At 38.7% G+C, this 144179-nt stretch overlaps 1 protein-coding gene and 1 pseudogene across 3 annotated transcripts; both read right to left on the bottom strand.

Moving 5' to 3' along the window:
* Window positions 1-25700: 25700 nt before the first annotated feature.
* Window positions 25701-142776, bottom strand: NTN4 (netrin 4). 3 transcript variants are annotated; one of them, XM_046013790.1, is made up of 10 exons: window positions 142648-142776; window positions 139356-139885; window positions 101774-102052; window positions 68313-68439; window positions 66202-66390; window positions 44243-44456; window positions 43782-43897; window positions 35941-36009; window positions 32723-32893; window positions 25701-27131 (listed from the first exon to the last, which is right to left on the bottom strand). In XM_046013790.1, the coding sequence occupies exons 1-10, from the start codon at window positions 142700-142702 to the stop codon at window positions 26995-26997; spliced, it is 1887 nt and encodes a 628-aa protein (XP_045869746.1). In that variant the 5' UTR covers window positions 142703-142776; the 3' UTR covers window positions 25701-26994. The 3 variants fall into 3 exon arrangements, with proteins under 3 accessions (XP_045869746.1, XP_045869747.1, XP_045869748.1); XM_046013791.1 differs by having other exon boundaries at window positions 43782-43894; XM_046013792.1 differs by lacking the exon at window positions 142648-142776 and adding an exon at window positions 142179-142263.
* LOC123945885 lies at window positions 93119-101497 on the bottom strand (annotated as a pseudogene).
* Window positions 142777-144179: the final 1403 nt, after the last annotated feature.

Here is a 144179-nt window from a genome sequence, read left to right as displayed (position 1 = left end):
TGACTTCCTGTCATATGCAATACAACTAATAAAATAAAAACAAATGCCAAGTGCAGAATAAATCTGGGTATTCTTTTAATTAATCTGCTTATTCTGTTAAACCTGAAGGTAGTAAAGAGGATCAGCAAGTATACCAAATCAAGGTTGCTGATGCCACATATCATGTTGTCTGTAAAAAGTGATTTGGAAGTTTAGGAATAGGAAATGTCTTTAACTTTGGTTGTAATACTACATAATAAAGTGTAATGTTACTTTATGGTAAGTATATGCTACTATTAAGTAAAACATTTTTGTATACATTCAATATATTGCTTTTTAAAAAACTGCATAATATTGATGATCTCTCTGACAATTGATGCCAGTTTAGACTCAAAGTATTTAAGATGCAGGTATGGATCAAGACTCCTCTGTCTGCTACCTCTTGTTTTTTTCCTTGGGGAGAGCTGTTGTGTTCTACTTAAGCAAGATTCACTGCATAGTCTGAGTTAGCACCAACAGAGCTACAGGAAAGGGGATGTAAGCCTTATCTTTGTCTTACAACAGCGGAGAGACTATAAAAAGAACTGGATTGGACTTGGTAAGCTGAGTTTGGACTGTTAATGCCTGAGCTGTGATGTTATTTGGGAAAGGAATGTTATTTGAATGTTATTTGGGATGTTATTTGGGAAAGGAAAATATATTGAAGTGATTATCCTTGAGACTCTTGGAACAAGTTTATACATTTGTGAGTGGGGGGTAGTGGTTTCCATGATGACAGTGGGAATTCTGTTGTCACTCTTCTCAGAAGAGGCAGTTCCCAGGACTGGAAATAAGGCAGGACTTTGGTAAGCCTTAGACTTAAGGCAAGAGAGAGAACTCTTCTCTTAACTGGACTTTTTGGCATTTTGCTTGGGCTTTGCTACATGGACATAACCAGTACACTACCAGTGGTGGGGATGAGTCAGAGCTTTTCACATGAAGGCAGGTTGAAATCTAGGCATGGTTGTACCCTGGTGTTCCCTGAATGTTGGCCCTTTGTCCCATAGGCTCTGGGAGAAGCCATATTTTATAGCAGTTGTAAATTACTTCTCATGCCAGTGATTCAAATACTGGTGTGCATATATCTCTTGGGGAGCTTTTTATTGGTGCAGGTATCTAAGACCCACTTCTAAAAATTCTACTTGAGTAAGTGTGAAGTGGGACCCTTAATCTTGTTTATAACAAATACTCCAGACAATTCTAATACATTTAGTTCACATTTTAGGAGATAATCTTAGGCTGTCTTCCAGTTGGCTACCTTCGAACCTTGGTTGAAGTCTCATTAGAAGTGGTAGTATGCTGTGATGAAATATTGCAAGAGCCTGTTACATGCTTAAAAAGATGTGGCAAAGGGGAGGGTGATGCCTTACCCTCCAGACCAGAGAAGTAGGAGTAGTGGCGATGACCAGGATGATGAAAGCCATGTTTAGTAGAATGCTGTCTCATGAGGGACATCATGAGAGGCAGTGGACTTAGGCTACTAAGGAGGTGGCAAGGTTGAAGTCTACAAGGATTTATCAGGGAGAAAAATAACAGGAAATAATTTTGGAGTCAAGGATCCACCTGGTTTAGGGTAAAGGGGCTTGAGAGCATAGAGTGTTTCCCAGAAGAAGAAAAGACCATCCTTTTCCCTCCCTACTCCACACCCAGATACTAAATAGTCAGTAAAGACTGACTTCAGTATCCCTCAAGAGAGTATGGCAAGAGAGTATGGCACGGCTACTCTTGGGAATCATTCCCATCAGCCAGGACTTCCCTGGCGGCTCCTAGTCGTGCTGCTGGTCTTGGGGACTTTATCAGATTTTAATGTTTGGTAACACCCTCTCAGCCCTCTTCCCAAAACTCCTCAAGCAACACAGTGAGTAGAAATGTTAGTCACCTCTGAAGAGTGTTTGGGGTCTCTACCAAAGCCCTGAATGGCCTCACCAGTTGGAACTCCACTTGTCTTCCAAGAAATTCCCTTTTTGAGATTATGCAAGAGGAGCAGGATTGTGGAGTCCTAATCAGTGTCCTGTGTTCTCTCTCTTCTTTAGGACCACACTCAGGGCCAGCTTCCCTTTCTCTCCCTGGGCCCACGAAGTATTCTTGAATTTTCCACGGGTACCCCCTTCCCAGTGTTCCTCTCACACCACAGGCTGTTGGTAGTACAACCCATCACTTTCCCCTGGCGAGGTCCATTCTCAGGGGTCTAATGTGCTTGGCAATGGCTCGAATTAGCTCTTTCTGTGTTGCCCTAAGTACAGGACCACAGAAGCAGACTCGGCCCAGGTACTGCTGTAGGGATGGATCTCAGGGAAACTTAAGGTAGATTTACAAACTAAACCTTGAAAATCATCCCCAGAAAGCACTAATAATATCAATTTCTAGGCAAGAATAAGTGAAAAGAAGCTTTTCTACGTTAACGTCAAAGAAAGGCGGTTTTGACCTTTTGTTCTCAATAGATTGTTTGCTTGAGTTAAGAAATGTTCACATGGAATAGTTGTCATTAATATGGGTGACCTAAAGGTTAATATAGCTTAGGAAATGCTTTTCATTGTTCTGTATTGTTTGTTTCCCTTTTGTGAAATTCTGTGGCCAGGGAACTGCATAGTTCCAGTATGCGGTCCAGTAGCACATTACTAATTGCATTCTTTAAGATACAGATTTATGTTGGTTTGTTTGACCATGCCAGGAGGGAAACCAGTGTGGGGGGTTATAAAATGTCAAGGTTATAAACTTCATGGGGCTTTCAGGCAAATGAGGAATTTTTATTAATTCTTTAAATGCAAATGTCTAGTAATATCTCTACTTGTCACACCCCCTGCAGCGCTCCAGGTAGGAAAGGATTTCAGCTTGCTCAGTTAGGGGCCAAGTAGAGGAGAAAAAAACAAAAAAACAAATCCTGATTATTCAGTCTCTTTGTTGTCAAATAGTATAGCTAAATATGAAAGAGCCCCCTTTCCCCCTGACTCTGTCCTTTAAAAAAAAGTGTATCAAATACAGATGCAAAACAGAGGAATCACTCTCATTTTGTACCCCCTGGAAAGACACATTTTAGAAGAAATCAGCAAGTACCTTGGCAGGCACCCAAGATATCAGGTAAATTGTTAACTATCTGACTATTCTTTTACAAGAGCAAAATTGAGTGGGATATTAAAGCAAAACCACTTTATTTTAAACTAGTGGTTTATAGTCCCATTTTAGATGCCCCTAAATAGTGCTTCCAAAGAACTTTTAAAAGTGTTCTTTTCTTTTTTTCCTTTTTGTATAATAGGAGCAAAAGTTCAATGACAAAATCAGAATGTATCGATCACCTTCCTATTCTGGTGAAGGGCATACTGGGTTATGTGAAAAAGGTCCTAAGTCTGTCTTCTTGTGATCAAGTCAGCATGGAATGAACTTTTTATACTTTACCATATTGTCTGTAGCCAAATATTATTCCTGACCTGGATTTTTGTTTATATTCATAATAGAGGTTTAAAGAAAGTTAAAGGCGATTGCTTTATACCAGTAGTTTTCAACCTGTGGACTCAGGATTCCTGAGAAACTGGAGAATTAAAGACAGAGTTCTCTCTAATTGGCATGTGAAATGTCATTGTGTGTAGATCAATAAATATCAAGTCTTACGTATATATGCGCTTTATGAGGTGGGGCACCACATGGGTTTTTATTCATTTTTGGTTCGTCAGTGCCTTCCTCGGTGCCTAGGACACATTAGGCATTCTGTAAATAAAAAAATGAATAAAGGAAATAATGAATATTATTTTTCTAATATATGTGAGTGCTGTTATAATAAATAAAATGTCAATTTATTTGACAAGCACTACTAAATTAATATATTGTCATCATAGTTTCTTGTTTTTCTATTATGGTAAACTATAAACAACATAAAATGTACCATTTGAGTGATTTTTAAATGGACAGGTCTGTAGCATTAGTCATCATGATTTCTTTTTTTTTTTTTTTAAAGATTTTATTTATTTATTTATTTAACAGACAGAGATCACAAGTAAGCAGAGAGGCAGGCAGAGAGAGAGGAGGAAGCAGGCTCCCTGCTGAGCAGAGAGCCCGGTGTGGGGCTCGATCCCAGGCCCCTGAAATCATGACCTGGGCCAAAGGCAGAGGCTTTAACCTACTGAGCCACCCAGGCACCCCAGTCATCATGATTTCTTAAGTGATACTAAGGACACAAATACTACCTGGGGGCCCCAACTAATCTTCACAGTGATCTTTATAGTCCTACAAAGAAACCACTCATGTTCAGTTTTTCTGACAGGAAGTTCTCTCTTCTTGACAATTTTCAGTGTCCTATGTCTCACCTCTTCAAAGAGTTTCATGATCAGTTTGATAAAAGCATTAAAGGGGCGCCTGGGTGGCTCAGTCTGTTAAGTGTCTGCCTTTAGCTCGGGTCATGAACCCAGGGTCCTGGGATCGAGCCCCACATTGGGCTCTCTGCTCATTGGGGAGATTGCTTCTCCCTCTGCTCTTCCCTCTGTGTGTGTTCTCTTTCTCTCTGTCAGATAAATAAATAAAATCTTTTTAAAAAGCATTTAAAAATGTTCTTGCTTAAGTACTGAGATGAATTCTGTCTTCTTGTATTTTTCCATCATTGTTAGTGATTCTAGGTTGAAGAAACAGACTCAATACATTATGCCTTCTTCCAAGGAACAGCCCTTACCAGCTTTCCAGGGTTTTTTTTCTCCCCTTTTAAAGCACCTTCTAGAATCTTGGTCACATCTAACCAAAATTCCTCCTACTGAGATTTGAAATTGAAGGATTAAAAATTGTGCTGCTTTCTATCAATCCGAGGCCTTAACAAATATGAATAGCTATAAAAAGCATTTGTAGGTTGAGTGGATTGGGCTTGTCTTTTCCACACCTCAAAGACCAAGCCCGGTGGAACAGCTCAGCCTTGTGCTTATGTGGGAAAGGCCTGATCCAAGACAGAGACGCCTTCATTCCTCCTGTCAGTACTGATGAAGCAATACTGGGCTACCCTCCTCCTCTCCCCACTTCCCTCCAATCAGCTCAGCACATAGGAGACTTGAAGCTTTCCCTCACAGTCTTACATGTGCCAACTTGTAAAGATTTGTTTATTTATTTCAGAGAGAGAGAGAGAGCATGCATGCATGTGCTTGTGGCGGGGTGGGGGGAAGGTGTGCAGAGAGAGAAAATCCTTAAGCAGACTCTCCACTGAGCATGGCAGCTGATGCAGGGCTCCATCCGTGACCCATGAGATCATGACCTGAGCCTAAACCAAGAATTGGATGCTAGGGGCACCTGGGTGGCTCAGGGGGTTAAAGCCTCTGCCTTCAGCTCAGGTCATGATCCCAGGGTCCTAGGATCGAGCCCCACAATGGGCTCTCTGCTCAGCAGGGAGCCTGCTTTCCCCTCTCTCTCTCTCTGCCTGCCTCTCTGCCTACTTGTGATCTCTGTCAAATGAATAAATAAAATCTTTAAAAAAAAAAAAAAGGAATTGGATGCTCAACTGACTGAGCCACCCAGGTGCCCTTCATGTGCCAACTTTCATTTTTATTTATTTATTTGTTTGTTTGTTTGAGAGAGAGAGAGAGTGAGAAGTGGGGGGGGGAGGGTCAGAGGGAGAAAGAGAATCTCTAGCAGACTCCCACCTGAGTGCGGAGCCTGATGCAGGGCTGTACTTGGGGCTCGACCCCACTACCCTGAGATCATGACTTGAGCCAAAATCAAGAGTTGGATGCTCAGCTGACTGAACCACCCAGGCGCCCCACACGTGCCAACTTTTAAAGACATCTTTGAACCTAAATCTATCACTATAATTTCTTTTCCTTTATGTCTTCCCTTTCTTCTGTTTTCCTTTTCATTGGATATTTGGGATACCTAACAAAAAAAAAAAAAAAAAAAGCAAAACGAAAATGTTCTTTCTTTCTCCTATTTTCTTCTCCTCTCTCTCTTTTCTCTCTACCATCCTGCCTTGTGTCCCATAGGCTGCTGATTTCCTTTTGTCGTTTGTTTGCCAACAATAACATCTTTCTGAATTATCCATCTTAATTAAAAATGAATGTCAGTGTTAAACCAGACTCCTGGCCTCATATTTGGATGAAGAATTATTATACTCAGAACACAGTGGACCTAGTGCTAGGTCACACTCTAATGAATGCCCAAGGAAGATTGATTATTGAGTGAAAGACAAAATGAGAAAACAAGTTAGTTGGGGTTGCCAGTCCATACTTGGCTGTTTCTTGTGTTTCCCTGATTACCAGAGCCAGAATTAGCAATGAGTGGGAGACCATGCTTTCTTTTTCCAGCTCCCACCCCATGTTGACTCACATGGACATTTCAAAAGAATCCCCAAGTTCAAAGTAATTTGTAATGAATACAAACACTTCATTTATAATTTTGGCCTTTTATTAAGGTCTATAAAGGAATCTTGTATTTGATGGTTAAATAATGTGTATGGGAACCAATATCTAAATTTAAGTTTTGACTTGCTTCCAGAAGTCAGTTCTTGGTCAAGATCTTGAATGTTTATCTCCTTGATAGTTACTTCTGCAAGTGATCCTCTGACAAAACCTACTCACACCATGAGATAGAATCAACAGGGGCTACATTTATCTTGCTTTCCCCCCTCTTATTTAAAAAAAAATCTTCTGGGGGTGCCTGGGTGGCTCAGTGGGTTAAAGCCTCTCCCTTTGGCTCAGGTCATGATCCCAGGGTTCTGGGATCGAGCCCCGCATCGGGCTCTCTGCTCAGCTGGGAGCCTGCTTCCCCCTCTCTCTCTGCCTACTTGTGATCTCTCTCTCTCTCTCTCTGTGTCAAACAAATAAATAAAATATTTTTTAAAATCTCTTCTGCTCACTCAGAATTTATCAGTATCTGTTTAATTCTTTCGGGTATTGTTCTAATGAATTACCTGAAAGAATTGATGAAAGCCAACTATTTCTAGTTAGGACACCACAATTGAATTTATCTCAACTAAGCCAATTGGGCCATTAGTTTTAAGGGAAGTACAGGCCTTCATAATAATAACTGATCTGTCCCCTTTCACTAGGACAAATACTTTTTTAATTGCTTACAAACAAGGAAGAATTTCTGATTGGTCTTTAACAGAAAACAGGAAATTCTGTTGGTCATTATCACATGATGATCATCTAAATATGCATCTGATGATACATCCCAGAGAATACTAGGACTGGAAGAAAGCCATTAGATCTTATGGTCTATTTCACGACAGTCCTTTATGTCGATCTTGAAGAGTCTAAGGCCAGCTCCGTATCATATTAAGTTGTATTTTCTCTACAGGAGTTGATAGTGTTAACTTCCTCTCTTGGAAGCAGAAACATTCCCCTTATTCCTCTCTGAAAGCACTTGGGAGTGTCTGTAGTGTAATATGTAGGTTTGTTGTCCTCTGTCTCTGGAAGGGACATTGCTAACCTATCATTAATAGATCATATCCTTCAAGTGACAATTTCTTCCAAAACAAAAGTCATGGGAGAAGAAAAGGAGGAACTGTCACAGATAAAATGGGACTTGAGACACATATCACCCAAGTGCAATCTATGGCTTGGTTTCAATCCTGATTTGAGCAAAACAACTGTAAAAAGATATTTTTGAGGGGCGCCTGGGTAGCTCAGTGGGTTAAAAGATATTTTTGAGGGGCACCTGGATAGCTCAGTGGGTTAAAGCCTCTGCGTTTGGCCCAGGTCATGATCCCAGGGTGCTGGGATCGAGCCCCACATTGGCTCTTTGCTCAGTAGGGAGCCTGCTTCCTCCTCTCTCTGCCTGCCTCTCTGCCTACTTGTGATCTCTGTCTAATAAATAAAGAAAATCTTTAAAAAAAAGATATTTTTGAGACAGCTGAAAAATTTGACCATGGACTGCATACTAGATGATATTAAGAAATAATTGTTAGTTTTGTTAGATATGTTCATTGTATTGAGTTGTGTTAAAAAATTCTTTTTCCCCCCAAGATTTTAAAAATTTATTCATGAGAGACAGAGGGAGAGAGAGAGAGGCAGAGGCAGAGGAAGAACCAGGCTCCCCAAGGAGCAGAGAACCCGATGCAGGACTCGATCCCAGGATCCTGGGATCACAACCCAAGCCAAAGGCAGATGCTTAACCATCTGAGCCACCAGGTGCCCCCCCAAATTCTTTTCTGTTAGGGATGCAAACTGAAGTATTTATGGTTGAAATGATAATATATTTGGGATTTGCTCTAAAATATTCCAGAAAAAATAAGATGAAATAAGATTGGATAAATGTTTATTATTGGAACTGTATACATGGGGCTCTTTAGAGTACTTGCTTTAATTTTGTTTATCTTTGAAAATTTCCAAAAATATAAACATTTTTTTAAAAGATTTTTATTTATTTATTTGACAGACAGAGATCACAAGTAGGCAGAGAGGCAGGCAGAGAGAGGTGGGGGAAAGTAGGCTCACTGCTGAGCAGGGAGCCTGATGCGGGGCTGGATCCCAGGACCCTGGGATCTTGACCTGAGCCGAAGGCAGAGGCTTTAACCCACTAAGCCACACAGGTGCCCCTATAAATTTTTTTTTTTAAGAGGAAGAGAACATCCTTTATTTTCCCTACTATTAATTTGTTATTATTATTGTAGAAGCAGAGAAGAAATATTATCCAGCCCAGGTCTTGCCTTTATTATTTTTAATAAAGATAAAAGTCAATAATTAATCACTAAATGATACAATGGTTGGTTATTTTTATTTTTTAGTGCTAATAAAATACAGTAATATTTCAGGTGCTTTATACATATCTTATTTAATTAATAACTATAGAGCAGGTTATATTATTCCCTTTTTGCATTTGGGGAAACTGAGTTTCCAAGAGGTTATATAACTAGTACAAAGTTAATAGAACAATCTGGAAATGGAGCCTGAGGTCTGGACACAGATCTGTCTAATTGCAAAGCCCATGTTCTTTGCACTATTGTCCTACCACCCATTCTGTCTGTAGTTTTGGGCCTCGCTGCCTTGAGACATCCAAGTCAACTGACTAATTATCAGTAGAACTCTTAAAACATAAACCAATATGTCACCGTGCTGCAAACCTCCCAAAGACTTCCCATCTCACATAAAGTAAAACCCAAAATGTTTATACATTCCAAAGGGCCTTCAATAGTTGTCTCCCTCCTTACCACCCACTCCACCTCATCACTTTTAACTCTCCCCTTTGTTTACTCTGTTGCAAACACGATGGCATGTTCAGTACTTTTCCTGAAATGTACAGAGCATCCTGCTAAGTCCCTTTATTTGGGGGCCTTCACTCTGCCTGAAATCACCTTCCCCCAAATAGGACATGGTTCACTTTCTTCTCCCTCCCTTCGTTTCCTGCGGTCTTTGCTCAAATGTCTTCTTATCAGAGAACGCTTCCCTGACCATCTAATGGATGAGCACCGCCACTGAAGTTTTCTCTTTTCCTCTTATCCTTCTTTCTCCTCACAGGGCTTATCACTACCTGATGTTCTGTACTTATTTGTTTCCCTTCAGTAGAATGCATATCAGTGAAGAACAGGGATTTTGTCTGTTTATTCACCGCTCTATCTCTAGCACCTAGATGGGTGCCTGACATATAGTAGTTGCTCAATTATTTGTTGAATCACTAAACGACTCTCAGCCTCATCAGCCTAGTGGTCTGAGTCACCTGGTCACATACATCACGCCCAGGCTGGGCGACCAACTGGGATGGGATCACTGACAAAACCAGTGGCCCCTGTCATGTCCTGCATTCTGATGTGAACATCATAGAAAGATTAACATTGGCAGATCCCTCATTTCCTAGCTACCTGATTATGAGCAAATTTCTTAACTCTTTTTAGTTTTCGTTTCCTTATATGTAAAATGAGATAATAATTATTAGACAATTACATGATTATTAGATACTTATATAGAATACTATACAATTTGTCCAGTTCAAATCTTTTTTATGATAAATCAGAAGTTCCTCCTTAAGCTCTAAAAACTTTCTCTGCTTTCATAATTCCAGACATCTGATCAGGCAGCCAAGAGCTCTGAAAGGCTTTTGGCTGGAAACTGAGGGTTTATTAAAGCCAATGTGCTCTCCCTCTTGTTTGAGCATGTAGATGACATGGAATAACCCTTCTGATTTATTGAATTTGTTTTTCCAGCGTCGTTTAGGCTGCCACATGATCACTTCCCAGTTTGATAAGAATCACTTCATAATGGGGATTAGATGGTACAGAAATGACAGTGGTCTCTGGTAGATCTATCACATTCTTTTTTTTTTTTTTTTTTGAACCAAGAACCTCCAGCATGCCAACTTTGCACAAAGACTTATTGTTGTTATAATTTTCCAGGACTTAATAAATTAGCCATTGTTATGAGATAACCTCAAAACATTGAGAGATCCTGGCTGGTAAAAAAAATTTTTTTTTAATGAAGTGAAAGTAGGGATACATTGATAAAAAATTTTAATACCATGTAGTATTTTTTTAAAAGTTTGAGTGGAAAGTGGTAGAACCACAGGAATGTACATTAACAAAAACAATAAGCTAATTAAATAACACACAAATGTTGTATTGTCTGGGTACTAATGCTTGAAGGTCATGTCTTAGTTTATAATAAGTAAAGGGAATCTACTAAAGGAGGATTATTTGACAGGAATCATTCTGTTCTACAAGTTATGTGTAGGTTAAGATAATCAACCGTTCTTTTTTTTTTTCCATATGGGTAGAACTATAAAGAAGAGAAACCTCTGCATTATACATTTCTAGCTTATTATTTGGCGTTGTTTAGCTCACAGGATCTTGGGAAGAAAAGAAAAGAAGCAAGAAGAGGAGAGGAGAGGACTGTGCTCATGGGGCATTAAGCTGGGGGTTAGTGTTCTATTTAGTTAGCTATGGTGAAGGAGACTGAGCGTTGGGCAGGCTGTTGGGGTTTAATACCTAACAGAGCAGGAAGCAATGGAGCACTGAGCCATGTGGCACTTCTCCTGCCATCTCTATACAAACAGCAACAGTCCAAAAGCACAAAGGTAGGTCTGACAGCTGGAGCTGGGTTTCCTGGTGACTGTCTCTGTCTTGGCATTTGGTCTGTGTTTACAGTCTAAGCAACAGATAGGAGGTAATGAAGCAAAGGAGGGAAGCACAAAATAATGATATAACATAAAGGTACTGTCTACTCTGAGCTTTTGGAGCGTTCAGGAGGGATGGAGAAGTTAGCTCTACTGCATTTGCTTTGGTTCATCTGTGGCCCAGGCTTGCTCCATTCAAGAGTCTATAGTTACCCAGTGTTGCTTCTTAATTACTGGAGGGCAGTCAGGGCTGTGAAGAGCATGTGATATAATCACAAGCTTTCAGGGAATCCTGTTGGGATTAATAATAATAGCTGGATGCCAAGATCTCCTTGATATTGGGCATAAAGAAGGTGCTCAATAAATATTTGAAACGACTTAAGGCTGACACAGGCTCAAGTCATGGACCCTGTTTCTTTACCAATGTAACCCATGGTGTTATAGGTTTATGTTGGAAAAACTAAGAGATATTCAGGGCTGGTTTTCTCACTTGCATGTTCCTGTTTCATGAGAGTGTAATAATACAGACAGGTGGAAGTCATGAGGAAAAGCCAAGAACAAATTGTAAGACATGAGGCTAAAAAAAGGTCAGTGGGCCCACATCCTGTCTCAGAGACCCAAATGACAGAGTCAGGTGTCAGCTCTGAGTGTGACTGTGCTGTGTTCCTTTAAGCTAGCTTCTCTAAGATGATATTTTAGGGCCTTATGCAAGTTAAATTTAAAAAGATTGTTCGGAAAAGCTATGAGATACGATCTATGTAAGCAATATTGGATCCTTAGTGGAGTAAATGCAATGGGTCACTTTTGACAAAGGTAGTGCAGAGCCACTCTAAGAAGTGTAACTAACTCCTGAGGCAACAAAGGACACCAGTTTATGAGACTTTTGCCACTAGAGGGTTGTGTGGATGAAGGAAATAGCATGGAGCCTCAGCCTTGTACTCCTCTCTGGTCCCTATCAGACAAGAATGATTCAGTCTAGGTATCACAAACTCTGAAGTCGGTCACATAATGAAACAGTCTGAGAGCAGAGACCAGTTAAAGCTGCTTCTGAAGATGCCTGATGGAATGTGAGAACAAGGCAGCTCTGAGTTGTTCTGTCATCAGGTGGGCAGCACCATTACTCTTCGCCATATTGCCAGAGCAAAGACTGAAGGAAGAGGCAGAGATCACAAACAGATTCTGTGGCCAGGAGATGCAGCTAGAACCCAGGAGTGGCGCAAGCTGAGAGAGTTCATGTGTCACTGCCAATTTCCCGGTAAGCGCTATGGCCAAATGAAGTACTGTTGTCATCAGGGAAATAAATTTTGACTAAATGGTAGTGACTGAGAAGAGTTAGCAATTTCTAATTGTTGTAAATCAGAGTTAAAGCAGTATATTTGTTTCCACCTTATCTTTTGTGATTTGAACACTGAGGTCATTACTTCCTAATATCCAGTTTTATGACTTTCTCCATTTCCTGCTAGCATCAGTCAGCTAAAGAGTATTTGGCTGGTAGACAACAGGAAAATACCATGCATAGCAGTTGAAGATGTATGTGTGAGGGAAAAATATCATGGCCCTATAAAATTAACAAGAAGAATCCTGGTATATATCCAATAACGACTTCTCATTTTTAAACCATAGCTCATTTCAAGTAATTCTTGTGTTCTAAAAAGAACACCTGTTCATCTTTCTGTAGATCTGTTGGAAATCCAAGCATGAGAATGTAGAAAAAATTTTCCAAGCCAAATTACTATGTAATACCAATGGTAATATTTCACGGTGTGAGACATTTGTTGATGTATTTGCCTTTTAGGCTTCTTGGAAAATGATGCATATTGAGCCACATAGTAGACAAAGTGGTTGCCTTTTAGGACCTTTGTTTGCTTGTTCACACCCTATCCCTACCTCATTCTACTGCTAAGAGTCACTAAGGGGCCAAATGGGACTTCAAGTAGAAAGAGCATTTGCACAGGGTAGATACCCCTCAAAGATCAAGCCTGAGATGAGGACTAGGAAAGGAATAGAGCCTGTGCTACTAAGTTGGAGGTTACCACCATGTACTGAACTCCGTGAACTTTTGGTATGCTCTGGGAGAATGGACAGGGATGGGCTAGGGGAAGGAGAGCAGAAGGGATTGGGAGGACCAGGACTGAAGAGCAGCAGCCTGGAATTGTGAACAAGCCAGGCTGTGGTTTCATGCTGCCATCTGAAGGCCACTGGCAGAGGAGTTCTCTACATGGACACAAAAGGAAAGATGATACTTCTAAATGAGTGAGCACTAGATGGAAGGTGGAGGCAGGGGGTCAGGACCAGATTTTGATTAAACAGTTATCATAAGTCAACTAAGGTCAGCCAGGTCAAGGAGAAGCAGGCAAAAAAGATTTCAATAGTAACAAGCATTGGGAACTTGATTTAAGGAACCTCCGTCTCTCTCAGAGGTCAGGATCTGGGCAAGAGGTCTGAGTAACAGATCTGCTTCTTTGCCACCAGTCTCCCCCCTCTCTCAAATCCATCTCATACTGCATTTAGATCCCAAACTTGGTATGCATCACCCCTCTGCTCAAAAAAGCTTTGAATGACTCCCTGTTGTTTAAAGACCAAGTTCCACCTCCCTGGGCAGGGATCAAAGAATTTCGACAATCTGGCCTTAACCTCATAATCACTCACCTTCCTAATCCCACCATTCCTGACAGAGTGGTATATTTTTTTTTTTCTTTTTGTTTTTGTTCAAATGTAATTTGCTTTCCTGCTGCCGGAGAACCCAGGATGAGACAGCAGGGTCTTACCCTCATCTGTCCTGGTGTCCTGTTATGGAATATTGGGTTAGTGGACCATGTTGTCAGCTACCATAGCCCTCTCTCTGTTCACATCCTATATGATGTCTCAGCAACATCAGACAGTCTCCTTGAAACACTGTTCTCTCATGTTCTCCTAATTATTCTCCAATTGCACTTGTTCCTCCTAAATTTTTGCTGTTCCGGGTGCAAGTTTCTACCCTTTAACAACATCCCTCTAACTCTCCCATACTCTGGCCCGTGCTAATGACAATTTGGTTCTGTTTTTATGAGTTTGAGTTTGGCTTTTTTAGATTCTACAAATAGGTGTGATCATACATTGTTTGTGTTTCTCTGACTTACTAAGCACAATGCCCTCAAGTTCATCCATGTCGTCACAAATGGCAGGATGTTCTTCTTCCTCATGGCTGAATAATGTTCCAGTGTGTGTATATATGTTCAGCACATCTTCGTTATCTATTGATGGACACTTAGGTTGTTTCCCTATCTTGGCTATTGTGAACAATGCTGCAGTGAACAGGAGAGCACAGATATCTCTTTGATAGCTGTTTTAATTTCCTAGGACTTTCCCAACACCTTGCATGTTTCCTCTCCCTTACTTGAGCTTCTGCCATTGCCTATCTGGCCTGCTGGTCCCAGGAGGATGAGGCGTACGGAGTACAGTCATTCCCCTAGCCCTACAGATAGAAAAGGAGATGTCTCGATTGAACCCCCAGCCAATCTGCAGATGTGAGCAAAAATAAATTATTGTTGGGGCACCTGGGTAGACCAGTTGGTTAACATCTGACTCTTGATCTCAGCTCAGGTTTGATCTCAGGGTTGTGAGTTCAAGCCCCATGTTGCATTCCATGCTGGTATATAGAGCCTACTTTAAAAAAAAATTATTATTGCTTTATGCCAGTGAATGGTAGTAATGGTTATGTAGCAGTAGTAAACCAACATATTATCTGTTTGCCTATGATTTCCAAATATAAATATTCAGCCTTTCCCCTCTCTTCTGTGCTCCAGACTTGTGTAACCAACTGACTACTTGGCATCTCTACTTGATGTTTAATAGGTATCTCAAGCCAAAAGAAATCTAAGATGGGACTTTATAGCCATCCCTAAACTTGCCTTTTCCTATCTCAGTCTATACCATCACCCTTCTATGACTAGGAGTAATTTTTGATTCTCCGTTCTTTTGCTTTCCACATCAAACCTGTTGTCAAGCCCTGCATAATTTCCTACAAAATTCTGCATGTAAATACATCCAGTTTTCTCATCTTCATCAACATACCATCTCTTGTCTAGAGAAGTTCAGTAAACTTTTGATTGGTCTTTCTGCCTTCACTTTTCTCCTTTCTTCTACCCATTTGTCACATTATCATCTGGAGTGATATTTTATTTTTAATTTTTTTAAAAAGATTTTATTTATTTGACACACAGATCGCAAGTAGGCAGAGAGACAGGCAGAGAGAGAAGAGGAAGCAGGCTCCCCACTGAGCAGAGATCCTGAAGTGGGGCTCGATCCCAGGATCCTGAGATCATGACCTGAACTGAAGGCAGAGGCTTCAACCCACTGAGCCACCCAGGTGCCCCTGGAGTGATATTTTAAAAGAGTAAATCAGACCCTTCCACTTCCCTCTGATTTCTGTTTATCAATACTTAGAATAAAATCCAAACTCTTGAAGTTTCTCATGTTTTGGCCCCTGCCTCCTTCTTCAGATCTCACTTTATACCACTCTCTGGCCTCACAGCTTTTCTTTTTTGCACTTCAAACTCTCCACATGTTCTGATATAGGGAACATGGTGTTGGCTATTTCCTTTAATAAGAATGCTCTTGGGGGCCCTGGGCGGCTCAGCCAGTTAAGTGTCTGCCTTTGGCTCAGGTCATGATCCCAGGGTCCTGGGATTGAGCCCCATGTCAGGCTCCTGCTCAGTGGGGAGCCTGCGTCTCCCTCTCTGATCTCAAATAAATAAATAAAATCTAAAAAAATCTAAAAAAAAAAAAGAATGCTCTCGCCCATCTATTTATATGGCTGCTGCCTCCTCACTGTATAGTTCTATCAGCTTAAACATTACCTCCTTAGAGGGGCCTTCCCTGACCACTTTGTTTTAGGGGGCCCCTCACCCTTACCACCCTGTCTGCTGGGTGGAATACATATTATGCTCTATTGCCCTAACCTCCACATTAGAGGCTCTGCTGCCCCAGCTGCTCTGAGTGCTGTTGGCAGACAGTCTTCAATTGTCAGCCCTTTTAGGGATTGCTTCAGCAGCAGAGAGCAAGGCCAACGCCCCTTCTCAGGGTGGCCCATACCCTGTGGGGGTATAATAGTCAGGACAACTGTGACGGGTCATTCCATTTCAGCATTCCCTAAAGGATGGGTTGAGGCTGTGTTTGGGCCTGTGTTGCCACCAACTTCTCTCTGCCCACTTCTAGTTCCTTCTCCTTTTTCTCACAGGTGCTGATTTTAAGGACACTCCTTTCTTCACTAGGTTTAAAATGATTTGTAGGGGTGCCGGCATGGCTCAGTTGTTAGGTACCTGCCTTTGACTCAGGTCGTGGTCCCAGGGTCTGGGGACTGAGTTCCACATTGGGCACATTCCTGCTCAGCAGGAAGCCTGCTTCTTCCTCTCCCATTCCCTCTGCTTGGGTTCCCTCTCTGGCTGTGTCTCTCTCTGTCAAACAAATAAATATAATCTTAAAAAAAAGTAAAATGATTTGTAATTATTTTTCCAAATCATTGGTAGGTTGATTGTTTCTCCTATTAGAATGTAAGTTACAAGCTCGTAGAGACCTGGCTTCTTCACTGTTGTATCCCCAGTGTCCTGAAGCCGGGAACATAATCATCATCATAATAGCAAGCATCTAGTATTTACTATATGCCAGGTGCATATATAATATAATATTATTTCCCCAATTGACCTCTCTTTGCTGGTGTTTGAATTGTACTAGTCTTTTCCCTCTTCCATCCCTCAAATATTGGAAGGAGGGATGTGCATTCTCTATTGAAGGAAATACATACTGAATCTGTAGCTCCGTGAAGAAATGATTTCTCTTGCAGAGTATAATAATTATTTCTGCCTTGTTACCAAGGTAGGTGTTTTTGACTCCTGGTAGCCAAATTGTACCAGTTGAAGTTCCTCAGGGACACTTCTTAATGATGGGAGAAAATTTTTTCCTTTGCCTTAAGAATGATTGGAGCAACTTCTTTTGTTTTTCTGCTGATTTTTCTTCCTTACTTTGTAGAGGAAGATAAAGGCAAAGAAGAGTTAGGCAGTAAGCAAGGAGTAAGATATCTTCTAAGCAGAATCATAGGGACATCTGGATGGCTCAGATGGTTAAGTGTCTGCCTTTAGCTCAGGTCATGATCCCAGGGTCCTGGGATGGAGCCCCACATCGGGTTCCCTGCTCAGTAGGGAGTCTGCTTTCCCCTCTGCCTCTGCTTCTCCCCTCTGCTCATGCACTCTCTCTCTCTCAAATGAATAAATAAAATCTTTTTAGAAAATTAAAATTAAAAAATTTTAAAAACCCAGAATCATAGGTGAGAATGAAATTTGCAGGGGAGATTCAAAGAGGAGTGATCTGGAGGAATCTGGGGGAATTGGGCCTGAAAAAAAGCACAAGAGCATTTGGGTTTTTGGACCTTGGAAGGAGTGAAGACTTCTCCAGTAACAGTTGTAAGTCATCATGGATGTTGGATTTCTCAAACCTTAAGGAATAAAATGTTTTGCAAAATTTCCAGGTCACAAACCATGGGCTCAGTACCCTGGAATAGCAATGCTTTATGCTGATAATCTTCAAACTTCTGAAATCTATCACTGCCTGAGGATTATCAAAGCCTGAGCATAATTTTACCCAATCCCAGATTGACCTCCTATAGAATCAGCTTGTGGTTCATGATTAAAAAAAAAAAAAAGGCAGGGAGAGAATCTGTAGGTAATTACTAGGCCTTGATCTAGTAAATGTACAAAGCACATAAGGATGGCCCTGGAGTTTTGACATGAGTGGAGGGACTTGAATTCTTTTACAACTGGAATGTGCTGGAACTTCCCAACAGCTTGAAAGAATGCCTAGAATTTCTTTTTCTATTACGGTGACTGTTATTTCTCACAGAAGCGAGTGAATCTTCCTGGGCTGCCCTGGTTCCAGTAGATGAGTTCCCAGCAGGCTTTTGGGGAGCAAAGCTGGCCAGTGCACCATGGCTTGGGCCCTTGGAGGGATCCCTGTGTTTCTCAGGCATAGGTGTTAAAGCTGTTGTAAATGTTTAAAGCCAATGGGAAAATTAAGGAGCATGGCCCAGAGCAGGACCTTGTCAGCTCCATAATGGGCGGTGGGCGGAAGAATTCTTCTACTTTCCTCCAGCCAGCCACTTAGTGTAACTCGGGAAAAAAAATGCCTGCTTTGTGGTCATTATCCAATTATAACAGCTTTTCACTTGGAAGAATTTAGTCGTTTTTTGCTTTCAACTCATCTGGGGGAAAGCAACGTTCAATACAGTCAGGATGAAGGGGGGTCTATGGCATTGAATTTTCCCTCAGTGATGGAGAAAGAGTATTTCTCTTAAATCAGGGCAGTGAGTGCATGATAAATAAGCCCGAGAATGTGGATAGAGAGGAGGGATTGTTATACCTCACTTCTGGAGGTCGTCCCCCACTAGAATGTGAACTCTATGAGAAGAAGGATTTTGTTTTGTTCACTGCTATATCCCCAGGGCTCAGAACGGTGTGTACTGCATAGAAAGGTCATGAGAAATACCAGAATTATTTATTTATTTGTTTGTTTTTAAAGATTTTTGTTTATTTATTTGAGAGAAAGAAAATGAGAGAGAGAGCATGACACGGGGGAGGATCAGAGGGAGAAGCAGACTCCTTGCTGAGCAGGGAGCCCAATGCAGGATTTGATCCTGGAACCCTGAGATCATGACCTGAGCTGGAGGCAGTTGCTTAACAAACTGAGCCACGCAGGCGCCCCAAGAAATACATAAATTTAATTATTAAATCAATAAATGAAGATCTAGAGTCCAACAAATGATGCTGGGAAAGAAACTGAGAACTTTAAAAACTGTTATGTTGTTGAAGGGGCATAGGATTTGGAATAAGACATCTGTTTTGAATACTTGTCTCTGCTAGTTACTGGCTAATTACTGGCCCTGGGCAAGTTACTTTACTCTTCTTAACGTCATATTCCACATCTGTAAAATGAGATAATAACACCGACTTCAAAAGGTTGTTCTGGGCGCCTGGGTGGCTCAGTGGGTTAAAGCCTCTGCCTTTGGCTCAGGTCATGATCCCAGGGTCCTGGGATCGAGCCCCACATCGGGCTCCCTGCTCGGCGGTGAACCTGCTTCCCCCTCTCTCTCTGCCTATCTCTCTGCCTACTTGTGATCTCTCTCTGTCAAATAAATAAATAAAATCTTTAAAAAAAAAAAAAGGTCGTTCTGAGGATTAATTGAGATGAAGATTGTGATGGTGTAGGGCACTCTGAAAATGTTGGTTCTATCCCTATCCTTCCATAAATCATGTTGCTCCAGTAAGGAATTTACATAACAAGCTGCCTACTCAATGGGTGAATAACACAGGCATGTTTCTACTTATTGTCATAAAAACAGATTATAAGGAACTCTTCATGTTGTAGGGTATTTACTTTTTCTTTCTTTTTTTTTTTTTTTTACACATGAACTATTTTATTTTCTGTTTAAAAAGGGAAAACACATTTCAGAAAGATATTTAATTGGAACCCTGAAAAATCAGCTATGGATAATAGGAGGCTTTAACCATCACTTCTCAAATAGCTTTTACCTAATCCTACTAGATGACATTTGGGGGCAAGTGAAAACTTGGGGCGGTGTTTTCTAAGCTTAGTTCTTTTTCTTGAGACATTGGTGAAACCTGTGCAATTTTGGAGGTTGCTTATTAGGTGTTCTTATAGATACTACATTAAAAAATGTATTCATTGTGTTTTTGCTTCAAACTGCTTAGTATAACATTTATCAAAGGCAGAGCACATGCTGATAAAAATATCCAGTTGTGCCTTCTCAAATGTTATAAAAAGCTCTCTAGGTTGCTGAAGGTCACCGCTGGGCAAGTCTCCATGCATGAGAGGTCGGAGTGCATATGTAACGTGAGGGTTTTTGAGGTTAAGGAATTCTATGTGCTGTGATGCAAGTTGTGTACATTTCCTTGATTTTTTCTCTCCATACCTATTAAGGAAAGGATAATCTTGGCTTTTATTTCCTGTTTACAGGAATGGGAATGAAAAATATGAAGTCTTTGTGGTTTATTATTTTATTTGTGACTTGACTCCTCATTTCTGAGAGAGGGTAAGTTAGGCGGTCCCCCATGTTTTCCTTTCCCAATGTCACTGCTTATTTACCTTTCTCCTTACTTCTTAAACCTCTGACTGGGGTACAATCCAGTGTGTCAGCAGGACTGGCACTGCCTAAGTGGAAATTAGGAAGCTGCCTAAGCAGCCTGATTTATGAGGCATTGAAAGGCACATCTGACCAAAAATAACTCTTCCACCCGCCTGCCATCAGTGCCTGAAATTCCCATGATAAGAATCTCCCATTAAAAATTTTCTGCAGACACGCATGGTTTATCTGGGTCAATAAAGCATTGTGTTAGGGAGAAAGAGGGAAGTGGGAAAATGAGAAAGTATCTCATTAGAATGATTCTATCTTCTGAATCTCTCAGTCTCTTGGTCAAGGGTAGCATCTTGACAAATCAGTATACTAATTAAGGCTGGAGGGAAATTGGGAATTAGAATCTTGTGTAGGATCTTCTTGTATACTCTGAGCAGTATGAAGCCAGTGGGTCCTGGGGAGGAAATTCCCCAAAGTAGATTGAGGAGCTAAGGTAGCAAAGACAGGTTTTGATGTTTCACAGTTCGTTTAAGACCAGGTTAGGAAGTAGGGTACATCATAGCTGGAGGGATCTCCTTTCAGTTCCCCCTTTCTACCATCTTAGTTCTTGGGTACCATAATAAGACTAATGATTCCCTTATTCATAAAATAACATTGTGATGAAGGCCAAGTAGATTTATGACCAGAGGGAGTTACATTTGTAGAACTAGAACTAATGATTAATTCTATGACTTTGTTGAGACTCTTCTGTAAAAGTGTTGAGAGCAGTGTTTCTGGTACTTATTAAATTGTCCATCCCTCGTCCCCAACCAGACCTTTTGAAACAGATGTTCTGAGGTAGGGGCCTGGGACTCTACTTTCTAACAAACATGTCTGCTGCTTTTTATGAACATTATTTGAGAATCACCAGTTGAGAGGCATTAGTAGATCATAGAGGTGGACAGTTAAAGTTCACATGTTAGCTTTGCTGCTTATTTCATGACCTTGGACAAGCTGTTTAATCCTCCAGTTCTCAGTGTCCCCATAATGATAACAGTGGCTCTGCAAGGTTATTGAGTGAGGTCTGAGGAGATAAGTGAAGTTTAGCACAACACCTGACACCTAATAAGGGCAGAAGTGGTAGCCATTATTATGAGTATATGTATTGAAAAAGACCCCTAGGCAGTGCTTACTGACATTAAATATTTTGTGGACTATTTACTTTGTAAAAGATAAACTTAAAATTCTGTTTCAATATGTGATAAAAGTAGTTGGTTTCCTAATTGTAATTACCTAAGGTTTCTCTGTTGCTTTATCATCTTTTGCTTTTCTGTCTCCTCAAACATAACTAACCGCAAGAGATTTGGATGGAAAAATTTTGAAATAAATATATAGAACTATCTCGCATAAATCATGGTATCTAGCAATAGAAGAATTGGTTAACGTAGTATGTTCTACTTTGAAATATTTTGCATATTGTTACTAGAACAGACTCCCTGGTTCCTGTCCCAGGTGTTGCTTCCCTTTATTCTTACATATTTTAAAATATATATATATTTTAAGAAGATCTTATTTTTAAGTAATCTCTACACCCAGTTTAGGACTTGAACCCACAACCCCAAGATCAAGTGTCCTATGCTCCACCAACTAAGCCAGTCACATGTCCCTATTCTCTGATATCTTTATCCTTCGCGTCCCACCCTTTACTCTCTCCTTAGTTGACAAGAGTGCCTACATTCTCTATTTTTTTCTGTTTCCTCATCTCTCTTTGGTGTAGACTCTTCTCTTTCATCTTTTAAGGAGAATTTATCCACACAGCAAAAGTCAGAACTGAGAGAATTGACTTGGAATGCTATGGACTTTCACAGCAGCTTACTCAGCATTGGTATTGATAAGTGCACAAGCAGACCCTGTGCCTCAATAGATCTCAGAATGCCAGACCAAGAGGAGAACAGTGAAGGTAAAAACATGGACTCTTACTAGTTCATCTTGGTATAAACTATAGGAAGCAGTATGTCCTAATGGCAATGTAAAAATGAGGAAGTCAGAAGAAAATTATGTAATCACAGAGTAGATTAATGAGATACATTACAAGCTGGAGTATGGAGAAGGAGAACTGGGAGAGATGCTGACTTTCAGTGTTCTTCCTTCAAACTCAAAGAAACAGTTAATGAGGAAAATGGTGCAGTTGGTATCACCTCCCACTAATTCCTTTCTAAAGGCCAGAATCCCTTTTCAGTGGTGGAAATATGGACTCTGGGCAGTAGAATTCTTGGGTTCAAATCCAGGTTCCACAATTACAAGCTGAGTGTCCATGGACAATTTTGTTAGTCGCCCCATGCCTCAGTTTCCTTATTTGGGAAAAAGAAATAACAATAGCACACATTTGGAGGTGCTTAGGAGGATCAAATGGGAATAACACACAGAAAGCACTTAGAAAAATGCCTACCTTGAAGTAAACTCTCAATTATCAATTGCTATTGGTGTTATAATCCGTGATATTTTTTATTTGCTAAGCTTGAAATTCTTGGTGGTATCCTGACAGAGAAAAAGGTGTCTGTGGAACTTCTGGGCAGACCAGTTTGCTCATACTGTGAGAATTTGCATGGTTGTTGTTTTTCTTTCTTGGAAGCAAGGTTCCCTGCCTGGCTGCTGCTTAGCCCTTTATTCAGTTAAGTGCACTATGATTTGATCATTTCTAGTAAATCTTGGGATATTTTTGGATTTATGAGTTAATTCATTGCTAATCTAGCAATGTGACTATATATTAAAAAAACCAGAGATGTATTCAGCATGTATGAAAACTCTCCCTACAGAACATGCATCTCAATTCTGGAAATATCTATTTGGTCCAGTGCATCTTTCTTTCTTTCTCATGACATTCTACTTTTTTTGTTATTTAGCATATGTGAATTGACTAATAATAAATCTGGGAATTTGTCATTTAAATATTGTAGGTCTCAAACACATCCAGTAATGCTCAAAAAAATGGAGAAGTGTTTAAATCTCTGTGGCAAAAGTGTAGGAAAGCAAGGTAAAGGGCATCATTTTTCAAGAAGTATTCTCAGACAAATCATTCTCTGAGAGACTTAAAATAACATCAGTCATGCAAGGCACACCCCTTCACTTCTATCCCATTTTTATCATATCAATCTCCCTTGCAAAATTGAGGTTGTTCATAAATATTTTCCTTCCAAACTGTGGGAAATAACTCATGAGTAACTTTGGCTCTTTGATATTAGGTTAGGGGACTGCTTATCATTGAAACAATGAACACAAAAGCAATTCAGTCCTGGGGCCTCTGACAAAACTCTTCAATACCCAGGCGGTGCTCACGCTCCTTGTTCTCAGGCATCCCAGGGGAATGGCCACAGGACAGCCCACACAAGGAATTTTCAAGGACCCCTTTCCCACCCTTCAGAGTTGATAAGTCTCTGATCCTTTAGAAAAGGATTTGTTCTGCAAGAACCCAGAGTATCCCAAAGAACTCTGTTTACCCGTAATGAGCCTTGCTCTCTGTTAAGTATAGCCAGAAGGACACTGCTTTTTGGACTTGTGGTCACATCCCTACAGATTTGACCTCATTTGATGGACACTATTAAAAGATTATCCTATTATTGAGAATTTCCATTACATCACATACTAAATATTAGTAGAATTCCTCTATGGGGAAAGTGATGTAATAAGAGGGCATAGACTTAGTTGACCTTAAGCAAATTATACGGATAAGTATGTGGATATTATGCAACTGATCTGCTGACTAATAAAGCCCACTGGTACTGGGAAAAATGCTCTGGGGGCAGAGACTTTCCTAGTAGCTCTTGAAGGAGGTGAAGCCATAGATGGAAATTTTCTTTGACTCTGTTGTCTTGGTACTGTGATGGTTATTTTGAAAGACTCCAAGGAAGAGAAAGTGCGGCAGAACAATGAAATAATGGAATGGGAATCAGGCCTTGAGGTGGCTTGCTCACACTTTGATGGGTGAGGAACTTAGGGTTTCTTTTCTTTTTCTACTTTGGAAGCCAAATGACACTCATAAGGAATTAAAACTGCAGTTGAAGGGTTGCAGGTGATTTAAGAATAAGATATTAAGAAACAGTTATAACAATGATTTTTTTTAATGATGGCAGAGAAGGTGTTGAAAGAGCACCTATGGAAAAAGATTCCAGTTAAAAAGGAATGGGAAGACATATAAGGGCCTAATAATTTGGCAAACTTGTTAAAATTAAACTTTTAGTTATAACTTTGCTTGAACAGACTTTACAATTAATTAAATTTTGATTGTTAAAAAACAAATTACATGTGTAGTATATGAACAATGAAAAATAAAAATGAAAATCTCCCTCCCTCTTTCCCTTCTAGGGGTAAATACTACTATGATTTGTCTGTCTTTCAGGGCTTACAGATCACTGTTTATATTATTAATGCATTTTGGGGTAGGTGTTATTACTATATGTCTTGTTCTGCAATTTTTTAAACTTAATATATTCTGTACATTTTTCTATTCTTAAAAAATAGACATTGTAGGGGCATGGGTGGCTCAGTGGGTTAAAGCCTCTGCCTTCGGCTCAGGTCATGATCTCAAGGTCCTGGGATGGAGCACCACATCAGGCTCTCTGCTCAGCAGGGAGCCTGCTTCCCTTCCTCTCTCTCTGCCTGCCTCTCTGCCTACTTGTGAGCTCTGTCAAATGAATAAATAAAATCTTTAAAAAAAATAGACATTGTATTCTTTTTAATGGGCAGTTGTTGTTTTAAATAAATTGAAATGGGAAACAAGGCTCCTTGGCAATTCTGAAACTTAATAAAATCCTATATTTGATGTATTTAAAATACTTTTCTTGATGTGATATACTTATCAACATGTTTGATAAGTTGCTTGTAAATGATACCCTGCTAGATGGCATTCTACCTACCAGTATGAGATAGGAAAAGATAAGATATGCTACAGGTTATAAAAGCAGATTTCACAAGACTATGTATAGTATAATTCCAGTTCTGTAGAAGGTTTGTACATGCACAGAAAGCAGTCTAGCAGCCTAGGCACTACAATGCTAACAGCTGTCATCACAGGATGTTTCTTTTCCCTGATAGAGGTTGCTGCATTTTCTTTTCTTTCTTTTTTTTTTTTTTTAAAGATTTATTAATTTATTTTAGAGAAAGCAAGCACAATTGGGTGGGGCAGAGGGAGAGGAAGAGAATCTCAAGCAGAGTCCCCACTACGTGGGGCTTGATCTCACGACCCTGAGATCATGACCTGGCCGAAACCAAGAGCCAGATGTCTAAACAACTGTGGACCCAGGTGCCTGGTTTTCTGTATTTTCAACGATGAACTTTCCATTGCTTTTTAAAAAGTAAATGTAGTATTAAAATGCACTGCATCTGATAAAAGTTAATGTCCAAAATCTACAGAAACTAATCCCGTCTGAATTAGCTTTCACTCTATTGCCACACCCCTGAATAAAAGAGCAGAAATACCAGACCCTTCTTTGATTTTATTAATTTAAGGATTTAGGTGTGAGTTCCCTATTAAGACAAAGTAATCTTTAGCAGAGTTGATCAGGAAATGAGACAAAAATCAGGAAATCATATTCCTTTATTACATATATGAAATATAAAAAAATTAACAGAGCAATATATATATATATATATTTTTTGCAAGTCCACAGGACCTCAGAAAAAAATTATGTTCTGTATGTGAAGTTAATCTTATGGCACTGTGGCTTTGTTTTGTATATTCAAGTACAGAAGAAACTGTATGTATTGTGGTTGTGCACAGGTACAGAAGATGCCTAATAAGGAAAACTGTTATTTGGTGAACTATCACATACATTGTGTCAAAAAAATGAGTAAATACAATGGCCATATACTGTTAATAAAGATAAGGAGGAAGCTGTTTCAACATTTAGGTTTAAATACTAAACACAAAAATAAACACAAATTCTGTGTCTACAATAATTTTTGCCATGTATACACGTGCATTGCAAATAAATGAGCTTTTAAAAATTTAAAGTCCACTTCCTCTTCATCCAAGCATATTGCTACACTTAAGATTTCTTCTTCCTCTTATTTTAAAGTCTCATCTTGTTTTTTAAAAAATTTTTCATCACAGCTGGAATCTGTGGAGTCTAACCTATAGCCTCAAGCTGAGACTTCATATGCAAACATGTTCTCCTTTTAGGTTTTTTCCAAGTGTTCAGAGCTATAACATACAACTTCCTTTTGTCCACACGTAGTGGCAGAGTTTCTGTTTCAGTAGGTTTTCTTACTCGCCCTTTATTTTTCTTTCTGTCCACCATGATCTTCAAACTTTCCCAACACAAGTGGTAGGTAGTAAAGTGCTTTATACAAGGAAACACTATATACATGTGGGGAGGTTCCATTTAACACTCCACAGACCAAAGTTCACACACATCACACAAAAGGCTCTTTTTTAAGAAAAACCTTTTTTTTTTTTTGATAGTAGGGTTGGGGAGTCCTTAAAATGTCCTTGATTACTTTAAGTAGCACAAATATAAGTAACATATCTGAAGCTGGAAGGAGTCCTTGTTAGAGGTACTGCTTTTAATGGGTTACTGCTAAATATCATACTGCTATTAAAAATACCCTTACTAGTTACGAATTACGGGATCAGTCCCATAAGAGGCAGGTATCAGTGTAGGATTTTTCATTTGTCTTTATGAAACAAACTGTATTTAAACCTGGCCCCCCAAGAGACAGGTTAGACTAGGCCCATGCATTGGAATATTTCTCTATATTTTGGCACTTTAAAAATTCCAGCTTTGTTTTTGAGGTCTCCTTTCCATTAAGTTTGTGTTTCGTACATAGAGAAGTGCCATTATGTGCGCTATACCAGCTCTATACCTTTGTTGCTACTTGCACTCTCTTTTTAAAATATCCATGACTTTTCTTCCAAGGGATGGCTTCCAGTGCTGGACAAAACTTTTCATATTCACGACTAGTTTGCCTGTTCTTACATCTTCATGTCCGGCCACAAGGTACTCCAAACCTAAAAGAGAACAGCGTTAGGGGCCATATAGTATCATAATTTATGGAAGGGGAGAGATGTGACTTTGGTGGCTTTATATGCACTGAAATAGGGTCACAGGGAGTGACGGCTGGCTCTTGATAAACTTTTACAGTGTGTTAAGTGGCTTACATGTATTTATTTATTTATTTATTAAAAAGATTTATTTATTTATTTATTTATTTATTTGACAGAGATCACAAGTAGGCAGAGAGGCAGGCAGAGAGAGAGAGATGGAGAGAGGGAAGCAGTCTCCCTGCCAAGCAGAGAGCCTGATGCGGGACTTGATCCCAGGACCCTGAGATCATGACCTGAGCCAAAGGCAGAGGCTTTAACCCACTGAGCCACTCAGGCGCCCCTGTATTATTTCATTTAATTTTGAAAATAACCCTATGAAGTAGGTATTACTGTTTTCTTGTTTCACAAATAAAGAAACTAAGGCTCAGCAAGATTAAAAACTTATTCAGTGTCTACGAGTGAATAGCAGCACTCTGACATAAGCCCAGGGCTGTCGAGCTGTAGAATTTTTACTCTCTACTGTACCACTCTCTATGGTAAATAAGTGAGGATTCTATGGGTACTTAGCATACTGCTATAAAGTGGTATTTCTTGGAAACTCATCATGTGTAGAAGTGCATATTAAGGAGGATTCTATAAAAGTGAAACAACCATTTGGGAAAATATATTGGAAGAAGGTTATGAATAATACAAAGTAATACATACATCCTATAGAAAGTTAATGAGTTTTTGGAATACAGGATGTTTGTTTGTCATATTAAAAAAAAATGAGACTTCACCAGATCTTTGTAATTCAAAATTCATTTTAAGTCTTCAAATAAAAATTTTTGGCTAATGTACAGAATAATCAAAGGACAGACTCATTACCTATTAATCTCCTTCAGTTGGTGTTTGTTATAATATCAATATTGGTATTTTAAAATAATTTTCTTCAATATTATAGGATAAGCAAATAAGTAATTATGTTTATAAAAGAAAACTTTCCAAGATAAAGAGACATGTACTTTAAAACTTAAGAGAAAATAGTAGATGTTAAAATTAAACTGAAAGTATCAATTTAAACTCATGGCTTTATATGTATATATATAAGTTAGTATATATTAATAAAATAAAAATAAAACATATATATTTTGTTGTTGTTGTTGTTGTTCATCCACTGAAATGACCTGGAAAAAAGGCATCCCAATACCAATAAACACCTATAATAGACATATTGTGGTCTTGAATTAAACAGAGCTCACTAAAAACGAAACAAAACAGAACAAGGCTTCTTGCAGAAGTGCTATTGCAGGTCCAGGACAGGAAGATACAAGGTAGCATGGAGCATCTTATTGTGCTAAAAATCGAGGAAAGGGACACCTGGGTGGCTCAGTCTGTTAAGCTGCTGCCTTCGGCCCAAGTCATGATCCCAGTGTCCTAGGATCAAGTCCCGCATCACGCTCTTTGCTTAGCAGGGAGCCTGCTTCTCTCTCCGCCTCTGCCTGCCACTCTGCCTGCTTGTGCATTCTCACTCTCTCTCTGACAAATAAATAAATAAAATCTTTTAAAAAAATTAAAAAAAAATCGAGGAAACTCTCAAAGATTAATGGGGATCATTGTAAAAGAGCAAGGGAGCTAGCAAGAAAAGGTTACAACTTGTTAAAGCTGTGATAATTTGAGCACCAAGGAACATAATGATTGTATCTATTGAAACATACTGAATCAACAAAAATCCATAATTCAAAAATGATACTCAAAAAAGAAAAATTCGGAGAAGAACTAGTTTGTCATCTTTTGAAACAACTGTTAAAATCATCCCTTACTTTGAAAGCTAAGCATTTTGGGAATTATAGGGAAAGAATTTAGCTTTTATCTTGCCTTTACAATAGAAAACATTGAATGGTAACCTATAGCCCAGCTTGAAAAAAGAAAGTCCCCTTACAGAAGAATGTCAGCTAGTAAATGAGGAGAATCAGGAAAACACTGTTTCTCAAGCTCTAATGAAATTACTGTTTTAGGAAGAATTACCTGTTGGTGGTAGCATCATTAAATCAGTGGCCAGTGGGAAACTGGATATTTGTATCATGACCAAGTAACACCACATTCATTATTTTTTAGTCTCAAAAGGAAAAAACAAAATTGCCCAATGGAGGGATCAGACTGTCATCACTCTAACCCAAGGGTCAAGTTTAGCAATGCTGGAGTGGTGGATTATCCAGGTCCTATGCGTCTTCTGATATGATTTAACACAAAGTACATACCCAGCAATATCTCTAATGGATTCTGGCCAAATTGTTTATCTTGAATCTATTGAGATTTTCTTCAGAGATTACAAGAAACGTAGGACGTAGAGGGACAAGCTAAATGACACCACGAGGAAGCAACCAGACAAATACAGAAGGTAAAATAATCTACAGAACACTTAGCCTGGATTCTTCAACACTAACAATTTCTTCAACAACAATTAAGAAAGGAACTGTGCTTGAATAAAAGAGAATTAAAAACCAGATATAATGTGTGATCCAGGATTGAACACTGATAAGGACAAACCAGTTCTAAAGGACATTTGGGACCAGTTAGGAAATTGGAATATGGTCTGAGTATTGGGATATGTGAAAATAAACTATAACTAAGGCAATGATCACTAACTAAAGTAGGTTGCAGAATGGAGCATACTATCATTTTATTTTGGTTAAAAAGTACAATATATACACGCACAGAGAAAGGCCTTGAAGGATTTGCACTAAGCTGTTAACAGAGAGAAGCCCTCGAGGTAAGAAATGTGAAGTTTTAAATTTTCCTCTAAATTTTTATAATGTACATGTATATAGCTTCTATAGTAAGAGGGTTTTTAAAAGTATTATTAAAAGAAATAGCTATAATGGTGTTTTCCAAAAAAAAGGGAAAATAATGGCAGAGATTTGAATTAACACCGGAGAGCACTAATGTAAGATGGATCATAAAGTATTTAAATTATTTGAATAGCAACCTTAGCATCTGCATGAAAAAGAATCCCAATATTTATTTAATAGAGTAATTAAAATATAATGATCTTGATATTGTTTGTAGCATACCTAAAGTAATAAAATCCTCATATAAAAATACAACAAATAATTTTTAGGAAACTTCATTGTTAAATTTAGTATTTTAAATGAATTTACTTTGAAACTATAAAAAGAACACATCCTATAGGAGTTTGCCACTAATTTAAAGTGTGAATCTATTTTGAACTAATAGAAATGATACTGTGAATCCATTACTTATGGAGCAGCATGATGCCAAAAATTAGCATGGAAAACAATGTTATCTGTTGTATCACTTACTAGCATTTACTTTTTTCTATTTTTTTTGCTTTCGACATCTACTTTACTACATGTTTAAGGGCACAAAGTTTATTTTGTTTCCATAGAAAAAGGAAATGTAATAGTTTAGTGCTAGTCTTGATATTCTAAATTGTTTGATGAATGAGTAAATGTATGTATGAATGTAGGAATGAGTGAATCTGCAGGGTTGCCAATTAGACTGTTCCTGTTCAAAAAGTAGCAGAGGAAGCTAGTTGGCATGTAAGGTTTCCGAATTTTCTTATCAGCTTTCTTTGGCATTAGCTATTGAACTTGTAAAAATGGAAAAACAAAGTGAAATGAGTGTCTGGTTTTGCTTTGGCAGGTTCCCGTCTTTTCTTCAAAGCAAGTAAACATGTTTTTAAGAATTCTTTGAATAATTGCTCTTATGTTTTCAATTGTGATGAACTCAGTTGATTCTTTGACTCTAGCAGAAATATAGTTCACATCCTGGAGGGTGGCTCAGATGCTCAAAGCTTTTTCTTTTTTTTTTTCACTGTCCTACTAAAAACTGGGCAGATTATTTTTTCTTTTTTCAAGATAGTAGAAAGTGCTTATAGGAAGAGCCTCTACAGACAGATTATTGGGAAGTAGAACTTAAATTAAGGACTCCTCATTTCTTATGTTCAAAATATAAGATTCTGATTACTTCATTTGTTCTTCAGAAACATATTTATTATTTAAAACATTGATTCCTTTTCCTTATTAAAATTTAAATGAGGGGCACCTGGGTGGCTCAGTCGTTAGGCATCTGCCTTCTGCTCGGGTCATGATTTCAGGGTCCTGGGATGGAGCCCCACGTTGGGCTTTCTGCTCAGTGGGGAGCCTGCTTCCCTATCTCTCTCTGCCTGCCTCTCTGCCTACTTGTGACCTCTGTCAAATAAATAAATAAATCTTAAAAAAAATTAAATGAATTTTAAAAACATTAAAAATGGTATAGAAAGATGTAAGAGATTAGTCAACAGTCAAAAACCCAAGAGTTTTATATTTTAGATTCTTTAGGTTGGAGGGAATATTTCATTGATAGTTTCTCTTTTTTCTTTGTCACTCAGTTATCTCTTCCAGTTATTAATCAAAGACCACAATGACTTCTTACAAACATAACTGGGGTTCCCTGGACTTTTATTTGAAAGGAATTAGATACAAAACATAAATTATGCACCAGTATTAGCAGTGCAATTAAGACACAAATGGCAACTACATGAAGTGGGAAATACGGAGGATTTTTAAAAATATTTTTTTTAAGACTTTGTCAGAGAGAGAGGGAGACAGAGAGAAAGAAAATGTAAGCACAAGCAGGGGAAGAGGGAGGCGGGGGGAGAAGCAGGCTCTCCACTGAGCAGGGAGCTCCACAGGGGGGGTCAGTCTCTGGACTCCAGTATCATAGGCAGACACTTAATGGACTGAGCCACTCAGGTGTCCCCCCAAATATGTTTGTTTTTATAGAACTTACTATCTGGTACTAGTGGTAAGTCCTAGAGATGCTATGATCAAATATCTCAATCCCATCCTCAAATTTAATGAAGGAGACAGAGTAATAAGCAGCTTATGATAGAGTATGAAAGTGTACTTCTAGAGTGTAAAGGTAAGAATCCCACACTAACTCACTTGGCTCTTCCACTATAATTACATTTGAACCTGCAAATTCCCTTAATTTCAAGATTCTCTAAGATTCTACAATGGTTTGTTGTTGTTGTTTTAATTTCTGTTTCTAATTTGAAACCAGAATGATCATTTAATGAAAAACAAGATGATGAGAATGTGAGAGTTGTTTTCTATCCAGGAGACACAGATGCTTCTCATGCAATTGTAAAAAATGAATTCAGTATTATTTGCACAGATGGAATTTTGCATTTGAATTTCCTCTGGGAGCATGTTCTACCCAGGGCACCGTAATAGGACCTTGCTATCAGATGAAGTGTTAGTGGCATCTAAATTTATGAAAGTGTTTTCTATGCTATGGGCACCTGGAACCAAGCTGAGACTTCTCGTTTAGGACAGAAAATACTATATTGCTGGATTTTAAAATATCTTATTTTTATAGAACATGTGGAAGAGAATAATTTTTTGATGTCAGTTCAAAGAATTCCATTTGGATTTTGCCCAGAATTCAGATGGTGAAAAGGAGAGATACTTTTGGTGAGTTTATTTCAGTTGTGGTTTAGCGAATGTTAAGACAAGGAGCAAATCAGCAGAGACAAAGTATTTATTAAGCTAGAAGAGTCTAATGCTTACCAGGATTGAGGATCGGACAAGTGCAACCTCTGTTAGTCCATGATTCTGGATATAATGTTCGTTTTCCTCGTAAAATTTTCAATTTGGTAGATTTTAAGACTTTTTTTATCTTCACGTTGACCTCAGCATGAGATCCTTTGTCATGAGCTGATAAAATCTTTATTTTTAAAACTGTAACAACACAATTCGTAACGTCAAAATGCATAGAATTTCATATTGCTTTTTGAACTTGGAATGACTTAAATACGCATTTCAGAGTATAATGGAAAAGTTAATTAATGATGATGTAAATTTGCTTTAAAAATCATTAAGCTCTACTTGACGAGCACTGAGTAATATGTAGAATTGTTGAATCACTGTATTATACAACGGAAACTAATATAAAACTGTTAACTACACTGGAATTAAAAAAAACTCAAATAAAAAATCATTAGGAAAAAAAATCATTAGGCTCACTAACTTTTCCTTTGGTTTCACCTTATTTTTCTATATTAACTATACTCTTCCTTCTTAGACATTTTCAATCGCTGTTTCCTATATCCTTATGCTAAGAGACTATCAGCCATTTGCCTACTTCAAACATAGTCCTTGACGCATTTAGCTATCAAATCCAAATAGAAAGAAGGTGTATAGGAAGTAGAATGTTTTATATTTAGATTCTGACTATATTTTACTCTGTGGTTCATTGTGTATTTAAGTTACATCAAAGAACAAACAAAATGGGGGCGCCTGGGTGGCTCAGTGGTTTAAGCCGCTGCCTTCGGGTCGTGATCTCAGGGTCCTGGGATCGAGCCCCGCATCGGGCTCTCTGCTTGGCAGGGGGCCTGCTTCCCTCTCACTCTCTCTGCCTGCCTCTCTGCCTACTTGTGATCTCTCTCTGTCAAATAAATAAATAAAATCTTTAAAAAAAAAAAAAAGAACAAACAAAATGTTACTGCCAGAATATATTTTACATATTCCAAAAAGATTAAATAAGTAAATATTGATTATTTAACCTCCTTCCCTGGATGTAAAATGCAAGCTGACTGAGGTTCGGGTGGCTGTCTTTCCACATAATGGCAGAGCTTCAGTGTTCTCTATACCTCACAATTCTATTATGTTGTGCTCTTCCATCTGTGAATTGGATGTGGCTGGGGATTAAGGAGTGGAATAATTTGGGGCGGGGAAGAAAGTACACCTAAGCAACACTGGTTGTAGTGTTCCATACTGTCAGAAGAGTTCTTGTTCTCAGCTATATCTTGATGGAAAATTCTGTGTATTGAAGGAACCCTAAACTGGTTGGTCACAATTCCTGAGAATATGGTTGTCAGATAATAGTTTTTTTAATAGAATCACCAAATTTTAGACTTTTAATGGGTCTTAAGAGTTCATCTAGTCTTGTTTTATGTTTGAGGAAGCAAGTTTTAAGAAATTAAATGAACTTCCCAAATTTGCATGACCAGTCAGTTAGGGGTAAAACTTGGGCTGGAATCCCAGTAAGATAAACAAATGAAGGATATGTAGCATAGTGCCCTGCTCATGGCTAATGCTTAATGAATGTTCACTATTGCTTTTCTATTATACTATATATTCAAAGAGAACAGGGACCTCATCTACTCACTATTATAGCTTAATAAGTATTTGCCAAAGGAATAAACAAATGAATCAAGTTTTTTCCCCCCATTAGTAAAATGGGGAGGGAGAAACCATTTTTTTCCAAGTCTGTAGGTATATTGCATCTAATAAGAACAAGGTATTTAATTACGTTATTAAGAGTGTCCAAGTTTTCTTTTTTTAAAGTAAAGATTGGGCTCTCTGATCAGCAGGGAGCCTGCTTCCTCCTCTCTCTCTCTCTGCCTGCCCAATGTAGGGCTCGATTTCAAGACCCTGAGATCATGACCTGAGCCGAAGGCAGAGGCTTAACCCACTGAGCCACACAGGCGTCCCGAGTGTTTTCTTAAGCAGAAAAGACTACAGTTGTATTAAAAGATGCCAGTGCAGTTGTTTGTAAATTTAGAGAGCTACTAAATATATGTAATATTCAAAACCAGTTGATATTTCTACTAACCTGACTACATTTGAACTAAATTGTGATTTTTTTTTTGCTTTTGATAGCAAATACCATTTTTCTCTAAACCAACTTTATTGAGCACTATACATTTCAAAAATTTTCTTCTATTATTTAGCCAAGTTGTCAGGTGAAAGGAGGGAAATATGTATGTAATTTTAGATAAGATTTATGAGGTTTTTAACATTTACTTTTTTATCTTTTATGAGATTAAATACAATGTTATCAAGAACCTACTTGGTTTCAGAAATCATGACTTAAAATTTTCTCTTCATTGTAATGTGTCTTTCAGGCAGTATGAATTATGGAACAATAAAAAAGCCTTAGATACTAGTCAGGAATATGTTGGCAAGATAAGGCATCTAATTTGCTTTAATAGTAAACATAAAGGCATTTAGAATTTGAAGGTAGTAACAGTCTTTATTTAGAACAATGACATTTTCCTTTATCTATATTTTCCTGGTATTTGAAAGGTACAGGAGTCTAGTTTATACAGAGAGGGCAGGGAAGAGGCTTGGATAGGCAGCTAAGCTCAGTGCCTCCCAAATATATATCCTCTTTCTTCCCCCTACCAGTTACTGAGGATATAGTGTGTGCTAGATATTATTCTGTCTGCTTTTCAAAAATCCCATTTTATGGGACAGGTAGCATCATCCTTATTTTACAGATGAAGAAGTCTGGAGAGGTTAAGTTACCCATGCAATAGACCAGAAATCAAACCCATACAGGTCTGAATCCAAAATTTGAGCCTTAATCACCGTGAAATAGTGTTTGAACTGATTTTTCTTAGTATTACTACATGATAACTGGCACAGATTTCTATTCAAAACTAGTATTATTACATGAAATTGGCACAGGAATCATTTTAGTGGCCAGAGACTTCCCTTTTAGATTAAAACACAAAAAGCATCCATAAGAAAAGATTATGCATCATGGTTTTTCACTTTTTGTTATTTGCCTCTTTTCCTTATAGTAAGATGGCCTTGCCTTTGCTTGACCAGCTTCCTGCTCTCACCAGAACAATCAACACCATCTTTATTAAGTATTATTATATAAAACTAATGCTTTGATATATTGAGAATGCTATAGACTAAGCTTCCCAATTCCTAAAAAAACTCTTTGTACTTGGTTTGAATAGATTCTTAGAAGCATTCAAGGACTTCAGACTTACCATATGAATATTTCATCCCACAGAATGCCTTGGAGTTTCCTAACACCTGTTCTTTACATTCACATTTACCTACAGAAAGTAAATGAAAAATAGTGTTAGTTATTTAGAAACAAAGAAGAGAAAAAAAAAAACCCAGCAAGTAAACCCAGGTATCATAACTCATTTTTTAAACTGAAGTATAATTAACATACAGTGTTATCTTAGTTTTAGGTATCAGGTTGGAGAACACTTTAAGGCTTGAGTGATTCATACAACATAATCCATAAATACTAAGAAACCATAAAAAGTCATTCAAACAAAGTAGAGTCACTTTCCAAATTGAATTAGTTACTATTCAATAAGGTATTGACTTAAGAAAAATAGAACAATGATATATTTTAATGCTTATAATTGATGTTATGACAGATATAGTCCAGTATTAAGATTCCATGCTAATGGAATGGAACAACGGAATAGATGGAACTAGAGGAAAGACAACTGTCTTTTTACAATTAATGTTCACCACAGCAAAAGTCAAATATAGTGAAATAATTGAGCAAGTCCTTTGAAGGTAATGCCATCCAATTTAAAAGTATTTATTGAGCACCTATTATGTGCAGGACATGATACTATATACTTCAGAATACATAAAGATGAGCAATAAACAATTCTTGCCTGAAGGCTTATAATTCAGTAAGGTGAGTAAAGCAAGTGTACACACCGTGATAAGTGTTGTAAGCCACAATATGCTTGGGTGGGAGGGCCACCTCTTGGGAAGATGGGAAAAGGCTACATGGCCAAAGAAGGTTTTGAAATGGACTCTGAAGAATAGGTAGGGTGCTTTCTCCCAACAGTTTAAATAATGTATGACAGTTATTTTGTGTCAGACATTTGCCAGGTCCTGTGGAAGATTTTCAAAATGGCTTCGATAGAGTCTATACATGGCATTCTCATTGATTTACCTGCTTCCTCTCTAAACTGTGATCCTTGATGACGACAGTTATGTCTTATTTATCTTTATATTCCTAGAACCCAGAAGGAGTAGAATTTCCCTTCTTACTTACTTAACAATTCGATATAATTTTATCATCCCTCTCCTTCTGCCCTCATGCATTGCATTTTGTAGGCATCGAGTGGCATGGAAGTTGGTAACATTTCCTAAGGAGCAGTTACTGTGTGCCAAGCACTATTTTAAGTGTTTTGTATTTACTCATCTAAGATTCTAACAGGTAGAAATTTGACAAGAATATAGAGATAAAGGAGTGAGGAAATAAATGAAAGAGAAAAGGGCTGAGTGTGTTCATGGAAAAGTCAGTGGTTCTGTTTTCCCTGGATACAGATTGAATTGTGGATAGTAGTAGGTACCATGGAGGACCTTGATTAATAGGCAGTTAAGGCCTGAACTTAATTTGTTAGAGAAAGAGGATTTTTTTTTAAAATTTGAGTCTAGTTCACACACAATGTTACATTAGTTTCAGATGATTCAACAAGTTATATGTTATACTGCGTCTCCACAAGTGTAGCTAGCATCTGTCACCATGCAATGCTATTACAATACCATTGACTATATTCCCTATGCTATGTTTATTCCCATGACTTACTAATTTCATAAATGGAAGCCTGTATTTCCCACTCCCCTTTATCCATTTTGCCCATTGATAAAGGGGAATTTTCAAAGCTTATCAGATTGAAGAAATTACATGAAATAAGACATATACTGTATCAATAGTACTGAAATGTAGAGAAAATGGAAGTAGGGACCAATTAGAAGCTGATGAAACTGATGACAGCAACAGTAACTGAACTGAGCGCCAACCACAAGCCATAAATTATATAAGGAATGTTATGATCTTGTTTAATATTTATAATAACCTTATGAGATAGACATTATTAGCAAATGAAAAAATAAAGGCTCAAAGATGTTAATTAGCTTGTCCAAGGCAACATAACTAACAAGTAAAAGAGTCAGATTTTTAGCCTGGGTTTGGGAGAATCTGAAGCCCCTGATCTTTCTACTGTACTATCTTAAGTCAGATGAAATGTGGTTCAGTTGGACTGAAGAGGTGGCTGTAGGTCTAGAGAGGAAGAAATATTAAGGGAGGCTGCAGACTTAGGGTCTAAAAATCTTGTCAGTGGATTGGAAGAAGCGTAAGATTGAACTTGGAGTTTTCCTGTTACCTTGGAGCCAAGGTGATGGAAGATTGAAGTATTACTAACAGAAATAAGGAAGTTAGGAGGAGAGCACTTCAGGGGTGTACAACTTAAGGCTTTTTGTAGCAATCAGTGGTTTAACTTAATTGTTGAAGGGATATGGAGTAGCTCACAGAGAGGAGAAAAAGCTGAAGAACCAGAACTCAGAAAAGGCATGAGTCAGGAGAGCTGTAGAGATGTAGGTAGCAGGAGCTGTTGTGCAGCCCCTTTTGTGGATTTGCCATTGGAATCATGAACTGGGATCACTTTCAGACCTTGTCCCTTTCAGCTCAAGATTTAAATTCTGGGGAGAGCACATCTGATTGGCCGGGCCAAGACTGTGTTAAACGGAGTGTGGGAAATGTGGCTCCCCAGAGCAAAATTGGATTGAGCTACCACAGAAATAGCAGGAATAAAGGGGAAATGGATCTGGTTAGGCAAAAACAACAGACGCCTAGTATGAGGAGAATATAATGAATTAGAGTTGCTGACAAAACATCCACGTGGAAATGAGATTATGATTCTGGTGAGATGAGGTTGGGTAGACATGGTGATGTGGCAAATAGTGACATATTGGCTCTAACTAAAGCTGCTCTAGAAACTAGAGAATGAGATATGCAAGTGGAAAATCACAATGGAATTAAATAATGGGAATGAGAAATCTAAGATGCTTAAAATTAGCTATTGTGATTTGTTAAATAATATTGCATATAATCTAAACATGGCAGAGACAGTTACTCATTCAGAAATTAGAGTAACCTAAGTAGATAGCCTGCGGCCTTTGATAATTCCACCAAAGCTGGAGAGTATGGTTACTACCGTGCTAAAAAACCTGATGCAGGGGAGGCGAACCATAAGAGACTATGGACTCTGAAAAACAACCTGAGGGTTTTGAAGGGTCAGGGGTGGGAGGTTGGGGCAACCTGAGGGTTTTGAAGGGTCAGGGGTGGGAGGTTGAGGGAACAGGTGGTGGGTAATGGGGAGGGCACGTTTTGCATGGAGCACTGGGTGTTGTGCAAAAAGAATGAATACTGTTACGCTGAAAAAAATAAATAAAATGGAAAAAAAAAACAAAACCTGATGCAACTCCAAATGGTATATATTATTACTCAACTGATGTTTTTCTCTGTAGTCCTTCAGCCAATTAGAACATACAAAGTTCTGTTATTTAAAGATCTTTTTGTGGTCATTTTCCAATACTCCCTTTTCATATGTTAAGAAATCAGACATTAAATTTTTTTTCATAAAGATTACCATTGTAATCATTTTTAAAAAAGATTTTATTTACGTATTTGAGAGAGAGTGGAGGGGGGCGGGCAGAGAGGGTGGAAGAGGGAGAGAGCCCTTTGCGGGGCTCAATTTCATAATCCTGAGATCATGACCTGAGCTGAAACCAAAAATCTGATGTTTAACAAACTGAGCCACTCAGATGCCCCTAAAATTTGTTTTTGAATGAATCTTTGTTGATTAGGCTTTAACCCAAATGTGTTTTCTTAAAGGAAACCTGGAAGGGAAGAAAAACCTAGTTAGTATTAATATTGGGCTATTAGAATATTATTTACAGTTCTGTGGTACTAGTTAAAACCAGATTTCTTGTACAAATTCTGTAGAACTATTTAACGCCAGTTTTGTTGTACAAGTTCTATGGTACTAATTAAAGCTAGATTTGTTGTGCAGGAGGTAAAATTTTAAATTTAATGTTCTCTATCTCCTAAGAAGTAGTAGAAGTTAAGGGTATCTTGTTGGTATGGTGCATTGTATTTCTAGTTTGGGCAACTTAGGGTAGGTAAATAGGTAGGTAGGCACATATATTTGAGAATGAATTATGGTGCTTCAAAAACTGATTACCATTCTTTTTCTTTTGTTTAAAAAAGGTGCCACGAGCACAGCACTATTCTATACCCAATGGGAATACTGATATTTAGCAGGAAACCGAACAATGGCTTCCTCAAACTGGAGCTCTTCCAGATGAATTTCAGAGACTCTCTAGGGGTATCACAGACCCAACAGCTGTTGTGGATGTGAGTCTGGAGTGATTCTGATGCCAGCACGTTATGTGCTGAGTTGGTGTGTTGCCAGCTCCCTAGTAACATGATTGGCTTAATGAATGTCCTATGGTCCTAAACACTTGATTTTTACAGATTTGGCTTGGCAGGCAAAGTTGAATAATTATGAACACCATTGTGTTAGAAAAACAGAAGAAAAGTTTCAAAAGTGGTTAAAGTTAAAATTACAGAATTCAGGCTATTTAGCGTTGAGGCCAAAAATTAATGGGAAAGATTTTTCTTTTTCAAATGCTAAAAAAGATAAATATGACTACTTTGTATTCCTTCATCTTTCCCACATTCTGTCCTGTTATGAACTAAAATGAAACCATTAGGAAAATGATCATAAGATTATGTTAGGTGAAAAAAACCATGACACAGAATTGTAAGTACCAGTGTTTCTCAAATTTGGGTTCTTGATTCTTGAAGGGTCCATAAGTTTTCTATGAAAGTGTATTAAAATTGTTTCTTACTCTGCCCCAGTGACTCTGGTCTCCTTGCTGACTACAGGGCTTTTCACTTGCTGTTTTTTTCTGCCTAAACTCTCCTCCCTCTTTTATCTGTATACCTCACTCTTTCTCTCTCTCTTTTTTTTTTAGTTTAGTTTAGTGTTTTGGTTTTTTTTTTTTAACCTCAGATGTCACCTTCCACAGGATTTCCCTTGATCACTTTTTTAAAAAAAGATTTTTATTTATTTATTTGACACAGAGAGAGAGATCACAAGCAGACAGAGCAGCAGGCACAGAGAGACGGGGGAAGCAGGTCCCCCTGCCGAGCAGAGAGCCCGATGTGGGGCTCGATCCCAGGACCGAGATCATGACCTGAGCTGAAGGCAGAGGCTTAACCCTTTGAGCCAGTCAGCCACCCGATCGTGTTTTTTAAAAGTATGCCCCTCCTGGCCACTTATCATCTCCTCCCTGCTTTATTTCTCTATTGTATTAGACAACATGACACTAAATATTTTATTTATTTATTAGTCGTCTTCTTCCACAAGAATGTAGGCTCCTTGGAGCCTGGGTTTTTTAATCTATTCTGTTCTCTTACTGTATTTACAGTACTGGCATACTTTATGGGTATTCAATAAATATTTGTTGGGTAGATGAATGAATTTATAAGGAATTGCTAATTAGTGAGAAAATGACAAAATTGGAAATACACAGAAAAAGAGACCTGAATGGCCAAGAAAGCATGAAAAATGACTAAAACTGTTAGTAATCAGTAAAATACAATTTAAAATGGCGAGGTCCCAGTCCATAATCATCAGATTGGCAAAAGTTGAGAGATTTGATAATTTTAACTGTAGAAGCCCAAAAATATTAAATGAGTTGAATTGTGTCAGCATTAGGTAGAATAGTGCTTGGTCCCTTGTGTGTGTTATATAAAAATTTGTTAAACAAATACAAAGTATCAGTGAGGATGTGAAGCAACAGGATGTCATACTATGCTAGTAGAATGCAAATCTGTATAACCATTTTGGAGATCTATTTGGCAATATTGGTAAATTTGATAAAAAAGCATACTTGTGACCCAATAGCAGCTGGGTTATAACCTAGGAGAAGGATGAACAAACATTTTCTATAAAGGGATAGATAATAAATGTGTTAGGATTTATGGGCTAAGAGACAAAATTAAAGATACTATGCAAGTATTAATATAACTACTTAAATTATAACTATAAACATTAGAGCGGGTATCTTGTGCAGTGTAGACAAACAGTCAGCAGGCCAGATTTGGTCTGAGGGCTAGTTTACCAGCGCCTGCCCTAGTGAAACTCCTTAAATGCACCAAATCTCATTTAAGAGAGCATTTATTGGGGCACCAGGATGGCTCAGTTGATTGTGCTCCCTGCTGGGTTGGGAGTCTGCTTGTCTCTCTCCCTCTGCTCCTCCCCCAGCCTCCGGGGCTTGCTTTCTCTCAAACAAATAAATAAAATCCTTTAAAAAAATTATTTTAAAAAAAGAACATTCATTGTAGCATTACATATAACAGTGGGAAATTGGAAATTGAAAATATCCTAAATGGCAAATAATGAGAGAATAGAAAGTGTCATATTCAAATAATAGAATGCTCAAATCTAAAAAAAATACATATTCAGAGCAAAGGAAAGTTTTAAAGGCATAGGTAGGTTCATGTACATGCAATTTTAAAAACACTTTCTATCTACAGAAGTAACAAAAGAGTAAAAACATGAAAGTTAATGATAAATACCAAAATTCTGGTTAGTGGCTTTTCTGTGGAGTAAGGAAGGCTAGTAAATGTGGAGATTGGTGCAGGTCGTCAAATGTATCTACAACACTTTAAAATTTAAATAAAAACATGAAACAATTATGGTAAAACTTAAAATATGGTAACATTAACAGGTGTGTATATGGGTGTTCACAATACATTTTTGGCATTTGTGATGTTCAATAAAAAAAATTTTTGGTGAACATTTCACAATACATACAAATAAGGAATCATTATGTTGTACACCTAAACTAATAAATTATATGTCAATTATACCCCACTAAAAAAGTTTTTAAAAAATTTATTATTTTTTTTTAAAGATTTTTTTTTTTTTTTATTTGACAGAGAGAGAGATCACAAGTAGGCAGAGAGGCAGGTAGAGAGACAGGAGGAAGTAGGCTCCCTGCTGAGCAGAGAGCCCCAGGCACGGCTCGATCACAGGACCCTGAGATCATGACCTGAGCTGAAGGCAGAGGCTTAACCCGCTGAACCACCCAGGCGCCCCTAAAAAATTTATTATTAAGTTTCCTTTGGATTATTTGGGAAATACTTTATAACCAAATGCTTACACAAGATTTCATGCCCACATTTGTGTTTGCATTATGGAGCAAGTTGGTGCTGAATAGAATGACTTGTCTTTCTACAAGAAAAGAACAGAGGCAGGATGAACACAGAAACCATGTATTCACACCAATATCACAGCATGCTCATCAAACAAAGAAACAGACAAACATAAGAAAACGGAGTCTGAGGAAATAGTATATAGACTTGGTAGATTTAAAGAACCATATTTATGTAGGAAAGAGTGTTTTGGCTTCAGTAAAAATCATTTTTCATATTCAATTAATGGTGTTAATTTGAATTTTATTAGTTTTGTTATTTGGCTTATAATTAGTTTGTAAAATTATTTTTGTTTTCTAGTTGCAAAAAAGATAAAACATAAGGAGTTCACCCTTAGCTTTGTGTATATTAAGTTATGCTAGGTCTATAATAAATGTTTTTCCTTTAAACAAATTTCTCCATTTCCAAACCTGATATATTCAATTAGCTCTCACCCATGTGAAACAATATGTTTTAGAGAGGGAAACAAACCAAAAATCTAATGGTTTGGGTAATGAGATTTGATATTTTCTTACTGTGGTGTTTTGCATTTTCCAGATTTTCTGTACTAATTAGAAATGTTACTCTAATAATCAGAAAATAAACAAATTCTTGTTAAAATGTTCTTTGGCTCTCTTTAATGGTTTTAAGCTTGTCGGCAGGGGTGTCACTACTTTATTAACCTCAGAACCAAAGAGTTCCCTTGCTAGGATCCAAGGGTTATTTTCTAATTTGTCATGAATCACTGTTACTAGAGACTAGACCTGGAAATAGGATAACTGGTTATAGCCATTGACTCACCTGAGTGTCGAAGTGCAGAAAATCCTTGCTCATCCTCCCACTCCCAGGTTGGTTCGCTTTTATTGTGCATGGGATGGAAGTGAGGAATTTCATGATACCAGTCTATGTCTGTGCTGCTAATAAAACAGAAAATGATGAAGTTAAGGACTTTCTTAGAACTTGAATGAAATGAACATATATATGGAGACTTAAACCTTATCGGGTACTTTCCCATCCTTTTAGTTTTCAGAAATAGTGTTTTAAGGGTATATTATTAAGAATAATTTATTCTGCAAAATGAACCAGACCATTTCTAGAATCTTGCAAGAACAAATTACTCTGCAATTTGACAAAGATTCTTTAAAATACTGTGCAAATACATTTTTGCTCCACTGACAGCATGTACGATTTTCCAGATTACTATCAGATTGTCAGAAGAATCTGAATGACACAGGGACAGAGCAAGAGCCATGAGCATTCACCTGCTGATGCAGTCTCCTGTGAGTGGGTCACAGCTCCCTGCGCAGTCACAGGGCCTACAGCCGTAGTCTCCGAAGCCCCAGTACCCCACCATACACCTGTCACAGTGTGGTCCTGCCACCCCAGGCTTGCAAGGGCAGTCACCATTGCTGGGGTCACAGAAGGTTACTGAGCTGAAAGGAAGGACTGCTGATCCAACTGGATGACAGGAACACACTACAATAGAGAGGACACACAAGGATCAGTGAGTAACTGGTTTTCCGTGACCTGGTTTCCCTTCACCACCCAGCATACCTCTAAGGCTCCCCTGTTAGACAGTAGGTATATGCTCAGAGAATGAAAACTAATTAAATTACAGATGAGAAGATAAAATCAGGAAAGCACATTTGCTGCAAAATGAACTACATTGTTGGGGTGCCTGGGTGGCTCAGTGGGTTAAGCCTCTGCCTTCAGCTCAAGTCATGGTCCTGGGGTCCTGGGATCGAGCCCCACATAGGGCTCTCTGCTTGGTGGGGAGCCTGCTTACCCCTCTCTCTCTCTGCCTGCCTCTCTGCCTACTTGTGATCTCTGCCTGACAAATAAATAAAATCTTAAAAAAATGAACTACACTGTTTATTCTAAATTAGAGGGCATTAAATATGAATGGATTTTGCTTGGGGTGTTGAGAATGAATCAGCAAAGAAGACAAAGAAGGAGTTAGCCAGAAAGGAAAACAAATCAAGAGAGTATGGTGTTCTGGAAGCTAAAAAAAGTTTCAACATCAGGTAGGCAACATCAACTGTGTTAAATGCTGATAATCCCCAAAAGATGGGGATTGCAAATATATTTTTGCATTTGACGAAATGAAGACCATTGGTATCCTTAATAGGAAAAGTTTCACTCTGTTGATGAGTGGTGAACCTATCTGAAGAGAACTCAGAAAATGGGAGTAGAGGAATTTGAGCATGAGAGCAGACAGCTCTTTTGAGAAGCTTTTCTATGATGGCATTGAAAACTGAAGGGGGATATGAATGTAAGTGAAGGTTTGAGTTTTTGTTTTGTTTATTTTAAGATGAGAGAAATTGCAACGGGTTTGATGTTGGTGGAAATGATCCAAGAGAAAGGGAAAAATAGATCACCTGAAGAAAGCTGGGAGCATTGTTGGAGGGATATTTAAGCATACTGGAGTAAGACAGACAGACAGGATCTGGTGCAGAAGAGAAAGTGCTGGCCTTGGGTAGGAGGAACATGATCAGTTCATAGTAACAGGATGCAGGGCAGAGCATATGGATAAATGCAGTAGTGGAAGCTGGGGAATTTTTCTTCTGATTCCTTGTATTTTCTGGATGAAATAGTAAGCAAAGTCGTAAGGTGAGAGAGATGAAGAGTGGCAGTGGGAGAGTGAATGACAGACACAGAAAATGAAGTGTAATTTCCAGGGACATGAAGGCTATACTTGAGATCAGAAGTCATGATGTAGCCGAGAAGGTTCAGGTTTGAGATGGAAGAAAGCTGGATTTAATTGACACAGTGTTATGGGCTGACTATGTGCCCTCCAGATTCATATGTTGAAGCCTATGCTCCACTGTGATGGTATCTGGAAGTGGGGTCTTTGGGAGGTTTGGATGTGGTCTCAGGGGTGATAAGATTAGTGCCCTTCTATGGGAAGAAAAGCACAGTGCTCTCTTCTCTGTGAAGGATGTGAGACTACGATGAGAAGTTGGCAGTCTACAACCCAGAAGAGAGCTCTCAACAGGACCCAACTGTCCTGAAGGGTATCTAGATCTCATGGAGATTTCATGAGGCTGAAATGATTTTAAATGAAATTACTTCAGCAAGATATGTAGTGCAGTCTGATACCTACTAGGCCAATTCTTCCTGCTAAATCTTCTCAACTGATAATACTCGAGATCCCCACTTCCTTCTTTATCCCCTTGGAAACATTTTCAATTGATTTATTCCTTTGTCATTAAAATAACAGTCTGGCTTCAAATCTCTACTGACTGAGTGACTTTTGGCTGGACACCTCGCTTCTCATTATCCCAGTTTCCTTGTCTTTAAAATGGAAATGAGATGCAGTTATGTGGTTGCTGTACGGACAAAAGGAGATTATGCCTGTAGTGTATGACTACATTAGTGTGGTGTCTGACACATGGTTAATTAATAGTGGACTAACAACTTAATTCAATAAATAATTCTTGTGGAGATATAGGATCTATGTTTGTATAAGTAACGGTGCCAGCCCTTAAGGAATTAATGGTCTTATTGGGGAAAACAGAGGAGTAAATAAAAACTTTCCATGCACTGTGACTAGGTACTCTGAAGGAGGCCTATGCATTCTAAGGGAGCACAGAAAAGGGATCACAGGCTGAGGGAATCATATGGGGATTCTTTTTATTTTATTTTATGTTATTTAAATTCAATTAATTAACATATAGTGTATTATTGGTTTGAGGTAGAGGTCAGTGATTCATCAGTCTTATATAACACCCAGTGCTCATTACATCACATGCCCTCCTTAATGCCCATCACCCAGTTTCCCCATCTCGCCACCTCCCTCCCTCCCTTCCAGCAGTCCTCACTTTGTTTCCTATAGTTAAGAGTCTCATGGTTTTGCTCCCTCTCTGATTTCATCTTGTTTTATTTTTCCCTCTCTTCCCCTATCATCCTCTGTTTTGTTTCTTAAATTCCACCTATCAGTGAGATCATATGACAATTATCTTTCTCTGACTGACTTATTTTGCTTAGCATAATACCCTAGGGTATAATGTGCCATCCACATTGTTGCAAATGCCAAGATTTCATTTTTGAAGGCTGAATAATACTGAATAATATTCCTGTGTGTGTGTGTGTGTGTGTGTGTGTGTGTGTGCATACGTATTGCATCTTCTTTGCCCATTCATCTGCTGATGGACATCTGGCTCTTTCCATAGTTTGGCCATGGTGGACATTGCTGCTATAAACATCGGGGTGCAGGTGCCCCTTCAGATCACTACATTTGTATGTTTGGGGCAAATACCTAGCAGTGCAATTGCTGGGTCATAGGGTAGCTCTATTTCAACTTTTTGAGGAACCTCAAAAAGTTTTTGAGGAACCTTCTCACAGAGGTGAGAAACCTCTGTTTTTCAGAGTGGCTGCACCAGCTTGCATTCCCACCAGCAGTGTAGGAGGGTTCCCTTTCTCTGCATCCTCGCCAGCATCTGTCATTTCCTGACTTGTTAATTTTAGCCATTCTAACTAGTGTGAGGTGGTATCTCATGGTGGTTTTGGTTTGTATTTCTCTGATGCTGTGTGATGTTGAGCATTTTTCATGTGTCTATTGGCCATTTGTATGTCTTCTTTGGAGAAATGTCCGTTCATGTCTTCTGCCCATTTCTTGGCTGGATTATTTGTCCCAAGGGGTGTTGCATTTGATAAGTTCTTTACAGACCTTGGATACTAGCCCTTTCTCTGATGAAACATTTGCAAATATCTTCTCCCATTTTGTCAGTCGTCTTTTGGTGTTGTCGACTGTTTCCTCTGCTGTGCAAAAGATTTTTATCTTGATGAAGTCCCAATCGTTCATTTTTGTCTTTGTTTCCTTTGCCTTGGGAGATGTATCTAGCAAGAAGTTGCTGAGATTAAAGATGTTGCTGCCTGTGTTCTCCTCTAGGATTTTGATGGATTCCTGTCTCACATTTAGGTCTTTCATCCATTTTGAGTTTATTTTTCACATGGGGATTCTAAAGAAGGGGTTATTTAGATACCTGAGCTGTAGGTGTTGGCAAGCTAAAAAGGAGGGGGAAGATCGGCAGTTGTGTATTCCAGTCATTAGATATTCTCCCCATTGCATTTATTTTAAATAATTAAAACAAAATTTAATTGTGGTAAAAGACACCTACCACAAAATGTAGCTTCTTCACCACTTTTAACTGAATAGTTCATCATCACTGCATTTTATGTCTCTGCATTATATGTGGAAGATCTTCCTGCTCCCTGAAAATGTGAAGCTCTTTCCTGCCCCAATGCCCCTTGTCATTCTTGCATTTTCTTTCCCTTCTTGTCCATCTGAATCCTGACATCCTTCTTTGTCCCACTCCCTCCAGACAGTTTAGCACTCTCCTCTCTATGCTGCCTCTGCTTTTCATGTATATTTCTATTTTGTGTGCAGCACAGTCCATTATTGTTATTTGTTTGTATGTCTGTTGCCCTTACTATGAGACTCTGGACTCACTGACAGGATTTTTATCTTATTATTTTTGTTTTCCAGCCCCCAGAACAGTGTCTGGTGTGTAGCAGATGCCCACATCATCATTTGTGAAACTGACCTGAAGGACATTCCAGGCTGTGGGGATCATGTGTGAAAGGGCATGGCCTCTCTGGGGAGTGTGAGAATTTTAGAACGTACATTGAGTGGAAAACTGTTGAAGTTGATGAGGCAGGAAAAAACAAAACAAAACTGTAGAGTTAGGTTGTAGAAGAGCCAAACCCAAGAAGCTGAATTTTGTCCTGTGGGTATAAAGAGCCATAGAAAATAACACTTCAAAAAAAAAGCAGAATTATGACATGGTTACAACTTAATTTACAAGATGCTTTTGTGGCATTGCATGAAACAGACTAGAGTAGGGAGGTATGATGTTTCCCTGATGACAGGGAAACAAAAGAAATCAGAGAAAACAAGGAACTGGACTAAGAGAGTAGATGCTGGAAGAGGAGGAAAGGTTGAAATGATAGGATTTGGAGGTCATCGGGATGAGGAGGAAGAAGGCGCTGTTAAGAGACAAACAGAAATTGAGGAAGATTTTCACATTTCTAGTTTATGAAAGTGAATAATATTTCTCTTAAGTTAGCAAGGCATTGTTGCTTTGTTATTTGTTTTTAATTAATTAACTATGAAATAATTTGTAGAGTTATATAATATGTCACACAAAATGTATCAAAGTGCTATGTGGAGACATTAAATGAAATCGCATAATCCAACACAAACATTTCATTTTGAGAAGACTAAATCAATAGTTACTGCAATATTCAGTTCTAAGTCAGCTTGGTTCTTGACAGCACATAGGGGAGCCAGATGAAAGATGTCTTAGATTTCCTGCTATTGTACTATATAGTTTCCCATTGCTACCATTATCTTTTACTCTAATAGAAAATTCAAGCCTTTCTAGGATTTGACCTCTCTGTACTACCATATACTTTAAAACCTACACACATCTCAGGAATGGCCAGAGAAGAATGTGATTTTATCACATGTGCTGGTGGATTTCTGTCAGTGTGACTTTTTACATAATTACAAGATAAAAATACCACTTGGAAACTATGCAGAACTAGCTCCAGGCAGACAGCACTGACACTTTTCATGACATACTTTTAAAACTGCACACCAAGGCTTGCCTTGCATACCTCTCTCCTTAAGTTTGTGAAACAGTCAATATCTGACACACTTAATCTGCATTTCTTATATTCCTCTTGCTGGGGGGAAAAAACGTCTGCCTAGATTCTGGTTCAGGTTCTGATTCTCCAACATATACTTCTTGCTGATTGTTGATTCTAAAGTGCACCCTAAGCACCTGGCTTTTTACATATTCATTACGATAAATGCCAAAGTTGCTACCCAGTGGAATGACATAAATCATTGACATAACTCTGTCTTTTTGTTGCAAGATAATAGTGAAGATCGAACTATTATCATATACTATTGTTCTGAACTTAATTTTTAATTATGATTTTTTGGTAAAGCTACGGTGCGTTGTCTTTAAAAGCCAAATGGTGCTTTGAGTGGCAGCCAGATATATTTCAAAGCTGTGCGGCCTCTCTAGGTATTAAGTGATTCATTATTGGAATAATTATCACCCCTCCCAAGCCCCTCCCCTAAACCATTTGCCCATTGGTGTTCTCTCAACCAAATTAGCAGAATAAAATTATTTGAAAATGTCACTTTAAATTCCTAAATATTATCACAAGATCTCTTTAACAACACAAACAACTAATTTTAAATAGTACGTTGTGTACTGATGTGTACTGTTATAAGAAACCCTGAAATAATACAAAGTATTCAAAACAGGTGAGATGAAGGAAAGGAAATGGGTACTTTTACAAAAGATTTCACAACACATTCCCTTCAAGTAATAAATATATAATTGCTAAATATTTTCAAATTTTATTTACAGATACACGTTTGCAGCTATCTATCTATTGTGTCAAACACTGTCCCTCTATGAGCATTTACAGAAAAGAGTTAAGATGTGGGCTGTTCTGGAGTGTCTTCTACCAGGAAACATACCGTTCATAAAATAGTGGTTGAACACATCTTTAAATAACCTCGTTTATCTACATGGCTCTGAAATTAATAATTGTTTCGATCACAATACAACTTGTTTGGAAATTGCCTGTAAGATAGGCAATAAAATAGAAAGACAGAAAATATGAAGGGCACCAACCTAAAAGTCAGCCTAGGTGAGTTAAAATTCTGGTTATGAAGCTTGGTCTTTGTAAGAGTTTGTGAAATTAAATTCCTCATTTCAGTTTTCTTATTGAGGATTAAGTGTAATAATACCTATGCCATAGGGTTCCTATGTGAGGACTGAATAAGATATTGTATATAGTTAGCAATGGCTGAGGAATTAGTAGCACCAAATGCTCAGAGAGTAACTGTTACTATTATCTGGCTGAACCATATTAGTTAAAACAAATTTTTTTTTATTAAGTAATCTCTATGCCCAACATGGGGGCTCAAACTCATGATCCTGAGATCAAGAGTTGCATACTCTACTGACCGAGCCAGCCAGACTCCAACGCATTAGTTTTTAAAAGTCCACCATTCATTCATTCATTCATTCAGTCACACTTTTGCCAAGGAGTTTTTGAACTTTAGTGTTAACATGAACTACGCCAGAGGCTTAAGACATAAAGAAGAATGTGGAGTCATAACTAACTCTTCAGTGAATGAAGAGAGATATGAAATACATAATTACAGACAGTAAATGTTGTAACCAAGATAGCCCGGGGTGCATGGGAACACAGAGGAAAGAGGAATAACTGTCTTATTGCAGATATGAGTTGTTACTTATTTATTTTTATTCTGTATTTTTTTAATTTCTATCTTTTCATTTTTTTTATACTTTATTTATTTGACAGAGAGAAGTCACAACTAGGCAGAGAAGCAGGCAGAGAGAGAGGAGGAAGCAGGCTCCCTGCTGAGCAGAGAGCCCGATGCAGGGCTCGATCCCAGGACCCTGGGATCATGACCTGAGCCGAAGGCAGAGGCTTTAACCCACTGAGCCACCCAGGCGCCCCTCATTTTTTTTTTTTTTTAACAATTTTAACAATTTGGTTTCCAAAATAGGCTGAAATTCTTCACTTTGCCCCTGGGAGGAATTTGGTGGCAAACAGCTTTCTTGATTATTTTGTCTTATAGAATTAGGTTAACCTCCTAACTACATGTTCTTTTCTTTAGATCAAATACATTCCATCTGCTTTTACTCTCCTTTTGTGGATGAGAGTATACTGAAGACAAGTAGGGTATGATCTATGATCCTGTTGTTTATAGGGAGATAAACCACGTAATCTAGGACAAGAGTCACAGCTGTCAGCCTACGTGAACATAATAAGTATGTAAACAGGAATACAAAATGGTCAGGGACATAATGAGAGAGTTATGGCTTCCTTTATTCTGAGGGGGTTGTTAAAGCTTTTGGTGGTGGAGTCAAAGGAAACCATTGCTTCCTTTTCTCTTTATTCCCACCTTCACCCAAACTCTGAGTCATTTGCACACCTTTCATTCAGAGTGATCTGTGATGCCGAGTCTACTGTTGAAACCCCCAGTTGGGTTCAGCATCTTCTTCCTTTTAAAAATCACCAGGACTCCTTAGTATTACCTGATGGCTATAGCTTTTGCTGTTTTGTTAGTAAAGGCAATCCTGGGAGCAAAACACCCTGAAAGTATTTGCTCCTGATTTAGCTTTTCTAAAAACAGAATTCAAAGTTCAAGGCCTTTAGCTGGGAAAGCAGCAGCTAGTCAAGGGCTTTCACCGCTGCCCAGTAGCCCCTCCTTCAGCAGAGCTTCCCAGCCTCCCACCACTGTCTTCCCCTGAAAAGGCCAAGGCCCTACATAATTTCTGATGGGGGGTTTTAAATATCAAAGCCATTTCAAGAGCTTCCCCCTGAGGTTCTTAGAATTAGAGTTAAGGGCGGGGCACCTGAGTGGCTCAGTGGGTTAGACCCTCTGCCTTCAGCTCGGGTCATGATCCCGGAGTCCTGGGATCGAGCCCCACGTTGGGCTCCCTGCTCGGAAGCGAGCCTGCTTCCCTTCCTCTCTCTCTGCCTGCCTCTCTGCCTGCTTGTGATCTCTGTCTGTTAAATAAATAAAAATCTTAAAAAAAAAAAAAAAGAATTAGAGTTAAGGGCAATGACTGAGATGCAGCTCTAAACAGAAAAGAGACAGTATGATCTTTTATTACTATATCAAGTGTGAAGTTAAATGTTAGATAAAATGAAGTCTTCTGTCTTTTTTAGTACTATTTTCTCCTTTCCTTCTACTATCAATTATTTCTGCTAGTGGATGAACAACTATGTAAAGATAAAGAAAAAATTGTAAACAAAGGCAGTTGTCAAAGGCAATATGGTTTACCCCTATACTCTCCTAGAGAACATTTTTTATTCATCCTTTAAATATAATCACATCATGTTCAAAGATATGCCACAATATTCAAGATGAATGTTAACTTCAAATAAAATTATGCAAGAATAAATCTAATAAGAAAATAATCTAAGACTTGCCTTTCATTTACTGAAATACAATGTCTCTTGAGTTACTGTACATCCCATGCTGAAGGAGATTAGTGTATGCATAAGTCTAGTCATTTGTGCCCCTATTAAATGCTTTCAAAAATAAATGTATTTAAGTATATTTCCTATGTTTTCTATGAACTTTAAGTAGTAATGCAAACAAATACAAAAGTCATACCCTTTATTTTTGAAGCTTTACTATGACCGCTGCTCAGACCCTTAGTCTGATTTCTGTATTCTTCCTGTTTACAAATTGTAACTGAGCCAGTTCCTATTTATTCCTGGGTATATCTAAAAAATTTTAGATAGCTAAATAGCCAATTTCATATTCCTGGGTTGCTACTCCATTTAAAACTGAAGAAGAATTTGTCTGTACTTTTGAGTGTGCAAATTCTGTTACAGGAAAACTTTTAAGTATAATTTTAGATACTGTATTTAGCTCTGAGGAATTTGGTTACATCAAACATCTTTATCTTTTCGTTGAAGAAAGTCTCCAGTATTCCCATTCCATGCAAGGCATCATTTACGCAGGCACCTAGTCAGGAACCTGGGTCATCCCCAACTCTTTCTTCCTCTGGATAAAGAATCCCTATTGACCTCATCTGTCTTCATCTTTGAACTGATGTGGTTCTTCTGTGCTATAATCTATCATGGTACCATTTCCTTCATAGCAAGTATTTCAGTGTTGTTTTTTTTTTAAGATTTTGTTTTCAAGTAATTGCTACACCCAGTGTGGGGCTCGAACTCACAACCCCAAACTCAAGAGACACATGCTCCACTGACTGAGTCAGCTGCCCCTGCGTTTTTTAATTACGTATTTATGTGGAAAAATTTATTTATTGTCTGTTTCCATGGAATTAGGGACTCTGTTTTGTTGTGTATGCAGTGATACAATAGGCCTGCCACAAGGTAAATACTGCGTAAATCTGTGGTGGGTTTAAAAAAATGAAAAAAAAAATGGATGAATTATTCTCTCTTAATAATTCTTAATGATTGATGGTCTTCTGGCCCCCAGTGTAATCTCTTTATGATTTTCACTTCCCTGCTGTCTCCATACTACACTGTGAAGGCCTAGAAGGTAGAAACCATATCTTTCATCTGTGTATCCCCAAATCCTAGGACCATGCTGACCCATTTTAGGGACTCTCTCAATCTTTGTTGAATGAATGTTCCTCTGAATGAGTGATAAGCATGAAATATGTGTTGATGAACCTTCTGAAAGGCTTGTATTCTTTCTTTTATAGCTTTTTAGTATTTTAGCACCACAGAATTGTGATCACAAGACATTAGAAACAGAGCAAACAAACACATGCACAACAGAAACAACAACAGAAAACTGAAATGGTGAAATAGAATATGTTATCCTGAGTTTTTCCCATGCAAGACTATTCCCTTCATTTAATGCTTCACACAGTTGAGTTTTATTATTTATTATTTGTGATAAAAGTTCTTTATTCTAACTCTGTAGGAGACATTCCCCACCCACAAACGCCTTTCACTGGCAGTGCAATTTTTTTTTCACATTAATCAATCTTTTTTCCTCACTTTTACCCAATTACATCTAATTACGGCTCTTTGTTCTAGAGAAGTAAATTATGTTTTGCCACTCCCTATGTCCCCTAACAGCTTTTGACTGTGTGAAGAAAGTTGTTGTGTTCTTCCTGAGCAGTTTCCTAGTTAAGTTGAGAATATTCAGCCTCTTTCATATTTATTCATTAGTATCTCTCTTCTTGTTTTTTTGGCCTATGTGGAACCCTCCTCTGTTGTCTACATCTTTCTCATACTAAGATTCTTTTAAGATAAATGCAGCTCTTTTTTTAAAAAAAAGATTTGTATCTATTTATTTGACAGACGGAGATCACAAGTAGGCAGAGAAGCAGGCAGAGAGATAGGAGGAAGCCGGCTCCTCACTGAGCAGAGAGCCAGATGCTGGGCTCGATCCCAGGACTCTGGGATCATGACCTGAGCCGAAAGCGAGGATTTAACCCACTGAGCCAACCAGGTGCCCCATAAATGCAGCTCTTTAGGTTCAAACTTTACATTGCTATTCATCAGGAAGCAGGGTCTTATTCAAAACCCAAGTCTAGGTTCCTTTTAAAAATTATTTTTGGTTCTGGGGCACCTGGGTGGCTCAGTGGGTTAAAGCCTCTGCCTTCTCTGTCTACTTGTGATCTGTCTGTCAAATAAATAAAATCTTAAAAAAAAATTTTTTTTTGTTCTAATACACATATCTGATTATTTCTGCATTTTAAGACTCATTTTGTTTTCATCAACCAGGACACAGTGTAGAATCAAGTTTTTTAGATCTATGTATGTCTTTGGATCAAAGTTTTCAGGGTCGGACAAACCTGGGTTCAAATCCCAGCCCTGTTTCAGATCAGCTGTATGAACCTGGACAAATTAAATAGTTAATTTAAGCCTCAGTGTCCTCATTTGTAAAATATAAAAAACACTGCCTAACTCCTAAAGATTGTTAAATGACATGGCTTATGTAAATTGCCCAGCCACAGTGTCTGGCCCATAGTGGCCATTCAATAAATGCTACTTCTCTTCTTTATAGCCTATTTAATTTTGTCCAGAATTTCTGAGAGTTTTGATATATTAGAATTATTTATTTGATTATTTATTTCTTGTCCTCATCAAATGCAGAATGGCATATTCTTTATTTATTCAATGAATTACATGTTTTGTTTTAGGGAGATGTTGGAGAATTTTGTGACCTCTCCCACTTCTCTTCCCAAATGTGACTGACTTTTATTATTTATCATTTCATAAAATTTCTCCTTTTGGAGGGTGGTGGTTTTAATTTAAATCATTTGACCTTTTTTAAAAAGATTTTATTTATTTGACAGACAGAGATCACAAGTAGGCAGAGAGGCAGGCAGAGAGAGAGGAGGAAGCAGGCTCCCCACGGAGCAGAGAGCCCAATGTGGGGCTCGATCCCATGACCCTGGGACCATGACCTGAACCGAAGGCAGAAGCTTTAACCCACTGAGCCACCCAGGCACCCCTATATCATTTGACCTTTTTAAAGGATAGTCCTAGTATGATTACTACATTATGATATACGAATTTTTTCTGTCTCTCTCAGTTCTTAATCCTCTGGTTTTACACCCTAGATTTTTTAAAAGCTGAGATTAAAGTTTCCCAGCTATTATTGCCAAGTGACTGGTTCTATTTACAGTTTGCTTTTCAAAAACTGTTACTTTATACTGATTCTATGCTGAAATCATTGCTTTTAGCATAAAACAAGGATGTCTATGTTGTTTATAAGACATAAAATGGATTCGTGTGGCTTTGTTGAAACTATATTTTGATTCGTGTGGCTTTGTTGAAACTATATTTTGAAAGAAAAAGCCCACTAAGCTGCTATAAGGAAGACATTTTAATGACCCTTGGGAAAAAGTCCTTTTCTGATATGGGCTGGAACATAGGTACATCAGGAAAAAGTGGGAAGCATCATGGCTTTACCAAAATGTGTTGTTATGATAAGGTATTATGGATTTAATTAATTTCAAAATTTTACTTCTGGGGGAATTTAAAGGGAAGGAATAACCATCCTAAAGGTAGAATGAAGTAATTATTAACTAGAGGTACAAACAAGTGGAGAAACACAGAGATTCTTCTTGGGACCATGATGAGAAGGTGATATTTGCGTAGACTGTGAAGGATGGAAAGACAGTTTGCAGCAAGACAGTCACCCATTGTAGGCACTGTGTTTCCATCAGCTGAGCAGTTTTCACCTAAGATAGAAGAAAAGAAGAAAAAAAGCAAGAAGAAAAAAAGGAAATAGATTTGGATGGATGATAAAGTTCTTTACAAAGACAGCTCACTAGGCAGGGTAATGGTAACCAAGTAACAAAACAGTATCTTGGTAAACACTTGGTTTGGGTTTTAGGGCTGAAGGACCAAGTTTATTTTTATTCACTCTCTGCTGAAAGGCAATTGACTACATTTATTTTGGCCCACCAGGGAGGAAGGAAGGGCATGTCAGTTTTTCAAGAAGTTGTTTACTTTGACAGGGAATAAATCCTGCTTTCTTAGCCATTTGCTGATTTTTCTTTAAATATGGAGAGAGACTATGCAATAGTTAAAAATATGTCACAACACAAAAGTCAATAAATTTATGGTAAAGAACTAACTGGCTGTTTCCTAAAAAAAGAGCGTAAATTCTATTCTATAAAGCATTTCTTCCAACATCTATTTCAGACCATGTGTTCTATTGACACATGAGAAATTTTCTGTAGAGAAATGTCATAGAATAGCTGTCAATATTCCACACCCAATTTCCAATGAATCTAGCATTTAAGTTATTCTTTGGTGTCAAAGTGTGGTGGGGGGAAGAATGGAGCTTCATGAAGAACTATAGTCAATGATTATTTAATCCAACACAATCACATACCTATAGTAGTATAGTGCTACGTTCTGAAGTATGTGAACGCAGAAATAAAAATAAATTGTCAGTGTAATGGTAAGCTAATTTTATCATAAATCCAGTCTCATTACACAGTAATGCACTTTAAAATATGAGATATTCATAGTAAATCAATTTATATATTATGAATAAGAGGGAGTTTTCTGAATGGAATCACTAGGTATTTATTTTGAAACTGTTACACGAAAGACAGACATCTTAGAACTCTGCCAGAATTTTTTTTTTTTTTGAGAAAAGCAGAGGTTCTAAGTTAGACATTCTTCAGAGGAAAAGATAAGTGACATGAATGCTTATGAGCATTTATATCTATCTCTGAGTCAGAAAAAATGTCTACCAGAGTTTTAGTAATCCTTTAGGATTTTCTGTCAAAGATATGGCTAATTCAGTGAGTAGATTAAGTTATAGATGATTATTAGCTCAAAATCTTTCATCCAAGGATGGAAGTGAATAGAGATCACGCTGGAAACAATGGTATACGCAATGGTTCTCAAGTGCTGGCCGGGACCAAAAGGCTGAATCAGAATCACCAATGATGCTTTTTAGAAAAAGATACAGATTTCTGCCCTCAGTTCCTGTTGGAGATTCTGATTCAGAAGATCTAGGGAAGGGCTCTGAGAGTTCATATTTTCAATAAGTGCTCCAATTGACTCTCTGATCCATTGACAGGTTTGGGAACCAATGATTAGATTGAGGCAGTGCTTGAGATCAGAGAAAGAGGCTGAGGCAAGACTTCATTCAAGGGAGAGAAACCATTTCACCTGTGGTGGAGTCTGAGTCTGTCTGAGTTCTTGATTTGGAAAAATGATCTGATAGCTTGAAATTGGGGGGAATACTTAAACCACAGAAATTGGCCAGTGCTACAAATCAGGGCATTTCCCCTCACGAGAAAGCTAGCAGATTATTGTTCAGTGAGTTATTCTCATATTTTTAATATGTCTGCCAAAGGAAAATCTACTTAGGTGATAGGCTACCTAAGGTACCTAAGGGACATTCAAGATTTCAAGCGAGTTACTCTAAAAGAGACTGCTCTTTTAAAACAGAAAGACAGTATTCCTGAAAGTATCGTAGTACACAGTGATAATTCCTTTTTACTTCTATACCTTAGCAGCCAACCAAATTGAGCCTCCATTCTGTCCTCAGCCCTAGATTCAGCTGGAAAGATTCACATTTTCTCTTGTGTTTACAGACCTTAAATGCACTGTCCTTTACATTTTTTTTCCTGAGTTGTAGAAATAAATTTAGTTTCAATGATCTCTACTAGCCTTAAAAAAACAAACAGCTCTGGAATCTTCAGAAGTACTTTCTTGGCTATGGAAAAGTGTAGTTGATTGTTTGGGTCCCACAGTTGGTTCTGCTTAAGGCTGGAATAAAGAGGAAGTGAGAATAGAGTTGATTTCATTATTCACAGGAATAAATCTTTCAGCTAGTAGATTAGGTTTAGGGCTCTTTTTATTCGGGTTTGATGAATTTATGACCATCAACTAAAAATGTATAATAAGGACAATAACATTTAGCAAAGTACTTGTCAGGAGAGTGGAAGGGAAAAAAATAGCCTGGAACATCAATAGTGCCAATAAATCCTAGACTTATTTGGCAAAGAGCTAACTGTGAACACAGTCCCAAGATGAATGTCACCGATATTTCTTGGCTGGAATAATGTGTCCAGGTAAGTATTCTATGAAATGAGTTCTATGAGAAAGAATAACATCAGTTCATTTCACTTTCTAGATCAACTCATAAAAGTCAACAAAGGCAATCATTGATTAGAAAGTAAGACAAACACTATGTAATTTTAGAAGAAAAAAAGTAAAAATAATCCCCAAAGAAGTATCAAAGGCCTCTCTTCAGGGAAGTCTTCCCTTAATTGCTTTCACCCTACCCTACACTTTCTCTAAGACACTCAATGTATCTCTTTCATTGTTTTGATCATACAGTGGGAATGATAATGGTACCAACATCAAAGAGCTTTTGTGAAAATTAAAAGAGTTAATAGATACACAGCCTTTTGAAGCATACACAGAGACTAGTAGGCATTCAACAAACGTCAGCTATTATCTATTATATCATCACCATCACCACAGTATATTGAAATAATCTGTTTCTTACATTTCTCCCCATTTAGAATTAAAGATCTTTTAGGGAAGACCCTTTCATCTTTACAGACCTAGTGCTTTACCACAGTGCCTCGCATAGAAGAGGTACTCGGTGTTTCCTTAGCTAAACTGAGGTATAATTTATACTTCTAGTAAATTTTATCTGGGCTGCTGCTTCAGAGTTTCAGTGGCTCCAAATTACTGAGAAGATATCAAGTAGGAAATAAGGGAGAGATGTTTTCATAAGTCATCCCTGGCAGTCCAGCAGACTAGACTCTCCAGCCTTAGTTAATATTATGTTTGTGATTATTTCACTGATAGGAATGTAAAGTTTATTATTTCCTTGATATATAGTTATAGGCTCTAACACTTAGAAATGAGGAATATACAAATATACAGAAGGAATCTTCTGGGATATGTCTTCCCAAGTGAAGTCATCATATAGATATGTCACCATACAATAGCTGCATTTTCCAGGGTATTCTGTAGAACACAGGTCCCACTTTTCTTACTCTGTAAGACAAGTGTTCTCTGGTTAAATTTGAGAGACACCTCAAAGCTTTATAGGAGGTGTAGAATGAACATTAGCATATTAAATGCTCTGAAAAATCCTGAAGAAAAAAAATCTTTGATTAATCCACCATTTCTTAAATTTGAAGGTCATAGAAGAAATTTTCCTTATCTAATTCCAATTGATATCTCATGGAGTTAGTGTTCCATGAATCAAACTTTAGAGAAAAACCATGCTATGGAAACATGTTTATCCAGATATCCATTTTTTCTCAGTAAATCTCTATGTAATTCATTTTTATAAATTCTAAGTCCATACACACACAAATAGAAATGCACATCTTGGTTAATTTGGATGCTCAGCGAATAGTAGGATGTTCTAGCCAACTTAACCATAGAGTAAGTGCTAAGATGTGTTTAACCTTTGTTAAAAAGCATTCTGGGAATGCTTGGCTGGCTCAGTTGGTAGAGCATGCGACTCTTGCTCCCAGGGTTTTGAGTTTTAGCCCCATGTTGGGTGTAGAGATTACTTAAAAATAAAATCTTAAAAAAAAAAAAAAGAAAAATATTCTGAAGCAATCTTAAACTTTAGTATGATACAGTCACCTGGAAATTTTTTAAAGTGCATGTCTGATTCAGTAGGTCTGGGATGGAATAAGAAGTTCTGTATTTTCTAATCAGCAACCGGATGATGCCAATGGGCCTGGTCTATGGACCACACACTGAGTAGCAGGTTACTTTTCCACCTTGGTAAGCACAGTAGAATAAATAAAATTGTTATTTTGAATAACATTGTACATGTTGATAGAGACACATACTGAGATAGTTAAAATTTTTTAATATCATATCATAATATTGACTTGTTTTCCTCATACTACCTTCCTCAGAAAAGAAAGGTGGGAACTAATTGGGAGAAAAGTTCTAGTTACAGCACTATTTCTATCAGCATCTAGCATGAAATCTGGTACACTCTAACATTAATGTTATGTACAGGGTCTCCTGGGTGCTCAATTAAGCATCTGACTCTTGATTTTGGCTTAGGTCATGGTCTCACAGAGTCCTGGGATCAAGCCCCACATTGGGCTTCGCACTCAGCAGGGATCCCCCACTTGTGCATGTTCTTTCTTTCTCTCTCTCTCTCATAAATAAATAAACCTTTTTAAAAAAATAAAATGTGTACATTAACTTATTTATCATAAACTTTATTATCAGAGTTACTAACTCTGAAGGTGATACATAGACACATCTGTTAAGGAGGTGGTTAATGATATGAAAATATTACTAAATAAAAATGAAAACTCTGTCAAATATATTGTCAATCAAGTAATATACTATGGAGAGTGTGAAGGTAGGGGAAAGGATTGGATGTGCTAATAAGTGTTGGTAGTTACCCCTGGCTCAGAAAAGGAAAGAGAAGAACAAAAAGAGTAATATTCTGAAAGAAGGCACCAGTAAGGAAATCCATGCTAAGGAAGTTGACACAGACAATTTGTCCCAAACATATGCTGGAATAACCATAAAATGAATGGAGATGTGCCTTCCTCAGCCACCTTGTCAGTAGACCAGGGCACTATCCAGAGTACGAAAGAAGGAAATACAGATCTTCCCCCTCAATCCACCTACTTCCTACAAATTATGCTAAAAGGGCTAAACTAATATCATTTATTTTCATAACTTCCTTACTTGGTACATTAAATACCATGAAAGTATTTGTTTAGGAGTGATTAGCAATTTGACTCAGTAGTAGTCATTTCTTTTTTCTTTTTAAAGATTTATTTATATTTATATTATTTATTTTTTTTAAAAGATTTTATTTATTTATTTGACAGAGAGAGAGATCACAACTAGACAGAGAGGCAGGCAGAGAGAGAGGAGGAAGCAGGCTCCCTGCGGAGCAGAGAGCCCGATGCGGGGCTCGATCCCAGGACCCTGAGATCATGACCTAAGCCGAAGGCAGCGGCTTAATCCACTGAGCCACCCAGGCACCCCTATTTATATTATTTATAATGCCTATAAATATCAACTTGGCAGGGCCCAGGAAAATTATGCTGATATTTATTGGCTGATTATCAACTACTTGTAAGTCGTTCAGTCAGGTCCATCTCACTGACTGTGTCCAAGATGAGGACAGCTCCAGCCAACCACCCATCTTTTCTACTACTCTCATTCCCTTACCTTTTCCTGCCTTCCCTCCCTTTTTCTTGCCTCTCTGGTAATTCTGTATTTTTTTTTCCAGTTCTCAGAATATTTCATATTCTTTCTTCCTTCTGTTTCTTTTTGGCACTGGTTATTTTCTCCAGAAAGAATACCCTTAGCCATGTTATGTTGATTCCTATTAAAGTTCAGGTCTCAGGTCTTACATCAAAACTCAAAACACTCAACTCTTGTTAATTGCTCCTCCTATGGGCTCTCCTCCCCACTCTCTAACACAATACTGATCATACTTGTGTGATCTAATATATTTGTACACACATATATACCATTTGCCTACATACATACATATATACATTTACACACACACGTACATAAACATTGTGAAAACACTGTATCTTATGTGTTAGTTTTAGCTACAATTCCACATTTTGCTTATGTTTTTATAGAACTGGTAGTTTGGGGAGCAAAACTTTAAATTCTTTTTTTGTACAAGTTTCTAGAATAGTTATATAAGTAGTGACCATTAATAAAGAGTCAACTTTTAACTAATCTCCTTTTTCACATTCTTTTTATAAAATTCTGAAGTGGTGGGCTCTCTAGGGTTTCAAAAGATAGAGCTGGCAACCTTTTTATATTTTGTAAGAATATGAGCCATAGCACAATAACAAAAAGAAAACAAAGCAAAAATTTAAAGATGTATTTATCTTGGTTTCCAAGTTTGCCAATAAACCTTTTCTTTCTTTCTTTCTTTTTTTTTTTTTTTTAAAGATTTTATTTATTTATTTGACACAGAGAGACAGCAGAGAGGAAAGACAAGCATGGAGATTGGGAGAGGGAGAAACAGGCTTCCCGCTGAGCCTGGAGCCTGATGCAGGGCTGGATCCTAGGACTCTGGGATCATGACCTGAGCTAAAGGCAGATGCTTAACAACTGGGCCACCCAGACGCCCCTAACCCTTTTCTATTTCTGTTTTTAATGGTTAGAGAACTTTGTTTTGTTCCCTGATGTATCCCAAACACTTGGCACATAACAGGCATTCAGTATATATTCATTGAATGACTTAAAGAACAAATATGTAAGTTAGGTACATTGTACAACATACTGTTTCAAGTCAATGTTATTTAAGAGTATCTTTGAAAAATAAATTCTGAAAATGTTGCCTGTTGTCCTACAAAATAGTTACCTTATCTAAGTCACTTAATGATAAATTAACTTCCTTTCCTATTTTATCTGCTTGGTAGTTAGTACATTCTCATTTTTTAAACATTTCTGCTAGTGGTCTGAAGATATGCAGTGCACATATCTATCTATCTATCTATCTATCTATCTATCAACTATGTCTTTCCTTTTTTTTAAGATCTCGTTTTTAAGTAATTCTCTACACCCAAATGAAACTTGAACTCACAACCCTGAGATCAGGAGTCATATGCTTCATCAACTGAGCCAACCAGAGGCCCACTTTTTATTTTTTTAATCTTTTTTGGTAAGATTTTATTTATTTTTTAAAATCTTATTTTATTTTATTATTATTATTTCAGTAGGATCCATGCCCAGTATGGGGCTTGTACACATGACCCTGAGATTAAGAGTCACATACTTTACTGACTGAGACAACCAGTCACCCCTCTATCTATTTAAATATATCCTGTAGAAAATGGTATTAAGACTGAATATATTGTGCATCTAAGCAATTTCATAAGCAGATCCTTCAGCGCTTGGGGTTAAGGAGCCTTTATTTTATTACCTAAGGTCCTGTGGATTTTAAAGAAATAATTATCTTTAACATAGGTATTTTTGATCAATAAAAAGTAGAGACTCTGTAATATTATTTTCCATCTTCTATCATATAGGACAATAATAGTTATTATAATACTAGTTTTCATTTCTTGAAGTCTTACTATAATAGGCAGTGCACTGAACAGTTCACATACTTTTTTTTTCCACATCTTTTTTTTCCTCAAAGATTTTATTTATTTGAGAGAGAGAGAGATAGCAAGAGAATACACAAGGAAGGGGGGACAGGGAGAGGGAGAAGCATACTCCCCACTGAGCAGGAAGCCTGACCACGTGGGTGGGGCTCCATCCTAGGACCTGGGATCATAACCTGAGCTAAAGGCAGATGCTTAACCAACTGAGCCACCCAGGCACCCCTCACACACCTTATCTTATATAGTTATCATTACAGCCCTATGGGGAGAAAAAATATCAAAGTCCAAACAGCTTTAATAGCTGGCACAGAGTCACATAGCCATAAGGAGCAGGGAAACTTCTATTCTAGATCTGTTCAAAACCTATTAAAACAAAAGTCTGAGTACAAAGAGCAAGAGTGAAACCATATTTTCAGAGAAATATTAAGATAGAATTATTAGATAGAAATTATTAGATGGAAATTTTGAGCTCAATGTCGAAAGTGAGCTGGGTCTCCTTCTGTCTTCTACAATCTGAGAGAAAAACAAACAAGCCCACTCAAATTTCACGTAGAAACCACTTGTCCTATGTTTAAAAATATGTATTTATTAAGAACAATAGAATTGTTTTTCTTTAAATTAAAAAAAAACAGGGGCGCCTGGGTGGCTCAGTGGGTTAAAGCCTCTGCCTTCGGCTCAGGTCATGATCCCAGGGATCTGAGATCGAGCCCCACATCCGGCTCTCTGCTCAGCAGGGAGCCTACTTCCCTTCCTCTCTCTCTGCCTGCCTCTCTGCCTACTTGTGATCTGTCTGTCAAATAAATAAATAAAAATCTTAAAAAAAAAAAAAAAGAAAAAGAAACCACCCCTCAACAGAGTGTGGTCAATTTTTAAAAAAAAGATTTTAAATGAATATTTCCCATTATATTGCTACCTTCTGGTCACTGTTTCTGAGCTAGAACATGGAGTCCTTGGTGGGAAAAGGAAGTACATGGTCATCAATCTCCATTAACAGTCTTGAGTATTGTTTGTTGTCAAGTTAAGAGTTATGTCGTTTCCTTAACTACTCATGTATTTAGATGAACTCTTAATACACATTGAACATCTGCAGAAGCTCCTACTGCACCCTTCACGGTCAAGTTTCAGATAATGTCTCGTTAATTGCGCCCCTATTTTTAAAAAAATTTACTCTTTTTTCATATAAACCTCCTCTTGGAATTATGCTACAAAAAAAGCAAAATCTATTCTATAAAAATTTAGTATTTGGGGAAAGAGTAGGGGATTATTGTTATGTTCTAAGTTTATGATACAGGGGTACATTAGGGCAGTGTCAGCCCAAGTGTATTCATGACACCCAAATCCATGGTTTTTCAGGTGTTCAAATTCACTGTAAAGACGAAAGCTAGAATGACCCAAGTAGTCTTTATCAGTTTGAGCCTGCTTATTGCCTACGTCATACACATATATTTAGTCTTAAGGTAATTTTACAGGGGTACCTGGGTGGCTCAGTGGGTTAAGACTCTGCCTTTGGCTCGGGTCATGATCTTAGGGTCCTGGGATCCAGCTCCGCATCAGGCTCTCTGCTTAGCATGGAGCCTGCTTCCCCCTTTCTCTCTGCCTGCTGCTCTGCTTACTTGTGATCTCTCTCTCTCTCTCTGTCAAATAAATAAATAAAATCTTTAAAATAATTTTACATACCCTCTTCTAAAGTAAGCTCTATACCAAATGTGGGGCTTGAACTCACAACCCTAAGATCAAGAGTCACCTGCTCTACCAAGCCAGTCAGCTGCCCTTTAAGATAATTTTAAACATACCTCCCTCTTCATCATCCTTTTTCCCCCTCTTTTATTTCTCACCTTGTTTTCCAAAATGTGGTGCTACAGGAAACAATTTTACTTCATGCCGAGTGAGGAAAGAGATTACTTCATGAATATTGTACTCTTTTCACCTAACAAGTTAAAAATTTGTGCCGCTTATCAATGAAGAAATGAACTAGTGTGTTGGAGTGTATTAAGAATTTCATGACCTCTCTCCCATGGACCAGCATATGAAGGATGGAAAGATTCATCTCTTTTGTACAAGTCAAGCTTTTCCCCGGGGACCACTAGTTCACTTACTTTTGCAAGCATCTGGAGCAGAGAAGGGTCTCCGGAGGTCCCGGTAGAAGCCTGGCTTACATCGCTGGCAATGCTGACCTTCAGTGTTGTGTTGACAGTCAATGCAGACGCCACCACTGCGATTACCTGATGCCTCCCACACGCGAATGTCAAAGTGACAGGCATCAGCATGCCCATTGCACTTGCAGGCTGAGGGGGGAAAAAGTCATGGCAGGAAAAACAAATAATTTAAAATAACATTCTCTAATATCCAGGCTGTTAAAGATGAGGTAAACAATTGCTAAGTTGGTTTTTTTTTTTTATTATTGAAGTATAAGTAACATACAGTGTTGGTATTTAATTTTATTTTTTGTTTTTTTTTAGTAGTGCACATTTTCACAGTATAAGAATCAAAAAAGCATATAAAAAGGCAGAGCCTTTTATTTAGCTTTAAAAATTTAAATTAAAAAAATTAAGTTTTAGGATGTGCTTGAAAGTTAGCAAAGCATGGATGCGTCTTCTTAGACAGAGATATTACTATTTCCTTAGCAGCTGGGGTTGACACTTGTTTTGGAAAGACTGTTTGAGTGGCTACCCATTTTTTACCTCTTTAACAGTAACACTTCACCATTTCCATTCCTGCTTCTTCTCAATGTCATCACTGTGAGTCCCCCGACCGTGCTTAGAAAACCCTACACTGTAAGACGTCATTTGAAAATGAAAACTCATATTGCAGTCACAGATCTATATTCATGCTCACTAAGAAACCTGGAAGAACCTTGTAGTAGACAGGGGTTAGTAACTTGGCAGGTAGACTGATCTGTCTTTCATGAAGCACTATTCCTCAGTATTGATGTACTGGTGAGGACAAGATAGTCTCCTGTAGAAGCCTGAGTTTTTGGTGGTTTGGTTTTGTTTTTAGAAGGGGTCTGCATTATTTCTTTTGTAGCAATTTCTCAAAGGCACTTATAAGATTATCAATAACACCAAGTGACAAGTCTCTGTGTTCTAGATGTATTTAGATACACAGTTGGTGTCTGTGGAAAGACCAGAATGGCACTCCAGGAATTTAGGAGAAATTCTTTAGATTCTCTTGATGAGTGATTTAGAATAAGAATCCAGACTTTTTCCTGGAGGTCAACTGTGTTTGTGCTATTGTTTTTTCATTGTTTCCTTGACATGTTATGATATTTTGATGAGATTCACAATCTTTAGAAAGCATAATATAAGATAATTTAAAATTTATGTTTAGAGGAAATCCTTTACATTTCCTAGAAACTAAAATAAATAAACTAGGATTCCAAATTATGTATGGGAGGAGACTTCCCACGTTACTGACAGTACTTGCCTTTAAATTCTTGCAAAACTGAAGTTTTTAAGTATAAACATTGTTATGGGCATGCGTATTTCTCTGAACATTTTGAATTGCAAAGAAAAAAATGGTTTGTATTCCCATATTTTTTACCCTCTTATCTAATCTCCAACCTCAAACTCAAAGTTAGCCCTAGTGATGCAGTCTCATTCTTGACGAATTGGCTTAATTTCAAATCTGACTTGTCATTTTAAGTATCATAAGTGAAGGCATCAGGGTATTATGGAAGAAACATTTAATTTGGAGACTGAAGAGCTAGGATCAAGTCCTGACTATCACTTACTATCTTTGACAAGTCACTTAATCTTACTGAGCCTCAATTTCCTGATCTCTCCAGTGGGAATAACACCACCTGGTTGCTTTATAGGGCTGTTTTGAGAACTGAATTTGAGATAGCCATTTTCATGATTATAATTTGTTATCTCAGCTACGAGGGTAATTTTATGCCATAATCCTCAGGTGCTCTTGTGTCTAGCCATGTTTTTATTTTGTCAACTTCTCAAGAAGGGTGCATAGGTCCTGCAAAATGTCCAAGGAAATGGGCAACACATCGTTGGCAAAATAGTCATATTGGCAACTTTGCAAGCAATGATTGCTTCCAATGGCTGAAGTCATAGTGAGCAGTGATATGAGCTATGTTTGTGTAGGTTACAGTGCCTTTCACCCACCGCTTTATATTGTATTTCTAGAGACAACAAGCAGACCACAGATAAGTTTACTTTACAAAGAAGGCTTTTAGTCTTGTCAGCTTGGTACTCACTTCTGCATTCATGAGGAGATCCCGTTTTGCCATCGGCTGCCTCCCAGGGGCGGTCGTTGTATAATGGTGCACAGTGTTGGCAGTGCGTACCTGCTGTGTTGTGCTTACACATACACTTTCCATGGACCTACAAACAAAAATAAGTAAGAGTTGTGAGGCACAAACAATGTTAGGAAGGAATATTCTTCCCACAATCTTATCTCATTGGTTGGCTTTAGCCATATGACATGCATTCACTTTCCTAAAGAAGTCATCAAGGTGTGAGGTCCTTTCTTTAGTTTGTCCTCTGATTAATTCAGAAGATTACATAGAAGAGGCACCTGGATAGCTCACTCAGTGAAGCATCTGACTCTTGATCTCAGCTTGTGTCTTGATCTCAGGATTGTGATTTCAAGACCTGAGTTGGGCTCTACTCTGGGTGTGGAGCCAACTTTAAAAAAAAAAAAGCTTACATAATACATTTTTCTTGGCTGTAGGTTACGTGACCCTATATGAGTAATTCTGGAGTACTGACTAAATATTTACTTAAATTTTTAATACCTTAAAATTTTTCAAATTCCTTACACAAAAGTACTACATCTTCACTATAAAAAATTTGGAAATCTGTAAATATGATTTCATATCTCAATCAACATTTGACGTTTATATTTCCAGTACTTTAAAAATACAATTATACACACACACACACACACACACACACACACATATATATATAAGATTTTAGTTATTAGAGAGATTGAGTGAAACAGAACGTGAGAGAGGAGAGGGTCAGAGTGAGAAGCAGACTCCCACCTGAGCAGGAAGCCCAGTGCGGGACTTGATCCTGGGACCCCAGGATCATGCACTGAACCAAAGGCAGTCACTTAACCAACTGAGCCACCCAGGTGGCTCTCTCTCTCTCTCTTTCTCATTCTCTCTCTCAATATATACATATGTGCATATATATATATATATATTTATTTTATATATTTATTTGACAGAAAGCAAGTGCATGAGAGAGCACAAGCAGGGGGAGTGGCAGAGGGAGATGGAGAAGCAGACCCCTGCTGAGCAGAAAGCCCAATAGGGGGTTCAATCCCAAGACCCTGAGATCATGACCTGAGCCAAAGGCAGATGCTTAACCAACTGAGCTACCCAGGTGCCCCAAAATACAATTATATTTAAAACTTCTTTTTTCATATAATAATATATTGATATAATCTTTCTATTTCATTAAATATTCTTATATAGCACACATTTTTTAAAAGATTTTATTTATTTATTTGACAGACAGAGATCACAAGTAGGTAGGGAGGCAGGTAGAGAGAGAGTGGGGGAAGCAGGCTCCCTGCTGAGCAGAGAGCCCGATATGGGGCTTGATCCCAGGACCCTGGGATCATGACCTGGGCTGAAGGCAGAGGCTTTAACTCACTGAGCCACCCAGGCACCCCTATAGCACACATTTTAATGGCTCCCTTGTATGGTATACAATTTATTTGACCAATCACCTATTTTTGGTTATTTAGGTTTTAAATATTTTTACATATTATACTTTAGTTCTATAACAAATATTCTTGTAGCTATTTGTGTACATCTTTATTTATTTAGAATGTGTTTTCCAGAAGTAAAACTGAAAATCAAAATAAAAAATATATATATATTTTAAAATGTATATCAAAATCAAAGTCAAATATATATATATTTTTTAAGACTTTGAATGTAGTATGTCATAATGACCATAATGATTTCGTTTTAATCCCACAATTCAGAGTGGTTGAGTTTATCAAAATAGTGTTCCTCACAGGGAGGCATACTTCAGTAGAATTCTCTAGGATCTGAGAGTTTTATGAGAATTTTAATTTTATTTTTTTGTAGACTCTCACCAACAGTTTCTAAAAATTAAGCTCTTGGATCATCATTCTCCCTAATACCTAAGGACTGCCATGAATTCCAGTACCAACATGCACTTACTGACACATGATGTCATGACTGTACAAATGAAAGCTTTGTAAAGTGGCTCAGAATGGGATCTCCAAATCTCGATCTATGAGTTTTGTTTTGTTTTGTTTTTTCTTGAGAAACAGCATAACAGGTAAATTAGCATGAAAGTAATAGATGATAGCAACTAGTCAACAAATATTTAATGTATTTCCACCAGAGTATATAGTATGTTAGGCAACGTTTGGTACACAAAGCATTATAAAACATAATTTCTGTGTTTAAGAATAGTATAATGTAGCTGGATAAAAAATATTTACATAGAAAAAAATTACAGATAAACAAGACAATAAATACTGAAGAAAATAAAAGGATGTTGGAATTTAAAAGATGCAGGAATCACCAGAGAGTGATAGTTGTGGAGGGCTTTAGGAAGGGGGTTGGGTTTTAAGCTAGTCCTTAAAGATGGGCAATATTTCTGACAGGTAGAAGAGAAGAGACTTCCCAGGAAGAGGAAACAAGATGAACCAAGGTATGGTGCTAGGAGGCTAGGGAGAATCTATGAATAAAGTTCATTTCAATACAACCAAAATATTTTGACTGCAGTGATAAAGGAAGTACTAGAAATGACATGTACTCAAAGTGGCCAGAATCAAAAGGAATCAAACCCTAGAGTTCAATAAATCTGGAAATAGCTACCCCAGTACATTGATGTACTACTGCCTGACCCAATTTAACACCAGAGTAAGTTGTGTTTTCTTACCTAGGAGCCCCTTTCTCTTTTAATTCTCTTAGCATATATGTCTTTGGTTCCACTGGTAGAGGCACTCTGGATTATGCATTATCCAAGTCTGTGATATGACTACTCTGGACCTTATGCTCATAAAATGTTCAAATGCAGGAATTATATAGGGCTTCAGGACTGCAGGCTACTTGTGGATGATCCCTATGAGGTCTAAGTGGTGTAATCTGGAAAATTTCATAAATGATTTTGGTGGCCATCTTGCTAAATTTCACTTCTCTGTATTGTAATGTAAGGTTTCTATACTTAATGAAAGTTAATTATAACTGTCCTTTTCGTTCTTAGGGATTAATTATCATATAACTTCTTTTTAAGAGGGTAGGATTGGCTCCTTAGAGTACAATGATGTTGCAAGAATTTTTGTTAATTTTCCTTATAGAAACTGAACTAGTGTTATAGACCCAACTTACTGATTTTGGTCTTGGAATACCCAAGTGTGAGATGAGTTACACTTACCTGTTTTCTCGGGCTTCTTTTTGTGACAGTCTCTCCTAGGAGCTGGTTAGATGTAAAGTCCCATGGAGTTGTAAGATACATCTCCTTTCACACATGCAGGTGAGTTCGAAAGACAAATTTGCACTTAGATTTGGAGATCTGCAGGAATTTAATTTTTACTGCTCTATAAGAGTGTGGTCTTCTGGGGTACCTGGGTAGCTCGGTCAGTTGAGCATCTACTTTCGCTCAGATCATGATCCCTGTGTCCTGGGATCAAGTCCCATGTTGGGCTTCCTGCCCAGAAAGAAGCCTGTTTTTTCCTCTCCTCCCTGTTTGTGCTCTCCTTTGATATCTCTGTCTCTGTCTCTCTCTCCTTCAAACAAATAAATAAAATCTTTAAAAAAAAAAAAAAAAAAGAGTGTGGTCTTTTTATCCCAGCTCTTGGAAATCTGATTTTTCATATTTTCTGGTAGAAATGCTCCAGTCCTACTGCTTTTATTAAATCTTTTAAATTCAGCATTCCTTATCATGATGAAAAAATAGAAACCCTTTATTAAATAACTTTGGCATGGGAAGGTTCTCTAAAGACTCTCAGTAAAAGCTAGATGCTGATTTCAAGCAAAATGGAGTCTTTGGAAAAATTGAGTAAGAAAATTCTCCCAAAGTTGAAGAGTTTAGTAAAGTGAAGACACATTTATTATATAGCTGGCAGAAGTTGGTAAGGTAATGAAAATTAGTGGGAAGAGTAGTTTTACAATTGTCTTAATTCTAAAACCTATAAAAATAATCCCACATACAGAACACCGAGGATACAAATATTTGATGAAGTTAGAGTCAGAATTCCTAGAATAAACCACCCCTAATTCACCACTAATGTTAATGAAGTATTATCTGAAGGGGGCATTTTAGAAACTGTTAAAAGTAAATATGATAAAGACCAAAGTCAATAAATGCTATTTGTATAAAACTTCTTAGTCCTTGAGGCTGTGTCTAAAGAACATGTAGGATTTTCCTTAGATAAAAACCCCAAAGTAATATTCTGGGGAAAATCCATAAATAAAGAGGGCATGTGTTGGGGAGGTAGGTTCTATATAGATCATGGAACATATTAAATATCAGCTTAGGATGCTGGAATTTATCCTGTAGGTACTGAAGAGTCATTGAACATCTTTGAGTAAGGAAATGATTAAAAGGTATATTAAATATATGTTCTTTTCTTCTTTCTAAAAAAAACCTTCTTTCTACCTCATTCCCATCTTCTCTCTTGTGTTCTTTCTTCCACTTCCCTTTTTACTGTTTCTATGCCATACACACATATATATGGTAAATAAATATACCAGCTTATGGTTTTGTTTTTGTTTGTTTGTTTTTACCCCAACTTATGGTTTCCAACAGCCAGTGGCACTCACATATATTTTCTGATAAAGCTCAAAAATTTAAAATGTTGTTCATTCTTATTGCCTTTTAGCATCTTTTCTCCTTTGAAACAACCATTTACTGAGTACTGTATAAAGATAGATGCTGTGAAGTATTGTTCATTTTCTTTAGAGGAACTAAACTATCATTATAGGTCAGTTTATCAGTGTTGGTCTTGGAATGCCGGAGGCCTATAAGTAAAACCCAGCCCTAGCCCACAAATTCCAGGCCTCAGGAGGCCACAGACATCTAGGGAAACCTCATCAAACATTCACATGTATCACAAGATAATGGGGACAGGTCCTTTCCCTCCGGAGTACGGATTTCAGAGCATTCCCTTGCTCCCACATGCTGAGAATTGGGATGAGCCTCCCAGGGCCTGAAAAATGCCAGCCCAGCAAATTTTTCTGCACACAGAAAAATTCAAGGAGCTGTCATTTTGAGAATTACCAAAAATAGCTGTAAATCATTATCTAGACCATCTGAAACAAGAAATCCTTCCTCAGCGATACAACCATTACTGTTCAAGCTTGAAAGATCACCCACTATTTGATGCTCGTGAAAAATGTGCAAGTAAAACTAGGTCTTTATTGGGGGGAAAAACAACAGAAAAAGGAAACTTTAGTAACAAGTTAAACATAGCTCTTGTTTGATACACAAACATGAATTAGATGAATTAGAAACAGGGAAATGGGATTATATACTCAAGGTGTAGTTGAAGAAGAGGGGTGTCTGGTTGTCTAATTGGAAAAGGAGTTGACTTTAACCACAAGTTTATAACTCCTAATTATCTAAGAGGTTTACCTCGGTATTTTGGTTATTCTGTGCATTCCAGAACTCCCTTTTTTATACTAAGCACTTTATTCTGTTGATGTCAAAAATTTTCCTACTTGTATCCAATATTATTTGTTGTTAATATTAACCTATATGCAAGTAATTTTCAGCATCCTTATAGGGAAGGACTCATGCAAACTTTGAACCACTAATTTAAATAATTATTGGAACAAGCATGCTCACTAGAACATCATGCTCATTAGTAACTATGCACTTCAGTAACATATATATGTGTGCGTGTATATATATGTGTGTATGTATGTGTATATATGTATATATAATATGTGTATATATATATGTGTGTGTGTGTGATATATAATATATATATATTAGAGCCAAATAGATAAGGAGAGAAAATACAATTTCTTTATATTAAAAGCTACAAACATAGGAATCTAGGGTGGGGGCAAAATGAGGAAATTATTATCTTTCAGATCTATCACTGGAAGGTAGATAGGTCTTGCCTCAAAAAGCTGCTTCTTTAAAAAAAAAAATAAAAAGCTGCTTCTTCATTGTTGTTCCTTTTGGGGCAGAAGAACTTCCAGTAGTCTGTACCCATGGAGTTGAGGAAATTGGCCATGGCAAGCGAATGTGAGAATTGGATCATTGGCTGTGTCAGGTATGTATGGATTGGACAGTCACTTATCAAGATTTGTAGAATACTTAAACATTAGATGGGAGATTGGCTTAGACAACATTCAGGGTCCTACCAGTCTTAGGATTCTATGATTTTTTTTTAAAATTTTATTTATTTATTTATGAGAGAGAGGGAGAGAGAAAGCAAGGACAAGCAGGGGGAGTGGCAGGCAGAGAGAGAAGCAGGCTCCCTGCTGAGCAAGGAGCCCTATGTGGGACTCGATCTACCACGCTGGGATTAGGATCATGACCTGAGCCAAAGGTGGATGCTCAACTGACTGAGTCACCCAGGTGTCCAGGGTTCTATGATTTTAAGGTCTTCTTCTCTGTGTTGGGAATACTGTTGATTGTAGGCAACTACCCATAATTTTTTCTGAACTACCAAAGAAGACTTATGTGGCTGGGTCCTACTGCCAACACACCAATGCAGAACATTTCCAGATCATCTGAAAATCAAAGGGATTTTGGAAGAGCTAGAAGAGTATCCCTTCCTTCCTGCAGGCACTTCTTGTGACACAGATGAAGAAGTAAATAAATGTTAATCGATAGTCTCTGAAGACAGACTTTCATTTGTTGATACTGACTATACCTAAACGAGCATAAATTCTATTCTTTTTATTTTTCTTCTACTGTTTTCCACCCCTGCTACGTTTTTAAGAAATTATAGACTAAATATCATTCTAGCTCCTGCCTTCCAAATAAAGGTATACTTCTTCATCTAGTAATGCTTGCTATAGACATTCACCATAATGGAAATTACCGAAGCAAAAAATCAATCCAGTTAATGCTTTGGAGGACTCATATTAATTGAATTCTTTTAGGAATGCCTGAAAAAAATTGCTTCCCAACTGCTTTCCAAGAAAGAAAGGAACAGCTGTTGCTCATGTCCTATTAAAAATTATAATGAAAATTAGTGGGGGGGGGGAGTCTTCACAGCTTCACAGTATTCAGAAATTCTTGAATTTCATCAAGTAAGTGATTTTCTTGTGCCATGTTTACATATACATGATTTTATTTTCATTTTTCCCATTCAACATTGAATTCCAATGGCAAATGAGTCTTCTTTCATACTGTCATTGGAACTTTAAAAAATGTTTGTGAAAAGAGAATGCAAACAGTGCCTATTCTATGAACCAAAGGAAAATGCCCACTTACAGGCAGCTGCAGCAATTCACAGAACTCTATTTAACTATGACAAATGATTTAGAAGTGGAACAATGCTACACAGCAATTTAAGACAAAATGTGAAGGCAAAAACTGATTAATTTCTAAAGAGATAATATGTCCCTTTTAGAAGAAAAGGATTAACTTCTAAAAGAATGAACTACTTATGCATGCAAAGAGATAAACTCTAATAACGGGCTAGCCTATTAGAGCCTTCCCCTCTCAAGCAGGACAAAAACCCGCAGACAACAATGCTGCAGCACAAACCTTTGAATGGAAAGCATTGTGAGGAAAACATGTCTTTTCATTAACAAATAAAATATCCCTTTTCCCCATTAAAAGTTTGAATGTTTTAATTTAACAGAAGATGTGGGAGTTCTATGGTGAATATGAAGCAGAATACTTGAGTTTGGTGTAAAAGGTGGCTTGAAACATACTGTTTCAGAATGAGGCAAAAAGGTTGAAGGCTGAGTATTCCAGACCCTTGCCCAATAATATATATAGCAAGAATGCAACCAATTGAAAAGTTTTATGATCCATTCATTGGTCTGAACTTGGACACTAGAGAAAGCAGCCCTAAGAAAGTATGGGCAATAAAATAAAGTTAGATATAGAGCAGAAACAATGATGATTAAAGAATGAAAACTGGTCAGTACTTTGAGACTTCTCTCTTCTCAGTTAGCCAGTTGCCTGAAATTCTTCCTGTAGAAATTCATTCCTTTAGCTTTAAATGGGGTTGGAGGTCCAGGAGTTCCCTACAAAAATGCACTTATGCTCAAAAAGGGGCAAATCCTTAATTATTAGCAACAAACATATCAGCTGGGATTATATCCATCTGTTCTCAATCCTAGAACTGGACTCTGAGTTGCCTAGAGGAGGAAGAGTCTTCATGATTGAGGGGAAGGGAATGTCTTAGGGGGATAGGGAAGGAGCCAAAGACAAACTATGCCTACGTTTACCTTCTTGCCAAGAACCTTGCTTTGGCTGAAAGAGCTGGAAAAAAGCATGAATGGAACGAATGCAAATTTCATAAGAAAACTGCATGTAATACACTGTATAGTAATCATGGGCTTATCTACCTCCTCCGCTAGACTGTAAGTCCTTTGAGGGAAGAAACTGTGGATTAAATTTCTTCGAATCTCCAGTAACTGACATATAATAGGTTTTCAACAAATATGTGTTAATTCTTTTTCATTCTGCAAATATTTTCAACAGAGCATTGACAACCTTAGTTATTGGATTTAGTTACATTTTATAAACTTGTCAAGAAGGCAGAGTACCAATTATGCATTCGAAGTGGGAATAGGATACTTTGAATTGGTTGTCACAAAGCAGCATTTGGGGTAGAATAGGATTGAAAGACATTCAGGTTTGTCCAGAGTGCTTCCTATAAGGTGTATACTAGTTTACATCCAGGCAAGGCATGTTGGCAAATACGTTCTTATCTGTAGTAGTCATCTCTAGTTGCTGTGGAAGATCTGTAAGCTTAAGGAACATGGAGGGAATGTTCCCTCCCTCAGTCACAGAGGGAAATGAGAATAATAACAATAGTGATGATGATAAATAATAACAATAGTAGTAGTAGATAATATTGAGTAGCACTCTGTACTGGGCACTGTTCTGGTTCATTGCATAACTATTAACTGATTGAATTTACACAAGAACCCTGCAAGGTAGAGACAATGATCATTGCCATTTCACAAGGGAGGAAACTGAAGTTCAAAGAGTCTAGATAATTTGCCTAGGGTCACAAAAGCCAGTAAGTGCTGGAGCGACAGTATTTGAATTCCAGGAGTCTGACTCTAATCATCTTAACCCCTACCTATGCTATGATAAAATCCTAGGAAGTAGGATTTTGAGGGGTCCACTTCAGCCAAGTCCCTTGAGGGTGTTACCTCAGTAAAACAGATGTGTTCCAAAACAATTTGTCCTTGGAGAACTCTTCAGGACAGAAGCTGGTTTGGGCTCAAAGTGAGCCATTTCATGAGGGTTCTGGTCTTGAGTGGATTATTAGTCCTGCTCCTCTGGCAGAAGCCTAGTGGTTTTGGAGATAGGAGAATACTAGCAGATTGGCCCCCATCTCCTCCTGGCATGAATAAGTTGAGGGCATGTAAAGGATCTCATTGGTTCAGTGGAAAACCCGAGTCCAAAAAGTTAATTAATTTCTGGGCCACTGCAAGTTTTACTTCTCAGAAACTTGGTGAATAAATTTACAAATGAAGAGGATAAAGGAGTGTAAATGAACTCTAATTAAAGATTTGCTCCTTGTGGATAGCACCTCTTTATGTTATTTACTGTCCCTTTTAGATGCCATCAAGTTGGAAAGTAATATCATATAGTGTGGTGGTTTTTACAGTCAGTATTATTTAGGTTATTAATAGCCTAGTACTGTCAGTAGTAATTTAGGTTATGGAGAATGGTTAAGTGAAAACACTGTACATATCCTAATGATTCAGATACATTTTTAGATTCAGGCTGCTATATCATTTCCATTTTTTTCATGTACAAAATTTTGTATACCCTCAAACTGTGATTTGTATATCTAAATGGCAGTTTCTTTGTGCCATTGTGCGTGCTCTTTACCACCAAAAAAAAAAAAAAAAAAAAAAAAAAATCAGGAGTTGAAGGAGTATTCAGAAGCGTGCATACACAAACAAGCAAAATTTTCAAATGCCACCAAATTTATGTACTCCAAATTGTGGGCATTTATTCCAAGATTGTTTAAAGAATTTTTAGGTAGGATTCTCTCACCCCCTTCAGAGTAATGACTTTCTAGAACAAAGAAAATCTCTTCTTTTTGTGAGTCCAGGGATAGGGACTACTTTTATTTATTACTAGGGGCTTAAGAGGTTTAAGTGTACTGTCTTTTGAGAAAGATGCTTTGGATCCTATCTGTAAGTATATTCAGCCGTCTTTATTTATCTATATATGTGTGGTTCTTTTAATTATCCCTTGAATAAGTTGTAATGTCTTGCTGGTCCTTCATTAATTAATGAGTTAAATAAAATTTTTGACCTGTGTTTATTTTATATCTGAACGAGAGTCATGACTTCATTCTTAAAATTATCCTTGGGGCACCTGTGTGGCTCAGTAAGTGAAGCATCTGCCCTCAGCTCAGGTCATGATCTCAGGGTCCTGGGATTGAGCCTATGTTGGGCTCTCTGCTCAGTGGGGAGTCTGCTTGCTCTTCTCCCTCTCCCTTTGCTCCTCCCCGCTACTCATGCTCTCTCTTGCTCTCAAATAAATAAATAAAATCTTTAAAAAAATGTATCCTTTAACACTGCCATTTCTTAGCTGGCACATGTTCTTCCATCTATCAAGACTGCTTGAGCAGGTACTTCTAAAAGGAGAATTCCAACTTGCTTTATATAGCTAAACGGGTTTTGATGTTTAATGTTTTCTCAAGATTAGTTCTACTGGCTTCCTCTTTTCAGTATCATCAGGCACTTTATCTTTCCTTTGGGGACTGTAATAAATATTTCTGCCATAAAAAAAAAACGTATTGCATGGAGCACTGGGTGTGGTGCATAAACAATGAATTTTGAAACACTGAAAAAAATAAAATTAAAAACAATACAAATAGCATGGAACTAAATATTGGGATGCTCTGGAGGCTTATGAAGATTACATTAAGATAAGATCATTCTATTCCCAACTTATGTGATTTTTTTCCCCCCACCATTACTTGATTGCATAGAACTGTTTTCTATTTGTTCTTTCTTTCCAATGGGTTTTAAGAATTATTTCTGACTACTGGGTTTTTTAAAATGATGTCTGTCCAACAGATGTATTTATTTGGATAAATGTTACAAGTGAATCAAGCTAGATTATGTGCATATTTTCGTTTCAGATTTTCATGTGTACAATGACAATATAGTAAGGCACTATGATTTTAAGATGTGTATTTTAGTGCATCTCAGGCTTTCTTGCCTTAAAGTATCAAATTAGCTTGTCTTCCCTGTGATAGCCACAGTTTCTTCAGCTATAAGATACAGAACAAGAGAAGATTGGCAAATATCATTAAATTCTTGCTATAGTTTTGTCCTGAGGCAAAATTTGAGTTTACTATAAAACTGTATAAGAAACTATGTTGGTATATAGCTAAGTAATTTGGAATTTCTTTCAAGCCAAATTGCTATCTGGTCTCTGTGTCCAGTTACTAAGACAGTTGTTACATGGCTGTCCCACCTGCTCCCATCTCTGTTCTTCACTTGATCTCTGTTAAGTCTTGTTTTCATAACTTCCCTTTCCACTTGTCTTTATACACTGAAACTTTTCCAAGGTCGTAATGCAAATCAGTAACAGAACAGGGAACAGAAATCCCAAGAGAGTCCGAAAATATTAGAGGCCCCATCTTAGAACAGTGATGTAATCAGGAGGATTTTTTCCCTTCCAATCAACACCCAAAATAACTTCTCACGATAAAATCTCTTTGAGGGGAAAAGAGATCATATCACTTTCAGTTTCTTAGTACCTATTTAATTTTAATAAGCTTAGAAAAAAAAGCAAAAGTGGAATTAATAATATATAACTTCCAATGTGCTGTTAAAACTATTAACACAATAACTATGAGACAAAATTGAGTGAAGGCAAAAACTCGAAGAACTCATTTTGTAAGCAACTTATCTGTCAAGCAGCATTTGACATGAGAATGGAGGAAGGATTTGTGGGGCTTTATTCAATGCCTTTTTGGATTTCGATGGTTTTTATAATGAGTTGGGGGCCAGGTAAATTCTATTAGAAGTGCTGTGGGGGATTAATAAGTACTTTTCATCCTACTGACATTCACTTTCTCAATGTGTTCACATAGCTTCTGGTTATTTTAAAGGAAAATTCCTTGTCAGAGACTATTTTGCATTCTCACACAAAGTTTTTTTTTTTTTTAATTTCATTCATCCCAGTTCACATTTCCCACTGTTTTCCTTCTTTCTTGACAGCTCTGTTTGACTGTCACTCAGCATTCTATACAGTACAGAGGGTATTACAAAAGTTGACTTGTTTAAGATAAATGAGCCCCTGATTGTGGTACAAGAAGCCAGTTGCTAGGGCATGTTTTCTTCCATAGTTTTTTGTTGTTGAATTAATTAATTCATTCAGATGCTTCTTTTCATATAGGAAAAATTACTTGTTTCTAGGTGAATCTTATAAAATGTAGTCTTCATGATTGAGTATGCTCATATTTAAGAAAAAAAAAAACAACTTATGCTCGTTTGGCAACTCTATCAGAATGCAGAGTCATTAAGAAATCTGTGATCATCTGTAGATGGCCAGAAACAACAGCCACAGCTTTTGGGAGAATTAGTTTTCCTCAATACCCATCCATTCAAAGGTATTGCTTTTAAAAACAGTCAGCTTAATGACCAGGACTTTAAAAGAAATATATTCATTCCACAAAATTCCTCCTTAACTAGCCATAGGTTTTTGTATGTTTAGCTACTGATTTTTCATATTGTAATTATATTCATGTAACATAAAACTTATCATTTTAACCATGTTAAAGTGTACAATTCAGTGGTCTTTAGTATATCAAAATGTTGTGCAATAATTACCACCATCTAATTCCAGAGCATTTTCATCACCCCCAAAAGAAACCTTGCTTTCATTAAATAGTCACTCCCCATCTCTCCCCAACTCCTGGCAACCACTACTGTCTTTATGGATTTGCCATTCTGGACATTACATATAAAAGGCATGATACAATATGTGGTCTTCTGTGTCTGCTTTCTTTCACTTAGCATAAAGTTTTCAAGGTTCATTCATGTTGTAGCATGCATCAGTACTTCATTCTTTTTTAAGCCTGGATAATATTCCGTTTTAAAAAAATAGTTTTCTTTGTGTCCTTTATTCTTCACTTATCTTTTTATGTTTCAAGTTGGTTTTTTTTTTTTAAAGATTTTATTTATTTATTTGACAGAGAGAAATTATAACTAGGCAGAGAGGCAGGCAGAGCGAGAGAGAGAGGGAAGCAGGCTCTCTGCTGAGCAGAGAGCCCAATGCAGGACTCAATCCCAGGACCCTGAGATCATGACCTGAGCCAAAGGCAGCGGCTTAACCCACTGAGCCACCCAGGCACCCCTTTATGTTTCAAGTTTTTATTTAAATTCTAGTTAGTTAGCATATAGTTGCAATATTAATTTCAGGAGTAGAATTTCGTGATTCATCACTTACATACAACACCCAGTGCTCACCACATCAAGAACTCTCCATAATGCCTGTCATCCATTTAGCCCATTCCCCATTCCCACCTCCCCTCCAGCAGCCCTCAGTTTATTCTCTATAGTTAAGAGTCTCTTTTATGGTTTGCCTCTCTCTCTTCCCCCCAACCCCATGTTAATCAGGTTTGTTTCTTAAATTCCACGTATGAGTGAAATAGTATGGCATTTGTCTTTCTCTGACTGATTTATTTTGCTTAGTATAATGTGCTCTATCTCCATCCACATTGCTGCAAATGTTGATTTCATTCTTTTTCATGATTGAGTAATATTCGATTGTATATATATACCACATCTTCCTTATCCATTCATCAGTCAGTGGACATTTGGGCTCTATCCATAACTTAGCTATTGTTGATAGGATAATATTCCACTGTACAGATATACCACATTTTCTGTATCTATTCACCAGCTAAAGGGCACTGGAGTTGCTTCCACTTTTTAGCTTTTGTGAATGATGCTGCTATGAATATTCATGTCCAAGGTTTTATGTAGATAAAGGTTTTCAATTCACCTGGTTATGTACTGAGGAGTAGAATGGCTGGGTCATATGGGTCATGCATTAGGGTTTCAGTTTCTCTATATTCTAGCCAACATTTATTATTATTTACCTTTTTTTTTTTAAGATTTTATTTATTTATTTGACAGAGAGAGATCACAAGTAGACAGAGAGGCAGGCAGAGAGAGAGGGGAAAGCAGGCTCCCTGCCGAGCAGAGAGCCTGATGCGGGACTCGATCCCAGGACCCTGAGATCATGACCTGAGCCGAAGGTAGCAGCTTAACCCACTGAGCCACCCAGGCACCTAGTCATCCTACTGGGTTTGAAGTGGTATTTCATTGTGGTTCTGATTTGCATTTCCCTAGTGACTAAGGATGCTGGGCATCTTTTTTAAAAATCTAAATTCAATTAGCCAACATATAGTACTTCATTAGTTTCAGAGGTAGAGTTCAGTAATTCATCAATTGTGTGTAACACCCAATGCTCACCACATCTCGTGCCCTCCTTAATGCCCATCACCTAGTTACCACATCCACCCACGGACCTCCCCTCCAGCAGCCTTCAGTTTGTTTCCTACAATTAAGAGTCTCTGATGGTTTGTCTCCCTCTCTGACTTCTTCCCATTCAATTTTCCATCCTTTCTCCCAGGATCCTCTGTGCTGTTTCTTATATTCCACATATGAGTGATACCATATGATAATTGTCTTTCTCTGATTGACTTATTTTGCTTAGAATAATAACCTCCAGTTCCATCCACGTCAATGTAAATGGTCAGATTTCATCCTTTCTGATGGTAGAGTAATATTCCATTGTACATATGTATATACCACATCTTTTTTATCCATTCTTCTGTCAAAGGACATCTGGGCTCTTTCCATATTTTGGCTGTTGTGGACATGGCTGCTATAAACATTGGGGTGCAGGTGCCCCTTCAGATCACTACATTTGTATCTTTGGGGTAAATATCTAGTACTGCAATACTGGGTTATGGGGTAGCTCTATTTTTAATTTCTTGAGGAACCTCCATACTGTTTTCCAGAGTGGTTGTGCCAGCTTGCATTTCCACCAGCAGTGTAAGAGCGTTCCCCTTTCTCCGCATCCTTGCCAACATTTGTTGTTTTCTGACTTGTTAATTTTAGCCATTCTTCCTGGTGTGAAGTGGCATCTCATTGTGCTTTTGATTTATTATTGCCCTGATGCCAAATGATGTTGAGAATTTTCTCATGTGTCTGTTGGCCATTTGTATGTCTTTTTTGGAGAAATGTCTGTTCATGTATACTGCCCATTTCTGATTGGATTATTTGTATTTCGGGTGTTGAGTTTGATAAGTTCTTTATAGATCTTGGATACTAGCCTTTTATCTGATATGTCATTTGCAAATATCTTTTCCCATCCTGTCGGTTTTCTTTTGTTTTTTTCAACTTTTCTTTGCTGTGCAGAAGCTTTTTATCTTGATGAATGCCAATAGTTCATTTTTCTCCTTGTTTTCCTTGTCTTTGGAGACATGTCTAGCAAGGAGACATGCTGCAGCTGAGGTTGAAGAGCTTGCTGCTTCTGTTCTCCTCTAGGATTTTGATGGATTCCTGTCTCAGATTTAGGTCTTTCATTCATTTTGAGTTTGTTTTTGTGTAAGAAAATGGCCCAGTTTCATTCTTCTACATGTGGCTGTCCAATTTTCCCAACATTATATTTTGAAGAGACTTTTTCCCATTGGATATTTTTTCTTACTTTGTCAAAGATCAGTTGACCATAGAGTTGAGGTTCCATTTCTGGGTTCTCTATCCTATTCCACAGCTCTATGTGTCTGTTTTTTTGTCTTAATGATTACAGCTTTGTAATAGAGCTTGACGTCTGGAATTGTGATGCCACCAGCTTTGGTTTTCTTTTTCAGCATTCCTCTGTCTATTCAGGCTCTTTTCTGGTCCCATACAAATTTTAGGATTATTTGTTCCGGCTCTGTGAAAAATGTCAATGCTATTTTGATACGGATTGCATTGAATGTATAGATTGTTTTAGGTAGCATAGACATCTTAACAATATTTGTTCTTCCAGTCTGTGAGCATGAAATGTTTTTCCATTACTTTGTGTCTTCCTGAATTTCCCTCATAAGTGTTCTGTAGTTTTTAGAGTACAGATCCTTTACCTCTTTAGTTAGTTTTATTCCTAGGCATCTTACTGTTTTTGGTACAGTTGTAAATGGGCTTGTTTTCTTAATTTCTCTTTCTGCAGTTTCATTTTTCATGTAGAAATGCAATAGATCTCTATACATTGATTTTGTATCCTGCAACTTTACTGAATTCATTTATTAGTTCTAGCAGTTTTTTGGTGGAGTCCTTTGGATTTTTTTTGTATAGAGTATCATGTCATCTGCAAATAGTGAAAGTTTTACTTCTCCTTTGCTGACTTGGATGCATTTTATTTCTTTTTGTTGTCTGATTGCTATGGCTAGGACTTCCAGTACTTTGGTAAGTAAATGTTGTAAGGGTGGACGTCCTTGTCTTGTTCCTGACCTTAAGGGAAAATCTTGTAGTTTTTCCCCATTAAGGATGATGTTAGCTGCGGGTTTTTCATACATGGCCTTTATTATGTTTAGATATGTCCCTCTATACCTACTTTGTTGAGAGTTTTTATCATGAATGGATGTTGTACTTTGTCAAATGCTTTTTCTGCATCTATTGAAATGATCATATAGTTCTTTCCTATCCTTTCTCTTACTGATGTGATGTATCTCATTGATCGATTTGCAAATATTGAACACTTGCTATCCAGGAATAAATCTCATTTGATTGTGAAGAATTATTATTTTAATGTATTGTTGGATTCAGTTTGCTAGTATTTTGTTGAAGAGTTTTGCATTTATGTTTATCAGAGATATTGGATATTGTCCTGTGGTTCTCTTTTTTGTGGTGTCTTTATCTGGTTTTGTTATCAGGATAATGCTGGCCTCAGAATGAATTGAAAGTTTTCCTTCTTTTTCTATTTTTTGGACTAGTTTGAGAAGAATAAGTACTAACCTTCTTTAAATGTTTGGTAGAACTTGCCTGTGAAGCCATCTGGTCCTGGATTTTTATTTGTTGGGAGCTTTTTGATTACTGATTTGATTTCTTGGCTGGTAATCAGTTTGTTCAACTTTTCTATTTCTTATTGTTTCAGCTTTGGTAGGTTATATGTTTCTAGGAATTTATCCATTTCTTCTATATTGGTCAGTTTGGGGGCCTATAGTTTTTCATAATATTCTCTTATAATTGTTAGTATTTCTGTGGGGTTGGTTGTTATTTCTCCTCTGTCATTTGTAATTTTATTTATTTGGGACCTTTCTCTCTCTCTCTCTCTCTCTTTTTTTTTTTTTTTTTTGATAGGTCTGGATACAGGTTTATCAATTTTATTCATTTTTGCCCCCAAAGAACCAGCTCCTCTATCTGTTCTATTATTTTTCTAGTTTCTATATCATTTATTTCTGTTCTAATGGGAATTATTTCCTTCCTTCTGCTGGTTTTATGTTGCTTGTTGTTCTTTTCCTAAATTCTTTAGGTGTAAAGTTAGGTTGCTTATACGATATTTTTCTTGTTTCTTGAGGTAGGTCTATATGGGTATAAATTTCCCCCTTAGAACCACTTTTAATGCAACCTCAAAGTTTTAAACCATTGTCTTCATTTATATTTGGTTCTATGTACTTTTTTTTTAAGATTTTATTTATTTATTTCACAGACAGAGATCACAAGTAGGCAGAGAGGCAGGCAGAGAGAGGAGGAAGCAGGCTCCCTGCTGAGCAGAGAGCTTGATGCGAGGCTTGATCCCAGGAACCTGGGATCATGACCTGAGCCGAAAGCAGAGGTTTTAACCCACTGAGCCACCCAGGCGCCCCTCTATGTACTTTTTTTTTTTTAAAGATTTTTATTTATTTATTTGACAGAGATCACAAGTAGAGAGGAAGGCAGAGAGAGAGGAGGAAGCAGGCTTCCTGCTGAGCAGAGAGCCCGATGTGGGGCTCGATCCTAGGACGCTGGGATCATGACCTGAGCCGAAGGCAGAGGCTTTAATCCACTGAGCCACCTAGGCACCCCACTATGTACTTTTTAAATTCTTCTTTTGTTTCCTGATTGACGCATTAATTGTTTAGTAGTATATTATTTAACCTCCATGTATTTGTGGGCTTTTCAGCTTTTTTCTTGTGGTTAAGTCAGAAAAATTAGTCAGAAAAGTGCATATTATGACTTAGATTTTTCTTGAATTTGTTGAGGCTTTTTTTTTTGTGACCTAGTATGTTATCTGTTCTTGAGAATTTTCCATGTGCACTTGAAAATAATGTGTATTCTGCTGTTTTAGGATGGAATGTTCTGAATATATCTGTTAAATCCATCTGGTCCATTGTGTCATTCGAAGCCATTATTTCCTTGCTAAAATTCTGTTGAGATGGTTTGTCCATTGATGTAAATGGGGTGTTAAAATCCCCTACTATTATTGTATTATTATCAATTAGTTTTTTATGTTTGTTATTAACTGTTTTGTGTATTTGGGTGTTCAAATGTTGGGTGGATAAATACTTAGAATTGTTATATCTTCTTGTTGTATTTTCCCCTTTATGATTATATAACGTTTTCTTTATTACAGTCTTTGTTTTAAAGTCTATTTTGTCTGATATAAGTATTGCTACTCCCACTTTCTTTTGACATCCGTTTGCATGATAAATGTTTCTCCATCCTCTCACTTTCAATCTGCAGCTGCCTTTAGGTCTAAAATGAGTGTCTTGTGGGCAGTATATAGATGAGTCTTGTTTTTTTATCCATTCTGCCAGCCTGTCTTTTGATTGGATTGTTTAGTCCATTTATAGTCAAAGTAATTATTTTTATATATATTTATTTATATATTTATTGCTTTATTACCTGTTTTGCAGTCATTTATGAAGATTTTTCTGATCTCTTCTTGTCTTTCTTTTGTGGTTTGTTGGTTTTCTTTAGTGATACATTTGGATTTCTTTCTCTTTATCCTTCACATATTTTTAGTCGTTTTTGATTTGTGGTTATCATTAGGTTTGTATGTAACATTTTCTGCATAGAGCAGTCTGTATTAAGTTGATGCTCATTTAATTTTGAACCCATTTTTTTACTCCTCCCCTCCCCACTTTTTAGGTATATTTTGTTATATTTTACATTCTTTTATTCTGTGAGTTCCTTGACTTTTTGTAGAAATATTCATATATATTGCTTTTGTGTTTTTATGTTACCTTCACACTGACACTTTCCCCTTTCCACTCAGAGTCCCCTTTAATATTTCTTGCAGGATTGGTTTAGTGGTAATAAACTCCTTTAGTTTTTGTTTGTCTGGAAAATTCTTTATTTATCCTTCTTTTCTGAATAATAGCCTCGTTGGATTCGCATATTCTTGGCTGCAGATTTTTCCCATTCAGCACTTTGAATATATCATGCCAGTCCCCTCTGGCTTGGAAAGTTTCTGCCAGAAAATCCACTGATAGCCTTATGAGATTTCCCTTGTATGTAACTGTATTTTGTCTTGCTGCTTTTAAGATATTTTTTTCTTTATCACTATAATTTACCATTTTTATTACAATATGCCTTGGTGTGGATCTGCCTTTGTTGATTTTGCTGGGGTTCTCTGTGCCTCTTGGATCTAGAAATCTGTGTCCTTCCCCAGATTAGGGAAGTTCTCAGCTATTATTTCTTCAAATAAACTTTCTCTCCCCTTCTCTCTCTCTTCTTCTTCTGGGACTCCTATAATATGAATATTTTTACATTGTATGGTGTCACTGAGTTCTTTAAGTCTGATCTCATTTCGCAAATTTCTCTTTGTTCTCTTTTGTTCAGCTTAATTACTTTCCATTACTCTATCTTCTAGCTCATTAATTCATTCCTCAGTTTCTTCCACTCTGTTGTTCATTCCACCAAATGTATTTCTGATTTTGTTTATTGAGCCCTTTATCTCTGCTGTGTTATTCCTTATCTCTGTGCTAAGAGTCTCACCAGAGAATGAGGGTGGGGAGGGGGAGATGTCTGGGTATAAGCAAGTCAAATAGTGAGTGTTAGTGCTGCACTGAATCCCACAGATGGACCTGTGCTGATACTGAGGGGTCAGGGGGTGTTGGGAAATGGCACCTAGCAGTTCCTTTGTTCCCAGAGGGGTCTCTTTGTGAAAACTGCCTCCCTGGGACAGGCTCAGAGATGAATAAATAACCTCCCCACTGTGTACGCAAGAGCTCTTTAGATTGCTGTTTCTACACTGTGTGTCCGAGGGCTATTTGTCCTGCCTTCTCTCCAAGAGCAGTCTGAGTGCCTGAGGGGCTCTCCCTGAGCCAAGACAGCTGATCTTTAAAACTTCAGGTTTTAAGCCCCACTGCTTACAAGAACTCAAGAAATTCATCCCCTCTCACTTTCCAAGCCAATTGCTATGGGGCTTCCTCTTCTTTGAGCAATTCCCTGTGTGCTAGTATGTCTTTTGCCCTTCTTCACAACCAGGGCTCCCTCCCCACTGCAGTGGCCATGATCTGTTTCTCTCCTAAAACAAGTCTCCACACTTTCTAACTTCTTCAATGTGGGCTTTTCTCTACCTTTAATTGTGGAGTTTTTTCTGCCAGTCTTCAGGTTGATTTCTGGAGCACTTAGGATGATTTGATAGTTATCTAGTTGTATTCGTGGGATGAGGCAAGTCTGGGTTCCTCCTACTTGGCCACCATCTTTCCTTCTCTATCTTTTCACATCTGTGACAGTATTTATTTTTTTTTAATTTTAAGTAATCTTCACATCCAACGTGGGACTCAAATTTATAACCCTGAGATCAAGAGATGTACATTCCACTGACTGAGCCAGACAGGCACCCCAGTAATAACTTCTGATGCACAAAAGTTATTACTTTCGATGAAGTCCAATTTATTCATTTTTTCTTTTGTTGCTTTGTGCTTTTGATGACAAATCTAAGAAACCGTTTCTTAATCCAAGGTCACAGAGACTTATGTCTGTTTCCTTCTAAGAGTTTTATAATGTTCAGTCTACAGTTAAGTCTTTGATTCATTTTGAGTAAATTTTTGTATATGGTATAAGAAAAGGGTCCAAATTCATTATTTTGCATGTGTTTATCTGGTTGTCCCAGCACTATTGAAAAGAGTCTTCTTTTTCCATTGAATAATCTGGACGTCTTTGTTGAAAATCAGTTGACCATAGATGTCTGGATTTATTTCTGAACTCTTCATCTTATAAGACTATATGTTCATCCTGATGCCAGCAGCATACTGTTTTTTAATTATTGTAACTTTGTAGTAAGTTTTGAAATTGGGAAGTGTGAGTCCTCCAACTTCATTGTTCTTCAAAATTGTTTTGGATATTCAAGACCCCTTGCCTTTCCATATGAACTCAGATTGTTCATTTCTGCAAAGAAGGCAGCTGGAATTTTGATAGGGATTTCACTGAATCTATATATCAATTTCGGGAACGTTTTCCATCTTAGCAATATTAAACATCCCAATCCATGAAAACAGGATGTTTTTCCTTTTGTTTGTATCTTTTTCTTTCAAGAATGTTTCAGTTTTCTGTGTGCAAATCTTACACGTACTTGGTTAAATTTATTCTGAAGTATTTTATTCTTTTTTGATGCTATTGTAAATGGAATTGTTTTCTTAATTTTATTTTTAGATTGTTCATTGCTAGTGTATAGAAATATAACGGTTTTTATATATTGATCATCGATCTTATATCCTGTAACTTTGCTAAACTTGTTTATGAGCTGTAACAGTTGTTTTGGCTATTGTTGTTTTGGTTTTTTCGTGTGTAAATTCTTAGGGGTTTCTACATATAACATCAAGTCATCTGTGAACAGAGATAGTTTTACTTCTTCCTTCTAATCTGGATGCCTTTTATTTCTTTTTCTTGCCTAATTGCCTTAGCTAGAACTTCCTGTACAATAATAAATAGAAGTTGCGAGAGCAGACATCCTTGCCTTATTCTTTATCTTTGGGGGAAAAGCATTCATTTTTTTACCATGAAGTATGATGTTAATTGGGATTTTCATAGATCCCCTTCATCATGTTGACTTAGTTCCCATCTATATATACTTTGTTGAATTATTTTTCTTTTTAGTCAGGAAAGAATGTTGGAGTTTGTCAACATCCATTGAGATGAGCATGCAGTTTTTAACCACTATTTTATTATTATGGTGTATTACATTGGTTGATTTGTGATATTAAGCTAATCCTTAATCTTAAAATATATAGCCATCTATTTTTTTATTGGAATAATATAAATGTTTTGGTTTGCTAATTATTAACCAATATTTTATGATTGAATAATTAAATTTTTTATATTAAGAAAAAAGAAGTAAATTAATTTGGAATGGCATTTTAAAAATTAAAATTCAATATAGATGATATAGAAATGAATTTCAATTATAATTTTTTTCTGTGCAGCCAAGAAAATCACATTAAAAATGTCCCCAAAACATTTTTTGTCATCAATATTCAAAAAAAATTTTAAGAAAAACAATGGCAACATCAGAAATGATCTCACTGTGTGTTATTTTCTCCTTTGCTTCAATTTTAAGAGATAAATAATTGAAAAGAAGTACTGAAGATAATTTAGTTATTCTCTGAAGAAATGTGACTCTGGATCAAAGATGCAGTGATCTATCTGACAGTCCTAGTATTTGTATAGTTATGTTTTTTTTTAAAGATTTTATTTATTTATTTGACAGGCAGAGATCACAAGCAGGCAGAGAGGCAGGCAGAGAGAGAGAGGAGGAAGCAGGTTCCCCGCGGAGCAGACAGCCCGATGTGGGGCTCGATCCCAGGACCCTGAGATCATGACCTGAGCCGAAGGTAGAGGCTTTAACTCACTGAGCCACCCAGGCGGCCCCTATAGTTATGTTTTTTTAAAATCTTGTTTGAAAGGATTTCCTTTCCTTAAGATGATACTAAAAGTCTTTATCTTATTGCTTTAAAAAGACTGCAGTAATCATCACAGTGAAAAAAATAAGCACCTTAATATAGATGAAAATCTACTGGAGAGTTCTGAGATTTTTTTCATTAGCATTATGTGAGTAAATGTGACATAGAGAATAAATTCTGGAATTAGATACATGGGGTTCCTAAAACCTGCTCTCAAAAATCTTGGAGAAACTCCTTAGTAACAAGACATAATGTCCTACCTATAAAATAAGGTAATAATAACAGCTTCATGTATTTGTTTGAGGATTAAAAGAAAAAACGTGTATAGAAATGTGACACAATCAAAAACAGTCATTATTATTAATAGTATGTTATTAACTGAAATGAATCTCTTACTTTTTAAATGTCATTGATTTGGTTCATCTATTGACCCAGGAATTTTTGAACTTACTATGTTAGACATTGTGAATGTTCCAGTATTGGCTATTAAAGAAGCAATTTGTTTAGCAAATAGGGAAAGTTGAATATGTAAGAAAATAATTTCAATATGGTAAATAAGTGTTTTAATCAGAGAGTTGTATTGGGCACCATGGGAAGCTTGAAGAATGGTTGGAGTTCTGTTTTCAAGGCCACGAATGACCTAACTGTTTGATAAAATACGCTATAATCCCTTACATTTTATGTTAGTGAGATTGGGTGGCACAGTTTAACATCTTATTTTTTTATTTATTATTTTTATTTTTTTAAAGGAGAGAGAGAGGGCAGAGCAGGCAGAGGGAGAGGGAAAGGCAGGCTTCCCACTAGGCAGAGAGCCCAACATGGGGCTCTGATCCCAGGACCCTGGGATAATGACCTAAGCCAAAGGCAGGCAGGTAGGCAGGCACTTAACTGACTGAGGTAGCCAGGCACCCTGGGTGGCACAATTTGGAGCACAAGTCTCTTCACTGCTCCTACTCCAGGGTAATCCCAGAGTTGAATTCCCTTTTCTTTACATATAAGAATTGGATTAAATTGCAAATAAGAATTACAAGATAAATATGTTACAACTACAATCTTTAGCCCCTTTTCAGCATACTCTGCTATGGAAATACTATCATTCCACCTTCTCTTTGATTTTAATGCTTACCTGGGCCTTATCTGGGAAACAAAGAAACCTCTGCCCTTCAGGAATTCTGAGAGCAGACTGAGCCAGCTAAATTCCATGCCTGGTAGGGGTGCCCTTTAGAGATGCAAAACTAAGACACAAAGGACACCTGATCAGTGTTTACTCTTACAAACTCCATAATTGTTCATATTATATATAAAACATTTAATAGTGGAACAAATGTATTCATTTCTCCATTTCTAGTACGTGAGCTCTTTTAAAACTAAAAATATATTTTAGTTTTTGAAAAAATTTTCTCTGCTTTTTTATTTCTATCTGAAGAGCTAAAAAGATATCAGAATTCCATATGTCTAAAAAAGCCTTATGAGTTAATAAATACTATATTCCTCCCATCTTCCCACACATGTACTATTTTATTCCACTAAGATATTTGCATTGCTAAGATATAATGCAACTGTAGTTTCAATTATAGTTTTAAGGTTTTGAATGCCAAAATTAACAGAACTTGTTTTCCTCACTATTTGAAATAGCTGTGAATTTTCTCTCTCTTGCGGAATGATTATGACATTGTGTGTGTGTATGTGTGTATTTTAACCTTATGTGTCTGGTGACTAAAAATTCTTGTAAGAAGGAATAAGGACTAAAGTTACAGTTAATCTTCTACTGAATGTAATTGTTTTAGGACAAACTGAAGTACATTTCCAGCTCTTACAAATTTGGCAAGATACAAATGAAATACCACAGAGATATGAGTCCTGGGGTTGTGAACCAGAAGTGAGATATCTATCTGTAACCTCAGCTTTTCTCTTTCCATGTAGCTTAACCACCCCCCACCTCCCCGCCATTATATTAGCCGTGAAACTGCAAGAGTAGGCCTTGCAGACCGAGGGATCTCCCAGCTATCTGTGGGATGGATCCGAAAATGCTACACTGAAAAGGAAATATTCGTAAGAAAAATTTTCAAAGTGGGATATGCCTTGAATATTTGAAGGGTACTTTATAGCAAGAAAAATGTCAAATTTACATTGTTTCTTCCCAAATTTTTGCTAGCAACTAAAACTTGTTAAAGAAACTCATTTTTGTATCTTTTCAATGCTCTAATTTTGACCTAAATATAGAGGCTTCCCTTTCTGAAAAAGCATGTTCATGAAAAGTTGAGTGAACAAATATGATATTTTGGAGAACCGACATTACCTTTCTACTGGCTTATGTTTCACTTCCAGAAATGTCCGCTCTGACACCGACAATTTAGCTTTAGTTGTTTCATTTAATCCGTCTGTGAAATAGTCAAAGGCCTACAAATAAAAATGTAAACATTCTGGGGGAAACTTTGAAAGGAACCTCATACGTGATTCTTCCATGAGGGCTAAAATTGTTTTGTAGAACCTCTGGTTCTGAAGGCCTCTGGCTTCCTGATCATCAAATGAAAAGAATCATCTCAGGCAACCTTTGCCATCAAGAGAAAGTATATCTTACTGTCTCAAGAGAAAATAAGGCTAGATCCATCAGGCAGTTTTATAGTCAAAACACTGACAATTTCAGCCATGAACATATTTTACTGGCTTGCCCTTCTACTAGAAAACATTAGGTAGTGAATGAAGTATCAACATTCTGTATACTTTCTATGGCATCTGTAGTTACTCATTGCCAAGGGACTAATGGCAAAGCTATAACATAGTAACACACAGGAACATTGAAATAAGAAAGTCAAGACCTTGAAATGGATTGAGGATAATCTCACACTAACTGTAATCAAATTGGCAGAATTAATAGTTTGTTAATATTTGAAATAAAACACTGTGTACCCTTTTGGTGAGAGGATTACCTTTTCCTCCAGATCCTGATGTGACAAATGAAATAATTGGGATTGCTGCCGCCTTTATTGTTTTTAAGTGCCTGTTCTTTTCCTTAATATCCCGAAGAGTCAAGGGCTGTCTAATTATTACTTTTGGCTTATTTTACAGCACAGTAAAAAAAAAAAATTTAGAGAAAATGAAAACTGTGGTCTTAAATCTGTTCTGACTCTATAAAACTTGATATATGAGATGCACAGACATAAATATATGATTAAATGTATTCAGATTCAGATGAGAAAAACTTTTGTAATGAAACCATATGAATAGTTCTAAAATTTGCCTTGCACAGCTAGGTAGCTAAGTTAGATTCTCCTTAAAACCCTACTTTCTGGTTCTACATATGGTTTCAATATTTACTCTTACATTTACAATATGCCAGTTAAAATATTGATACTTTTTAATAATTTTATAATGAGTTTCTGGTTAGAAAAGAAAAATCCACCTTAACAAGTATAGTACAAGGTATCTAAACAATTTTTCACCCTTTTCTAAGGCTTCAATGTTATCCAATGGGTGATATGTTTGTAAAACAATGAAACGTTCCATGCTCCCTCTTACTACCATTCATCAATCCAACAGCTGTGAAATCACCAGCTGCCAGGAAAAAGAGAACTACATCAGTCCTCTCTAGCTGCAAAGAGAAAAAAGCTTTAAGATCTTCTTTTCACATAAAGTCTGGGATCCCAGCAGGCTGGAGTCAAAGTACAGTGTTCCTTGTTACAAAAGCTCTAGCTTTGCGAACATGTCAAACAGCACATAAGCTACAATTTATTTTTGTTGTTACTGGGGGAAGAAGTGTATGTGGGAGAAGTAATAGAAGTGGCTGAGGTAATATAATAGCAACGTTACCTCAGTAACAGCAACATCAGTAGCGGATTCTAAATATCAGGCACTGGCTAATCCTCACAGTAACTACAGAAGGTGGATCTTATTTTCTGGGAAACTGAGGTTCGGTGAGACTGAGTAACTTAGCAAATGCCATGGTGAGTCAAATCCAGACCTGACTCCCAACTAGGTAGGAGCTTAATCACCGCACTGGTCTGCCTTCCAGTAAAATGAACTGATGAGGAAAAACTGAACTGGTAAAGAATAAATGGAATATACTGGGAAGAAGGGGAAGCAAGAAGAAGACACAGGAGGAGTGTTTTAAAATAAATGAGGCTGCCAACTTGCACCCCACCTTGTGCCTTTTTCTGCTCCCCTCTCCTGCAGAAAGAAAGTGACCCTACAATCTCAGTATGAGAAACAGACTAAGTATCATTTCTATTAACTTCATTGTCTATCATCAGCCATTAAAAATTCTAGCCCATAAAGTCAGACTTTGTCAATTAATTACTCATCCTGACAACAATATTAGCTGCAGATGAATTGGCATGGTCTATAAATCAGCAGAGCTCAAACTTCAACAAGCGTTGAAATCACCTAGGCCCCAACTCCAGAGTTTCTGATTCAGAAGGTCTGGGGTAGGACCTGAGAGTTGGTAATTCTAACAAGTTCCCAGGGAATGCTGGTGCTGCTGGTTCAGGACCACGCTGAGAATGACTAGTGCAAAGAAGAGCTGTGCTAACCACAGATTTATATGTACATACCTATGGCAAGCTGACTAGTAAAAGAATAGCATTTCTCAAGAGGCTACCTTCCATTGTGCAAGCACAATTTTTGAATTCAGTTATTTACAGCAGCATCTGTAAAATGAACAGTGTTCGTACAAATGTAGGACAATTGGCCTTATGGCCATGTTATTAATTAGGCAAAAGACTATGCTTTTAATGTGCAATTTGCTCACCTAAGCATTTGTAGAAATAAGAATATCACATTTAGAAGAGGCAAGCATACCTGAATGTAATACCAGCCCTTCATAAGCCAGGAAAAAAAATACATAAAAATAAAATGCACTTAGGGATGGAAACATCTGAAACCAGAACTATTTCCATTTCTGACAATAAACCTCTGCTGGTCTTACAGCGCTTATGGCTTAAAAAACAAACATTTTAAGAGAGTAGAGACAAGAATATTCATAGGACTGGGTTCCTGGAAGCCAACATACCCTTGGCCTCTTAGCCTGTTTCTTATCCCTTACCCTGCCCTGGCTCTGAGTTTGACTTAGTCTTGCCTGGTTTTGGCACATGTTGTAGTTATAATATTAGGATGATATGACCACTGCTGCTGGAATCAATGTGAAAATTGGGGAACAGGATGTCACAAAACTAATATTATTTTAAAAGGCAGTTGCTTCCAGTTTCAGAGTGACCTGAAATTAGTAAAGAAGTATGATTCCTATCCCATCGGGTCTTCTAGGATAGAGACTTCTCATTCCCACATCCTTTAAAACAAAACAAAACAAACAAACAAACAAACAAACAAAAAACACCCAACTCTAAAATAATCCCCTTTGCTTGGTTATCAGGATCCTTCCTATAGGCTAACAGTTTTCTTTCTCGGGGCAGGGAGTGGGGCCCTACAATAACTTTATTCTAACAGAGAACCCAGGCTGTAATAAGTCTACATGATTAGAGCAGATGGTTGTTATCTTTCCAAAGGGTCAAGCCTGAGCCCAGCTGGCAGCATACTAAGGTTAAAGCCAAGGTCCAGAATATCCTGTTTCCTGCTGTTACCCTGCATTGCCCAGCTCATGTTGTGAGATGAGAGCTGCACAACCACACTGAATGGAAGGATGTGGTCCCACCAGGCAGAGGCAACAGCCCAACAGGAGAAAATTTTAAAATCACCAAAAAGGATGCTGAAATAAGGTGCAGTTGCCCACCCTTGCTCTTCTCTGTTGAGAAAGATGAGTTTATGGGATGAATAGCAAATTATGTCCTTTATTCTTCAAAGGAATAAATCCTGAGAAGATGGGGTTGATGGCCAATCAACCAGTAGAACAGGATGAAAATCTGAGCTAGTTATAGATCTTTGTGTCTCAGAAAAAGGGCAGCGGGGATAAGAGAGAAGAGAGGAGCATTAAAATGCCTGGAAGCATTAAAAAGGAGAAACTTCTTTTTTTTCTTTAACAAGACAGGAAATAGTATCTTTTATTTTCCTTGTTGCAGTGGCAGCAGACCCTGGTTTTCATAAAACATGATCTCAGTTCATATGGTCTGTTGATAAGATTGCTCAGTCATGGGAAGGCCAGGCTGACCACTAACGTTAGGACTAGGTCTTCTCACAAAGCCTCTAATAAGCGCTGTGTCTCATGCTGAGTCCACAGAGGTACTTTCAACACCATAAAGTGCTCCAGTTAAAGCTTCTGTGATATTGCAATGATATGATTAATGGCTTTTTAAAAAAGGATATGGCTTTCTTGTACATGTTAACTCTTTCAGAAAAGTTGTGGATAAAAAGATGGGGGAGAGTCTGGTTTCAAGCCACACAGTTCCAGACACTAGCTATAGATGCCTCTGCCCTGTTTAACTACATGTTCTTTTCTGAGAAACACATTCCGTTACTGTGGTTGAAAGAAACGATCCACTCATCACCTCCAACCTTCCTTATCCTGTGAATCTCACATGTGCAAAGGCTGAAGGCAAGACAGTTTTGTCTCTGTTCCCTCTCATTAGGGAAATCACTTGGTGACCTGGTGAATGTCACAAACAAAGTAGCCCAGCTGACCCTTGCCAGAGGGATGCGGCTGACCTCAGTCATTTAGACGGAGAACTCCTTGGTCAGCTGCTCCACCTGTTCAGGCTTTAGCTGAAACAAAACAGGCCAATCTGGTCGGGGATGTGCTGTCCATCATTGGGAGAAGCCTTCCCTCTTGAGGTTGGAGACCAGCTGAATCTGCATAGTAATGATGCGGTTGGCCATGACTTGCACTTCCTGCAACTATTGTTTTGGAAAATCTGGGCTGGTCAGAATGGTCAAGGCAACCTGAGCTCTATTGAGAGGAGGGCTGGAATACACAGGGGAACATCAAGGTCTTCAGCTCTGACTCCACCCCTCTGACTTCAGCATCTTTGCAGAACACAGTGAAGTCTCCCACATGCTTATCATAGAAGCCCATGTTCTTGGTATAGGATTGGCAGAGACAAACATTAATGCCCTCTTCAGTGAAGTGGTGCACAAACCAGGCACCCTTGTTACCATCACTACTGGCAAAACCTTTGTAGGCCATGTCAAAGAACTAGAGAGATTCTTCTTTCATTGCTATTGCTGTTGCCTTTTTTTTTTTTTTTTTAAGATTTCATTTATTTGACAGACAGAGATCACAAGTAGGCAGAGAGGCAGGCAGAGAGAGAGGAAGGGAAACAGGCTCCCCGCTGAGCAGAGAACCCGATGTGGGGCTCGATCCCAGGACCCTGAGATCATGACCTGAGCTGAAGGCAGAGGCTTTAACCCACTGAGCCACCCAGGTGCCCCATTATTGCTGTTGCCTTCTATTGCTCAGGCTGCGGATCCACTCCCATGGGATTCTGGGCAGGCGTGTGCAGAAGAACACTTTGCTCTGGTGTTTTGAAATATCCTCCCTAGTGCCTGTGAAGTGAAAGCTACAAGTCTTGGGGTCATAGTATTGATAACCTTGCAGCTGCATGCTAGTATGTCTGATGGTTTGGGCAGAAGGACATCTTGGCTGAATTTAAAAAATCTTTGCAGAAGACTAGCTCGGATCCCTAAGGCCTCAGTTCCAGAAATGGTCTGCACAGTGACATACTGGCCAATTTTCAACACTTTGCTGTTCTCACCCAGGGTTAGTTTTATAGGTGCCTTGCAAAATTCAGCCAGTTCTGCAAGGGGCAGATTTTCTTTGTTCAGATATTTTGCAGCAAACTAGGCCTCTGCCTTCCAGACACCAGGAGGATGTAGGCTTTTCATGATACTTGTAGGCACCACCTACCAGATTCTTCTTTTTACTGCCGGTATCTCTCTTATAGGCTTTTGTAATTCCCAGGATTGGATCTGGGGGTCCCACCTTCCTATGGGCTCACCAGGAGCTGACTCTTGCAGAGGGCAGCTGGTGAAGTTGGTGTGGAAGGTGGCAGTGATTTTGGATAGGACACTGCTGGAATGCACAACGTCACTGTGGAAGCAAGAGGTTCGGTGGGTTGTGGCAGAATGGAGTGGAGGGCCAGCGGTACAGACATGGAGGCTCAGGCTCATAGGTTGAGCTTTCTTGCTGGCAGAAGACTGTGTGGAGTAATTATGTTTTAAGACTTTTGCAGAAGTTTCTGTTAACTCTGTGTACGTATCCCTTTTAGAATTTAGCAGAATTAATAGAATTCTTTTTTTCTTTTTTAAATAAGAAAGCCCCCTCTTTTTTTTAAATTTCTAAAACTTTAGCATAATTTCTAGGGGGTGCTGGTGGTCACTCACCTGTGTAGCTAGCAAACTGTCTGGCCATCAGTAGAGCAGGGCAGGTGCACTGGGGAGGCCCTGACTTCCTACTGGTGCTGATAATTTCTTGTTTCAGTTCATCTACAATGATCTTGCCCTTCAAGTCCCAGATCTTGATGCTGTGGCCTATGGCAACCCAGAGCCAGTAGTGGTGGGGGCTGAATCATAGGGCATTGATGAAATCTCTGCCATCTATCATATGAAGGAACTTGCCTTTGTGGAGGTCCCATATTATGGCCTGGCCAGCCGTGCCTCCAGAAGCACAGAGGAATGCATCTAGCCAGTCACAGCCCGTGTGGCCAATGTGGTTGGTCTTCAACTTACTTTTATACCCTGATATACATTTTATACTCTTTATACATTTTATACCCTGACCGGCTTGTGGCTTATGAAAAAAAGAAATTTATTTCTCACAGTTCTGGAGAATGGAAGTCCAAGATCAGGGTGCCAGCAGGGCCTGTTTCTCGTAAAGACCCTCTTCTGGGTGACAGACTACAGCCTGCTCATTGTATCCTCACATAGCTGAAAGAGAGCTAGCTAGCTCTCTGGTCTCTTAAGGCCACAAATCCCATTCACGGGTCTCTACTCTCATGACCTAATTACCTCCCAAAGGCCCCACCTCCACCTCCCATCACATTGTGATGAGGTTTCGACATACGAATTTTGGAGGGACACAAACTCCCAGCCCATTGCAGCCCCCATCCTCTCCTTTCACTCATTCACTGAAATATAATGGCAGAAATGTATCGGTATTCTACCTCACACCATCTTTCTAGTTTACAGTCTAGTAGATTGGCACATCTCTAGAATATCTGAGTTATTTTCTTTGTGAATCATACCTGAACACCCTTAACTTAGGTATTACAAATTATTTCATCCTTTATTTGAAGCCGTGTTAGCTCAAAGATCCATCAGTGTCTGCAAACTAGTAGGTGTTTTCCGGATGAGTACTGCTTTTCCTCCAACGTAGAAGCCCCAGCTTCGTTTCTAGAGTAAATAGCATTGTTTCTGTTTTTGAAACTCTGGTCACTACCCTACTCATTTTCATTACCGCAGTGCTGTCCTACACCCCAGGGATTTAGCCCAGCAAATACAAACTTTTCTGTTGGTTAACTGGTTCATGGTCCCTTATGGCCCTGTCCTCTATCAGGGCTGGGTGAAAGAAGACAAATGTGGGGGGGGGGGGGCGCCTGGGTGGCTCAGTGAGTTAAAGCCTCTGCCTTCTGCTCAGGTCATGATCCCAGGATCCTGGGATCGAGCCCCGCATCGGGCTCTCTGCTCAGCAGGGAGCCTGCTTCCCTTCCTCTCTCTCTGCCTGTCTCTCTGCCTACTTGTGATCTCTGTCTGTCAAATAAATAAATAAAATTAAAAAAAAAAAAAAAAGAAGACAAATGTGGAAGTCTCCTCTCTAGGAAATGAAGTAAGGATACTTTGCGGTCTTAAATTTTTATTTATTTTTTGTCTTGATCAGCAGTATCAGAGAAAAATATAAAATTTAAAAATTGGAGTCCTCTCTTCCTTGCCTTCTCTTTGCCCGATCCCCAGCCATGGCTCTGGGTGCATCCCAACAAGGCACTTGCTGTCTGAGCCACTGTGTGTGTGTATGTGTGTGGGGGGGGGGGTTTGGAAGAAAGTGATGTGAGGACAATGACAAATTTTTCATCATTTTTCTATTCCTGTGTTGTTATCATTCAATCAGACACCTACCAAACACCCAACTCTGGCTCAGGTAACCCTGTCCTGAGGAGACATAGGTCATGCAGTCCTGGTCCTCGGGAGTTTGTGATCTCCCAGGAGATGCAGTCAAGTGAAAGTTCAGAGGAAAACACAAGGGGATGTGTGACTGTAGAGGAAAGGGGGTTTAACTCTGGCTTAGGGTAACAGGGGGTCAGGCCATTCTTCACATAGGAGAATTATTATTCATTCTGTTGGCCAGACAGCAAAAGATACCAGGCATTAAACTGAGGTTCTTGTTTTTTCCACTTTAAAGTCAACTCAACAATGGTCCCCATTTACTGTCAAAGCTAGCTCCTGTGTGATAATGCCACAAATATGATTATGCCAACCTCTCCTGCTGCTCACCTTACACTTCATATCGGAAGGTCATGGTACTAAAAATTGGCATGGATGTATTCCAAGGAATCTGGTTATCATGCTTGACTATTTATAATTCTAAAATTGAAGAGTTAAAAAACGAGTTAATTGGCATTTTATAGGATGGGTATGGAGTCGGAACAGTGAATCAGCAGAGGGAGAAACAGAAGCACTGTGTGAGCAAAGACCAGCTCTGAGGAAACTTAGATTACCACTGCCCAAAGCTGAAGGTAACTCATGGTTTGCTTTTCATAGGGGAGGAATTGTTTCACATACCACGTGGAATGTTCCTGGGGCCTTGACCGGTCTGAAGCCATCAACAGGTACGCACTGATCAGCATGGCCGTTGCAGAAGCAGCTGCCCTTGACAATGAAGTCATAGATGGCATAATGTGTAAAATGTTGAGGCTTTGCGGTCAGGTCATTCCTCTGACAGGGGCAAGACTGCCGTTTCAGCAGCTGCACGCGGAGGTTGGTGATCTTCAGCTGCTCCTGCACTTTGGCACTGTAAGGGTTCTCTGCATCGTACGGCGGTGACAAAGCTCGGAAAATAACCTGTAAAGAAGAATAATATTACCATGAGTATATAGGGCTGTGTGCAAACCCCAAATCATTTGCCTCATACAATTTTGATGTGATTTATAGCTTTTGTCATCTGCAAGTGATAAGATAGGCAGCTTTTTGACCTTGATCACCCAGGTGTGCTTCCTGTTCAGATGCAGGACAAGTATGAGCTAAGTAGCCAGCAGGGACCTGACTCTTGAGATGAAGACAGCCATGCAGAGACTGGGAAGAGCATTTGGGGCAGAAGGAAAACAAGTTTAAAGGCCTAGAAGCTGAATCAAGCCTGGCTTTTTTTTTTTTTTTTGTAAGATTTTATTTTTATTTATACGACAGAGGGAGCAAGTGCATAAGCAAGGGGAGCAGCGGAGGGAGAGGGAGAAGCAGGCTCCCCACTGAGCAGGGAGCCCAATTTGGGACTCGATTCCAGGACCCCGGGGTCATGACCTGAGCTGAAGGCAGACGCTTAACCGACTGAGCCACCCAGGTGCCCTCAAGCCTGGCTATTAAAGGAAGAACAACAAAGTCAGTGTGACTGAGGTCCAGGAAACAAGGGGATAGTTTTCAGAGCAGAGGATGGAGCCAGGACAAGACAGATCATGAACAGAGAGCCCTTAAAGGCCATGGTAGTGGGAAGCCACTGGAAGGTCATACACAGAGAAGTGATGTGATCTGAGTTGCATTTTTTAAAAAGACAATTCTCACTCCTGTGAGGAGAATGGATTATAAAGCGTGACAAATAGAAGCAGGAGGACCAGTTAGGAAGTGATTGCAAAATCAAGATCCAGACACTTCTATTTCCAGATAAAGTGTGATCCTTTCAAAGACTAATCAGTTATTAATTGGGGTCATGGTTGCTACAAATACTTTGGGGCTCCCCTCTTCTGGATCTGCCTTCCAAGCTTGTGGCACGTTCTTGAAATATTCTTACTAGCAGTAAATATATAGTCCTTTCAGAGTGGATTTGATTTCTGAAATCAGTTAAAGGTCCCTTAAATCCACATATAGAGAGTAAAATGGCTGATCAAGTTAGTTAAGAGTACTTTGGATAAATGCAAAGTAGAAGTAATAAAACGGTTTTTATTATGTATGTTAGAGATAGACCTGAAAGGCAATTTAAAACTTGAGTTCTGAGGAGGAAACCAGAGGGAGGAAGATTCAGAAGGGATGGGCTTTGGGCATGTGTGTGTATCTATACATTATATGGGAGTAATAAAAGGGTCCCTGGGGTGGAGTGGTACAAACTTCTCTAATGGGTCTGTTAACTTTGGGGGAATAGAGGCTGGTGGAAGAGGAAATCATTGCTAGTGGAAACCAATGAATATAAAAAAGGAATTCCAAACAATCTCATGACATAATCCAGTATTATAAGGAGGCCAACACTAAATTATACCTTATTATGGAGATTTAAAAAATAAAAAAAGAACGAAACCTCAAATAATCTTGTTAATTTATATAATAAGAGACAAATCTCTCTTGAAAAATTCTTAAATATCTCTTGATTTTTTTAAAGATACGTTAAGGGGGTGGGTGGCTCAGATGGTTAAGCATCTGCCTTCAGCCCAGGTCATGGTCCCAGGCTTCTGGGATCGAGACCCACATTGGGCTCCCTGTTCAGTGGGGAGCCTGCTTCTCCCCCTGCTGCTTCTTCTGCTTGTGCTCTCACTCTCTCTCAAATACATACATAAAAAAATCTTTTAAAAAGATATGCTAGAACTCTATTTCAGAAATACTTGGATAACCAAGTAGTTTGAAAGTGAAATAATTATTAAAAAGTAGGCTTTGGATAAACTTCCATTTAGAGAGAATGTATCTAAAAGTAGTTTTCCAGGAAAAAAACTTCCTTAAGGAATACTTTGGATGTAAAAATTTCATTTTGGAAATTGATTTTGCACTGAAAGTATGAAAAGGCAAGGATCAACCATGCAGGATCACATCTTCAGACTCACTGGTACATAACTGTCCTAAATGAAATATAACTTTGGGGGAGGGTGTAATAAGTCAATGGATACTCTCTGTCTAGCAGCCAGAGTGATCCTCTATAAACAGAAGTTGGATCATGTCACTCTGCTTAAATATACCTCAACCCAAAGACCTCCCATTTGTCTCAGAATAAAACATAAAGTCCTATAAAGTCCTTGTAGCAGCCTTGCCTCATTTTTGTTCTTAGTGCTTATTACCAACTGACACATTGTAGTGGTAGTTGTGTAATGATTTACCCATTGTCCCAGTCTAGAAAGTAAACTCCTTGAGGGTAATCACTGATCCCAGGACAGTGCCTGGTGCAGAGTCAATATTCAGTAAATTTTTGGTAAATTAATTGGTAAACTAAATGATAGCCCGTATCACAGCATAAATTTACATTTGAATCATTTAAAAAAAAAACACTGAATCCATTGTGAGTTATGTAGAGCTTATTTTTCATAAAATATCCCAAATACTGGCACTCTGTTAGACATGTGTGAGGAACTCTAAATAAAACCAATGATGTGGCTACCTCCTCGTCTATTGACCACAGTAACGCAAGGACATGGAAAAGGTCACAGTGCTAACCAAGTAAGTGGTCCACTGAAAAGTCTACAGCATACTTCTCTAAATTGTGGCCACCCTTCCTTTTCCTCCACATTGGTGGCAACTGTTTGCTCTCTGGGTTCCTATCACATATTTACCCTTGACATTTACCCTTGTTTCCTCTCCCTCCCTCCTTATAACCCCTTTCCCTCCTGAGAATTGCTTTGCATATGCAAGGCTAGAGGAAGATCTGTCAAGGTTTGTAGGAACTTAGAAGCTCTTTGGCTTCCTGAACCCAGACTGTGGAAGCTGAATGGCGTCTCTGTGCTCAGTGTGCATGACACCACAGTTGGCACACTGATATCAGCGGGGAGGGGACATCATGACCCCTGAGGCTGTATGCTGGAATGGAGACAGCCAAGTGCCACAGACACAAAAGTCAACGGGAATTTAAACCATGAAATCTTTTTTCCAGAAAGGAGACGCCTTAATCTGATACTCTGGGAAAAGGATCTACCCTGCGTCAGGAAACAAAGAGTGCTCCAATCCAGATGCTTCAAGCTTCTGGCAGGCCGCCCTTTGGGTCCCACCCAGTTTTTCTTCAAACATCTCCAGAAGAAGTCTGCATGGCACTGCTAAAATGAAGTAAGAAAAAGCACAGAAACCCTCCTGTAACACCAGCCTCTTCTGGTTTCGTCCCCATCACGAACAGGACGTATCTATGAGCCCATCACTGCTCTTTTGTCTATGACTGCTTCTGAAGAGACACTCCTAACACCGAGAAGCCAGAAGGGAACTAAGACCAAGTCTGTTTTGATAGCAACTTGTTATTGCTATTGGCCAGGACTTCCTGATCATTTTTTTTTAAAGATTTTATTTATTTATTTGACAGACAGAGATCACAAGTAGGCAGAGAGGCAGGCAGCGAGAGAGAGAGGAGGAAGCAGGCTCCCTGCTGAGCAGAGAGCCCGATGCAGGGCTCCATCCCAGGACCCTGGGATCATGACCCGAGCCGAAGGCAGAGGCTTTAACCCACTGAGCCACCCAAGTGCCCCTCCTGACTGTATTTTTCAAATTAAGAAAGTTGATTGTATTTCAGTGGCTAATACTCTCATTATAGAGAAATCTGTCACTCAGAATGTAGGAGACATTAAGAATCTACAATGAGACCCAAAGACAACCAGGAATACTAGCAACTCCCCAATATTTTCCCATCCATACCTCTGTCTATATACATATAGAATATAAAGTAAACAACTTTGTTTCAACTTAACAATACCTTGTAAATGTTTTCCAACTCAATGAAAGTAACTCTCCATCAGTGATTCTCAAAGTGTGGCCCCCAGACCAACCACCTCGGTATAAAACCTGGGAACTAGTTAGGAATGCAAATTCTGTCTATGTATCTATGTATCTATCTAAGAGAGACAGTGAGTGAGAGCAGGAGGGAGAGAGAATCTGAAGCAGACTTTGTGCTGAGCCTGATGGGGGGCTCGAACCCACGACGATGAGATCATGACCTGAGCAAGACCAAGAGTCAGAACCTCAACCAACTGGACCACCCAGACTTCCCGGAAATGCATTCTTGATCCCTGTACCAGGCTGACTGATCAGAAACTCTGGAGAGGGGGCCCAGCAATCTGGGTTTCAGCATGCCTTCTGATGCACAGATGCATGATTCTGATGCACAATAAAGTTGGAGGAAACACTGCTACATTACTTAAAAATCTGGTTAGAGATCCATTGTGTGGATATGACACAATTTATTTAACCAGGCTGCTGTTGTTAGGCATCTAGGTTGTTCCCAGCTTTTCAGTATAATCAACTATAGTGAACAATCATATAGCTAAAATGCAGAAGTTTATAATAATGTCCTGAAGATACATTTCCAAATGTGAATTAATGTTTTAGACTAAATGCATAATTTAAAAACATCTCTGAGCTTCTGAACGAATCACAGCCCTTTTCCTACCTAATCCTCGCAATCTTCACATTTCTCTGGTCTTGCCTCATTTTCTAAGCCTGGAATCCCTCAAACTTTGCCTAAGGATCTGGATTTTTGGCTTAGGTTCTGCCATTTCTTATGACCAAGTGTAACAAAGAGATCCTTAAAAAGTTCTGAGCAGGTTAGAATTATCCATATGCTCTTCCATTTCTAACTCTCAATAATCCTGAAAATTAGTTAAAATAGTGTTCCCTAGTCTTACTTTTACTCTGATATGAAACTTTCAACAGAGTATTAACACAATATGAACAGAATAAGAAGTAGAGTAAATACTAGGTACGTAGTAGTCTGGGGTCCTTTTACTATCAAACTCATACCTTACATTTTACTCCATAACTCAAATTTTATCGCCTATGTTATTAGATCACAATAACTCAAGAAACTTAGTTATCACATTTAAAAAATTATTTTTAGCCACTAGCTTGAGGAATATTTCAGGTGCAAGTTGATTACCCATCTTGTAGATTGTTGGCACCTGTCTTTCTGTGCTAGCACGTTCACACTAGTACATGTTATTGCCTATTTACTTGTCTGTATCACACAATAGACTCTGCTCAGTGGGCAAGGATCTTGTTTGTCTGGTTAACAGCTGTGTCCCCAGCATGTCCCACAGTCTCTGGCATATTGTAGCATTTCATAATTACACTGAATGAATAAATGAATGAACTCTTTTTCCAAATAGTATTTTTAAAAAGGAGAAACCAAATAGGGAATAAGATTTAGAAGATTAAAAATGCAAAATGCTCTTACCACAAGTTCTGCACTCTTGATGAAGAGTGTAGGAACACACATATATATGTATAAATACCTATGTAAAAATATGTAATGCATTTCAAATGGTTTTATGGATTCTTTCTCTTCATCAGCACACAAGAGCTTTCATATTCTTAAGAAAAGGGATCAGGCAGGTATAATCAAGCACCCAAACACATAGAAATATTAGATCTTTTCCATGGTTTCTGGTCTAGCTTTCTTACTTACTAAAAATGGAAGCCTTAGGATCACAACTGCAATGGTTCTTTAATGTGTTTTTAAAATTCTTGAATCTTCATGTTCTCAAAAAAGCAGCTTTACTTTCAATAACTTTCTCTTGTGTTTTTCTATTTTATTTTTGCTTTTATCTTTATTACTTTCTTCTACTTTGGGTTTAATTTTTTCTTCTCTTACTGGTTTCTTAAAGTTGAACTGTAGACCCTTGATTTGAGGCATTCCCCTCCCCATCAAATGCTTCCCGAGTTGCATCCCGTAAATTTTGTTATGTTGTGTTTTCAGTTCAAAATCCTTTCTAATTTCCCTTTTTTCTTTTTTGACCCATAAGTTACTCAAAAATATGTTATTTAATTTTTAAGTATTTGTGCATTTCTCTGGTACCTCCTGTTATTGATTTTTTTTTTTAAGATTTTATTTATTTATTTGACAGAGAGAGACAGAGCGAGAGAGGGAACACAAGCAGGGGGAGTGGAAGAGGGAGAAGCAGACTCCCCTGCTGAACAGAGAGTCCAATGTGGGGCTCGATCCCAGAACCCTGGGACCATGACCTGAGCTGAAGGCAGACCCTTAAAGACTGAGCCACCCAGGTGCCCCTCCTGTTATTGATTTCTAATCTAATTCCTTTGTGGTCAGAGAAAATACTTTGTATGATTTGATTCTTTTACATTTATCTGTATTTGTTTTATGGTCTATCTTGATAAATGGTCATTTTGCTCTTGAAAAGATTGTGTATACTACTGTTTTTGGTGAAGTGCTACATAAATATTAGTTAATTAGGTCAAGTTGTTTGACAGTGTTAATCAAATCTTCTGTATCCTTACTGATTTTCTCTACTTTGTTTTATCAGTTTTTCCAGAAAAAAGATCTGAAAAACTCAGCTATATTTATCAACTCATCTGTTTCTTTTTGCAGTTTTTTGCTTCAAGTATTTTAAAGCCTTGCTATTAGGTGCATAAACATTTAGGACTGTTACATCCTCTTGATGAATTAGCTCCTTTATCAATATGAAATGCCCCTCTTTATCTCTGGTAACCTTCTTTGATCTGAAATCTACTTTGTCTAAAAATAAAGCCACTGCCAAAAGCTTTCCTTTGGTTAGTGTTAGCATAGTACATCTTTTTCCATTCTTTCACTTTTAACTTATTTATGTCTTTTTATTTAAAGATTTTATTTATTTATTTATTTATTCATTGCAGTGGGAGAGGACAGTCAGACGGTTAAGCATCCAACTCTTGATTTCAGCTCGGGTCTTGATCTCAGGCCTACTTGAAAAAAAATAAAGTGAATTTCTTACAGTTGCACCTTTTAAAAAAATTTATCCAATCTGATAACCTATGCCTTTAATTGGAGTGTTTAGACCTTTTACATTTAATGTGATTGTTGAGATGGTTGTGTTTAAATCTTCCATTTTGGTTTTTGTTTTATATTCTACTCCTCTTTTTTTTTTTCCTATCTTCTGTTGGATTGACTATTTTAGGGTCCTTTTTGTTTCCTTTTTTGTTTATTATTTGTAACTTTTTAAAAAAACAGTGGCTGCTTTAGAGTTTATAGTACACACGGTATATATACTCTCTCTATATAGAGTATATAGTATATATCTTTAACTTAACACAGTCTTTCCTTGGGTAATATTTCTTACGTCACATATAGCATAAAAAACTTAGAACAGTGTACTTCCTTTTCCTCCTCTCAACCACTGCTCCATTGTTGTCACGCATTTGACTTCTGTATATAATTTAAGCTTCATAACATACTGTTAAAATTTTGGCTCTAAAAAGTCAATTATCTTTTATCTATTTTTATTTTATTTTTTAAGTAAAACTCCATCCCCATCATGGGGCTCAAATTCATGACCCCAAGTTCAAGAGTCACATGCTCTATTGACTGAGCCAGCCAGGTGCCCCTCAATTATCTTTTAAAGAGATTATAAAAATAAGAAATAAACGTATCTTATATGTATCCACCTATTTTCTCTTTTTGATAATCTTCACTCCTTTGTAAAGATCCAGATATCCATTCGGCATTTTTCTTCTGTCTGAAGGACTTCTTTCAATATTTCCTACAATGCAAGTGTGCTGCTAATGAATTTTTTTTTCTTTTTATGACTTTTTAAGACGTTTCTGTCTTAAAAAGTCTTTATTTCATCTTAATTTTTGAAAGATATTTTTACTGGTATAAAATTGTAGGTTGACAATTTCCCCCCTGGTCTGTACTGCCTGCCCCTGTCTTTTGCCTTGCATTACTTCTGTCAAAAAGGTTTCATCCTTACATTTGTTCTTTTGTTCCTCATGGGCTCTTTTTTCCTCTGGCTGCCTTAAGATTTTCTTTTTATTATTCCTTGTTAAACAAGTGCCTTGGAGGGTAGTTTTCTTCTTGTTTCTGTGTTTAGGGTTTATTATACTTCTTGGATCTATGGATTTATAGTTACAATCAAATTTGAAAAATCAGCCATTATTGCTTTATTTTTTTTTTCCTATTCCCTTCCTTTCTCCTCTCTCCTTTGTGGACTCTGACTACACATACATTAGACTGCTTGAAATTGTTGCTCAGCTCACTGATTTGTTTATTTTTCTGTCTTTCCCCCCCATATTTCATATTGAGTCATTTTTATTACTATGTACTGAACTTCACAAACCTTTTCTTCTACTAATCCAATTCAATATATTTTCATCTCAGACATTGTATTTTTCAACAGTGTAAGTTCAGTTTAGATTTTTATTATATTTTTCATGTTCTGCTTAACATGGTCAATCTTTCCTCTACACTCTTGAACACAGGGACGTAGTTATAAGAACTGCTGTAATGTTCCTGACTACTAAACCCACCATTTACATCACTTTTGGATCTGTTTCTGTTAATGTTTATATTCATTATGTGTTATATTGTCCTGTTTTTCCATAGCTTTGTTGGCTGCAAGACACTGTGAATTTTATCTTGTTCAGTGCTAAGTATCTTTGTATTCTTGAGCTTCTTTCTGGGATGCAGTTAGATTACTTGAAAATAGTTCAATCCTTTTGAGGCTTGCTTTTAAGTTTTGTTAGGAGGACCAGTGCATCCTTTAGTATAGGACTAATTCTTTTTATTGAAGGAATACCCTTCTAATTACTGATGCATTACAAGGTTGAATTACAAGATTTTCCACTCTGGTTGACTATTCCTGGTCCTACATGACCTCTGAGGATTTGCTCCCTCTCTCTTTTAGCAAAGCTCTTTCTCTGGCCTCAGGTAGTTTTCTTACACAAATGTGTTGATCAGTACTCATCTCAAGCCCTGAGAGGGACCATCTGTGGATCTCTGGAAGTCTCTTCCCATGCATAGCTCTCCTACTCTGGTACTCTAGCCATCTTTCCTTCCCAGACTCTCAGCTCTTTAATTAAAAAAAAATCCATGAGGCTCCTCCTAGGTTCCTGCTCTCTGGACCTAGCCTGGAAGCTTTCTATAGATAATAAACTGGGACAATCATAGGGCTCATCTCATTTGCTTCTGTTCTCTCAGGGATTAGTGTTCTCTGCTGCTTGATGTCCAAAACCTGAAAACAGTTCTTTGATATATTTTGTCTTTTTTTTTTTTTTTTTTTTAGTTTTTCAAGCAGTGGGGTTAGTCTGGTTCTTATTACTGCATATCGGCTAAGAGCTAAAGTCTAAAACACCAAGGCAGCTTAACTTTTCTGAAGTACAAATTATAAAACTGTAACTGGATTAGCCTTTTTTTGAAAAGATTTATTTATTTATTTGAGAGAGAGAGACAGTGAGAGGGAGCATGAGTGGGAGGGGCCGAAGGAAAGGGAGAGAGAATCTGAAGCAGACTCTGTGCTGTGCATGGAGTCTGATATGGGGCTTTATTCCAGGATCCTGAGATCACCACCTGAGCAAAAACCAAGTTGATTACTTAAGGGACTGCACCACCCAGGTGCCCCAAGCCCTTATTTTTATATAAAAATTTCATAGAAATGACATCGGAAATTTGTGTTTTTTTAAGATTTTATTTATTTATTTGAGAGAGAGAGAGAGAGACAGCATGAGCGAGGGGAGGGGTAGACAGAGGGAGAGTGCAGGAAGCCCACCCCAGGGATGATCCCAGAACTCTGAGATCATGACCTGAGCCAAAGGCAAACACTTAACCCACTGAGCTACCCAGGTGCCCCCAGAAGTTTGATAATAAAAGTATGAAAACTTGCTAAGAAGCCTTGTCTCTCCCTGATGATATCACAAGTCAGGATTTTGGACCCCAGATCTGGATTTTTTTCCTGTTCTACAAATCTAGTAACATTTTTGTAGGATGCTCATACATTTCATTCCTAGAGACACTATAATCAGTTTGCCATAACAACAGATTCTTGCGGGTTGACTTGAAGTACAATTAGATTTAATAGATTAAAAATTCTAGAAAAACAAATTTGTTTTCTTATTGGCATCTCAAACTAAGAAATGTGAAAAATAATTTAAATTTTAAACATCTAAATTTTGTATGTTTATTCAATAATTCTATTTTAGTAATTTGTACTTTTTAATAAATGGGTAAACCCTCACTATAACTTTGTTTATAATTTATGATACCTATATATATTTGTCTATCTTACATTTTTTACATTTGTGCTATGCTTTGATTCATCTTTGTATGCCCATCTAATACCATATCTTATAGATTCTCAATAATATGTACTGGAGGGCCTGGGTAGCACAGTTGGTTAAGCATCCAACTTCTGGTTTCTACTTAGGTTGTGATCTCAGGGGTGTGAGATTGAGCCATATGTTGGACTCTGTGCTCAGCATGGAGTCTGCTTGAGATTCTCTCTCCCTTTCTCTCTGCCCCTCCTGTTGTGCTCTTTCTCTCTCTCTCTATCTTTCTCAAATAAATAAATAAATCTTTCAAAAAAATATGCATTGAAGGAATGAGTCATTATAGAATTATGTTGACAGGTTCATTTTAATTTTGTGATATAAATTAATAATATAAATAAAATTTATTCATATAATTGCATTTTATTCATAAGAAAATATATTAGGCACATGGTACTTCACAATAAACCTATTATCTTATGAAATAGCTTACTGTATGGTATTTTTTATATATATATTTTTTATTTATTTGACAGAGAGAAATCACAACTAGGCAGAGAGAGAGGAGGAAGCAGGCTCCCCGCGGAGCAGAGAGCCCAATGTGGGGCTCGATCCCAGGACCCTGGGATCATGACCTGAGCCGATGGGAGAGGATTTAGCCCACTGAGCCACCCAGGCGCCCCACTGTATGGTATTCTTATACCATGTCCAACATGACTAGTAAAATTTAACTTTATAGAAAAAATGAATTTAATATTAGTAAGTATTAAAATACTTTTTGAGTGCCAAATTGGATAATGTATTTTTCAGGAATAAACCTAAACCAACTGCAAGAATGACAGTGACACATTTAGACAAGAATCATGCAACTCTGGCCTAATATAATCTAATAAAAAGACAAATCACTCAATAGTAAAAAATGATTTCTATAAAAGAAAAATAATCACAGTTTTTCCTTACTCTATTTAAGCCCAGTTAGAATAACATGTAAATTGAGAAACATTTCCAATTGTATTCATTTGTCTTATGTGGTTGTTTACTAGTTGTTTACAAACAGCATCTGGTTAATTGAGTTGAATCTTGTTACACATTGACAACTATTCTGTTTACTGTTAGGTAGATGGTATACCTAAGACCTAGCATGGAAACTGATATATTTGTCTCCATACCTACTATTTATCAAGCTCTGCTACATACTGTTTATTTAATATCAAACTTGATATTAAATATCAAGTTCCTGAAGTTTAGTAGGATTCAAGCATTCCCATGTCACCCCACTAACAAGGAAGGTTTCATATTAGTTGACTTCTGAAGCCAGTTGTTGGCTCCATTTAAGTTGAAGTTGTAGGTATGTGGATGAAAGAGCATAGATTCTTTGAATGAGTACATGTGCCCTAATGTGTTCTTGAAACAGGGTTCCCGCTTTTTTGATGGGCACCTTTGGGAAACTATGTGACATTTTAGCTTTTAAAAGGTTGCCGTGAGTGGGAGTTTGGGTTTCATGGAAAGAGAAGGCTGGACAAGGAGAAGATAGCGTAATTGACTGGTGGGCGTCTGCAGCTGAGCAGCTGGTTCGTTTAATTTTAGAACATTCGTCCTTGACTGTGCCACTGTAAGTGGAGCACCTACTTGTCTTGAGAAGTGTGTCTGTCTTTTGGGCAGAACCAAAATCCTTTTTGCTTACACTCTGGAGCATTAGGCACCCTGTTTCATCAGATAGCCCACCTTTTAAAGTGGGAGAGTCTTATCTACTCAACTAGTCCTTCTGAGATAGGACAATATAACCTAATAAAGCTTTCAATGGAACAAGCTGAGGAATGCAGTGCACTCAAGTGACTTACTTGTACGATAATAACCTCAATTTGGTAGTACACAAAAGCCTCTTTGCATGTTTCAAGGGCATATTTACAGTTCTAAAGTGATGAAAGGCAGCTTCTTAAATATCTTCAGGGACAAGGAAAGTGACAGAACTGGAAGGAGGGACAAGAAACTAGACAGAAGACCAAAATAAAAATAAAGATTGGGGCTAAAAATAATATATAAAAATTCTTCAATACATTTGAAATCCTAGCTTTTCCTTTTCCCTCAGTACTTGGAGTCCTAAGATTTGAGAGTCAAAAAAGTCCTGGCCAATCAATGATCTGGTCCAACTGAGGAAACTGAGGTGCAGAGCACTTAAAGTGACTTGCCAAAGGTCAACTGACAGGTTTGTGAGAGAGCTATGACAAGAACCCAGTTTCCTGACTTCCAGTCTAATGATTTTTCTACTACATCCCACTCTATACTTGCTTGGCAGCTAGCCATTCCTGGATTAAAGTTAAATTAAAAATGTAGGATTAAGGTAAATATGACGTGTGATTTATCACACCTCCACCTGTCATCCTAATAATGGATAGGACTAACAGTGCCCCCTTTATTCTAGTAATGGATGTGACTGACTGTGTCCTTGATAAAAGTAATGATACCTGCTTCCAGTTGGTTTACAGGAATACAGCAAAGATTCTTAAAAACGTATCAGATGTAGAAATACCTTAAAAAATCACTGCTCTCTATAAATACAATGGATTACTAGACTTTTACTGGGGACCTGCCTTGTTTTTGCCAGTCTTACTTCTTTGAGACCTATTAGTGAATGTGGCCCATTATCCAGGATTCATTAATGGGCCTCTCAGTTGCTCATTGTCTTTCTACCTGGGTAACTACCCAATATTGATCATCTCCACTTCTTATCACCATGCTTGCTTGGCCGACAGTTCAGAACACCCTCTGCTTCATCCTGATCACCAATACCTTCTGTTTGCCTCACCTGTTCTGGAAATCGCAAGCATAATCTCCCTGCTTTCACTGCCCATCACTGCCAACTCTTGCTCCTTCCCTTTGTACTCAACTTTATACTCCAGTCATACCGAACTCCTTTCTGTTTCTAGAAATCTCCTTGGTCTTGCTCCCTTCCTGGCCTTTGCCCATGCTATTACCCCAGCAGGAATACTTTTCACACCTCTTTGTCATGGACACGCACTGCTCCACTCCCTCACTTGGCCCACTCTTCCTATCTTTTAGGTACTATCTTAAATGTCTCTTTATTCAGGAAGCTGTCTTCACTATTCCTCTTCACTGCAAGCCTAGAGGACATATTCTTCCTATGGGCTACTTCAAGCACTGTTATTTCTCTTAGACTTAGAACTTACCATGTCTATTTTAACTGCTCTATTCCCTTCTAGACTGTCAGCTCCAGGTACAGAGGGCCTTGTCTGCTTGCCCACTGTTGTATAACCAATGCTGGGCACATATAAGGGTTAACATGTTCATCAAAAAACCATACTCATGCTTAATAATGATTTATATTTTATGGACCACCTGTATTTTTATTTATCTCATTTCATCCTTACAGTGAAACTATGGCATAGTGTTATTCATTCCCATGTTCGGATACAGAAACTCTGAGAAGATGTTCATTGACTTGTCCATGGTCACCTAGTTAGTAAGTGGCAGAGCTAGGATTTGAACACAGGTTGTTGGACTCCAAATTCAGGGTTATTACCATTACATCACAGCTAACTTTGGTTTGGTTAAAGAATGAGTGAAGGTCTTAACCAGGGGAACAGGGTGGTGAAATGATCAGAGTTTCCCTTCAGGAGAGTAAATCTCACAAAGAGAAGAGCCTGAACCATGGTGGAAGAAGTGAAGGCAGGGAGGGCAGAACAGCCTCACACGAGAGGCAAGGAAATGAGTATCAGGACAAACGCTAAGAACTAAAGGCTAAGCCTTAGGGGCCACTCATAGAGGTCAGAAAGGAAGAGACAAGCCAGAAATAATTCCAAAAAAAGGATCAGTGCAAAATGTAGGAAAATAATGGAAATTCATTGTTATAGGAGCCAAAAGAAGTGAGAATGGAAAGAAAGAAAATGTAATTAATAATGACAAATGCCATTGAGGAGGCAAGAAAGAAGACAAAAAATTTGGGGGTTTGGCTGGCTCACAGAAGACTTTTAAGAGCCTAGATGGAATAAAGGACAGTTTGTAGAGCTTTCAAGAAAGAAGAGGGGACAAGGAAGTGGAAGTAAGAAAGAAGTGATTGAAGAATTTTGGCAGTTTGTTTATTCATTCATCAGTTGCTCGTCATTTGGGTTATTTGCAGATTTGGGCTATTATGAATAAAAGTGCAGTGGGCATTCACACAGAAGTCATTGTGAGAATATACGTTATTTCTCATGGGTACTTAGGAGAGAAATTGCCAGGTGGTATGTTAAGAGCATATTTAACTTTATAAGGAACTGTAAGACTGTTTTCTAAAGTAATTGCATTATTTTGCATCTCTATTAGCAGTATATGATGAAAGTGTAAGTTTTTAGACATCCTCATCAACACTTGGTATTGTCAGTCTTCTTAATTTTAGGCTTGATAGTGAATGTAAGCAGTATCTCATTGTGGTCTTAAAGTGCATTTCCTTGTTGACTAATGCTGTTGGGCATCTTTTATCTGCTTATTTGATATATATCTTCTTTGGTGAAGTGTCTGTTCAAATCTTTTGCCCATATTTTTTTCTTGCTGTCATTCTTCTTGTTGAATTATAGAGTTCTTTATAAATTCTGATATGTAAATATATATTTAGAGACATGATTTGCAAATATTTTCTCCTGGTTTGTGGTTTGTCTTTTCATGTTCTTAATAGTGTCTTAAAAGCAAAAGTTTTAAATTTTTATAAAATTCGGTTTATCAATATTTTCCTCTTATGGTATGTGCTTTTTGTGTACCATCTAAGAAATGTTTGCTTCACTCAAGGTCAAAAATACGTTCTTCTAAGTTTTCTTCTAGAAATTTATAGTTTCAACTCTTACATTGAGGTCTATGGTCTACTTCAAGTTGATTTTTTTTTCTTAAAGATTTTATTTATTTATTTGTCAGAGATCACAAGTAGGCAGAGAGGCAGGCAGAGAGAGGAGGAAGCAGGCTCCCTGCCGAGCAGAGAGGCCAATGAGGGGCTCGATCCCAGGACCCTGAGATCATGACTTGAGCCGAAGGCAGAGGCTTTAACCCACTGAGCCACCCAGGTGCCCCCAAGTTGATTTTTCTGTATCATGTGAGCTGAGTATTGAGGTTTTTTTCCCCTTACTTCTTTTTTACAAATAGATGTCCAATTATTCCAGTACTATTTGTTGAAAAGCCTATCTTTTCTTTATTGAATCACCTTGACAACTCTGTTTGAAATGGTTTTTTTTTTAAATATTTAATTTATTTATTTGTCAGAGAGAGAGAGAGAACATGCACAAGCAGGAAGAGGCAGAGAGAGAGAAGCAGGATCCCCACTGAGCAAGGAGCCTGATGTGGGACTTGATCCCAGGACCCTAGGATCATGACCTGAGCCGAAGGCAGCGGCTTAGCCCACTGAGCCACTCAGGCGTCCCTGAAATGGTTTTCTTTATGATTCTTTTGTTTGAGACTTATGGAGCTTCTTAGATCTGTAGATTTATCATTTCTATCAAGTTTGGAAAAATTCTGCCTACTATCTAATATTTTTTGTCCTTTGTTTCTCCTTTTAGACTTTAGTTACATGAATGTTAGGCCACTCAATATTGTCCCACAGTTTACCAGTGCTCTTTTTATTCAGTTCTCTTTTCTCTGTGTGCTTCATTAATTTATAGTTTCTGTTAGTCTGCCCTCAGATTCACGAATCTTTTCTTCTGCAGTATCTCATCTGCTATTCATTCCTTGTAGTGTATTTCCATTTCAGATACTGCATTTTTCATTCCTGGAAGTTCCACTTGGGTCTTTTTTTTATATCATTTATTTCTGTCTTCAACGTGTTTGTTGAATGTGCAAAGAATATCTATAATAATGCTTTAATGCCCTTATCTGCTTATTGTAAGAGTTATGTTATTTCTGGGTGTTATTCTATTAACTGATTTTTCTTCTAGTCAGGAGTAATATTTTCATGCCTCTTAGTTTTTGATTGAACATTAGACATTGTGGATTTTATGTTGCTGGTTGGTGAATTTTGATGCATTTCTCTAAGAAGGATTAGACTTTGTTCTGACACACAGTTAAATTTACTTGGGGTCAGTTTAATATTGTTTTAAATTTTTGTTAGGGTGAATCAAGTCTAGCTTTTATTCTAGGGCTAATTTAATCCTACTACTAAGGGCATTTGAGGACTCTGCACAGCACCTGTGAATTATGAGGACTCCCCCTTTGGATGGTAGGAACACGAACTCTTCCCTGCCTTGTTGGAATACTAGGAATTGTTCAGGTAGCTATTACTTTCTGCGGGTTCTTTCCCCACTCTCATAGAGTTTTAGCTCACACATATGCACCTCAGTATTCTGCCAATGATTTGTGAAGATCTTTGTACAGCTTTCTGGATTTCTCTCTTTATGACGCACCCTCTACTCCAGTATTCTGCCCCACAAATCCTAGCTGCTTTGGCCTTTTTCAGTACTGATCTCTTAACCTCCTCAACTCCGTGAGACCACTGGACTGTGGTTCCCCTTCCTGGGCCGTGGCTTGGAGATGCCCCATTAGTAAGCTGGACAATCACAGGCCTTGCCATGTTTTTTCTCCCTCTCTCAGAAATCAGTCTTATGCTGCCTGATGTCCAATGCCTGAAACAACTGTATCAGATTTTTTTTTCTGGTCTAGTTTTTTTAATGTGGGAAGGTAACTGACAATAGCAGTTACTCCTTTCTGAGCAGAAGCAGAAATTTCATTTCAAACTGATAAAATTCTAAGATGTTGCAACTTCTGAAGTGTCAGAAATGAGAGAAAAGGAAAAACTTTTCTGATTTTAAGGAGATCCGTCTGAATACTTAAATATAATTACTCTTTCTTTCTTATTCCTTTTCTACCCAAATCCCCTTCCTTCCTAAAGGGAGAGGATCCTACTTGAGATTTTTCATTTGAGCAAATGAAACTTGCAAATGCAATTGCTTTTGATATAATTTGTTGCATTTGTAGGTATACTTAGTATTTAAGTAACAAAACCTACAGTGTTGCAAATACCCTTTTTTTGGTCCAAAGTAGATGAAATTACAACAGCTCTGGGTGGCTGTTTCACTTACTGAATTAAAAGTTCCAAGGATTTCACTTTTTCCATGCTATCATTCAACGTGATCAGAACAAAGCTATTTGCACTCTTCTATGCTTCAGTCACTTAATTGTGATATCAGGGTAATCTAATGCAAAATGTGAAGTTGTGCATGTAATAAAAGTGAATTTTCCTACAGCAGGACAACAGAGATCTTCCTTTAAATGAAGTGCACTAAGAGCCATCCTTGGATCTCCAGTTCACTTATAAAATCCAGTCACATTACAAAAAAGATAAACTGTTAATATCCAATTGTTGTTAATATCCAGAAATTTTCTGGGTCTGCCTAACTACATCTACATTTCTGTAAACACATAGTTCTTTCCTTTTACCCCTTCTTTAAGAGTAAGACAACTCTTAAACCTTAACAAGACCAAATGTGAATGAAATTACCCTTTGGGGCAAAAGTTTTCAGCCACTTTTTTTCACATTAAAGGCCTTAAAATGTTTTTATCCCCTTCTGTCTATTCTCTCGATTAATCTTCCTTATTAAAATGCGTGTATGTATGCATTAAAAATAAACACCTTGTTAAAAATATTATAATAATGTTAAAAATAAAAACTTTTTCTAGCTGGGTGCCATAGAAAACCACAGCTGGCAAATAATTTGACTTTAAAACTAGCTTACTTGTTGAACATGTGTGTGCCTATTGGGGGATTTCCATAATGCAGACCTACACTAGAATGTGCTTTCAACTTTTTATTCAAGACAACCAAAATGTCCTGATTAAGGTTTAACAAAATATCAAACTTTAAAAACACTGTTACCTTGGTGGGGAGATCCTGGCTACCAAACAAATAGACTTCAAAGGGACCTCCCAACTTTCTATAAACCACAGACAAATGTTTGCTATTACTATAGTACTTGGATAGCCTAGGGCCACTTTGTCCTTCACTTGTTGGAGACCTTGAAGATAGGATTAATCACTACCATGAAAAGGGTTTCCAGTAGAGATGAATCTCATATACCTTTTCCCATTAAGTTCTAGTTTGATGTGTAAAGATTAGTTGCAAGAGTTAAATTACGGAAGAGACCTGAAAGCTGGATGAGAGGACAGACTTGCAGCAATAAAAACCAGTAACAGGCTTAAAAAGAAAAAAAAAAAAAAAAAAAAACCAAACCCAAAACAAAAAACAAAAAAAAACACCAAAACAAAAAACAAACACCCCCCCAAAACAACCAAACAAAAACCCATATATTATTTTCTCTACTTTGACTGACATATAGTGAATTACAATCAGTTCAACCAAAGGGCTGGTGACCTAATTTATATAATTCATAAAATAGAAAACAACAAATTTTTAAAAATTAGTCTATGTTTCCTTTGGCTCCAGATAGAGGTTATTTAGAGAAGAGCTAGAAATACAGAATTTTTCAGAATGCTGAAACCATTGGTTTACAGAGCAAAGAGCTCACTGTAGAAATTCTGACTGTTTTCTTTTTCTTTTTGTTTTTTAAAGATGATTTTTATTAATGAGACTGGGGTTTTTTTGTTTTTGTTTTTGTTTTTTTGTTTGTTTGTTTGTTTGTTTTTAGGCAGAGAGTCAGGCAGAGACAGAGAGAGAGGGAAGCAGGCTCCCTGCCGAGCAGAGAGCCCGATGCGGGGCTCGATCCCAGGACCCTGAGATCATGACTTGAGCCGAAGGCAGAGGCTTTAACCCACTGAGCCACCCAGGCGCCCCTTCTGACTGTTTTCTAAGGAAAAACAGGTCAACAAATTGAATCTCATTTCACTTTTTGAGAATTTCTTTCTTATTCGTTAGAGAAGAAAAAGGCATTTCCAAGCTGATAGATTGCAAGCTTGCTAATATAAATTCTAATTGTGTCTCATCATCAGTGGCGTTTTTGTTTCTAAAATTCCAGGTCTCTGTTCCATTAAAATCACTTATTTATTAATTCAACCGTTACTTAACACTGTGTCAGGCATTGTGCTAGGTACTCTGGATACAGAACTGAATAAGAAAACCAAGAATGTATAGGATGTCAGTTGTTCCCTAATTCTCAAAAACTGAGCTCTGTCAGAAGTCATACTAGAAGATACCTCAAAATATTTTTAGAAATCAGAAGAGATCATAAGGCCATTTAACACAAATTTCTCAATGCAGGACATTTCCTCTAGAAGAACTGATAACCCATCCATTCTCTACTAGATCCCACACCATCATGGGGCAGCATGTTGCATTTTTTTAATGGTTCTAGTTATTTAAAAGTTCCTCTTTGTTAAGCTAGGATCTGTCCTCTGTAACTTCTAGTATTGGTCTTGGACCTATATAAAAATAAGTATATTTTGTCTTCAATAGGGAAGTCCTTCAAATATTTAAGGCCAGCCATCAACTTAACTTTCATTCTCCAGGTAAAATATTTGCAGTGTCTCATATCACATAGTTTCTAAACTATGGCTGAGTAGGAAATGACCTCAGTTTTATTTATATATGTAAGCTACTGATGACAATATTTTCCAGACATTTTCCTTCTGTAAGATGTCAAACAAACTCTTAATTTCTGAGCATTCCTTTTTCTAATTTTATTTTACTTAATCCAAATGCATTTCAAAGTTTTTTTCTGTAACCTAAGCACATTCAGATTTTTAAAAATTTATAAAACTTACAGTAGTTTGGGAAGAAATGGGATTGACAAGTGGAGACAGTGGTGTGAGAGGAAATAAATGAATTCTGTATGAGAATATCATCCATGTAAGCTCTTGGGCACCCATCTCCAATCATGGTAAAATGGGGAGGCAAGATTCAGGTCCAATGTCATTGTTTTGGGAGGTGGGAAAGGGGAAGAAAGAATCACTTTTAAATCTCAGTAGAATGCCATGATATCTGCATATTTCCATAGCATCTGTTGTTATATTATTTAATTCATGAAAATATAATATTTCTGGTTACACGCCATCTAAAGTGACAGGTAAGGTTGAGGTTACAAAGGGGCGTAGGGGAGGCTAAAGATTCAGTAGCTCCTAACAAAGGAGAATCCATTCTCCTCATCATCAGAGAGAGGAAGAGGGAGAAGCAATTGAAATGATGCAGGTGACTGGCTGGAAACTGAACAGGGGATTAAAATGGTCTTTGAGGACAACAGTACCAGGGGCCAGCTCCATAGATAATATATTCTCCCAATTACACTCACGTTACCCTCTAGACCATCTAGAAGTAGCTAAATGCTTTATCAAGTGGACTTTTTAAAAAGGAGAATTAAAAAGGAGGAGAAATAATTTATCACTGAACTCTTGACCATGATTTTCCATGTGCACCTGGGGCATATTTTATAAAGTTCTAGGAAAACAGGCGTGTGTGAGTTCTGCTTACAGCACTGCAAACTGATAATCTTTTAAACATAGCTCCTTAACTTGAGCAGGACCTCAAGAGAGAGTTTTTTCAAGCATATTATTTTAAGATCATTAACAACAAATCTGCCACACAAAATCACAGAGTATATGTTCTTAACAAAAGAATGAAGGCAATTCCAAATAGGGAATCCAGACAAGAGCCGGGAACATAACTGCTTGTTCACTCTGAGTTTGCTACCGAACAACCTCTTACCAGGATTACTTGGAAATTCCTCGTGAGTCTGAAATACCAACAAGGTGTAGGTGGATACATTTTTTTTCAGTTATGATAAGAAATTTTACTTTACACTCATACTTGTGTCTTACTGTAACATTGCCATCTAAAAATATCTTTAAAAACTTAGTTCCTTATCTTGTACTTGACATAATACAGTTTAAAAAGAATCTGTAGAGTCACAGTAGATATGTAGGACTAAATATGGAATGGAGAGACATGAAGTGCCCTTCGTACATCTGATTTGTTCATTTTTCTCTAAATCTAATTCCTTCCAGTCTCTTTTCTGCCTGTGAAGATGACTCAGCTACCGCTTTAACAACAAGTATATAATTCTTTTTTTTTAAATTTTTTTATTTTTTAAGTAACATATAATGTATTATTTCCCCCAGGGGTACAGGTCTGTGAATCATCAGGCTTACACACTTCACAGCACTCACCATAGCACATACCTTCCCCAATGTCCATAATGCAGCCACCCTATCACTACCCCCCACCCCCCCCAGCAACCCTCAGTTTGTTTTGTGAATCTCTTATGGTTTGTCTCCCTCCTGATCCCATCTTGTTTCATGTTTTTTCTTCCCTAACCCCACAACCCCCTGCCCTGCCTCTCAAATTCCTCATATCAGGGAGATCATATGATAATTGTCTTTCTCTGATTGACTTATTTTGCTCAGCATAATATCCTCTAGTTCTATCCACATCATTGCAAATGGCAAGATTTCTTTTTTGATGGCTGCATAGTATTCCATTGTGTGTGTATGTATGTATGTATGTATGTATATACACCACATCTTCTTTATCCATTCATCTGTTGATGGACATCTAGGCTCTTTCCATAGTTTGGCCATTGTGGACATTAATGCTATAAACATTCAGGTGCATGTGCCCCTTCAGATCACTACATTTGTATCTTTAGGGTAAACACCCAGTAGTGCAATTGCTGGGTCATAGGGTATCTCTATTTTCAGCTTTTTGAGGGACTTCCATGCTGTTTTCCAGAGTGGGTGCACCAGCTTGCATTCCCACCAACAGTGTAGGAGGATCCCCCTTTCTCCACATCCTCGCCAGCATCTGTCATTTCCTGACTTGTTAATTTTAGCCATTCTGACTGGTGTGAGGTGGTATACAAGTATATAATTCTTTATATTCGCTTTATTTACTATTAAATGACTAAGGCTGATATTCTCTTTCTGTCCAAAAGCATTAAACCAAAATTCAGACCTTTGGTGCTCTTGGAAACATTGACAGCTGGCCAGTGTTAATATGCGAACTGTGAGTTAGGGACTCACAAATGGTTTGTGCTCTAAATTTTTTTTTTTTGTAAGTCATAGCCTAGGCTTTAGAATGCATTTTGTCTATTTTTGCTTACTGCTCTATCCCCAGAGCTTGGTATAGTGCTAGACACATAGTAGGAACCCATATATTTGGCTGAATGACTAGATAAACTGGTCCCAAAGTTCACTTCGCTAATAATGTAATTGAATTACATGACTATGAATAATAAGTATTAATATAGTACTTAGCCATTTATAAAACACATTTATATATGGCCTGTCTTACTCTTTCTCACTTTGATTCAATTTACAAATGAAGAATCTGGAGCCCCTGACTGAGAGAGAGAGGCTACTGAGAGGTTCGAGTGTAAGATAAGGGAGCTTGAACTAAAGTGGTGACAGTGCCGGTGAGAGCTAACTTAGAGATGGAACCACCAGAGGCTGGTAAGGGACCAACGTGGGACTCCAACTCCTGTACATGTGCTGCCCCATTTCATCTGTTGATATCAGGAACTACACATAAAATGTCATCTCTAAGTACAAAATAGAGACTCAGGGAATTGGGACTCATTTCCTTTTCTCCTGCCTCCCTTTTCTTTAACAGTTAAGTGACTTCCTTTTGCTCAGTGGTTAATAAGAAGGACCACTCACTTTGCAAAAAAATGAGATCTCCCCCAAAAAGTTTACACCAAAACTGAGGGCTGCTGCCTCGCTAGCCAGACCAACGCTGTGACTAGCTAAGCAGTGCTCACCCGAGGACCTGTGCTATTAGAGTAGTTTGGAGATAAAGGATTTCCGTAGTCATTTACTACTCGATGGAATGATCTGTGTGTTCAGAGGTAGGTGGGACACTAGAGTCCTGAAACAGACCTTTGAATTTATACACGATCACTCAGCCTTTCCTGACACATTTCATGGGATGAGAAACGCAGGGGAACTCTGTCTCTTGGATACATCCAGTTTTTAAGAAAGTCTTTCTTTGGTCATATTCTTGCCTTCTGAAAGCATCAGAATCCATTTAATCCCTCTTCAAACATCTGAAGAATGCTAGCAATTCCTGAACATCCATAAATCCTCTCTCATAAGCAAAATATCCTAAGTTAATTGTTCATTATATAATGAGATTTCTAATTGCTCTCACCAGTTCTGCTTGGCTTTCTCTAAATAGGAATATCTTGACCTGAACATAATATTCTAGCTATGCTTTGATAGGAGAACACAGCAGAAGGACTAGTCTCTCCTTTGTTCGAAACATTATTCTATTCATGTAGCCTAAGGTAGCATTAGCTTTTATGGCAATCATGATATATTGTTGACTCACAGTGAGATTGCAGTCAACTGAAACCCTGAGGCCTTTTTCACACGAATGGCTAAGTCACACCTCTCTAGTGTTAGTACAGTTGATTTTTGAAAAGAGGAATTGACATTTATCACTATTAAGTTTAATCTCATAAATTTTGCCCAAGAATATTTCACACCGCTCCCTGAGTTGTTTTTTGTGAACAGTTCCAATTAGGCTATCCCTACCCAGAAGAGCTATCGATTGGTCTCTGTCATCTACCAGATTGAGTCCAAAATATAGACACACTAGACCATTTATAGTCTGACCCAATCCCTCAGGGCCAGCCTCGTGTTTCCCACATCCCTCACTCTTCCTCACTCTCCACCATACTGTAGGCTCCAACCATTCTGAAAGCTGACTTTCCTTATACAGGTGCACTTTTCCATGGAATTCCCTGCCCCACCTTTCAATTATTATTCATCCTTTAAAAGACAGTTCGGAAGTCTCAATTGGGGGTGCCTGGGTGGCTCAGTCTGTTAAGTCTCTGGACAAACCTGGGTAGCTACTTGGTTCACTTAGAAAAACTGAAACCGGGGCGCCTGGGTGGCTCAGTGGGTTAAAGCCTCTGCCTTCGGCTCAGGTCATGATCTCAGGGTCCTGGGATGAGTCCCACACTGGGCTCCCTGCTCAGCGGGGAGCCTGCTTCTCCCTCACCCTCATCCCTCCCTGCTGCTTGCATGCTTTCTCTCTCAAATAAGTAAATAAAATCTTTTTCTGAAAAGATTATTTACTTATTGAGAGACAGCAAAAGAGAGTACAAGTGGGTGGCAGGGCTGTTTGGGAGAGGGAGAATCAGGCTCCCTGCCAAACAAGAAGCCAATGAGGTGGGTAGATCCCAGGACCCCAAGATTATGACCTGAGCCAGTGGAAGACACCCAACCAACTGAGCCACCCAGGCACACCAAATAAATAAAATATTTAAAAAAGAAGCCTCAATTGGACAATAAACTCCTTGAGGCAGGAATATACTACTATGAATTTCAGGCAACTGGAAAGAGACACAGCTTCCAAATCTTACTTTTTTTTTTTTTTTGAGAATTTTTGTCTGTTTTGTCAAAGGAAATAATATTTAAACTTTTTTCTTCAAAGCTAGTTTCTCCTCCCAACTCTGGAAAGCAGGTTAATGAAAACAGCAATTCTTTGGGAGAGGAAGTAACAAGAGTTTCAGTTTTGGGTGTTTGTTTTTTTTGTTTTTTTTTTTAGTATTTATTTATTTGACAGAGAGAGATCACAGGCAGGCAGAGAGGCAGGCAGAGAGAGAGAGGAGGAAGCAGTCTCCCTGCTGAGCAGAGAGCCCGATGCAGGGCTCGATCTCAGGACCCTGGGATCATGACCTGAGCCGAAGGCAGAGGCTTTAACCCACTGAGCCACCCATGTGCCCCCGTTTCAGTTTTTCTAAGTGAACCAAGTAGCTACCCAGGTTTGTCCAAAGGCAGTGCCATGAGGTGACTGTTCCCTAGAATCATGAAACGAACACCCCTGCAGCCAGCTTAGCATTCTGAGAAGAAACCCAGCCGGAAACACTGCAGAAGCGTAATCAGGAGGCCCTCTGTGTGATCGTTCTCCATGATACGGATGAAAAATCAAACAAAATCCCCCAATTAACCTTCCATGCATCCTTCACTGGCTTTTGAGGGGTGGTGATAGATTTGTACCTTTCCATCTGTGCCAGACCTTCAGAAGTTAGGAATAGAGCCTGTGGTTTGGGATTGCAAAGACACAGAACCAATGACGTTGTCCTTGTTGAGAAACTGTGCTGATCAACTGCCTTGGATCTGTCGTCCTAAATGGTAACTTAGGGGACATGCAGCAAGTCTTCTCCCAGACTGTTCAGTGTATCTGCACACCAGAGACCCTGCATACAAGTACCTCAAGCCACAAAAAGCAGTAAGTGGTTATCATTGATAATATTAACAACGATAACGCCTCGGAGTTCATTTACTTAAAAAAATATCTATTTACCATGTCAGGCAGCATGTTAGATGCTAAGATAGTACATCTCAAAGCGTGGCCCGAACTGCTTGAAGGGGCTCACAGAACAAGCTTTTACATGCTACGACAGAGGTGAGCGTGCGCTATGGGTGCGCCCGTGTGACACACGCGTGTGGTGCACCTAACCCAGGATCTTCGGGAGAGGGGAAGTGTAAGCAGCCCTCGGGGATGAATAATCTAGCCATCAACCCATCCACCCCAAAAATACTTGACAACTCAGCTAAGTGAATGAGAGGTAGGACTTGGGGAAGGGAACAGAAGAGAAGAGCATCAGGACAAGGAAGCACGTGTGTCAGTAGGTACAGCTGGAGCCCGGCAGGTGAGGCAGTGATGAGATGAGGCCAGGGCATTCGGAAAGATCCCGGCACGCCACAGTAAGCAATGTGGACTATGTGATGGGGAAACTGGGAGTAAGCAGAGAAGTGACATTTTGGATTTTAAAGAAGCCCCTTGAGAGTGTGGCAGAGAGCAAGCATGACAGAACAACGAGAACATTCAGAAGAATACTGCAATAACGAGTATAGGTGACAAATCACGGTGGTTTGCGCCAGGACGGTTGTGTATGATGGAGAGAAGCAAGCATATTCAAAACAAGACCCCAGGAGGAGAACTGGATAGGACCTGGTAAATGACTGCCACGGGCTGAGGGAGAGAAAGGAATTGAGAATGAATCTCAACTTTCGCCTTGATGGGCTGTTCTGGGTTAGCCTGTGATGCCATTCTCACGAGTTTTTATTTTCTCAGTGAGGTAGGAGTCAAGTTCTTTAGCTGAAAACAAGAGGAAGTGGGGTGGTGGTGAGGAGGGGTCTGAGGGAGACAAGAGAAGCTCTTGAAGACTCACTACAGGAATGAAAGAGAGCTGAAGACAAAAGGATTTCCGGGGAAATTTGAGGGCCAGATTAGACTGGAAAACATAAATTCATAGCAGTGTCTCTCAGCACAATTGTGTCTTAAATTTTTCCCAGCAGAGTTCAGCTGTCTAGCTGGAGGAGCAAGAAGGTAAATGGTAGAATAAGAATGTGATGGGAACACAAGGGGAAAATGGAGTTGAGAGAAGCGACTGAAGATTCCAGAGAGAAAATCATGGGGGCAGGCTCAGTGTTATGTTCATTTTCACAAACAGGTTCATATTTTGACCAGAGAAGAGATAAAAGAAGTGGTCTGATGTGAAAGAGCTAGATGATTTGAGGAAAGGAATGAAAATTTCAAAGAAAAATGGCCATAAATAACACATTGGAGCTGATAGCGTACATGGGGAGGAAAGGAGTTGGGGAGAGGGAGCTGACAGTCACCTTGTGATTTTTTTGTTATTTTTTTTTTTTTGCAAACTGTACCTCCTCACTACACTCCACCCAAAGGAACCCCAGTGGGCTTACATTCTCCTGCACTTTGATAACCATCATGGAGGAAGCTACTGTTACACAGGGTGAGTGTTGTCCCCCTTTGGGTGTGTCAGTGTAGGAAGCAACAAAGATGAGGGTTCTTGGGGAGTGAGGTGCCTGGTTCTTCTAATAGATCATTTGTTTGAAATGTCCTCCATTGACCTTTGCTTTCATATGGAGATAGGGACAGAGGTCACATGAGAGAAATATAGCATCGATTACAAGAGAAATTGATGGAAAACCTCAAAGACCTCTGAAGGCTCAGATTGGCTAGAATAAAGGGAAACCATAGTCCTTAATGGAGATTAAACAGCATAAGAGAGTGACTACATTTTCTCCAATCTAATTTTAAATGTAGAAGCCCTTTTCAGTGGCAGCCAAAAGATACAGTGTTAGCACAAATGAACATGATGTCATGTAGAAAGCATGGGAATATTTTGCACAATTATTTTATTGTTTTAGGAACTGTAATTATAAGTGTAAAGTAACATCAGCAAACACAGCTGATGCCTGAACAGGCTTCTGTTCCTCTATCATTTGCAGGAAGGTTAGGAAGAGAAGAGAAACATGATGTAGAAAGAAGGTTGGTGTTTTGTTTTTTTTGTTCCTTAACAAGACAAACGATCCAGGAAAAGAGTGTATTTGCTCCTTAAGAGATACAGAAAGATCTCTATGCAAAATGCTTGGCACATTCTACCATAATCTCCAAATGTTGGTTTTCTGTTCTCCTCCTTGGCAAAATAATTAAACATTAATACAGTAAGAATTAATTAAAATATTAATAACACATTTTAGAAATTGTGACAGTGTACTTAAATGGGATTAATCATATAGTTCCTGTGCCTTAGGTCGCTGCCTGTCATTGCATTCTGCAAATCAAATTTCACAACACACTAAGCAGGAAAAAATATGTACAATGCTACATTTTAGTTTCCGATACTGTGATGGCCCAGGGGCACTCAAAAATAATTTTTTATAATCATTCTAAAAAATTGCTCCTGCAGCTGCAATTTTGAGTCAGGAGAGGGTAAAGAGTGGGATAGGTCAGGATGAAATGGAATACGAGGCCCTTAAAATCTGAAGGTCACTAAAATCAACTTTTCCCTTCAGTACTCGTCCCTTTCCGTTTTCTGTCCTCTTTCCAAATCCAGTCAGCACTTTCTCTTTTCCCTATGCGTTCTGGTCTTTTGGTGACTTAGAGTTGCAGCTCCTATGCCTTCCTTACACTTGTTGTTTTAGAATTTGTGCTGGCCAGGGCATCTGGGTGGCTCAGTGGGTTAAAGCCTCTGCCTTGGGCTCAGGTCATGATCCCAGGGTTCTGGGATCAAGCCCCACATTGGGCTCTCTGCTCAGTGGGGAGCCTACTTCCCCACCCCTCTCTCTGCCTGCCTCTCTGCCTACTTGTGATCTCTGCCTGTCAAATTAATAAATAAAATCTTTTTTTTTTTAAAGATTTTATTTATTTATTTGACAGAGATCACAAGTAGACAGAGAGGCAGGGAGAGAGAGAGAGAGGGAAGCAGGCTCCCCGCTGAGCAGAGAGCCCGATGTGGGACTTGATCCCAGGACCCTGAGATCATGACCTGAGCCGAAGGCAGCGGCTTAACCCACTGAGCCACCCAGGCGCCCCTAATAAATAAAATCTTAAAAAAAAAATCTGTCTAGAATTTGCACTGGCCATCCTGACTGTGGAAAGGCAATGTTATTCAATGCATGCTGTTTCTTAATTAAACAACCATTGGACCCCCAGACTGGCAGGACTAGTTTTATAAGCCTTGGGATTTACAAGAGTGCTTTTTTGCTTGTTTGCTTGTTTGTTTTATTTTTTAGTAATGGCAGCATTACTGGACGGAGTTTGATCCTCCCCAGACTCAGTTCTTGGACTTTCCTCTTTCCCATCCACTCCCTGATAATCTCATCCAGTTTCAGGGTTTTCAGTATCACCTCTACACGGATGACTCCCAAATTTATATATGTAATACCGACCGCTCCTCTGAACTCTAAACTCACAGTACGAGCTAGATCTAGCTGCCTTCTTGGTATCTCCACTGGTATGTCTCATAGGCAACTCATACTTAGCGTGTCCAGTAATGAGCTCCTAGCATTCCTCTCCAAATCTGCTTCCTTACAGTCTTTTCCACCTGAGTAAATGGCCATTCCATTCTTTCAGGTGATCAGACTAAAAGCATCCTTACGTCTCTCTTTCTCTAACACACACCATCCCACCTGTCAGCAGATGCTGTTGGATCTTTCCACAGAACTGATCTCAAACTCAACGACCTTTCACCGTTTCCATTGCTCTCCTTTGTCCATGCACTGTCAGATCTAGCCAGAATTATCACAGTAGCTTTGTAGCCAGTTTCCCAGCTTCCCTCTTTGTTTTTTTTCTTAATATATAAGCCAAAGTGATCCTCTGAAAAATAAATTGATCATTTCTTCCCTCTGCTTAAAACATCCAATGACTTCCAATCTCATCCAGGGTAAAATGATCTTATAATAACAACTTATAATACTTTATAGTCCAAATTGGGACTACTTGGGGATGAAAGGGGATTCTAGAAGTAATTAACAGGCTTTAACTAAGTGTAAAGTTGAGCTGTCCTGACACCTACTCTGAGGCACCACCCTCTAAATATCTCTCTGACATCTGACCTCACCTACTATGCTCTACCTCCATCCCTCGGTTTCATCACCAGCCTCACTGTCCTGGTGGCCTCAGGCATACTTCCTTGGGGCCTTTGCTCTTTCCTTATATGTCCACTGCTCACTTCTGCTTTCCTTCAAGTCCTTATTCAAAAGTGCCAGTGAGTTCTTTCCCTGGGAGTTCTTTCTAAACACTAAAAATCTCCTCCCCACTTTCTAGCCCCTTCCCCTGCTTTATTTTTTTTCCTTACACTTACCACTGTCTAACATTGAATATATTTTGTCTTGTTTAGCAACTTACATTTAGAATGTAAACTCAGGGGTAGGAATTTTTTTTATTTTTTGCTCTGTATCTCCAACCCCTAAAATAGTGGTTGGCATATAGGAGACGCTTTATAAATAATTATAGAAAGAATAAATGAATCATGACTATTTTGAAAAGCTTAGCACTTAGTAGATGTGTAATATCCAACATAATAAACATTCATATGATTCAATATGATTCAATTCAATAAATGTATTTTGGACAGTTATGCCTTGCAGAGACGTGTGCCCGGTACAGAGGCTGGGGGGCTGGGAGCCACAGGGCACACACAAGGGTAGATGGGACAGAGTTCCTCAAGAAGTGAACGCTATAGGAGTAGAAGAGGTAGGGGACACGATATGGTCATGTGTGAGTGACAGAGTACACAGGGGCGCAGAGGGGGGAGAGGGTTGTATTTACTGCATTTTCAGACACTTCTGATTACTGAGCAGAAGCAGTAACTTCTGTATTCTCTGTCATGATTCATTTTCCTCATCTTCCTGAATCCTCAATCCCTATCACGGCCATTCTGGTTTCTAGGGTTCTCCATGCCACGGCAGGAAGCACCTCGTCTATGCCCAGATATACCTGACCTCCAGGTGCCTGCTCCTCGTCTGCTCTTCAATGTCTGGCCTTAATTTTTTCAATGTGAATCATTCATTGCTAACTCAGCATTTTATAATCTGATTTCTCAGTTTCCAGAATATTTTAACAAAATATTGGCAAATTTAAACCATCTAATTGAACTAAGGCAAAGCAAACAGATGCTAACAGACTTTAAAAAAAAAAAAATAGCTAGAAAGGAGTTATTTTCGGAGGAAGAGTCTGTTATTTGAAATCAATAAATCGAAGTTTATTGATTTAATCTCTGGGTTGGTTCTAATTTTTATGTAGTTTCTTTAAGTAATTTTAATTAACAACTACATTGTGGATTTTTTTTTTAAACTAAAGGCTTTTTTTTTTTTTTTTTTTTTCTGAAGAACACTGTTACACATTTCTGGCCCCACCCCTACAGGAAAGGAGTATCCCAGGGTGTGGCTAATCGAAACACTCTAAACAAATATATACAACATTTTATTTTCAAGGAAGTTCAACAAAATTATACCTAGGAATATGCTTCAAAGCAAAACATTAATACACTGGATGAATAACTTGGTAAGAAAAATGACTTAAAGCAGCTACTAGCTAGTTTATTTTTTTAAAAAAATTTTTAGTTATAATAAAACCTACTCATGTAAATAATTTAAAGGCAAGCTAATAATCCCTGCTCTGGTGTGGGTTGGCTCATTTCTTATGAGTCTGACTAAGTTACTCTGACTCACTCAGTCTCAATTTCTTTTTCTGTAGAATGGGACTACTGGACCCAATTACCAGGGTTCTCGCGCTAATAAGGGGTATGGTGCACTCCACAGAATGCCTGCCACATGGGTATTCGCTGCCCCCATGACTCACAGCATTGCTACTGCAAAAATCGGCACAAGCAGGTTTCAGTGATTAAGAAAACACAAGTAGCTAACCAAAGAGGAGTGTTTAGAAAGTATTCCAACTCATGGATTACATTATCTTTTCAGCTAAAAGTCTAAATATTGCTTAGCATATTGTAAAGGTAAATACCTGCAAAAACCTGATTAAGTAATTAATCATTTTCTGCACACTTGTGCCAGTGACTTTACCACAAGGTACTGAAATGTAATCTTTTCTGTGCCAAAGAGACATCCTTCAAAGAGACAAATGATTACTCAGATTTTGAAAGGTATGTTATTTGCACAACATATCTGGGAATTAATCATACACTATCTCATATTATTTAATAAATCAGCTACCCCAAGGATCATGTTTAAGTTCTTACCCAGTAGATTGTAAGGACAGTGAAAGAAAGGAATGGATATCTTTTTTGTATCTTTCACAGCACCCGACTTGAGACAAAGGAATTTCAAACTATTATAGTGGAAATAGCACTGGGCTACAAGTTAGGAAACGGATTTCAGCTGAGTAATTTCAGACAAGTCATTTCACTCCCTTTAGGCTTCAGATTACTCATCAGTCATGTGTTTTTCCATCGATGACATGTAGGTTCCTTTTCAAATGCTCTCATTCTAAGAAACACTTGCAAGAGGGATTTTTCACAATGTTTGTCATTATAATACACAACTTCATTTTTCCATATCTACAGATTGAAAGACACGGGACCCTTAATTACAGATTTTGTTCACTCAGGATAACTTGCCAGGAACTCAGAATTCTTGACTATCCCATGAATCTTTTAATCTGTTTAGAAACAGCAAGTCCTCCTTGCTAGCACTCCCCATCCTCCACCTTGTTTTCCTTTCCTTTCTTTCTTTTTATTCTTATTTATTTCTTTTAATTTAATTTAATTTGGTCCTTATCACACTCGGACATACTGTATATTTTACTTAAGTATTGGTTTTCTGTTCTCCCTCCAACCCCCTCCCCCAGTACCTAAGCTTCACGGGAACGGGGACTTTTTTTGTTTTGATTCACCACCATATCCCCAGCACCTGGAATGGCATCAGACACCTAACAGCCCAAAAATTATTTGATGAACAAATGAATGAATAAACGTAATTTAAGGTCCTTCATTAACTGCCTTTCCCGCACCACAGCTTATCTCATATTTTTACCAGTTCAATTTCTCCATGTTAACCAGGATTTCTGAATCTTATCCCCCTCCCCGAGGCTTATATTCATTTTCCTCCTCTGTGTCATCTAAGGATATGCTCTTCCTTGTCATCTCTCTCATCTGTTCATGCTCATTTATTCAGCTACAGATTTACTGGATGCCTACTGTGATCCCAGCAATGTGCTTACATGCTGGGAATACAGAGGCAAATAAGGCCGGCATAGCCCTTCCCTGGTGCTTCATTTGAGACCAGTCTTCTTCTATTCTTGGCTTCTCTGTGCCACTGCCTCCCTTTGAATGTTTTATATTCATAGTGTCCTGGAGGAAAAAAAAAGTCTGTGTGGTTTGGTTGGTTGCTATCCAATTTTGAATAGGGCTTTTGTAGCAGTAAGTTATAGAGCAAGGGGCAGCAATGCTCACTTCTGAGATGATGACTGCATCACCCTAGAGGTGCTGTGGGGTCCCTGGAACATTGCTGTCTCCTGAACAGTGACGACTGAAACTCCCTTTGAATGAAGCCTCACTGTGCAGAGCCTAAAATGATTTGCTGCAGCTCCTCACTTCCCTCTCTTTTCTGTACCCCGAGGGGGTCTGACAATGCTTCTCTGAATCCCCCCAAAAGCCGACCTAACGTCTCATCTTTAACTTCAAAGTTATTATTATCCACTGCTCCAGCTAAGTAGAAGATGCAGCCCCCAACAGGCATAGAGCTTTGATGTCAAACCATGACAAGCACCAGGCCTCTCTGTGCCTTTTTAAAAAATTATTGAGGTATATGTGAAAATTGAGAAGTATGTATGTTTAAGGAGTATGATTTGACGATTTGATGTACACATGTGTTGTGAAATAATCAGCATGTTCAAGTTATTTAACATACCCATCACCTCAGTTACCACTTTTTTGATATATGTATGGTGAGAATCTTGATATGCCCTCTTAGTAAATTACAAACCCACAAGGAAGTATTGGTAAGTATAGTCACATTGCTGTACACGAGAATTTATTCATTATAAATTCACTAACATTTACTCATCATCTCCAGAATGTATTCGCCTTGCATAACTGAAACTTTGTCCGCCTTGAACAACATCTCTCCCATCTGTCCTTTTCCTGGGATTGGGGAGCATTAATACCTCCATCCCAACATTTTCCAACTTGTGATCTGGGCATCTCTGGGGTTCTGAAAGCTAGTAATTGGAGTTCTGCAAGGAGAGGGTTCCATTGGGTAAATAAGTTTGGGAATGTCACATCCTCTATTTCCCACTTGGGAACACAGGTCACATAATGAGACCATTTATGTATTTATAGCTGTTAATTTTGCTAAACCCATTCATGGTTTCCCAACCTAGTTTGGTCATGGAACCTTTTATTCCCAGAACACCACTGATACTTAGAGGACACTCCTGCTCAGGAGAAAGCTGCTTGGCACCACCTTTCTCACCTTCATGTCACATCCAAATGAGTAACCAATGGTTGTGACAGAGTGAGCAAGAAGGGAGATATGCAGACATCTCTCTGCAGGCAGTTCTTTGGGGGTCAATAATGACAAGAGAACATAGTTTTGTGGAACAAACACTAGACTTACAGTTAGAAGACCCATGATTTAGTCCTACTTCTGCCATATAACTAACTAATGCAATGTTGTTGGATAAATCGCTTCACCTCTGAGCCTTGGTTTCCTATCCTGCAAAGGAGACACATTGTAGGAGAACCATTCATTGTTAATGCCGACCAGTTTTAGGAAGTTGTTGTATAGAAGATTTAACCTTGATTTAACTTGATTTAAAAAGTATTCTTCTGGGAGGCTATTGAGGACTGTATTGTTTAAAAAAAAGATTTTATATATTTATTTGAGAGACAGAGCGTGTGCATAAGTGGGGAGGAGAGGGAGAAGCAGGCTCCCGACGAGCAGGGAGCCCGATGCAGGACCCTGGGATCATGACCTGAGTTGAAGGCAGACACTTAACTGATTGAGCCACCCAGGCACCCCACTGGGGCCCATATTTTTGAAAGTCCTCTTTCAGAGGTCTGGTGTCTTCAACTCTGAAGATGGAGGTATATGATTTCTTAGACATGAAGCTGCAGGTCTCTCTAAGGTCCTAAAAGCCCAAAGAAGTATTTTGGAATGAATAATGGAAACAAATTAAGTCTGGGATATATTTATGTTAGCCTGAGTAGTAGGATAATACCTAGAGAAGTCCTAAGAAGCCTTATATTGAATGGAGAAAGATAGAGGTCTGTAATAGTATAAGTAAGCAACAAATGAAATTTGAGATGACTTATTTGACCTTAGGGTAACTGGCTTATTTTTCTTATCAGTTTCCAAAGATGGAAACTGGGGATAGAGAGTTGTACTGCAAAATTAATCTGTGGTTCAGCACTAACTTATATTTCTCAGCAACACAGGAGACATAGGTAGTAAACACCTCCAGGGAGGTGTCCTCTGAACCTTATGTTTGAGGAAGACTCTTTTCTACTTTCCAACTCAGGAGGGAAAGTTTTACTCCCAAACCTGTGCTCTGAAGGGAAGAAATTCTATGATGGTTTATTGTATGCTTGCAAAAATACTCGAGAGGGAACCAGATGGCTCTTGATTTTTTTTCTTGCCATTGAATTTTAAGTCTACTGAAACAAACTGGATATAAAAGGTAACTAAACCTGGATATAAAAAGCAAAATATCTAACACAAATTTTAGTCTCTCTGTGCTTGAAATTTGATATAATAAGCACTGATGACAATAAGTAGTTGGGCTTTAAAGAAGATAAGATTTTGCTTCCACTCTGAGTTAAATAAATGTTACTTTAGTTATCTCTAAGTAATTGCTGGGCCATTGTAATACATTCAATGTGATATTTGCTAAGCAAGCATGCCTGCCATCTGGTTACTGAAAGACTGTGTTTTTGCTACTTCATAGATACACATGGCCCAGTAGCACTGAGATGTAGGGAACCGATATGAGCCTGTGGATCAATTCCAAAGCAATTTGAGAGTTCAAGCCATTCCCTTGTTTGCAACACAAAGTGTTCTCCACATAAGAAAACAATGAGTCTAACTTATCCGTCTCTTTCCTGTCCTGGTATCTTTAAAAATGTCCATCGTGACAGGGTGCACATGGGTTTACAATATGAAGCCAACTTTATTATTTATTTGTTTGAGAAAGAGAGAGAGAGAGAGCATGAGCAAGAGGGGCAGAGGGGGAGAGAAGAGAATCTCAGGCACACCCCACGCAGGGCTCCATCTCATGATCCTCAGCTCACAACCCGAGCCGAAACCAAGTCGGATGTTTAACTGACTGAGCCACCCAGGTGCCAACTTTAGAGACCAAGAAGAAGAAGTAGGAAAAGTCATCTGTTGGCTGTTTGTGCCACTCCCACTTGGTTCCCTTGCCAGCGGCACCGTGCCTGGTCCACAGACAGCACACAGAAGAAGGAGCTGGATAACATGGCTAAAGTCTGTATGTGACTTTGGTAGGAGGGGGAAGAAGTTCCCAAGCAGCTTCTTCATTAGGCTGCTCACAAGCACCCCTGTCCCCAAACTAAAGGCAGAATTAGTCGCACTGACTACAGTGCCTAATACATAGCAGGGGCTCCTAAGTGTTTACTAAATACAATCATCTGGGAAGCTGGAGAACAGTAATACAAAGGATGGCTAGGACGACTAGAAGAGAGCTTATCTTAGTCTTTGTAGCTATTGTACTATAGACATTGGACATATGCCTCACACATAGTCCAGGCTCTCTCAGCCTTGCTACTATTAACACAGGAGGCTAACAATTCTTTGTTGGGAGTGGGAGTGGTACGACCATCTTGTAGAAGCTTTAGCACTCCCTGGTCTCCACCCACGAGATGCCTGCAGCATCCCTCTCCCAGCAAAAATGTCTTCAGCCATTGCTAAATGTCCCCTGGAAGGGTCCAGGGGGTGGCAAAATCACCCCTACTTGAGAACCACTTATTTACTCTGTGTATTCATGACACGTACCAGAATTAGAAAGATTATATTCTCTCTTCTCTTTTTTTCAGAATCAACATTTTTTAAACATGATTTTATTTATTTTATTTTTTAAGTAAGCTTTACATCCAACATGGGGCTCGAACACATGACTTCTGAATGAGTTCTGCCGACTAAGTCAGCCAGGCGCCTGTCTGAATCCATATTTCTTGATCTACATGATGGTATTTTACATTCTTAATCTGATTGCACTTAACTTAGTTTTCTCTAAATATTTTCATAATGCTATACAGGGGTTAGGGGGATTTTCTAGGTATATCCATATAAGTTAAAAAGACCTGTTTTCCCATTAGGGAAGGGGAAATATGAAACAAGAAGAAAACATTCCATACAGGAATTGGACTAGTAGCTAAGGAGGCTGTTTTGCAAAATGAGGTTGAGATGGTTTTGGGCCCAGGGTAGATAAAAGTCCCTAAACTGCAACTGTGAGTCCAAAAAGAACTTTTGTATCTTAAAAGACACTACCCTCATTTGTTTGCTATGCATTCTTGTAATCTTAACAATAAAACTCCACTGTTATACAAAAGTATCCTTCTGACAAACAGATTTTTTTTCTCCCTTGGCTTTAGTTTTATTTACTTCCTATTTATGTTAACAGTTTCAGGAAGATACCAGCATGCATGGACTCCAGGAACTGGCTGTCTCAGTAACTCCTGTTCCTTCAGAATTACAGTAAGTAGTCTCACTAACTGAAGAAATCATTAGCCCTTTAAACCTCAAAGATAGAGTGATGATGCCATATATCTACTCTTCCTAAAATTAAGAAAATTAGAACCTTAGAATTCCCTGCCAAACCCAGCCAGTGGACAACCTGCTTGAAAATGACTACACATCCATATCTAAGGGTGAGAAATAATTTACGACAAATAAAGCTCATGAAAAATTCTAATTTCATTCATGTTGCTACAAGTACACCTTCATGCTTTAAAAAAAATGTGGGCTGGTAACATTTTTCTACCTTACTTACAGCGTAGAGTTAAACGTGTGCTCTTACCTCTCCTCCAGTGCATGGAAAAGGATTGGAGTATCTCGAAGTGCAAATAGCTCCCTTCTTGACGACATCATCTTCCAGCCCAAATGTAGCTGAGCAGTTCGTGGCAAAGTACTTGTAAGGCTTCCATGTCTTCCCAAAGTCCTGGGACCGGTCCAGCACCATGGCTGCTGGCCTGGGGGACTTGAACACCATAATTAGATGAGTGAAGTAGAATTCAGCTTCCAGGTCTAACTGGATCTTTTCCCTGTGCACATCCTCAGCAGACTGCCACCACGTGCGGGGAAACCTGAACGATGAGTCTGCCATGGCGGCTGGCAGGTGAGCCAGGTGAGGCTGGGCAGCATTGCATTTGTCGCATTTGGGCTGCCGACAAGTCAGATCAGCGTTCTCACTGTAGGAGCAGTACAGTTCAGTGGCATTCTGGCCACAGGTGGTGTCGGCCCGGAGTTTTCTCCCTAGTGCCAAGTTTCCCATCCGAGGGTTGCAGGCTTTTTCACAGCGGGAACTCACTCCGGCTACTCCACTCAGTCCTAGGAAAGGGAAAGCATATGTTATTCAAGACAAACCCATCTGGAAAGCTCTTCTGTCTTCAATGGTCAAGTTATCCCCAAAGAGCTTAAGACTTCCACTAAAGAGGAAATTCTATCAAATTGGAGCACAGAATACTGTCCTGCGTTTCCAGTGCGTTTATCTATACGTGTGCGAGCCTGCACGTGTGTGTGTGCATTTCATGGTCAGATATACGATTCACATAAAGGGGGGGAAATCACACAGATAAAGGGTGAGAGGAAGGAAAAGGGAAACACTGGGGGAAAGATATTGACCTTTTTAAGTACTTTGCTTTCTAGACATTCCCTATATTTGAAATACGTGTTTGTTTTGAAGTATGACTTAAATAATCCCTAAAAACAATAATGTTTTTAAGATCACCAAATTTAGTCTTTCAGATATAATTTGAGTCCTTAGCATTATCTAATATGCTTATTAGGATGCATTAAGGAGGAAATGTTTTATCAAAAATGTGACAGGACAAATTCCCTAGGAAAAACAAGATGAGATATTTATCAATATACAGTGGGATCTCAGGGAGGCAAAATGAGAGACCACTGGTGCTCAGATACATAATATCTATTTTTGATATTGAGTAAATATAACTAAGAAAAAAATCTCTAAACTGCCAAATGGCAGAAAAGCTTATTTGACATGCTCTCTGCCTCTCGAGGGCTTCTACCTATGACAGATTATATAGTAGTTGCCTGTTTGCTTAACAGGAGAATGTTTACAGTCTGGCAGCCACCAACAGCACCTTTAAACATTATCTGTGAACTAAAACACCTTCTTAAAGAAACATGTGCTTCCACCCAAACAAAGGTCCAACAGACTTTAATGTTTCAAAATGACTTAAAATGATAAACATTATCCTCTTATTAACATCTTGACTATGTATTTTAATCCTTTAATTTGGGTTTGTCATTTTAATTATGAATACCTTAAGCAAAATCATCTATTTTAGAAGTTAAAACAGAGAAGGAAAGAAGGAAAAGGAAGTCAAACCCCAAATTCTGGCTAATTGAACGTTTCTGCTTCTTAAGAGAGCACCTCTGAACTGTTATCACTGGGCTGTTGGAGAAGGCAAATGACAGCTTAGACTAAAACAGAGACATTTCACACACTGACTGACAATCACCAGCCCCACATAGCCTCTGCAACCAAAAGAAAGGGCTTCTTTAGGCATGGTTTTTTAAATGTCAAATTCAAACTGCATTATGCCCAGACTCTGTTTGCCACTGTTCTGATTAGCGGCAGCAACAGTTGCTTGTGGCCAGGATCACCCAAACACACAGTGTGCTATGACTCACCTGCAAAGCATTTCAGGGAAAATCATATACTGCCCGTACAAGTATTTTTGACTTGAAACACTTGCCTTGTGATATTTATTTACAACCTCTTGATTGCTTGCATGTTTTTGCCATAACATGGTTTGAAAAGGGAAAGATTTAATAAAATTAACTTTGTGGTTGGGGGAGCATGCATAATGCAGGCAGGGGTGCATCCCTAAGAAGAATTAAAGTAAAATCTTAGACTCTAATGGCTCCTTGGGGGAAAGTGCTGGATCATTTTAAATGCCTTCAAAGTAGTAAGTACAGAAAGGACTGGAGCCAGATAAATAATTGGTGGGCAAAATACTTGGAGCTCCGCAAAGAAGTGACTATCCAAGTATAGCAAGGATGCTCCTGAATCTGGCTGATTGGGGTGAAGATTCTAAAACTTTGCTTTACTGTTTGCCAGCGTCTCTGGGGGGCAGAGTGGAAGAAGGGAAGGTACAGGGCGCCAATGTTCTCTGTCCACCAGTCCGTCCCTCCAGCCCACACTGCCCTTTCTAGAGCAAAGGAGAAACGTTTGAGAGATTGGATGCGTGAAGAGTCAGTCCCTCACTTTCTTTCCCCCTCACACAGTGAGCTGCCCTTACCCCTGACTAAAAACCAGGTGACCCTCAAGGGGGAGGGAGAGGAACAGAAGGGTCTCCCGAATTTAGAAACGGCGCGCTGGGAACGGGTAGCCAAGGACCGCCTAGGAAAGCCGGGGTGGGAGCAGGAGGGAGAGAGCCTCTGACGACCTTTGCCGGCCGTCCAGTTACCGAGACAGAGAGCAGACCCGCCCCCGACCTCCCACGGAGCCTCAGCCAGGGTACCAATTCCCTAGGGGCGGCCAGCCAGCTCGTGCAACCCAGGGGATCACCACCTATCGTCCCAGCCCGGGGTCTCACTGCGTTCCAGCTACTGCCGTGGAGAAAGGGCACACACCCCACCCAGGTGTCCCTACCTGGTTCCCTAGTGCCCGGCATTAGGTAGGGGACTGCGGCGATCGCTCTCCACGAGAGAGCAGCCGCGGCCCACGCGCGCCCAGGGTCGCTGGGCCATCCCTCCCCATCATTCCTCAGGCCATGAAGTGCCGGGGGATGGCGAGCTTGGTCCTTTGTTCCCTCACAAAGTAGAAAAGCAGTTTTTCACAAGCTCAAACCGAGAAAGAAACCAAGGTCGTGGTATCTCCGGCAGGGCGCACCCAGGATATCGGGTTATCTAAGGGCATGTGTATCGCTGTTGCAAAAAAATCAATAGTATTTTAAACTGCAGAGACCCGGGGGAAAGAGGCGGAACATGGCCACTCATTTCATCCTCCGGAGCTGAGCTTAGCGCTCCCAGCCCGCACTGCCCTGCATCCCCGAGTCCCGAGGTCGGGAGCAGAAAGAGCGAGGGAAAGGGGGTGGGGGCCCAGCAGCGTCATCACCCACCTGCGGCCACCGCGGAGCAGCCCCAGAGCAGCAGCAGCCGCGCGCAGCTCCCCATGGCCGGGAGGAGCCGGGAGAACCCGGGCCGGGCGGGTGCGGGAGGGAGCTGAGCCCTCTCGGTTGTGGGATGAAGCGCCAACAGTCCTCGGGAAGAACTGGGGCTCTTTATTTCTTCCCCCTCCTGGGGCGCCACGCTCCGTCAGTGGGCGCCGGCTGCTGGGAGCCGCGGGCCGGGGCCGCGCCGGGCGGTGGGGTGACCCTCGCGCACCGGCCTGGAGGGGCCCGGGCACCTCAGGGGCGACGGGAGCCCCCGGACCATAGCCGGCCTGGCCGCGCAGCCCCTGCGGAGCGGTCCCGCGGTCTTCTCCGCCGCTAGCCCGGGGCTCAGCGCCCGCAGCAGCCGCTGAACTTTGCGAGACCTTTCACTTCCCGGCCGCCGCTGCCGCCGCTGCCTCCCGGGCGTCCTCCTCCGCTTTTACCACCTCCTCTCGCTGCCGCGTCTCGGTCCCGTCCTTCTCCATGGGCAGTTCCATGGGATGCATTTTTATTGCACCGACACCGCGGCGCTCCGGTGCCAGCCCTCCTCCCCTTGCACCTCCACCCCTTCCTCCTGCCCGCCCCCAGCGCTCGCTTGACAGCCGGGGCGGTGCAGCCTGCGCTGCCGGGTCGCCGCCGCCGCCGCGCCCCGGGAGGGGTCTCCCGGCCCCTCGGGCCGCCCTCGAAGCCTCGCTATCACCAGCTCGTTCCGCCCGCCTTAGCCCCCGCGGGTACGGGTCACCTCGGCCCCCAGCTTCCCTCGTGCTCCCCCCGGCGCTTGCCCTGCATCTCCCTGCGTGACCCCCCTGGTGCCCTCCAGCACCCACAGGCCTCTTCTGGGAAGCAGTCTCCCACCTTCTCCCGGAACATTCCAGAGAGCAGTTGACTCCCTCTTGATCAGGTCAGGACATGCCAAGGGGCTTAAAAAACCGCGAAACAGGCTAGCGCCTCCTTCCCACATCCCCCAGCAAAACAAACCCTCCCCTCCACTCCCCATCTCCGCCACCTCTTCTCCCCGAGCCTCGCGGTCCAGGAAAGGAACCCCCCAACACGGCTCTGGGTCGTGGGCTTTGGAAAGCGCACTAACTGCTAAGTGGCCTTCGCTGCTTCTCGGCTGCCTTGGCGGGGGGGTGGGTGGGGGCATTTGGGCTAAACAATCAATGCTTACTTTGCCAGAGGTGTATCCATTTTGATGTAAAAAGCATTCTCTAATTTAGACCCAAGGTGCTAAAAGAAAAGGGTCACAGGACTGGCTAATGGGTAGCGTAAAACATCCTTGTCTAGAGGCAGGGGCATGACAAAGAGAAATTCGTCTTTCCAAGCACTCTCACTCCACATAAAATGCGTAGTGCTGTGAAACAATAATGTTGTGAAGTAAGTTATGGGGGCAATTTAGTAGCGACCAGAAGCAGCTGATTGTGGATAGGATTGCTCAGGGCTGCTGCTTATGGAAGGAGATTAAATAGCACTTGAGTCTGGGACTTTTGCAACTTCTTTGA

The sequence above is a fragment of the Meles meles genome, chromosome 7 (assembly GCF_922984935.1).
Source record: "Meles meles chromosome 7, mMelMel3.1 paternal haplotype, whole genome shotgun sequence".
NCBI lineage: Eukaryota > Metazoa > Chordata > Mammalia > Carnivora > Mustelidae > Meles > Meles meles.
The sequence above is the reverse complement of the archived record's forward strand: the minus strand, read 5'-3'. Positions and strand labels throughout refer to the sequence as shown.

Excerpts from the sequence above, each read along its gene's own strand:
- NTN4 (XM_046013790.1), bottom strand. The coding sequence starts at position 142,702 with ATGGGGAGCTGCGCGCGGCTGCTGCTGCTCTGGGGCTGCTCCGCGGTG. Across the intron at positions 44,457-66,201 it reads TGCTCCAGATGCTTGCAAAA|TGTGTTCCTGTCATCCAGTT; the intron begins GTAAGTGAACTA and ends TCTCTATTGTAG. Across the intron at positions 36,010-43,781 it reads TTCTGCACTTCGACACTCAG|GTAAATGTGAATGTAAAGAA; the intron begins GTGAGTCAATGG and ends TACTTTCTGTAG.